Source organism: Leptodactylus fuscus, chromosome 8 (assembly GCF_031893055.1).
Source record: "Leptodactylus fuscus isolate aLepFus1 chromosome 8, aLepFus1.hap2, whole genome shotgun sequence".
NCBI classification, from domain to species: Eukaryota; Metazoa; Chordata; class Amphibia; order Anura; family Leptodactylidae; genus Leptodactylus; species Leptodactylus fuscus.
Genome location: NC_134272.1, coordinates 40157941 through 40302119, shown reverse-complemented (window position 1 = coordinate 40302119; position 144179 = coordinate 40157941). Strand labels below are relative to the sequence as shown.

At 43.1% G+C, this 144179-nt stretch overlaps 3 protein-coding genes across 3 annotated transcripts in view; 2 read left to right on the top strand and 1 right to left on the bottom strand.

Moving 5' to 3' along the window:
• The first annotated feature begins 57550 nt into the window (after window positions 1-57550).
• Window positions 57551-77824, top strand: ASNSD1 (asparagine synthetase domain containing 1). The gene is made up of 7 exons (XM_075285140.1): window positions 57551-57606; window positions 57705-57791; window positions 62498-62551; window positions 69530-69605; window positions 72438-73947; window positions 76385-76566; window positions 77569-77824. The coding sequence occupies exons 5-7, from the start codon at window positions 72538-72540 to the stop codon at window positions 77822-77824; spliced, it is 1848 nt and encodes a 615-aa protein (XP_075141241.1). The 5' UTR covers window positions 57551-57606; window positions 57705-57791; window positions 62498-62551; window positions 69530-69605; window positions 72438-72537.
• Window positions 77825-77826: 2 nt separating this feature from the next.
• On the bottom strand, window positions 77827-105971 carry LOC142217014 (glucose-1-phosphate thymidylyltransferase-like). The gene is made up of 8 exons (XM_075285171.1): window positions 105772-105971; window positions 103712-103801; window positions 98989-99068; window positions 92847-92962; window positions 92181-92278; window positions 85443-85511; window positions 79011-79069; window positions 77827-78093 (listed from the first exon to the last, which is right to left on the bottom strand). Exons 1-8 carry the CDS (start codon window positions 105961-105963, stop codon window positions 77976-77978), a joined length of 822 nt encoding a protein of 273 aa, XP_075141272.1. The 5' UTR covers window positions 105964-105971; the 3' UTR covers window positions 77827-77975.
• A 24626-nt stretch (window positions 105972-130597) lies between these two features.
• The window catches only part of ANKAR (ankyrin and armadillo repeat containing), a 95741-nt gene continuing 82159 nt past the window's right edge, over window positions 130598-144179 (top strand). Inside the window, exons 1-3 of the mRNA XM_075285120.1 lie at window positions 130598-131232; window positions 132892-133329; window positions 134739-134902. Coding sequence (XP_075141221.1) covers window positions 130644-131232; window positions 132892-133329; window positions 134739-134902 — 1191 coding nt within the window. The 5' untranslated portion in view covers window positions 130598-130643. The remainder of the gene's footprint in view (window positions 131233-132891; window positions 133330-134738; window positions 134903-144179) is intronic.

Sequence of the window (144179 nt, the reverse complement as noted above, 5' to 3'; positions counted from 1 at the left end):
ACGATGCATTACCCCCTATCCAAGCATTGCTGCTTGGAGGGGGAAGAACTTACGTGACTGCTTGGTTATGATCCAAGAAAACCTCGGCTATTCGGTGCGTCAGAACCAAAATGGGTATCTTTCCCTTGTAAAAGATGTATGGCATGCCCAAACATTTTACGGACAACGAGCTTCTCCTCAGCGGATGGTAAGAGGGACTTTCAAATTCGTAAACACATTACTTGTTCATCTAAGTTTGTGGTCTACTATGCCACCTGCCCATGCTCACTCATCTATGTGGGCCTGACCTCGAGGAAACTCAAGGTCAGGGTACGTGAGCATATTCGTGACATTCGGGCTACATTAGATGTTGACCTTGCTTTCCTAGATCAGTCTAAGCCCGTTGCTAGGCATTTTGCCCTCCAACATAATAGTGACCCCACTGGGTTTATGGTGAGGGGCATTGATTTGATCCCACCTAATATACGTGGGGGCAACATGAAACATGCTTCCTGGTCCCAGTAACTCTTTAGTGGTGTTGGGTGTGTTTGAGTTACTTTTTAATTTCTGTTTGTTGTGTTTATTCTTGATTTTAATTCAATGTTTATTTTCGACAGATGTCATCCATCTCGTGTCCTCACTGGATGTTACCCGTCCTGTGTTATTGTTGGATGTCTGTACTGGTTGGATCACCTGGAAAATTAACAAAGCAAGATCAGTCTCAGTGGAGACACTCCATACAGATTATTTCTTATGGTTTTACATACTCTACATTATATGAAACTTAAATACTTAACCCTTTGTTGGTTGTGGTAGTGTTTATTTGTACTTTGTTGTCTTGTTGGTCTGTGTACACTTTTGCATGTAACACTATAAAATATATTTATGGTTCTTCCCAACATTCTATATACTTGTGTATATTTTCTTTAGCTTGCACTTCTAGTCTTTTAATACATTCACTATTTATTGTACCATTTCCTTATTGGCACTTTACCTATAGTTTACACTTTATGTATACCACATTATTGTTGATTTTTGTCACTTTTTAGTGGCATACTGCCGGTACTCTACACTTTTATTATGCATATATTATTGTTCATTCTGTTCTGTGTGTCTTCTCAACTTATTCTTTTACTTTTTCACACTGTTTTTGTGATTGTTTGTGTTTAAAAAGTACTTTCTTCACTTTTTCAATTCTCTTCTCCTTTTTATTTTTCCTTTTTAGTGATTATTCATAATCCTTGGTATAAACACACAGCTTTGTGTTAATATATTGCATAATCTATCAATGTGCTTGTATGTTATGTGATGTATTTCTGGTTGTTCTTCATTTGTACGTGCTTACTTCGCTCTCCTGGTGACATGCTCTTGTAATCCACTGATCGTGTACTTCCTAGCTTACACTATACTCGGAGGACGCCTGCGCACATGGGACCTAGAGGATAAAACTCTGACCATGGTCATGTGATGTACGGTCCATGGTCATGTGAGGAGCACACAGGTGCACAGCTGATTACCAGGCAGATGTCTGATTACTGTGCTGTGACTGTAACAAGCAGCACCTGTGTGCTCATCACATGACCATGAGTTTTATCCTCTAGAAGTAACAGAATGAATGACAGCAAGCCGAAATCTAGAAAACCGTGAGGAATTGATACAGAAAGTATATTGGAAAATTGTATATCTTTTTATTGCACATTTATTTATCAATATTGATCTGAAAGTGGCCAACCCCTTTAAGTACCTATAAATTAAATATATCTTTTTCCTTTGTTTTATTTACCACATGTTGGATTTACAGATATTTTAAAAAAATAATAATTACACCATATCATACTGTTACGGTTCTGTCTATATATATGAAAATAATATTTTTTAACGTCGACAGAACCGCTAGACTGCAAGACACTGCAGTGAGGTCCACAAGCCCCTGGGGGGCGACCGTGTGCCTGAAAAGCTAACCACCAGTTAACTGCACTGGCAGTGGTGTTAGTGCGGTTCCAATGTGAACAGACTGCAACAACTCTCACCAGTTAACCTCACTGGGAAAGTGCACCTGTGTATAGCTGCTGGATGAAGTAGAGTGAAGCCTTGCAGCAGACCTCTGCTAAACAGTAAAGGCTGACAGAGGTTAAATGACACCCCTGGTCAATAACACAAAAGGGCTCCAACAACAGCTAGGAGCTTCAATGTAACTTAGACAGTTCAATAGGATTTTTGGGTCCCTAACGGCAGTGCCCTGGTAGGCCAAGGAATCCTATCCTGAACACCCTATCTGGAAACCTGCCTACTCTGGAACCTAGTCCTGACCTCCTGTTTCAAAGTATTTTAGTCAAAGTGTGAGCACCCGGTGGGCGTCGGCTCACACTATAAAAAAGGCAAGTCCCCGCCCACAGGGCGGTGGCCATAACTTCACTGAACATGCTCAGTATGGGCAAAACGGGACTTAGCCTCTGAGTGCCTCCAAAAGGTCTGAGCATGCTCAATGAAAAGCTAACTGCACTGGCAGTGGTGTTAATGTGGTTCCAATGTGAACAGACTGCAACAACTCTCACCAGTTAACCTCACTGTGAAAGTGCACCTGTGTATAGGGACTTAGCCTCTGAGCACCTCCAAAAGATCCGCGCATGCTCAGTGGGCAGAAAGCTGGACTTAGGCTCCAGACATCTCACTGCATGACGCCAAGGGCAAGAGTTGGATTAACCCGCAGGTGGCGCAGTGCGCTGGGAAGGGAACCTGCGGGACCCCAGCCTAACAGATACTCCTCATACTCCTTTTAGATTCCTATTGTGCTGTATTGGTGTACAGTAAATTGTTCCCTTAATATCCAAAATCCCTTTAATGCTTGTCCCCACAGGATGACCTACAGCCAAAAAATGTTGCGTAAAAACTACGGTGGCAATGCATTGCGATTCTTCCCGCAGCACTTTGAACAGAAAGTTCACAGAGTTTTCCTCCGCAGACTTTCTGTTGTAATTATATCTATGGGGAAACCGCCAGCATTTCCATAGATATAATTGACATGCTGCGATTTCCAAAACCGTGATGGTTTTGGAAATCGTGGCGTGTCCGCACTGCGGTATTTACCGCAAAGTGGGCATGGGATTCTCTTGAATCCCATCCACTTTGCCCTTACTGTAAAATGCCTTGATTTTTTCCATAGTGTTTCTTCCGTGAGCAAATTGCGGTGTGTCCGGCCCGTGATGCCCCAGTCTTAAGGATTGCATTCCTCAAGGCACTATATAGTGGTCACGATACCAATTCTTTCAGTTGAAGTACCAGAAATAAGTTCACTTTAGTTACTGCACTCCCGTTCCTAGATTACCGTATATACTCAAGTATAAACCGACCCGAATATAAGCTGAGACCCCTAATTTTACCACAAAAAACTGGGAAAACTTATTGACTCCAGTATAAGCCGAGGGGGGGGGATCCACCATTGCAGATAAAAAGTCTGGTCATGTGCAGTACAGCTCAATAACTCCATGTGCCTCATATTAATAGCAGTTAATCCCATCATGTCCCTCACATTAACCCCCTGTGTGCCTCACATAAGAGTTACTGATATGTGGGACATATACGAGAGCAATTACACCCATGCGTGCTCTATTATGTCCCTCAGTGGCCCCTGCACACAGTATTATACCCCATTGTGGCCCCTGCACACAGGATTATGCCCCATAATGAACACCCATGAACAATTATCATACTCTGGGGTATTTTCAGACCCCAGAGTATAATAATCGGAGACCGAGGGGAGATACAGACATAAAAAAAAAAGTTACTGGCTCCGGCTCCGCTGCAGTCTTTGGTGGTGTTGGCCATCTTTAAGACTTCCTGTGGCGTCACTTCCGGTCTGAAGATTACTTGGAGCCATTTGTACCTTTTTAAATCCATCATCTACTCCTTCTTGGTCCACTGCTCCTTTTATCCACCTAGATGTGCACCCTACTCTGAATCCGGTAAGATTGTACAGGCTACATTCCTTTCTTAGATGCTTATTTTATTAGCAAGCTGGGCACCACCCTCCAGCCTGAAGTTGGAATTCTTGCATTTTGTTAACTGATATTTTGTGATTTATTATTGCACTTTTTCTCAAGTTAAAGGCCGCTTTGTTTGATGTCATATGTCCTTGATAATTATTTCTTGCCATTATTCTTGTGCTAAACGATTGTTGTGGTTGTACCCCCTAGTTCCTATGTGACTTTCAATCATATATTTATGCTCTTCCATTATTATTATGGTGAATTTTCATTTTTATTTTTATTTTTTCTATTGTTCGTAGAGACAATGTATGATATTTTGTTTGTTATCTATTTTTGCGATCCTTGGACTTATCTATATATGATTCACTGATTTGCTTTTATTTTTCTTGTATTATAGTTATACTGATGAAGGTCATGCTTGACTGAAACGTTTATGTTTGGATGCTAATAAACACATGATTTTCCTTCATTCCACTTCAGTACCAGAAATTCTTTCTACTTCAATATGGCAGCGAGATGCCTTTTCTGAGCACCTGAAGTATATCAACTGAGTGACAGATCATTATATTCAACCTCTATGTGACAGTCAGAGATCAAAAGTATAGTATGCACCCTGATTGATAGGAGATGGGATAAAATGGACAGACATAGATGAATTATCTTTGTCTCTGCAGTCTGCAGCTCTGCTTCTTCCCTTCCTTCATGCAGCTTTAAGACACTATCTGAGGCAGGAGGGGGAGGACACTTTAGAGCCCGTATCTCAGGATCAGTTAGGGTTATGAAGATGACCTTGGATTCATGTTAAACATCAGATCCTTGCATGTCTAGAGCGATTTCATTGCTCTGAATCTGTAAGAATTATACATTGACCAGCCTTGATTGGCCGAATGCTATACAGTGTACAGCATTCGGCCAATCAACGCTGGTTCTGCCACAGGCTCGTCTGTGACGAGGCAGAGTCTAAGATCGGACCACAATGGAGACTGCTGTGGTCCGATCTTAGACTCCGCCTCCTCACAGATGAGCCTCCGGCAGAACCAGCGTTGATTGGCCGAATGCTGTACACTGTATAGGATTCGGCCAATTAACGCTAGTCAATGCATTCCTATAAGAAAAGGTCAGCTCCCACATAACTGAAAGCTGCCAGCTCTCCCAACTAGCAAAGAAGAGCCTGCTGAAGAACCAGCATTGATTTGCCGAATGCTATACACTGTATAGCATTCGGCCAATCAATGCTGGTTCTGAATCGAATCTTTACTGCAAATAGGAGTAGTATTCAAACAAGTACAGGTATTTTGAATACCATAGTATTTTATCAAATACCTACTCGATCGAATACTACTTGCTCATCTCTAATAATAACCATTGTTTCACACCTGTTCTAGGCTCTGATGTTGCACCCCCTACTGTGTGTTGGGGCCACTATGGGACATTATACTGTGCGAAGGGGCCGCTATGGGACATTATACCTTGTGGAGGGGCTTCTATGGGACATTATACCGTGTGGAGGCCACTTTGGGACATTATACTTGGCGAATGACCACTGTGATATATTATAGTGTGTGTAAATGGGATGTTATAATGTATGGGGGCCACGAAAGGGGACAGTATGCTATGTGGGGGTGTGGGGCCCAAGTCAAAAGTTTGCGATGGGATCCAGTCTTTGCCAACTATTATTTATAAATATAGATAGTGTCAGGGTCTGGGGTTGCTAGGTGGGGTGGCATAGACACACAAGTCCAGATTATTTAGTCCAAAACAAAGGTAGAGTTTATTTTCACTCGTAAACGTAGTGCAGCAACAAAAGGAAACAATACAAAAATAAATCCCTGCCCGGCTAGGCTCTAACTAAACATAGAATAGGTTACCTCACCTAGAATAACAGAAATCCAAAAAACAGTTGAATCATTCAGGACAGAGCTCCACAAATATGACCTCTGTTTGCTCTCCAGCCAAGCTCTGCCAAAGTGTTGCTGCTGGAGCAACTTCTTAAGCCTCCTTGACGAGGAGACTCTCTGCAGCTGAGTCGTTGCTGGAACATCCCCAAAGTGTGGACTGGGGGGTGTGTGGAATGACAGGTTCCACTGCCAATCCTAAAAATCCGGCCAAGTACTGAGCATTTACCAGAATGCTCAGCAGACGAAAGTTGTCTGCTGAGAACAAACATTACTGGAGTTTTCTCATCTCACCCACCTGAGTAGTCTGGGTGAGATGTACACCCCCTCCATTACCTGACCAGCCATCGGCTTACAATAGATAGATCGATAGATAGATCAATAGATAGAGAGGATCTCCATTGAGCACCTCCATTAATACAGATGTAAGTGTTCATTGCACTGTTAACAGTATCACACTCACATGGTAGAATCTCACAGTGAACTTGTGGCTGATTTTGACCCAAAATCAGCAGCAGATTCTTCCCTCATTCTGCCTCCCATTGTTTTCAATAGGAGGCAGAGATTGGAGAAAGATGATGAAAAAAAATCAACCTGCTTGATGTTGCTGTTGATTCTGCAGTTGATTCAGCCATGAAGAGTGTGTCTTGAGACTCTCCACTCATTCATTTGGGTATAAAAAATAGTGGAAAGCCATAATGGAATGCTGATGCATCCACCACCCAAAGCCGTAGGGCAGAAAATAAAGTGGAGTCTGAGGCAGATGTCCACATTTATGATGTTTGAAAAGGTTCTATCTACTTATATGGAATAAACTGTATTACAATCCACTCCAGTAGGTCTGCCTCCAACAGGAGCCCACTTAGCCTCTGTCGCCAAAGAACTCACACAAACCTGGAGCCGGCCCTGCCAAGTCAATTATTTGATTTTTCAGCTGTTTTCTTTCTATATAAGCAGTGGTAACCCACTGTTACATTTCTCTGGCCAGAATTGTGATTTGATCTTCTGCTTCTTTCACTCTATCTCTAAGTGGGTGTTCACACTGCTAACATCCATTTCAAAATATTACAAACGGACACTAACACCTCCATCATAAATCTGTTAAAAATATCATTGATTTCAATGGGATTTGATCTGTTTTTTGTTATTGCGCGTTTTCACCAAATCTATCACATGTCCATTTTTTAGCACACATAATGCAAAGTGCAGGACTTTTCTGTCCGTTCAATATACGGTCGTTAAGTGTCTGGTTTTATTTTTTAACATTATTGTCTATTGCAAACGATCAGTAAAGTACGGTCGTCTATTGTACTGTCCTTTATTTCTCTTCTTTTTTTGTGGACACTAACTGATGCTAATGTGTCCATTTTTTTAACTGATTCATTGAAGCTCTACAATTGGAAAAAAGTCATTTTTAGCTAAGCACATATTTGCATAGCCTTTAGAAAGACTATTTCACACATACCTTTTATATGTAAATTGCTTCTTTAGTCTTTGAATAAGTCAGTTTTTATTCATATGCTAATTATCCTTCTCCATGCACCGGAAGTCTCACCGTGCACTCCTCTCTGCTATTCTCTATGGGTATGTACAGCAGAGGATACTGTGCTGATGACTCATCTCTCTGCTCTCATACAAAGAGAATAGCAGAATGTGATCACAGACACTTCCTGAGTGCACTGAGAAGTCTAATTAGCATATGAATAAAAACTGACTTATTCAAAGACTAAAGATTTACATATAAAAGGTACGTGTGAAATAGCCTTTCTAAAGGCTATGCAAGGATTTGCTCAGCTAAAAATGACCCCCCTTTAAATGGATCAGTTAAAAAATGGACACACTAACATCAGTTGGTGTCATGTAATGTCTGTTATGAAAGGCATCTGCTTTTGTTTTTTTAAAGGACACTATCCAACGGTAGTGTGAACGCCCCCTAAGTTTACCTAAAGAGGACCTCAGAGCATATGCGGTGTAATACACTGCTGAATTCAGCGCAGTTCGGCTTTCCCATTCTGTGCCCCCGCTGAAGAGCTATCGCTGCCATTACCGTAGCTCTTCAGTGTCAGAAGGGCATTTCTGACAGTCAGACAGGAACGCCCTTCTTCACAGCAGCATCTATTATGCTGTACTGTGAGATGGGGCGTTCCTTACCACTCAGCCATGACGCTGAGCGGTGAAGAACACCCCCTCCCCTCCTAATAGTACTCGTCCATAGACAAGTACTGGGGAGGCGTTCCCCACTGCTCAGCATCATAGCTGAGCGGTAAGGAACACCCCCTCTAACGGTACAGCGCAATAGATGCTACTGTGAAGAAGATCGTTCCTGACTGACTGTCAGAAATGCCCTTCTGACACTGAAGAGCTACGGTAACGGCACCGATAGCTCTTCAGCGGGGCACAGAACGGGAAAGCTGATTACACCGCATTACACCGATCTGTGCAGTCCAAACTTCAAGTGAAGAATTATCATACTTAGATGATGCGTTGGACTTAGATGCAGCCTTATCTATATGGGACGCAGCACCAGTCATTTTGATTCATCGAATACCTTGTAACAAACTCTAAGCAGTTCTTACAGGTAATTTGATCAATAGGAACAATATTAATCAGTCTTGAGCTGACTTAAACAGGTAAGATAGCATCACAGACTAAAACATGAAAGTCTTTTCTCAAGAACATCCCTCTGAAGTTCACATTACCAACCTACAATCGCCAGTGATAACAGCAGCCCACACACATAAATCACATAGTTTGTCAATAATCCAGCAAGGAGAATAAACACTTGTGTCTTTTGTCTCTCACCCAATCAGGGCCACAGAGTCAAATATTTTTATGGAGCAAAGATAACATAGCAAATCTCAAAGTTGAGTAATATAATGAGTTCTCCATAAGAAACATGAATCATAAATAAAACATAAATCATTGAAACAATACTACAAACAAATAAAGGGGGAATCAAATAATCATAAAAAGGGTATGCAAGTTATATTACATTGGAAAGAATGGCAAAAATCAAGACCTCAGGAATAACTTGTACATAAATGAGTATAACAACAAACAATAGTAGTCCAAGGTACATTCCAGAGAAGCAGGAAAACAGCCATTCCAAGTTGCACACTTATACAGTTAGGTCCAGAAATATTTGGACATAGTGGCATAATAACGGCCGTAGCAGCAGAGGCATCTGCCACAGGGACATTAGGGGCACGGCGACAGCCTTTTCATTTTTTTTTTCTTAATAGGCCATTACCGGCTGGAGTTACTCCAGCTGGTAACGGGTCCTATTTACTTACCGATCCTGGCAGGGCCGGGATCAGTAAGTGGCACCGCGGGCCCCACAAACTCTATCATTATACTCGGGGGTCTTTTCAGACAAATATCTGGTATATAGATCCATGATAATTTCAAAAAATACTTCTATATGTTCCCAATACATATCATCACAGACTAATAATCATATAAGCATAATAGCTGGACAAAATAGCAATTCAACAGATCAACAACCCACAGGAAAACTAGGCCATTGTCGGGGGGGGTATCAAAATATACATCGCATAGTTATTAGTAAAGGAAAAATGAAAATACCACTACCTGACATCATGGCCATGCTGCATAAGCCCAAAGTTAGAGAGCACAGAGACCTCAACACGTTTCCTCAGGAGGTGTCAGCGATTACGCTAACCTGTGAAGAACACTCCACCTGATAGTACTCATCCATAGACTAGTACTGAAGGGGGGGGGGGTGTTCCTCACAGCTCAGCGTCATTGCCGGGTGGTAAGGAACGCCCCCTCTGACAGTACAGGGCTATGGATGAGTACTATCAGGAGGGGTGTTCCTCACAATTCAGCTAGACTGTCTGGAACACCCTTCTGACAGTGGGCAAACATCGGTAACGGCACTAATAGCTCTTGCCCTGGGGCACATAACAAGACAGTCGACAGTTCACTGAATTCAGAGCACTGTCGGCTTTCTAGCGGTGTATAAAACCACATGTACCCGAAGACATGAAAGGTCCTCTTTAAAAAACTCAGTGCTGTCATTGCTGAACTCCTGTGCTCAATTTTTAGGGATTCTCTTGTGACTTGTACAGTCCCAAGGGGCTGGCACAAGTCTAATGTGGTTCCTATTTTCAAAAGGGTCTCTAGATCTTCCCCAGTTAATTAAAGACTGATGAGCTTAACATCCATTGTGGGGAAACTGTTTTAGGTCCTCAGCAAGAACCAAGCAGGATTCATGCCAAACCACCACACCACAGACCATATCTACACCCTGCACAGCCTCTTCAAGACCCACGTCCACAACACCAGAAGAGGTAAGATATTCGCCTGATTCGTGGACTTTAAGAAGGCGTTCGACTCAGTATGGCACCCAGGCCTGCTCCTAAAACTTCTAGAGAGTGGAATAAGAAGAAGAACGTATGACGTCATCACGAGCTCCTACACTGGAAACCAATGCAGTGTGAAGGTGAATGGGAAAAGGACAGCATACTTCCAACAGGCCTGAGGGGTCAGACAAGGCTGTAGCTTGAGCCCAATGCTCTTCAACATCTATATCAATGAAATGGCTGCAGCCACCAACCCTGAACGACCATAAGGTGAAGTTCCTGCTATATGCCGCAACCTCCTACTCCTGTCCCCCCACCGAGAAAGATCTCCAAGAAAGCCTGTCAGTGCTGGAAAAATTCAGCACCACATGGGCCCTACCCGTCAACCAGAAGAAGACCAAAGTCATGGTATTTCAGAGGAAGGGCCACAACAAAGCCCCCACCCCACAATTCACACTGAACTTCTCCACACTGGAGAAAACCAACAGCTACACCAACCTGGAGCTGGAGCTCAGCCAATCAGGAAGCTTCAAAGCAGCAATAGAAACCCTGAAAGGAAAAGCCTGCAGAACCTTCTACGCCATCAGAAGACAATTGTACCACCTCAAACCACCGGTGAGGGTCTGGCTGAAAATATTTGACGCAGTCATCGCTCCGATCCTTCTCTATGGCAGTGAGGTTTGGGGCCCAGCCACCTACCCAGACTAGTCAAAGTAGGATTCCAGCCTAGCAGAGACCTTCCACCTGGAGTTCTGCAAGTACCTGCTGCATGTCCATCGCAACACCTCCAACATGGCCTGCAGGGCAGAACTAGGCAGACTCCCCCTATGGTTCACCATGCAGAAGAGGGCGCTATTATTCTGGACACACATACATGGTAGCAGCCCTGGCTCTTACCACCAACAAGCCTGGCTGAACCACAGAGCCCTGAGAAAACCTGATGCCCCCCAATCAAGCATCAGCCATCTGCCAAGCCAAAACCCCCAACATGCCCTGAACAAGGCTCAAAAGAAGTCTGTCAGGATACGGAGTCGCCGCGGTCTCCTTGCTGCGCGGCGTCTCCCTGGGAGACGTGTTAGGAGTTCTATTGGGTGTGCTTAGGTCATTAAGGGTTAATCTTTTCCTTGCTCTCAGTCTCCATGTCATTAGCCATCAGGTGTGTTCTCTGCTGCTATTTAAACCTCACCCAGGCATGGATCCTTGCCAGCCATTCACTTTGGGTTTCCTGGTCCCCCTGCTCAGTCTGTTTCCCTGTCTGTTTGTATTCAGTCTGTTCCTTGGTTATATACCCGGCTTGTATTTTTGACTATCCCTTGTCTTTTGATTCGGTACCTTTATTATATCTCCTGGCTTGACCTCTTGCTCGTCTGACCTCGCCTTCTCTTCTGTGTCTTGCTGGGACTTGTGGTCCTCCCTGGTTCCATGCTGTTTAGTCTTTTGTTTTGCATTGCAGTTACACTGTGCTTTCTGTTTAGGTGTGACCCCCGTGACTCCAGTCCCTAGGACTTTCAGGGCCTCCTCTTCCCTTATCCTAGCCGCCGGGATAGAAGCGTAAGGAGTCGTGGTAGGCGCACTTCAATTAGGAAGTGCATTGGTCTGCCTCATCTCAGATATTACAGCATAGTTATAGCTGCAGGGCCTACGACCCCTTTTGTCATTAGTTGCACAGTGTTGCTTTCCCAGCTGTATCACTTTGCACTGCCTGACCCTGACTCCAATCCTTACAAAGTCATTGAGAGAGACAAAGAGCGGTACATCGAGGAATGGAGAAGCACAATAAATAACTCCAAGAACTTCACTGTGTACCAGTCATTTCAAAGGGACTACACCATGGCCACTTACCTGGAGAGAACACAGACAGACCCTGAGCCGGTACAGACTGAGCACCCACAACCTGGAGATGGAGACAGGGCGACACAGGCAGACGTACAAGCCACGGGAGAACAGACTATGCCAGCACTGTAACCAGGGGGCCCTAGAAGACGAGACCCACTTCCTGCTACACTGCACCAAATACTTAGCTGTGAGGGCCGTCTACTTCCAAAGACTCTCTGCCCACATCCCAGACTTCATATCTGCAGACGAGAAGAGGAAACTCTACATCCTACTGGAAGAAGAAGAAGCCACTGTGGAGATCTCTGCCCAATATCTGTCCAGCTGTCACCAAACAAGAGGAAGATGAGACCCCACGGACTGTTATAGCCTAAACCACCCACCCCACCTCCCCATATAGCGGTCACCAACTAAGAGGAAAATGAGACTCCACGAACTGTTATACCCCAAATCAAAAACCCCCCCATACCCACCACTCCCCCCCCCCCAGACTCCAACTCCCCCCACTTTACTAGCTTTGGCAATGCCAAATATCTATTCGGACGTGCCAATAAAGCCTGTTTGATTTGATTTGACTCTTAAAGGGGCTCTATCAGCAAAATCATGCTGCTAGAGCCCCACATATGCTATAAGGCTATTCAGGCACCGCTAAAGTTATATTAAACTACCCCCCCCCCCCCCCCCCGTTTTAAAATAATAACCTAAAAAAGAATGTGCTCTACTTACGGATCGTGCACGCTGGGCAGGCATTCAGGGTGTGTCTTCATCTTCTTCCACGCCTCTTCTTCCCGCGATGTCCTCCGGTCCCGTCTTCCTCCAGCGCTCACGAACGGACAGTTACTGCACATGCGCCCAGGCCGTTTTTTTATATCAGTGTCCGCGAGCGAGCGCCGGAGGAGGACGGGACCGGAGGACATCGGAGGAAGAAGAGGCGTGGAAGAAGATGAAGACACACCCTGAATGCCCGTCCAGGGTGCACGATCCATAAGTAGAGCACATTCTTTTTTAGGTTATTATTTTAAAACGGGGGGGGGGGGGTAGTTTAATATAACTTTTACGGTGCCTGAATAGCCTTTTTAAAAGCTATTCACGCATATGTGGGGCTCTATCAGCATGATTTTGCTGATAGAGCCCCTTTATGCGACTATATACAGGAGTATGTGACTGTGCATATTATAAGTAAATCTGTCTCCCAAGATGTAAATAGGGAGACAGTGCCTCTGTTATGCTGCCCTCTATAGGAAGCACCCTGAACATCATGCCTGACTTTTCCAGAAGCCTTTACTGCATAATGTGGGATTTTTACCAAGTTAGTTTCTCAGATACGGACGACCATTTCAGTCTGATTGGACCTCGTCAGCGCAGCGTAGAGAGAACTGACTTGGTAAAAGTGAGAGGCTGAGAGACCAGATTTATGGGGATAATGTCACTCCATAAGGAGAGACCACCTATTAGGTGTGTGGAGACTTATACAGCCATAGTCGCTCCACTGTAAGGGATCATGGGAAGAATATGCAACCCTGTCTCCCAAGATGTAAATAGGGAGACAGTGCCTCTGTTATGCTGTCCTCTTACAGTGGAGGGCAGTTACTGTCTTACATGACTACATAACCATCATCATCCATCCAATATAAAACAAGCTACACATGATATATTCTGCAAATATTTCTTCCAAGGAGATGATTTTTAGCGTCTATTGCTGATGTGTGAAAATGCTTACAGCTGACTGGTATTTCTTTCTATTACTTTGGACACGTGGGACTTTGTTACAGCCGGGGAACCTACCATCACCCACTTACCCCATGAGTTAATGGAAGCTTGGCAAGAGAGCAGCACCCTGTCTACCTGGATGGCTTCAGACTTCTTTGGGCAGTAGAACGCAGTGGTAAGAAGAAAGGAGGAGGGCTTGTGATGAAGGACATTTGGGGTTAAGGAACAATAGCACTGATGCAAGATATCAAACTATCAGCTGTGAGCATGAGATCTCACTACCTACCAAAGAACTACCACATGTTATCGTGATGCATGAGTGTCACAGCAAAGGGTCTGTATACTTATACCATGTGATATTTCAGTTTTTCTTTTTTAATAAATTTCCAAAAATATCTACATTTTAGAGGATTTTTTTTCTGTCAAGATGGGGTGCTTAGTGTACATTAATGAGAAAGCAAATGAACTTTTTGGCTTTTAGCAAATGGCTGCAATGACACAAAGAGTGAAAAATTTAAAGGGGTCTGAAAATTTTCCGTACCCACTGTATGCAAGAAAATTCACACAGCACTTCCCATTGCAAACAGGTGCAAAGCTATACATAAGAACAAAAAAGTATAGCAGCAATCTGACACTACACAAAGGCTACAAAGAACAGAGATAAAAACTTCATTACTGCCATAATTGGCACATAAATAAATATTTAGTGGGGGAGGTTATAAGAAAATGGTAGCCAAAATTAATATGTGAGCTGAAAATCTGTATCAATCCTAACATTATTGTTATATATATATATATATACACTGTATATATATAACACACACAGTTATTTAGGAAAACGCCTCACACATTAATTTTTGAATAGCATTCAAAAAATTTGAAAAACAATGAAAAGAGGTTAATAGAAAAGTCCAGGTAAGTGTTGAAAAACAGTTTAAGTTCAGATCATCCGTTCTTGCCTATCTACCCATCCAGCATTGGACAGGAAGAACTTGGTAAATTGGTCCTACATCTGGTTGACTGCAATAGTTGATCTTGGTCTTGAATCCAGGCTTTTAAGTGTGGAGTCCATTTCCTCTGGGTCTATTTGAAGAGACTATTTGCAGGACATTGGAAGCCTTGACCACCCCATCGGCTCCCTGAAGTGTAAGCAGAGTAGATCAAATGAACATTTATTAAATAATTACACCTGACTCCCCTTACAATACTCAGCAATGCCAGTATTTCCCACTTACTTACAGTTAGGTCCAGAAATATGTGGACAGTGACACAAGTTTGGGCATTTTAGCTGTTTATTGAAACATATTCAAGATACAGCTATATAATTAATCTGGGCTTAAAGTGCTGACTCTCAGCCTTAATTTCAGGATATCCACATCCTAATTGGAGGAAGTGTTTAAATTACAGTTCTGTAATATGGTAGCTGTCTCTTTATCAAGAGACCAATGGTAATTGGACAATTATCTCACTACCTTTTGTGGTCAGAGGATAATCGTACACATCAGGGAGAGTGTTTGCCTACATAAGCAGTACAGAGACTTACAAGTCATTCCTGCTCCGCTAGGGATTCTGGGTAAAAAATATGCAAATCTATTCTCCAGGATGTAATTAGGAGAACAGTGCACTTTGCACGCCGCCCTCTAGAGGGCAGCATCCTTAACATCATGCATGACTCAATTACAAAGTCTAATTAATCATGATGTGGATTTAATTGCCAAATCAGTTTTTCTATTCCAAAAGGAACAGACTCCCAGCTATGGACAGCGCTGCTTTGGTCTATTGGGCCATCCTCAGCATAGCGTAGGGATACTGATTTGGCAGAGTGAGAGCCTATAGACCAGGGTCAGGGGATAATCGTACACATCAGGGAGAGTGTTTGCCTACATAGGCAGTATGGAGACTTACAAGTCATTCCTGCTCCGCTAGGGATTCTGGGTAAAAAATATGCCAGGATGTAATTAGGAGAACAGTGCACTCTGTACGCCGCCCTTTAGAGGGCAGCATCCTTAACATCATGCATGACTCAGTTGTAAAGTCTAATTAATCATGATGTGAATTTAATTGCCAAATTAGTATTTCTAATACTAATAGTATTTCTAGCGGAGCAGGAATGACTTGTAAGTTTCCATACTGCCTATGTAGGCAAACACTCTCCCTGATGTGTACGATTCAACAGACTGGGACCAAAATCTTCAGCAGATTTGGCAAGGAGAAGCGCTCACCCAATTGGATAATGATATGTTTATTAAGGCACGACGCGTTTCAGGCACTTAGGCCCTTTATTAAGTGCAAATCACCTTCCCAGAGCAGTTGGGAGTCTTAGTGGTTCCGAGTTCAGGCTATGATGATGTGTACGATTGTCCCCTGACATTAGAGCCAGTTGTCTACTGCTTAAAACTGTAGACACCCGGCGGCTATGGCGGCCACCCGGCTCCGGGGCGGTCGCCATAGTTACACACCCCACATGCTCCGTACTATTACGACGGATGTCGGGAAGGGGTTAAAAATAGAAAGGCCGATTTAGATTTTGACAAAAATATCTAAAGAAGTCAGCCCAGTTTTGGAACAGCTTTTTTTGGATAGGTCAATCTGTACCAGAATGATGGGAAAAAGAAAGTATGGAGAAGGCGTGGAATGGCTCATGATCCAAAGCAAACCACATCCTCTGTAAAACATGGTGGAAGCAGTGTAACGGCATGGGTATTCATGGCTTCTAGAGATGAGCGAGTAGTATTCGATTGAATACCTCCCCCGCATAGTTATTGGTGCATAAAAGTGCTAGGAAAGGTGGGAGGGGACTCAAATTTTTACTGCATTTACTGCGTGGTATTCGACCGACTACAGCAATAACTATGCAGGGGAAGTATTCGATCAACTACTACTCACTCATCTCTAATGGCTTCCAATGGCACTGGGTCACTAGTGCTTATTGACTATGTGACAGAAGGCAGATGGAGCCAGATGAATTCTGAAGTGTACAGGGATATACTATACTATGCTCAGATTCAACTATATGCAGCAAGGTTGATTGGATGGCGTGTCACAGTACATTGCAAATTACTCAAAACACACTGCGAAAGCAAGGCTGAAGTTTTTTTTAAGGCAAAGAAGTGGTTCAGTGTATTGTGAGTCAATCACCAGATTTCAGCCCGATCAAGCATGCCTTTCACTTGCTTAATCTCCTCCCACCGCAGCCAGCTTTTGACTTCCTGACAGAGATTGATTTTTCAAATCTGACATTTGTCACTTCATTATTATCTTTGGAACACTTTAACTCACCAAAGTGATTTAGAGATTGTTTGGGTTTTTTTGTGACACATTGTACTTCATCTTAGTGTGAAATTTTAGTTGATATGCTTTGTGCTTACATATGGAAAAATAGGAACTTTGGTGGAAATTTTGAAAAATATGCAATTTAAACATTTTGAAATTATGTGCTTTTCATAAAGATAGTCATACCACCCAAATTAGTTCATTAATCTCACCATAGCTCTGCTTTATATTGGCATCAAACTTTAATCACTCTTTCATTTTTATGGACATTATAGGTAAAAATTAAACAGTAAGTTTCAGAATTTTCAAGAACATTTCCAAAACTCATTTTTCAAAGTCCTGAAGGGGTTTTGAGTGGCCTCTGTATTTTAAAATGTTACCACTTAAACAAGTCAATACAGCATATACAAAGTATTTTAACCCTGTAACAATTTAACAGGACAAAATGGAGATAAAATTTACACGTTTCAATTTCTTTTACTAATATCTTTATTTAGCACTAGACTTTACACATGCACAAGTGGTTAAAGGAGACAATGCATCACACAATTTCTTATGCAAGTTTTTACGACTACTATAGTACCTGTGAATGTAAATGGGGAAGGAGCACCAATGAGCTTTTGGAGGGCAAATTTTGCTGGAATTAGTTTCAGGTACCATGTTGCATTTGCCAAGCCCCTAAGGTGAGAAACAGTGGAATCCCCCAGAAAGTGACCCAATTTCACTAAAGGAATTTTGTCAAGGGTACAGTGAGTATCTTTCACAGAATTGAGCCATGAGAACAGGGCATCTTTAACCATAGGGCCAAAGGTGCACTTGCACCGGCCTCCATAGTAGTGGGCGGCCCCATTGGGATAGCGGTACAGTCCTGCATATGCTGTCCTATTGTTCCCGGCTTCCCCAGTTTCATACAATGATGAAGCAGAGGGCTGTCCGGAGATCCTTCTTCATCATTCTTCCCCACTCTTATTCTCCAGAACTGCAGATGCAACGTGATGACATGACTTACATCGCATCTGCAGCTCACAGAAGACTCTGGACCCAGACAGCAGGGGAGGGAGGAGAGAGGAGAGGTGAGTATTAGTGTTTTTTTTATTTTATTTTAATTTATGTGGTAGAACATAAAGGGACATTACAATTGTGGGGACAACTGTAGGGCTATGAAGATGACCTTGGATTTTAAAGATGATAATCTCATGTTGAAAATGATACCAAGATCATCATGATAGCCCTTACAGATCCGGAGTAATTCACATGCGAAAACGATGCTCAGCATTGAGATCCTAATTCAGATCTTAATCCCCGACAGTGCTTTTAAGAGCAAATCTCTCCAAATTCATAAGGGCTATCATGATGTTCTTGGTTTCATTTTAAGGATACCAAGAAGAATAATGTCACAGTCACAGGGGTATTATATAGGATATACTTATGTAATCCCCCTCTGAACATAACATAACATAACCAAGAGAGATGCCCAAAAGACGCCAAAAGAGTTACAATGAACACTTGCATAAAACATACACAAATTAAATTTTGTCACTGTCCCTGTCCTGTTCATACCTGATCTTTACAGAGTAAAATACGCTGACCGTCTCTCTAGCGATAATTGTTACATGCTATAAAAATAACTATAATGATTATTACTAGAGATGGGGGTTGCCCACTTATGAAACCTTTGTACTGGCCCATCAAGGTGTTAAAACGGCCTTGCATGCAAATGGAAAATTACCTTCTTTTCTATAAAATGTTGCTTTAATCCAAAAATATTTCATTTTTACAAGGGGTTAAAGGAGAAATTGCACCCCAACATTTATTAAGCAATTTTTCCTGACTTTGACCTGAAATGCTTCACATGTGGATATAAATTTTGTATTGGAACACAGCAAAGAAGGATCACCACTGAGGTTTTCAGAGGGCAGATTTTTGCTGGAATTGATTGTAGGGTCCATGTCAAATTTTATACCAAAAAAGGGCACAAGGGCATAAATATATAGAAAATCTCTTTATTACATATGATTAGAAAATACCTGACATACAATATTCAGTAATACACCCCAGTAAAGATACAATAATGCATCAGATACAACCCCCACCAGTTCAGCTTATTATGACACCTGTGTCTTCTCATTAGTATCTAAGAGACAAAAATGGTCCTATCAAATATTCATCATGCAAGGTCCTTATACAAAAACTACTTCAGTTACTGCCTTACGTGACTATGTAACCATCACCATCTATCATTCGCTGCAGACTTTCTGCCTCAATTATACCTACAGTCCTATGAAAAAGTTTGGGCACCCCTATTAATCTTAATCATTTTTAGTTCTAAATATTTTGGTGTTTGCAGCAGCCATTTCAGTTTGATATATCTAATAACTGATGGACACAGTAATATTTCAGGATTGAAATGAGGTTTATTGTACTAACAGAAAATGCGCAATATGCATTAAACCAAAATTTGACCGGTGCAAAAATATGGGCACCTCAACAGAAAAGTGACATTAATATTTAGTACATCCTCCTTTTGCAAAGATAACAGCCTCTAGTCGCTTCCTGTAGCTTTTAATCAGTTCCTGGATCCTGGATGAAGGTATTTTGGACCATTTCTTTCTACAAAACAATTCAAGTTCAGTTAAGTTTGATGGTCACTGAACATGGACAGCCCGCTCTCAAATGATCTGAAAACAAAGATTGTTCAACATAGTTGTTCAGGGGAAGGATGCAAAACGTTGTCTCAGAGATTTAACCTGTCAGTTTCCACTGTGAGGAACATAGTAAGGAAATGGAAGACCACAGGGACAGTTCTTGTTAAGCCCAGAAGTGACAGGCCAAGAAAAATATCAGAAAGGCAGAGAAGAAGAATGGTGAGAACAGTCAAGGACAATCCACAGACCACCTCCAAAGAGCTGCAGCATCATCTTGCTGCAGATGGTGTCACTGTGCATCGGTCAACTATACAGCGCACTTTGCACAAGGAGAAGCTGTATGGGAGAGTGATGAGAAAGAAGCCGTTTCTGCACGTACGCCACAAATAGAGTTGCCTGAGGTATGAAAAAGCACATTTGGACAAGGCAGCTTCATTTTGGAAACAAAAATTGAGTTGTTTGGTTATAAAAAAAGGCGTTATGCATGGCGTCCAAAAAGAAACAGCATTCCAAGAAAAACACATGCTACCCACTGTAAAATTTGGTGGAGGTTCCATCACGCTTTGGGGCTGTGTGGCCAATGCCGGCATCGGGAATCTTGTTAAAGTTGAGAGTCGCATGGATTCCACTCAGTATCAGCAGATTCTTGAGAATAATGTTCAAGAATCAGTGACAAAGTTGAAGTTACGCCGGGGATGGATATTTCAGCAAGACAATGATCCAAAACACCGCTCCAAATCCTCAGGCATTCATGCAGAGGAACAATTACAATGTTCTGGAATGGCCATCCCAGTCCCCAGACCTGAATATCATTGAACATCTGTGGGATGATTTGAAGCGGGCTGTCCATGCTCGGCGACCATCTAACTTAACTGAACTTGAATTGTTTGTCCAAAATACCTTTATCCAGGATCCAGGAACTGATTAAAAGCTACAGGAAGCGACTAGAGGCTGTTATCTTTGCAAAAGGAGGATCTACTAAATATTAATGTCACTTTTCTGTTGAGGTGCCCATACTTTTGCACCGGTCAAATTTTGGTTTAATGCATATTGCACATTTTCTGTTAGTACAATAAACCTCATTTCAATCCTGAAATATTACTGTGTCCATCAGTTATTAGATATATCAAACTGAAATGGCTGTTGCAAATACCAAAATATTTAGAACTAAAAATGATTAAGATTAATAGGGGTGCCCAAACTTTTTCATAGGACTGTATAGGGAAAACAATGGCATTTCCATAGGTATAATTGACAAGCCGCAATGGTGTTGAAAATAGCAGTATTTCTGCTGAGCATATTTTTATGCAATATGTGGATGGGATTTGCTAGTCACTTTGCAATGTGTTTACGCTGTAACCAAGCCGCAGCATTTACACCACATGGGGTCCCAGCCTCAAACAACCTACAAATGTTACTTACTGCAAATGTGTCTGCCACTACAGTAACTGTGTTATATGGCTACATAAACATTAGCATCTCACCATCACCCATCACCCATTATGAAATAACCTACACAGGGTTCTTACTGCATGTGTATCTGCCACTGGGAGGGGTTGACTGACACTGCCACCTCTAGAAAGATACATTTAAAATAAGATAAGAAAATCCTTTAATAGTCCCACAATGAGGAAATTTCAGTGATACAGAGAGAAACACATACAAGCACATAGCAGATAGAGAAATACTAGGAATCATAGCAACTAAAAAAGAAAGAAACAAAGACACATTGCAGGGGAGGTATTCGATCAACTACTACTCACTCATCTCTAATGGCTTCCAATGGCACTGGGTCACTAGTGCTTATTGACTATGTGACAGAAGGCAGACGGAGCCAGATGAATTCTGAAGTGTACCGGGATATACTATACTATGCTCAGATTCAACTATATGCAGCAAGGTTGATTGGACGGCATGTTACAGTAGTTCATAATAGATGAAGTTGGATAATGACATTAGTCCATTAAGTCCAACCTATAACCCTACAATCCCTACAGTGTTGATCCAGGGGAAGGCAAAAAAACCCCATGAGGCTCATGCCAATTGCTCCATTTCAGGGGAAAAAATTCCTTCCCGACTCCAAATCTGGCAGTCAGTATAAAAACCCTGGCTCAACGTGTCCTTAAAATCTAGAGTTCATAACCTGTTATATTTTTCTCTTCAAGAAAGGCATCCAGGCCCTCTTTGAACTTGTTTAATGAATCCGCCATCACCACTTTCTGGGGCAGAGAGTTCCATAGCCTTGCTGTTCTTACTGTGAAGAATCCCCTTCTATGTTTCTGGTGAAACCTTCTCTCCTCCAGACGTACTGGATGTCCTCTTGTCACTGTCACTGGCCTAGGAATAAAATGATCCTTAGAAAGTTCTTTGTATTGTCCCTTTATGTATTTGTACATTGTTATTATCAGTGCTCAGCAACTGAAAGCAATTTGCAGACAGAGGAAAAAATTGAACATCGTTGACCGACCATCAATCCGACCAGAGAAGTTTCCTGTAAACACTGAGATATTTAGCTGTATGTGGCAAAGAGAGCAAAGTAGATATTGGGTAAAACACCAGTTAGCTTAAGATACAAATTTGATTGAAAAACAAGAGATGAGAATATACATACAGTATAAAGTATTGACACTTTTAACATTAAAGGGGCTCTATCATTGGGAAAAGTCATTTCTAACCAAGCACACACATGCATAGCCTCTAGAAAGACTATTCCACACCTGTATGCAAATTGCCCCAGTGTCTTTTGAAAGTTCCCAGCAGCACTCCTCTGCTATTCTTTCCTATCTGTGTGTGCAAACAGGAAGCAGGAAGTCATTATCAGCAGCAGCAGCCTGTGCTGTATACATACATAGGAAAGAATAGCAAAGAGGAGTGCACGATGAGGCTTCTGGGGTACACCAAGAGGCTAATTAGCATATGAATAAAAACAGGCTCATTTAAAAACCACTGAGGTGACCCACATACAAAAGGTATGTGTGGAACAGACCCCCAAAGGTATTCAAGTATGTGCTTAGTCAAAAATGACTTCTCCCAGTGATAGATCCCCTTTAAGATCTCAGACCTGTGCATAAATGAAAGTGTCATTATTAAAAGCATATTATATATATATATAGTTACACTGAACACTTACATAAAACATACACAAATTAAATTTTGTCACTGTCCCTGTCCTGTTCATACCTGATCTTTACAGAGTAAAATACGCTGACCGTCTCTCTAGCGATAATTGTTACGAGTGTGCACACTCGGATCTGCTACATCAGATGTAGCAATCTGATGTAGCAGAGCCGAGGGTGCACTAGAACCCCTGTGCAAACTCAGCTCACGCTAATAGAATGCATTGGCCAGCGCTGATTGGCCAATGCATTCTATTAGCCCGATGAAGTAGAGCTGAATGTGTGTGCTAAGCACACACATTCAGCTCTACTTCATCGGGCTAATAGAATGCATTGGCCAGCGCTGATTGGCCAGAGTACGGAATTCGACCAATCAGCACTGGCTCTGCTGGAGGAGGCGGAGTCTAAGATCGCTCCACACCAGTCTCCATTCAGGTCCGACCTTAGACTCCGCCTCCTCCAGCAGAGCCAGCGCTGATTGGCCGAAGGCTGGCCAATGCATTCCTATGCGAATGCAGAGACTTAGCAGTGCTGAGCCAGTTCTGCTCAACTACACATCTGATGCAAACTCGGCTCTGCTACATCAGATGTGTAGTTGAGCAGAACTGGCTCAGCACTGCTAAGTCTCTGCATTCGCATAGGAATGCATTGGCCAGCCTTTGGCCAATCAGCTCTGGCTCTGCCGGAGGAGGCGGAGTCTAAGGTCGGACCTGAATGGAGACTGGTGTGGAGCGATCTTAGACTCCGCCTCCTCCAGCAGAGCCAGCGCTGATTGGTCGAGTTCCGTACTCTGGCCAATCAGCGCTGTCCAATGCATTCCTATTGCAAAAAGTTTATGTCACAAAAATCACAATTACACACCCGATAGAGCCCCAAAAAGTTATTTTTAATAACATTCCCCCGTAAATAAAGGTTATCCCTAGCTATCCCTGCCTGTACAGCTATCCCTGTCTCATAGTCACAAAGTTCACATTCTCATATGACCCGGATTTGAAATCCACTATTCGTCTAAAATGGAGGTCACCTGATTTCAGCAGCCAATGACTTTTTCCGATTTTTTTCGATGCCTCCGGTGTCGTAGTTCCTGTCCCACCTCCCCTGCGCTGTTATTGGTGCAAAAAAAGCGCCAGGGAAGGTGGGAGGGGAATCAAATTTTTTTGCAGTTTGCCACGTGATGTTCGATTCGAATCGAACACATCGAACAGCCTGATATCCGATCGAACATGTGTTCGATAGAACACTGTTCGCTCATCTCTAGTTAAAGAGAAAATGCACCCCAACTTTTTTTAAGCAATTTTTCCTGACTTTGACCTGAAACGCCTCATATGTGGATATAAATCTTGTATTGGAACACAGCAAAGAAGGAGCACCACTGAGGTTTTCAGAGGGCAGATTTTTGCTGGTATTGATTGCAGGGTCCATGTCACATTTTATACCAAAAAAAAAGGGCACAAGGAGCTAACATTTCATATAAATATATAGAAAATCTCTTTCTCCATAAAACAGCAGCGCAACAACTGGGGTATTCCTGCTTCTGCGAGCAATTAGGACAGGTGGAACTTTTACTCAATCAAAAGAGGAACCTCCCCTATAAGAGGTCAACTGACCCCCTCCCCCCGTGTTTTTTTTCTGTCCTGCTGGCAGGACAGGTGGTGGTGGGGGGGGGATGGGTCAGGCCCTTTCTCTCCCCATATGGATATTGTGTGGTTCCCCTCTCCCCATCCCCTCTTTGGGGGGGGGGGGTGAATTCTGCACATATCTTTTACCTGGACGGTGGGAGCGGTAGCCGGTCGGCAGGAAGGCTATCTTCAGGCTCGCGGCATTTGGCATTCGGCGCCCGGCATTCCCGAGCTCCTGTACGGAGCATCGGGTTTCGGCGATTGCGCGGGACTTTGGTTCGCGCGCGCGCCGATGCCGGGTGCCTTATGCTCTCCCACTACACGGACATGCGCAGTAGGCATGCGGTTGTCCGACGGTGCCGCGGTTCTACCCTGCTCTTAGACGTGAGCAGGGGAGAGTAGGTTTGGCTAAATCTAGGGGCTCGTAGCTCCCCACCATGATTATGTGAGGGAATTGGGGCTCTATAGTCCCGTGGCCATCCTGGCCCACCCCCTTTTAGGGGGGGCTTGTTGGCTCCTCCCAGTGGAGGCATATTTAAGGAGGCAGTCTATGCCTGACAGTTGCTGCTCAGGCATTGCAGAGACTTCAGGCTGTGCAGAGGCTTGCTCAGCTCCTTTCTCTTTTGTCATCTCTACTCTACGTATCTTGCTAGATTCTCTAGAGTGGATTTAAAGGTATTGATGGAGTGTTTGGTGGATCTCTGTCAGGTAATATGGGGGGGCACTCTGACAATTTTGTTTTCTGTTCTAGATGTCTTCCTCGTCTTCGTCGTCAAGCTCTGGTGAGGGAAGACGAAGAAAGTCTGCGTCCGTGCGTAGGCATGCGCCGTGCAAGGATTGCAATATCCCGTTACCGGACGGATATGAGAACACACGCTGTCGCCAGTGTAGGGTCCCACGGGCGGAGGAGACCCAGGTTCATGAAGTCATCTCCTGGGTAAAAGGCTTTGTGGAAGAGTCTATGCGAGAAATGAAAGATTCCATCACCCATCTCACGAAGAGACCGCGTCTGGAGTCCACTTCCCATCCATTTCCGCTGAACGAGGAATTTCAGATTGTGGACGAGGTTTCTTCGGATGAAGAATCAGTGGGTGCAGGTCCGTCTTTTCCTTTGGAGAAGATGCCGAAGCTGATGAAACTGGTGCGTCCAGAACGTGATGGAGACACAGACCAAAAGGGACAGAGGTCCTTTAAGGTGGAGCCGGCAGTGGCAAGAAACATGGAAGCGGAATGGAAGCGCCCGGTGAGGTCTTTTCAGGTCTTTAAAAAGTTCAGGACCCTCTTCCCAGTGGAGGAGTGTCAGTTTGACCGCTGGGGTCCGCCCCCAAGGGTCGACATGGCCATTTTGAAATTATCGAAACAAACAGTGGTGCTGTCAGAGGACAGTTCGAATTTGCAAGACGCGATGGATCGGCACACGGAGGTAAGTTTCCAGCCTGAGGGGGGGAGACAGTGGATTCCACTGTAGCATACTTAACCCTTTCTTTCTCTCCAGGGTTCGCTTTGCTGTGATTTACACCTCAGCCGCTGCACAGGCCTCCGTGGGTATTTCGACGACCGAGGTCGTCCAATTTTTGAAGACCAATGTTTCAACCCTGTGGAGAAATATTGACTCGGGGGTTCCTCGAGATGAATTATTATCCTTTCTGTCGTCCACCTCCTTGGCAGTGGACTACCTGGCGGAAGCAGCTTCATATCAAGTGAAGATCAAGACGAAGGCTATGGCACTAACCACAGCGGCTAGGCGACCCCTATGGTTGAAGCCCTGGAGGGTGGACAACACGTCAAAATACAACCTCTGCTCACTCCCGTTTGAGCCTGGCAGGCTCTTTGGGAAGGAGCTTGACTCCATTATGGAGGGGTTGGCAGATAGCAAGGGGAAAAGTCTTCCCCAAGGAGCTCGTGGAAGGGCAGACCCTTCATTTCGAGGTCGAGGATTCAGATCCTTCCCCACCAGGGGAGCATACCAAAGATGCCCTGGAGCTCAGGGCAGAGGCTCTGGTTGGCGCCTCACTCGCCGACCTTCTGACATTCAATTTTTCCCTCCTCCGCCTCCCACCCCCATTCCCCCTGTTCCCGTAGGAGGGCGTTTATCCCATTTTCTTCCAGCTTGGGTTCGTTGTATTCAAGATCCGTGGGTTGTGCAGCTGGTTGCTGCAGGATACAAAATAAAGTTTATTTCCAAACCCCCAACAAGTTTGTCAAAACCCGTGTCTTATTGGGTCTCGAGCAGGTTCTTCTAGAGAGGGCCGTCCAGGAGTACTGGACAAGGGCGCTCTAGAGCCGGTGCCTCGGGAAGAGCGTTCAACCGGCGTATATTCTCCAGTGTTCTTAGTACCAAAAAACTCAGGAGTCTGGAGAATGGTAGTAGATTTAAGAGCCCTCAATCGTTATATCCTCAAAACTCATTTCCGGATGGAAACTATCAGGTCAGTACTACCGTTCCTGCAGCCCGGAGACAGGTTTGTCACACTAGATCTAAGGTTATTGAGGATTGTGGTTGTGCTGAACGGTACTCTGTGCCACTTGCGGTTCGCTGCTTTACCATTCGGGATTTCCTCGGCCCCCCACACCTTCACAAATGTGGTGGCCCCGGTCGTTGCAGCTCTTCGGCTCCAGGGTATCTTTATAGTACCTTACCTGGACGATTGGCTGTTGAAATTTCAGTCAGCAGAGGTCCTCGCTGCCCATCTAAACATCACTATCACCTTCCTGGGGGACCTAGGTTGGCTCATAAATTGGCAGAAATCCGTGGTTGTCCCTTCCACTCGGATCCAGTTCCTAGGATTTATCCTGGACTCCCTGAAGATGCAGGTATCCTTACCCCCCATTCAGGAGGAAAAGATTCGTCGGGCGGTACATCACTTGGTGGTTACACGGAAAGTTCAGGTAAGAACATCAATGAAGGTCCTGGGATTAATGTTGGAAGCTGCAGATGCAGTTCCGTGGGCACTATGGCTTATGTGTCCATTGCAGTGCGAGACCCTCAAGGTATGGAGCCGCAGCCAGGTGGGGCTACAAATGCCTATCCAGTTGTCCATCAGAACCCGTCGGTCACTACGATGGTGGTCCCAACTGAAGAACGGGAGGTCCACGGTCCAGCCCGTCTGGACCCTGTTGACGACAGATGCCTCCCTCCACGGTTGGGGGGCGCATCTGGGGGAGACCCTAGCAATCGGAACATGGGAGCCAGAGGAGAGGTCCCAGTCATCGAATTGGCGCTGACTGTGCGCAATTTTCAAAGCTCTGCGATATTTCACCCAATTTCTCTGCAACAAGGCAGTCAAGGTCAGGACAGACAATGTGACAGCAGTCCTTTATCTTAACAAGCAAGGGGGGACGAGGTCCCCATCCCTTCTCAAGTTAGTGGACCAGATCTTCACTTTGGCAGAAGACAACGTAAGTCATCTCACGGCAGTACACATAAAAGGGCATCTGAACACGCTGGCGGATCAGCTGAGCAGAGGCCTGACTGTGGCAGGCGAATGGTCCCTCAACCAGGAGGTTTTTCATCAACTCACCCGAATGTGGGGTCTCCCCGAGGTGGATCTGATGGCCACCCAGTACAATGCTAAGGTGGAGTGGTTCTGTTCCCTCTACCAGGAAGACAACCCCTTGGCAGTAGATGCCCTATAAATACCTTGGAGGTTCAGGCTGGCATACATCTTCCCTCCACTTCCCATGGTTCCGAAGGTATTGGCCAAAATCAGACAAGACCAGGTATCGGTGATTGCGATCATACCATTCTGGCCGAAGAGGGCATGGTTTACCCACCTCATGCAAATGAGTTGAGGGAACTACTGGAGGCTTCCACTTCTTCATAACCTGGTAACCCAGAACAAGTGGCTATGCCAGGACCTGAGGACGTTCAACTTGACAGCCTGCAGGTTGACCACACCTTATACGGACATGGAGGACTATCCCAAGCCATACGAGCAACTTTAGCTTGCTCTAGGGCACACTCAACCAACAGGGCTTATGTGAGAACTGGTAGTATCTACCAACAATGGTGTGTAGAGAACCAGCGTGCTGGTTCAGACATAGAGTCAGTGTTGGAGTTTATGCAGAGTGGCCTGGATAAAGGGCTCTCTCCAGCGACACTAAGGGTACACATGGCAGCATTATCTGCTGTCCTAGGGATCAGGTTATCCCAGAATCCTCTGGTTAGTCAGTTCTTAAAAGGAGCCGCTAGGCTCCGTCCGTCTGTTTACAGCCCAGTTCCTCAATGGGATCTGGCCACGGTGCTGCAGGGACTCTGTGAGGCTCCCATTGAGCCGCTTCAAGAGACAGATTTAAAATTTTTGTCTTATAAAGTGGCGTTTCTCTTTGCAGTTACCTCAGCGAAACAGGCCAGGGAGCTGCAGGCTTTGGCTGCCGCAGAACCTTACTTATTGTTTTTTTCAGATAGGGTCCAGTTGAGGTACCTTCCGGGATTTTTACCCAAGTTGCCCTCGGGGCAGAACATAAATCACGTTATCTCACTGCCCACCTTTTTTCCTTCCCCAGTGACCCGGGAAGAGGAAGGGTGGCATACTTTGGATCTAAGGAGATGTTTAAGAATTTACCTGGAACGTACTAGCGCATTCAGGAGAACCGAGAGTTTATTTGTGAATGTTTCAGGTAGAAACAAAGGGGAAAGGGTAACCAAGGGTACCCTTTAACAATGGATCAAGGGGGCCATTTTTCAGGCCTTCCAAAATCAGGGGTTACCCCCGCCGGACTTTGTCCGAGCACATTCCACCCGCACAGTGGCTACCTCTTGTGCAGAGAGACAATCAGTCTCTTTGGACAAAATCTGTTCAGCTGCGACATGGAGTTCGCACTTGACATTTGTAAGACACTATAGGTTAGAGCGTTTTTCCCCGGAGGCAGTGGCTTTTGGCCATTCGGTCCTTTCATCAGTCTGCCAGGAAGTCCCACCCTAGGGGGGATTTACTTGCTACCTCCCCAGTTGTTGCGCTGCTGTTTGACGTATGGGGAATGGAAGATTATGTAGATAGTACAAACAGCAGCGCAAGCTTCCCTCCCTTATTTTTTCTTGTTCTGAAGAATGTTTTTTTTCGGAATGTTATGCTTTATAATTTACATGGGGGGGAGGGGGTCAGTTGACCTCTTATAGGGGAGGTTCCTCTTTTGATTGAGTAAAAGTTCCACCTGTCCTAATTGCTCGCAGGGGCAGGAATACCCCAGTTGTTGCACTGCTGTTTGGACTATGGGAAAACAGATTATCTACATAATCCTCCATTATTACATATGATTAGAAAATACCTGACATACAATATTCAGTAATACACCCCAGTAAAGATACAATAATACATCATATACAACCCCCACCAGTTCAGCTTATTATGACACCTGTGTCTTCTCATTAGTATCTAAGAGACAAAAAAGGTCCTATCAAATATTCATCATGCAAGGTCCTTTTACAAAAACTACTTCAGTTACTGCCTTACATGACTACGTAACCATCACCATCTATCATTCGCTGCAGACTTTCTGCTTCAATTATAAAGGGTGGCCATAATATAACCTCAGGTGTTTGGAGTCGTGTGCAGGCTGACCCAATGGACAGAATTGCCTGAAAATTTGTATGTGTGCTAATCAAGGCACGGAGAAACGAACGGCATGAAAAAAATAAAAAAAAATAAAAAAAAAAATTTAATACAAAAACTCCCCACCAGGGGATAATGTGGCTCTGTACAGTGAGCATGCGGCGTAAAACCCGTCTGTCGATACTTGGGGATGTCCCATTTGGACCACCGACTAGCATGACTGTTCAATGTGGCCGCTATCATGCACGGTGAGCATGGTCATCCTATGCAGAACGTGCTCAACGCTTGCGTGTAACGTCTCTGGTGAGATGCTGCGCACTTCCAACGTCATGTGGTCTTTGAGGTCAGGCAGGGTTTTGACATTCCCCCGATAAACATGCTCCTTCAAGTGTCCCCACAACCAGAAATCACAAGGAGTGAGATCCGGAGAGCACGGTGGCCACACTGTAGGGAATGAGCGGCTCAAAATCCTGTCATCGGGAAAATGTGGACGAAGAGCGTTCTTCACAGGATTTGCGATGTGAGGATAGGCTCCATCCTGCATGAAGGTGATCGTCTGCAGACACTGCCGCTGTTGGAGTTGGGGAACGACCACTGTTTCCAGCATTGTCTGGTACCTCACTGCTGTGACGGAACAGGTGGCAACCCCAGTTGGGCCCAAATCTTCGAAAAAGCAAGGTCCGATCATGAACGATGAGGTGAACCGACACCAAACGGTCACCGTGGGCGAATGCAATGAAACCAAGAGTGAAAAATTTAAAGGGGTCTGAATACTTTCCATACCCAATGTATGTTTTGGTGTTTCTGTAGTCACAGTGTTTATTGATGTAATGATCATTTGAGAAATTGCAGCTTTTTGTCAGGTGCATGTAATTGATTTAATTAACAAAAGGGAGTGGTTTTAGATGTCTTTACGTGTTTTAAGCCATGTTTTTGTCTTTTTACGGTATGCTATGAGTAAGCGAAGTTGTTTCCGAAACACGTAAGCCCAGTTCTGCTTCCCTTTAATACTTAGCATTTTGTATTTGTGCTTCACCTTGGTTTTAATAAAAGTTAAGTTTTAATGAATTGAAACACATCTGGGCTGCTGGATTTCCGCTTTCCACTTTTTGTTGGCTGTGCTTAGGGTGGAGATGCTTCTCTTCCTTTCTGCTAGCCTGTGCATATCCCGGAAGTGCATTTGAAGTTTGCGGAGTAGAGATGGAGTGTAGAGATGAGCGAACAGTGTTCTATCGAACTCATGTTCGATCGGATATTAGGCTGTTCGGCATGTTCGAATCGAATCGAACACCGCGTGGTACAGTGCGCCATTACTCGATTCCCCTCCCACCTTCCCTGGCGCCTTTTTTGCTCCAATAACAGCGCAGGGTAGGTGGGACAGGAACTACGACACAGGTGACGTTGAAAAAAGTAGGAAAAACCCATTGGCTGCCGAAAACATGTGACCTCTAATTTAAAAGAACAGCGCCGCCCAGGTTCGCATCATTCTGAGCTTGCAATTCACCGGGGACGGAGGTTTCCGTCCAGTTAGCTAGGGCTTAGATTCTGGGTAGGCAGGGACAGGCTAGGATAGGAAGGAGAAGACAACCAACAGCTCTTGTAAGAGCTAAATTCCAGGGAGAAGCTTGTCAGTGTAACGTGGCACTGACTGGCTCAATCGCCGCAACCCAACTTTCCCAGCATCCTGAATGGAATACACTGACAGTGTATTCCCGTATACCCTATATATACCCCCGATCCCCGTTCCAACGGTGTGCCCCCCCACCTTCACCCCACAAATACCCTGCAAGTCCCCTAGCAATAGAATTGGGGCTATATACACCCACTATTTTTGCTACTGCCATATAGTGCCATTGTCTGACTGGGAATTCAAAGAATATATTGGGGTTACATATAACTTCAATTCCAGGGAGAAGCTTGTCAGTGTAACGTGGCACTGACGGGCTCAATCGCCGCAACCCAGCTTTCCCAGGATCCTGAATGGAATACACTGACAGTGTATTCCCGTATACCCTATATATACCCCCGATCCCCGTTCCAACGGTGTGCCCCCCCCACCTTCACCCCAGAAATACCCTGCAAGTCCCCTAGCAATAGAATTGGGGCTATATACACCCACTATTTTTGCTACTGCCATATAGTGCCATTGTCTGACTGGGAATTCAAAGAATATATTGGGGTTACAAATACCTTCAAGTCCTGCCACTGCCATATAGTGCCAGTTTCTCACTGGGCATTCCAAGAATATATTGGGGTTACAAATACCCTCATTTCTTGCTACTGCCATATAGTGCCATTGTCTGACTGGGAATTCCAAGAATATATTGGGGTTACAAATACCCTCATTTCTTGCTACTGCCATATAGTGCCATTGTCTGACTGGGAATTCCAAGAATATATTGGGGTTACAAATACCCTCATTTCTTGCTACTGCCATATAGTGCCATTATCTGACTGGGAATTCCAAGAATATATTGGGGTTACAAAAATCCTCATTTCTTGCTACTGCCATATAGTGCCATTGTCTGACTGGGAATGCAAAGAATATATTGGGGTTACAAATACCCTCATTTCTTGCTACTGCCATATAGTGCCATTGTCTGACTGGGAATTCAAAGAATATATTGGGGTTACAAATACCTTCAAGTCCTGCCACTGCCATATAGTGCCATTGTCTGACTGGGAATTCCAAGAATATATTGGGGTTACAAATACCTTCAAGTCCTGCCACTGCCATATAGTGCCATTGTCTGACTGGTAATTCCAAGAATATATTGGGGTTACAAATACCCTCATTTCTTGCTACTGTCATATAGTGCCATTGTCTGACTGGGAATTCCAAGAATATATTGGGGGTACAAATACCCTCATTTCTTGCTACTGCCATATAGTGCCATTGTCTGACTGGGAATTCAAAGAATATATTGGGGTTACAAATACCTTCAAGTCCTGCCACTGCCATATAGTGCCAGTTTCTGAGTGGAAATTCCCCAAATAATTTGAGGATTCATTCACCCTACATCTCAGGCTCTTGCCATATTCACCCATGTTGTCAGTGCTGCACCAGCTCGTTCCCAGACAGCTCGGCCCGAAAAACACATTACCTATATAGAGGATTTGGACAATGAAGTCAACATGTTCTAGATCTAATGTCTGCACCTTCTCCAGAATTAAAATGAAGGCAGCGTTTAACTTTCAAATAGCACTGCACAAAGGAAGATCTTATCAGCTTGTCTCATGACATGCTACTAAAAAGTGTCATTTGTGTATCTTAATGTAAATATAGTTGTATAAGCTTTTTGGGTTTTAGGCACTGCCAAGTTATTTATTACCACCCGCTCCCTTATAATGATGATAACGCCAAAGTCACTGTGGGTGTTCAGAGCTCACAGCTTTGGTTGACATTTGTCTTGCTCTCTGTTGGTACCAGCTGTCTTTTTGGATACCGTAAAGTTATGTTGACTTTATTAACAGCTATAGAAGCTTTAGCCAGGTTGTGACGGTGTGTAACCCTAACAACACTAAGTGGGATACACATTAATAGTCAGTCTATGTACGCTAAACGTATCACTGAAGTAATTTTTTTTCCCTCTCCCCTAATATAAGAAAGGAACAGACATTAGACCTAGACCGGGGTTCGAGGCTTGTAAAACTCCAGTATTATTTGTTCTCCATGATGTGAAATATGTGTTAGACTCTTGAAAAGCAACCCAAGATGAAGTCAGCCATGTGTGCCAGTGTGTTACTTGGCATGCCTTTGCTGGCCCCAACTGTAAGGGTCACTCTCCATTTCCTCCATTTTCCACTCCCCTTCACACCATTTGTGGTGAAGCAATGGGATGCACTGAAGTGCACCCTCTAGCCTCGTGTGGGACAGGGACATCAGATGCCACTCCAACCCCCTCGTCTTCCTCCGCCAGCCAACGGTGCGAAGATGAGAGGAGTGTGCTCTGAATATTTTCTGCCTAGCAGAAGCTAGTTCTCACTTACGAAAATGGCCCCACTTTGACCTGTATATCAGGCACCATGGTGTAGGTTTCAAAGAAACATGGCACCAACAAGTTGAAAACGTGGGCCATGCGTGGACCGTGTTTGAGTCTGGCAAGCTCCAGATCTGCTACCAGGTTCCAGCCATTATCACAGGCGCAAAAATGCCAGGCCCCAGGTGTAGCAGGGAAAAAAAAATGCCATCTCAGCCAGGATGGCATCCCTGACCTCGGAGGCACTGTGCTGTCTGTCCCTCAAGCTGATGAGCTTCAGCACCGCCTGCTGACGTCTCCCCACACCAGTGTTTTAGCGTTTGCTGCTAGTAGCTGGGGTGGAGGTTGCAGCGTCGTAGGGTTTCAGTCTACTCCTGCCATGAATTTTGGCCTGAGAGAGGAGATAGGCCACCCCAGTTTGCACCCGGGGACCAGACTCCACCACATTCACCCTGCCTGTCATTAAAGATAAGCACTGTAGCATCCCTGACCACAGGCGCTTGTCCATGTGTTGGTGGTCAAGTGGACCTTGCAGCAAAGCGCAGAGCTCTGGGCCCGACTGATGTTATGGGACACATGCAGGCGCAAGGCAGGGACAGCACACCAAGAGAAGTAGTAATGGCTAGGCCCAGCATAGGGAGGTGCCCCAGCTGCCATCTGCTGACGGAAGGCCTGGGTATCCAGAAGCATAAACAAACACCAACATCTCCAGGGCCAGCAGTTTATCGATGAGGCTGTTAAAGGCTTGGGCATGGGGGTGGGTTGTGTTGTACTTCTGCCTGCAATGAAAAGCTTGGGAGATGTGGAGTGGCTGGGAAGAGGCGCATGATGGTGCAGGCCAAAAGGGCGCATGAGGGTGAACTCCCCAATGTGTCAGAGATAGGTGTGTAGGTGTCCTTGCATCATATACTTGCACCATACTTGGCTTTGGAAGTTAATTTTGTGCCAAAAAGTGGTTAAGACAGCGATACCTCAGCTACTCCCGTTACACTGTCTATTGACAACTCCAGCACTGAAATTACCACCTTTGGAAGTGGACCACCACTTCTAAGATCCCAAAGGAAGTAGGCAAGAGATGTGCAGTGCAGAAAAAAAGATGAGAAAATAAGTGTAGGCTGTAGAGCACAGAGGGATCGGAGAGGACAGAGCTGGTGTCGGCCAGATATTCCCACAACATGCGCCTATACTTGTCCCTCCTGGTGACACTAGGCCCCTGAGTGGCAGTAATTTGTCCAGGGGGGGCCATTATCGTGTTCCAGACCTAGGAATAAGTCTTCCAACAGGGTAGAGTTTTGCATGCCTTTGCTTCTACCCACTGTTTTTGCTGCTTAGCTTCCCTCCACATCTACACTGCTTAAGCCCCTAAACATCACCCCAGTTTATGCCTTTGCTTCTACCCTGTTTTTTTGTTGAATTAGCTTCCCTCCACATCTACACTGCTTTAGCCCCTAAACATCACCCCAGTTTATGCCTTTGCTTCTACCCTCTTTTTTTGTTGAATTAGCTTCCCTCCACATCTACACTGCTTTAGCCCCTAAACATCACCCCAGTTTATGCCTTTGCTTCTACCCTCTTTTTTTGTTGAATTAGCTTCCCTCCACATCTACACTGCTTTAGCCCCTAAACATCACCCCAGTTTATGCCTTTGCTTCTACCCTGTTTTTTTGTTGAATTAGCTTCCCTCCACATCTACACTGCTTTAGCCCCTAGACATCACCCCTGTCCATGTGGGGTCGGTGGCCTCGTCATCCACCAACTCGTCTTCCAATTGCGCACTGCCCCCTTACTGCAAACCGCACATGACCACAGCTTGCCCTGATGGCAACTGTATCTCATGATCCCCACTGAGGTCCAGACAAGTCGGTGGCGGGTCCAAAACCCCAAAATTGGAAGGAAATGGCGGATGCTGCAGTATTTCTAACACCTGTTCCTGGTGCTCAGGCCTGGTCTGTGTTGTACCCTGCACCCTGCTTAACGCAGCTGCCATATCCGGAGTTGTGATGAGCGCATGCTAATGTTTCGTGTCCAGTGCAATGGATAGGATGGGATTTCACATAAATCTGCCACCCATGGCCACTCATGGTTGAGCAACTGAGGGAGTTGACTTTGACGAACCCGAGGGTTTTGGAGTTGGAACTACATCAAAGGTCTGTGCTGCTCACACACTCTGCTCAACATATGATATGTTTAGTGCCAGCAGTGTGGAGACGTCACACAACAGCCGTTGTTCCAGCAGGTACAGGCATTGTAGGAGTGCATAGAGGCTAGCAGCGGCAATTATAGACTTTAAAAACTATCCGCACAAGCGCCACACTTTCACCAGTAGCTCAGGAACATTGGGGTACCTTTTTAAAAAGATTAGCAGCAATGAGTTAAAAACGTGGCCCAGGCATGGAATATGTTGCAGGCTGCCAAGCTACACAGCCGATCCCAGGTTACGGCCATTATCACACATGACAACATGCCTGGGCCCAGGTGCAGTGGCAAAAACCACATTGCCGTCTCATCGAGGATGGCATGACTCACTTTGTAGGCAGTGTGCTGTCTGGCCCCCAAGCTGATGAGCTTCAGCACGGCCCGCTGACGTCTCCCCACACCAGTGTTGCAGCGTTTCCAGCTCGTAGCTGGGGTCAATCTAACAGCGGAGGAGGAGGAGGGTGGTGTTTCAGCCCTCCTCCCAGGAATGTTGTATGGGGAGACAAGTCAGTCTACCACATTTTGCGACCCGGTCCATGCCTCATGTACATTCAACCACTGTGCCAAGATTAAAAGTTAGCGTCCCTGTCCGCATGCACTTGTCCATTCATAGCTGGTCACGTGGAACTTTTGGGCAAAGCGCTGAACTTAGGGACCGCCTCATGTTTGGGGAAAAGTGCTGGTGTGGACGGCACAGTGAGGTGGCGCAGTAGCCAGCAGGCCCAAAAAGGGCAGAGTGTCCACAAGCCGGGTCCCCAACATCTCCTGGGCCAGAATTTTTGAGATGAGGCCGTTGAAGCCTTGGGCATGTGGGTGGGTTGTGCTGTACTTTAGCCTGGAATGAAAGGCTTGGGAGATGGGGAGTCGCATCCACACTGCTTTTGCCCCTAGACATCACCCCAGTCCATGCCTTAGCTTGTACCCCCAGTTTTTGCTGCTTAGCTTGCCTCCACATCCACACTGCTTTTGCCCCTAGACATCACCCCAGTCCATGCCTTAGCTTGTACCCCCAGTTTTTGCTGCTTAGCTTGCCTCCACATCCACACTGCTTTTGCCCCTAGACATCATCCCTATCCATGCCTCTGCCCCTAGCCATAACTCTGCCACCCCTGGAAACTCATGGTGCAGAAACTTTGGGAGCTGACTTTGAGGAACCCTTGGGTTTTTGTAGATGGAACTCCATCAAAGGTCTGTGCAGCTCACACACCCTGCTCAAGATATGGTATTGTAGGGTTTCAGCGTGTGTGAATGACGGACAACAGCCTGTGTTTGGACAGATGTAGGCCTTGCTAGAGTGTTTTTAGGCTAGCAGCGACTCCTGTACACTTGCAAAAGTGGGCGCACAAGCGCCGCATTTTCAACAGTAGCTTCGGTACATTAGGGTATGTTTTCAAAAAACGTTGCACCACTAGGTTAGACGTGGGCCAAACATGGAACGTGTTGGAGGCTGGCAAGCTCCAGAGCCGCTACCAGGTTCCAGCCATTATCACAGGTGTAAAAATGCCAGGCCCCAGGTGTAGCAGGGAAAAAAAAATGCCAATTCAGCCAGGATGGCATCCCTGACCTCAGAGGCACTGTGCTGTCTGTCCCCCAAGCTGATGAGCTTCAGCACCACCTGCTGACGTCTCCCCACACCAGTGTTTTAGCGTTTGCCGCTAGTAGCTGGGGTGGAGGTTGCAGCGTCGTAGGGTTTCAGTCTACTCCTGCCATGAATTTTGGCCTGGGAGAGGAGATAGGGTACCTCAGTTTGCACCCCGGGACCAGACTCCACCACATTCACCCTGCCTGTCCTTAAAGATAAGCAGCATCCCTGACCACAGGCGCTTGTCCAAGTGTCGGTGGTCAAGTGGACCTTGCAGCAAAGTGCGGAACTAAGGGCCCACCTGATGTTGAGTGACACGTGCTGGTGCAAGGCGGGGACGCCACACCGGGAGAAGTTGTGACGGCTAGGGACGGCATACTGAGGTGCCACAGTTGCCATCAGGTCCGGGAAGGTGGGAGTTTCAACAAGCCAGAACGCCAACTTCTCCTGGGCCAGCAGTTTAGCGATGTTGGCGTTCTAGGCTTGCGTGGGTGGGTGGTTAGCGGTGTATTTCTGCCGGCGCTCCAATGTCTGAGAGATGGTGGGTTGTTGTAAAGAAGCGCCTGATGGTGCCTTTGATGGTGCAGGAGAAGGAGATAAGACAGAAACAGGGGAGGATGAGGGAGAAGTCAACAAAGTGGCGGAGGCAGATGAAGTGATGTCCTGGCTCGTCCTCTGGAGTGCATCGCCAGCACTGTGAGCAGAGGCAGTGGCATGAACGGCGGGCGACGTTTGTCCTGCCGTTGCTGCCTGCCACTGATTCCAGTGCTTGGATTCCAAATGACGGTGCATTGAAGTGGTGGACAGGTTGCGCTTCTCAGGGCACCTACTCGATTTCGAGAGGCAAATTATGTAGACGACACTATATCTGTCCTCGGCGCATTCCTTGAAAAAACTCTACACTTTCGAGAAACGTGCCCTCGATGGGGGAGTTTTTCTGGGCTGGGTACAAAAGGGAACATCTTCGGACATTCCGGGTCTGACCTGGCTTCGGCAAAGCAGCTGACCTCTTCCTCTGGACATGTCTCTGCCTCTAGCTACCCTTTTTGGTGCTGCACCTGCCTCAACATCCACACTACTTTCCCAGCTTGACATCCGCCTTGTCCAGGTGGGGTCGGTGTCCTCGTCGTCCACCACCTCCTCTTCCAACTCCTGTCTCACCTCCTCCTCCTGCACAATGCGCATGTCAACTGGCTGCCCTGACAGCAACTGCGTCTCATCGTCGTCGATGAGGGTGGGTTGCTGGTCATCCGCCACCAAATCAACCGGAGATGGAGGAGACTCTAGTGTTTGAGCATCTGGACACAGATACTCGTCTGTTAGGTCCGTGGAATCGCGAAATGGAGGGGCAGGTTGCGGTACAGTCAAAGGAAGAGAGAACAGCTCTGGGGAGCAGGGACAGTTGGGGTTATTGTTCTGGGAAGATTGGGAATTTTGGGTGGAAGGAGGACAAGACTGTTGGGTAAGAGGAGGTAGAGGCTGACTGGCTGGTGGACAATGTGCTTTAAGCGTTATCCGACAGCCATTGCAAGACCTGTTCCTGGTTCTCGGGCCTACTAAGGTTTGTACCATTCAGCCTAGTTAATGTGGAACTTTTGTGCAAAGTGCAGAACTTAGGGCCCGCCTGATGTTAAGGGACACACGCTGGTACAAGGCTCAACTCACCCTAAGTGCCAAAAACACTGCTGGTGCAAGGCTCTACTCATGCCAAGGGCCTCAATCTCTGCTGGTAGCTCAGCTTAAGGTCCTGTAACTTTGTTTGGAAGGGCTCATGTTAAGGGCTAGAAAAGTGAATTTTGGAAGGTCTTACCACATCTCTCTCTCACACACACACACACACACACACACACACACACACACACACACACACACACACTCAAAATGACAGTTAGGGGTGAGGGCTTTTGGATTTCCCATTGTCTATTCCATCCGTGGTTGTCATGGGGAACGTGATTTAAAGGGGTGGTTGTTACTGTTTGTTGAGCTTAAATTGGGGTTTGTGTCCATCCATTTGGGGAGTAAAGAAGGTTTCCAGGTATTTTCCCGCTTTGCAAACAATATTGGTATGCATTCAGCCCCTTAATAGTAAGATAGTTTTTGAACAGTCTCCAAAATGAAAAAAAGAAAAATTGTTGACTTACAGTTCCATATCTACGGTGTTCTCCTGGAGAGTCCTCACAGATGCACAGGTAAAAGACTCCCTCCGGTCGGAGCCGCAATGATGCAGTAAAGAAAAAAGGATCCAGCACCCAGAACTCTTGTGTAGGGAGATTAGATAAAACTTCGCTTTTATTTTTCACATTAAAAATTCGGACATCTCAGAGTAATGTAGTCCATATACAGAGGTGGTACTGTTTAACGCCGACGCGTTTCAGTGCCGAAGCACCTTAATCATGGCATGTTAGCAACTCTTCAATGTGAACTTATATACTAAAACAACTAACATGTGCATATGTAGAAAGGGTTAAAAACACGGAAGTACCTGCCTACTGCATAATAGCGGAAGTAGTCACCATTCAGAGAAAAGAAGATAAAGAACAAACAGAAATAAAGTTTTCAATAACAAAATTGCTTATCTTTCTTGCCTAATTATATATCCTAATTTATCTCTTTCCAGGTTGCAAAATTTGCCAGAAAAGTTCATAAGTCAATATGGTCATATTACATGCGTGTGTGGAAAGACGACACCGACACAAGGCAAAAATCCAGCCACTCTACATTGTCAAATTTCCCATCCAGAAAAACACAAAACAAAAATAGAGTAATAGCAATAATAATCACAATCAAGTAGTCAGAAACAATAATAAAAGAGTGACATTTTACTGAAAACATGGCTGGCAGCATTTGTAATTAAAATGTTTAAAATGATACTGAAATGATCAATGTGTAATGAATAAGTTATTTTTCTGTATATATATAGTGGCTAGTTTATAAAATAGGGGTGTATTTAGTAGAAAAATACTGTATAGATGTGGCCGTGTGCTTTTAAAGTTTGGAGCCAATCAGAATAGGGCAGCCGTCCTTAAGCTCCGCCCCTATTTTATATCGATGGCGGATTTAAAAGTAAACATGTGGTCAAATATGTGCCGTGGTTATAGAAGATGTCTGAGTGACCAATCATATGTGAGCCTACATATCCCACTATAGTCTATGAAGGTCCTAACAGCCAATAGGGGGACTGCCTACTATTTGAGTGACATGTGAAATGTCTTTCGGACCTGAAGGAGAACTTATGTATCCAATAGCAAGATCGATCATGTGTTGTTGTATAGCCAATCCCAAGACAGCCTACTTTTGTCCATAGTGTATATAGGAGTGACTGTAGCCAATCACAGAGTTGCCTATTCTCTATGGGTTTTTACTGTAGAAGGGTGCTTGGTTATTTAGCAAAAGATCACATGTTGTTGTGTGGCCAATAGCAGACTGGCCTACCTTTGCCCATAGTGTATATAGAGTTGAACCAGCCAATCACAGATTTGCCTACTTCCTATGAGTCTTGCCATAGTGGAATGCCCACTGCTAGAATATCAGAGGGTCACATGTTGTTATGTAGCCAATCCCAGGACAGCCTACTTTTGTCCATAGTGTATATAGGAGTGACTGTGGCCAATCACAGAGTTGCCTATTCTCTATGGGTTTTTACTATAGAAGGGTGCTTGGTTATTTTGTAAAAGATCACATGTTGTTGCACAGCCAATAGCAGACTGGCCTACCTTTGCCTATAATGTATATGGAGTTGAACCAGCCAATCACAGATTTGCCTACTTCCTATGAGTTTTGCCATAGTGGAATGCCCACTACTAAATTATCAGAGGGTCACATGTTATTATGTAGCCAATCCCAGGACAGCCTACTTTTGTCCATGTTGTATATAGGGATGACTGTAGCCAATCACAGAGTCGCCTATTCCCTATGGGTTTTTTACTGTGGACGGCCACTAAGCAGTTTAACAAAGGTCACATGATGTCATATGGCCAATCATGGAGTGGCCTACTTTTGTCCATGATTGATATAGAAATAAAACCCTACTTCTTATGGGTTTTAACATGATGGAATTATCTGCTGTTTCATTATCAAAAAGTCACGATTTCTTTGATATCGATGATATGGATGATTCAATGGAAGTAGTAACTAACATCTCACATCCAAATGAATTCCGAGATCTTAATTTCAAGGAACAAGTTTGTCTCACTACACTCAAATCAATGCAAACCACCTATACCTTCTCAGCAATACTTTATGATCTAATTAGATCAGGTGTCAACCAGGGATTTTTAACAGAAAAGGAGGCAGAATATCTTCATGTGCAGTACCCTACTACTCCAATCTTTCACAGACTGCCTAAAGTCCACAAAAATGTCTTTCCCCCACCTCTTAGACCCATTATAGCGGGGATAGAGTCTCTCAATGAGCCAATTTGCTCTTGGATTGACGACATATTACAGCCATTAGCCACCAGGGTACCGGGATTTATTAGAGACACCAAAGACCTCCTAGATATATTTCAAAGCTTCAAATGGCAACCACAATATCAATGGCTTACATGCGATGTTGTCTCATTGTATTCCAGTATACCCCATACTACAGCTCTTGATGCATTATTTTATAATCTCTATAATCACTCACAATATACTGAAGACTTCATCGAATATGTTTTGGAGATAATACAATATCTCTTAACCCATAATTATTTCATGTTTGACAATAAATTTTACCTTCAAACGTGCGGGGTCCCTATGGGGGCGAAATTTTCCCCTTCGCTGGCCAACATAACCATGGGCTGGTGGGAAGAACATACTATTTTCACTCCAAACAATCCTTTTCTTGATAATATTGCATATTATGCAAGATACATCGATGATATGCTGCTGGTGTGGTCAGGGGAAGAGAAGACAGCTACTGCCTTCACTGACCACATCAGCAGAAACAACCATAATCTTAAGTTCACATCACAATTGAGTCCTGTCACAGTTGATTTTCTCGACATTACACTTACCGGTGACGCTGTTAAAGGGGTGGTGGAATCTAAACTATATCGCAAACCCCAAAGTGGTAACACTACTTTGCACGCTAGAAGCCACCACCCCCAACACACCATAAAATCCGTTCCAGTAGGTGAGCTCACCAGGGCTAAAAGAATTTGTTCTCAAGAAGACGAATACACGAGAGAAAGTAATGTCATGTCAGAAAGACTCTATGCCAGAGGGTACTCAAAATGGCATCTAGACCGTGCCAAACATAGGGTCACTTCCAAAACGAGAGCAGATCTCCTGTGTCATAAACCCAAAATACTACAGGATAATTCTGCAGTCTATTTTTCCACCCCATATAGCTTAGACTATAAGAACATCGTGAAAATTATAAATAGCAACTTAGCTATTTTAAAACAGGACGATGTCCTTGGTCAAATTCTTAAAGATGGCTGCAGATATGTGGCCAGAAGGGGCAAAACTCTTGGTAACACGCTGTCACCTAGCCTCTTCATAAGTGATAGAAAAAGCCTAAAACCATCCTCCCACATAAAGGGTTTCTTCAGATGTGGGGGAAATAGATGTAACGTTTGCAAACATGCATACAAAACCAATTCTTTCACTGATTCTTCAAAGGACAATACATATCATATTAATACATATCTAAACTGTGACTCAGACCACGTTATTTACCTAATCATTTGTGATACTTGTAAATTACAATATGTAGGTTGCACATCTAGGCCTTTAAAATCTAGAATAGCAGAGCACATCAGAGGCAGTATTAACACCAACATTCTAAATAAGTCAGCAGCCTCTAGACATTTTTCTGAAACACATAATGGCAATGTCGGAAATCTTCGCTTCCACGCCATAGAAGCAGTTGCCAAACCTCATCGAGGTGGCAATTGGCAGCGCAAGCTATATTTGAGAGAGGCCTATTGGATACACACTCTCAATACCAGGTATCCATTAGGAATGAACAAGAGGACAGATCTGTCTTACTTCTACTAATACTGGTTCAAATATACTTATTCACTATTGGGTTTTTTGCCTTACTCAATCATATCACAAACTATACATCATTTATTGATAAAATATATATATGTTTTTTTATTTCAATAATTAATGGCAAAACTATATACTACTGGTTCATTTAAATCACGTGTGAAGGAGTTATCCTATTATATAATTCACAAGATACAGGTATTTCTGTAAGTAGCTGTATTCTGTCCTTTACTTACAATAGACAGAATAGGCCGTTCCGTGATTGGCCATATTTCAACACGTGACCTTCCGACACTGAAGTAGTCGGTAACACACTATGATAAAACCCATAAGAAGTAGGCATTTTTGTGATTGGCTACATTCAATCTCTTATTAATTATGGATAAAGTAGGCCGCTTTATGATTGGTCACATCTTAACACGTGACTTTTTGATAATGAAACAGCAGATAATTCCATCATGTTAAAACCCATAAGAAGTAGGGTTTTATTTCTATATCCATCATGGACAAAAGTAGGCCACTCCATGATTGGCCATATGACATCATGTGACCTTTGTTAAACTGCTTAGTGGCCGTCCACAGTAAAAAACCCATAGGGAATAGGCGACTCTGTGATTGGCTACAGTCATCCCTATATACAACATGGACAAAAGTAGGCTGTCCTGGGATTGGATACATAATAACATGTGACCCTCTGATAATTTAGTAGTGGGCATTCCACTATGGCAAAACTCATAGGAAGTAGGCAAATCTGTGATTGGCTGGTTCAACTCCATATACATTATAGGCAAAGGTAGGCCAGTCTGCTATTGGCTGTGCAACAACATGTGATCTTTTGCAAAATAACCAAGCACCCTTCTATAGTAAAAACCCATAGAGAATAGGCAACTCTGTGATTGGCCACAGTCACTCCTATATACACTATGGACAAAAGTAGGCTGTCCTGGGATTGGCTACATAACAACATGTGACCCTCTGATATTCTAGCAGTGGGCATTCCACTATGGCAAGACTCATAGGAAGTAGGCAAATCTGTGATTGGCTGGTTCAACTCTATATACACTATGGGCAAAGGTAGGCCAGTCTGCTATTGGCCACACAACAACATGTGATCTTTTGCTAAATAACCAAGCACCCTTCTACAGTAAAAACCCATAGAGAATAGGCAACTCTGTGATTGGCTACAGTCACTCCTATATACACTATGGACAAAAGTAGGCTGTCTTGGGATTGGATATACAACAACACATGATCGATCTTGCTATTGGATACATAAGTTCTCCTTCAGGTCCGAAAGACATTTCCCATGTCACTCAAATAGTAGGCAGTCCCCCTATTGGCTGTTAGGACCTTCATAGACTATAGTGGGATATGTAGGCTCACATATGATTGGTCACTCAGACATCTTCTATAACCACGGCACATATTTGACCACATGTTTTCTTTTAAGTCCGCCATCGATATAAAATAGGTTCGGAGCTTAAGAACGGCTGCCCTATTCTGATTGTCTCCAAACTTTAAAAGCACACGGCCACATCTATACAGTATTTTTCTACTAAATACACCCCTATTTTATAAACTAGCCACTATATATATACAGAAAAATAACTTATTCATTACACATTGATCATTTCAGTATCATTTTAAACATTTTAATTACAAATGCTGCCAGCCATGTTTTCAGTAAAATGTCACTCTTTTATTATTGTTTCTGACTACTTGATTGTGATTATTATTGCTATTACTCTATTTTTGTTTTGTGTTTTTCTGGATGGGAAATTTGACAATGTAGAGTGGCTGGATTTTTGCCTTGTGTCGGTGTCGTCTTTCCGCACACGCATGTAATATGACCATATTGACTTATGAACTTTTCTGGCAAATTTTGCAACCTGGAAAGAGATAAATTAGGATATATAATTAGGCAAGAAAGATAATCAATTTTGTTATTGAAAACTTTATTTCTGTTTGTTCTTTATCTTCTTTTCTCTGAATGGTGACTACTTCCGCTATTATGCAGTAGGCAGGTACTTCCGTGTTTTTAACCCTTTGTACATATGCACATGTTAGTTGTTTTAGTATATAAGTTCACATTGAAGAGTTGCCAACATGCCATGATTAAGGTGCTTCGGCACTGAAACGCGTCGGCGTTAAACAGTACCACCTCTGTATAAGATAAGATAAGATAATCCTTTAATAGTCCCACCTTGGGGAAATTTCAGCGTGTTACAGCAGCATAGTAATACAGATACAGGATAATACAGAGTAATATGTTACAGACGTAGACACAGATAAGCTGAGAAGAGAAGATATACTAGGAGTCCATGGCAGCTAAGGAAAAACAGAAGAGAAAGAGGAAGACCTCATGGTCATCCTCATAATCATTAGTTCTCTGTGCGGAGAGCTCTTCGTTTGGTCTGATGTAGATTATACAGCCTGGTCGCGGTTGGAAGGAAGGACCTGCGATAGCGCTCCTTCTCACACTTGGGGTGAAGCAGACGGTCGCTTACAGTGCTGCCAAGTCCCATCAGGGTCCCATACATGGGGTGGGATTTGTTCTCCCGCATGGAGGTCACCACAGACAGTATCCTTCTGTCACCCACCACCTGTACTGGGTCCAAGGGGCTCCCCAGGACAGAGCTGGCCCTCCTGATCATCCTGTCAAGTCTATTTCTGTCCCTGGTTGATATACTGCTTCCCCAGCAGGCCACACCGAAAAAGATGGCTGAGGCAACCACAGAGTTGAAGAAGGCCCTAAGAAGTGTCCCCTGGACTCCGAAGGCCCTCAGACTCCTGAGCAGGTAGAGTCTGCTGTGGCCCTTTCTGTGCAGCGCCTCCAGGTGATCAGCCCAGTCTAGTTTATTATTGAGGAGCACGCCCAGGTACTTATAGGTCCTGACTATCTCAATACATGTTCCTTGGATCTCCACCGGGGTCGGAGCACCTCTCCGTTTACTAAAGTCCACCACCATCTCCTTGGTCTTCCCAGCATTAATCCTGAGCTGGTTCTGCTGGCACCATTCAACAAAATCCCGGTTTAAGTCTCTGTATTCCCTATCATCGCCATCAGTGATAAGGCCGACTATAGCAGAGTCATCGGAGTACTTCTGTAAGTAACAGCTGGATGAGTTGTGCCTGAAGTCAGCAGTGTACAGTGTGAAGAGGAATGGGGCAAGAACTGTACCTTGAGGTGCCCCCGTATTACAGATCACAGTGTCAGACACACAGTCCTGGGCTCTCACATACTGAGGGCGGTTTGTCAGGTAGTCTAGGATCCAGTTGGACAGGTGATGGTCCACACCACCAAGGTTCAGCTTCTCCCTCAGTAGCCCTGGCTGAATGGTGTTGAACGCACTGGAGAAATCAAAGAACATTATTCTCACAGTGTTCCCGGGTTTCTCCAGATGAGAGAGAGCTCTGTGAAGAAGGTGGATGATGGCGTCATCTACCCCAATGCCTGGCCGGTAGGCAAACTGGAGGGGGTCCAGAGCGGAGCTCACTAGGGGGCGTAGGTGTGTCAGGACCAGTCTCTCTAGGACCTTCATTAGGTGTGATGTCAGTGCTACAGGTCGGTAGTCGTTGTAGCCCATCGGGTTGGGTTTCTTCGGGACTGGTACCACGCAAGATGTTTTCCACAGTTGAGGTACCACCCCCAGCTTCAGGCTCATATTGTACATGTGCGTTATAATACCACACAGCTGGTCACTGCACATTTTAAGAACTCTTGCGCTTATACCATCAGGTCCCCCCGCTTTGTTCGCTCTAATGTTCTTCATTTCCTTACACACTTGAGACTCCTGCAGGATCAGATAGTCAGATTGCAGTTGACCGCAGGTCGGTGGGGGTTGGGTCTTGGTGTGTGAGGGGAGGGCGGTTGGCTGACATGCTGGTGGAGGGAGCATTTGCTTGGAGTCGAATCTATTGAAGAATAGATTAAGCTCGTTAAGCCACTTCCTGTCCCCTACTGTTCGGTGCCTTGTCTTTTCCTTGTGTCCTGAAATTGCCTTAAGGCTGTCCCACACCTCAGAGATTCTACCCTCCCCCATCTGTAGCTCCATCTTCCGTCTGTAGTTGGCTTTCCCTTCCCTGATCAATTGTCTCAGCTGTTTCTGAACCGCCCCCAGGCCATCTTTGTCCCCAGACCTAAAAATTCTCTTTTTTTGCTTGAGGAGAGTTTTAATCTCAGAGTTAATCCATGGTTTGTTATTGGAGAAACATCTCACCTTCCTAGTTGGTACCGTGCTGTCCACACAGAAATTAATGTAGTCCGTTATGCAATGTGTGAGTCCCTCAATGTCCTCTGGAAATGAGTCTTGAAACACTTCCCATAAAGTTATATCAAAGCAGTCCCTTAGAGACTCGACACTTCCCTCTGACCAAATCTTCACGGTACGGGTAACCGCCGGTTCTCTGCGCACCAGTGGAATGTATGTGGGTCAAGATGTACCAGGTTGTGATCTGATCTGCCTAGGGGTGGTAGGGCAGATGAGTTATATGCATCCCTTACATTGGCAAAGAGCAAGTCCAGCGTCTTGTTGTCTCTTGTATGGCAGGTTACATACTGTGTGAAGCCTGGTAGAGTGGATGCTGAGACATGGTTGAAGTCTCCAGACACTAGGAGCAGGGCATGGGGGTGAGATGATTGCAGCTCACTCACAACAGCATGGAGGACTTCACAGGCAGCGTCAGCTTTAGCAGAGGGGGGGACATAGGCAGCTAGTACAATAACATGTGATAGTTCCCTTGGCAGGTAAAAAGGTCTCATGCCCACGGCTAGCAGTTCAATATCCTTTCCACACAATTGTTTCTTAACCACAATATGTCCTGGATTACACCATCTCTCATTGACAAATATTGCAATTCCTCCGCCTATTCGCTTACCGCTCTCCAGTGTTCTGTCCGCCCGAAGAAGTTTGAAGCCCTCCACGGAGGCAAGTATGTCCGGAGTGATTTCAGTAAGCCAAGTCTCTGTAAACAGCATCATACTGCACTCACGAAACTCCTGTTGATGTCTGATCAGTGCTGTCAGTTCATCCATCTTATTCACAATTGATCTCACATTCCCCATAATGATGGACGGGATCACATGCTTTTTGCGTTTTCTTCCTTCGCGTCTCAGTATGCCGGCTCGTTTTCCGCGTTTTCTGCGTTTTCTAAGTCTCCTTATTAGTTCGTGGGGGATGGTAAGAGCATGCTTGTCCAGCTTGTCCTGCAGCATGCTTCTAAGGTGTAATAGTGTCTCCTTAGTGTAAACCAGTCTTCCTTGTCTGTGTGGAGGCATGCTTCAGACAAAAAGGCTCAAAAAGGATTTCTTTATAAGAGTTTCTGCATCAAATTCCAGCCCATGGTAAGTTCTTATACTAATACTCCTTATAGTAATAGAAACAAGTGAAGAAAAAAGGACGGGATAGAGAAAGATCAGTTTAGTTTCAGCAGCTGTAAACACATGCAGCCACACTCTAGGCAGGCGCATAGTGTAAATGGACTACATTACTCTGAGATGTCCGAATTTCTAATGTGAAAAATAAAAGCGAAGTTTTATCTAATCTCCCTACACAAGAGTTCTGGGTGCTGGATCCTTTTTTCTTTACTGCATTTTCCCACTTTGATAGAGGTTTTTTTTGAATGTGTAAAGTGTGTAGTTGTTAGGCTGTGATGTTGGGGTAATAGAGGGTCTTTGGTGTGTTAGATGCCCCCAGACATGCTTCCCCTGCTGTCCCAGTGTCATTCCAGAGGTGTTGGCATCATTTCCTGGGGTGTCATAGTGGACTTGGTGACCCTCCAGACACGGATTTGGGTTTCCCCCTTAACGAGTATATGTTCCCCATAGACTATAATGGGGTTCGAATCCCGTTCAAACACACGAACAGTGAGCGGCTGTTCGATTCGAATTTTGAACCTCGAACATTTTAGTGTTCGCTCATCTCTAATGGAGTGCCATGTCTACTGTGATTGTGTTGCAGGCACCTCCAGACTGCACAAGCACTAGCAGAGAAGGAGAGGGGAGGAGCTGTCTCCAAAGAGGACAGAGGCAGTGGCGTAACTACCACGGTAGCAGTGGTAGCAGCTGCCACAAGGCCCGACACCTTAGGGGGTCCGGGCTCCCTCACTAGTTAATATGCCAAAAAAATAAATAAACAATAAACTTTACTTTTTGAGGCCCGAGGCCACCTGAGGTGTGGCGGTGGAGAGTCTCAGCATGCGTTCTGACAGTGGGGAGGGGCGGAGACATTGTGCAGAAAGAAGATAGAGCCGGGGATGGAGTGAGCAATGCTGAGGACTTACGGAGAGTGAGTGCAGACTGGTGATGAGTGTAACCCATGTGTGCAGGGCAGGCTGTCAGCACACAGTACTGTGCTGGCATCTGCCTGCTGCCTAGGGATGAAGGGGTTATTACAGTACATAGTACTGTGCTACAGGGGCCACTATAGGGCATAATACTGTGTGCAGGGGCCACTATAGGGCATAATACTTTGTGCAGGGGCCACTATAGGGTATAATACTGTATACAGGAGCCACTATAGGGTTTAATACTGTATAAAGGAGCCACTATAGGGTATAATACTATGTACAGGGGCCACTATAGGGTATAATACTGTGTACAGGGGCCACTATGAGGCATAATAGTGCATGCAGGGACGCGGGAGAAAAGGGGCAGTCGATCAGGGTCTTTGGAGGGGGCCCCATGTCAAAGGTTCGCTGCGGGGCTCCGCCATTCCTAGTTACGTCACTGGACAGAGGGATACAGCTATCAACTGTAGAGTGTAGACATGGGGTCCCAATCCTTATTCAGTATATGAAGGCAGTTGTCACACTTGGGTGTGCCAGTAAATATGTTTATTCAACACAAATAGTTTGTATGGTAGAGCAAAGTAAAACGTTTTTTGGTCAAACATTGACCTTCATCAGACTCTACAACAGTATAAAAAACAAAGTGTAAATACAGGTCCTTCAGCCTCTACAAGGTATATTAGGTTTAAATTTACTGATGGCAAATTCCCTTTAACTACATCAATGTACAAAGTTTTGTATTAATATTGACACTTTACTTTCTATTCTATTCACAAGATCATTAAAAATGTTTAAAGCGAATGTGTCATCAAGTTGTTTTTTATTTATTAAAACCAGGTGAAATATTTCACTCTGTTTGTAATCATTTTTTATTTTCTGATTGTAATTTTTTTATTCTATTTTCTGCATATGACAGATTATGGGGACTGTCATCAAACTTCTCTACTCTGTTAACAGCATTTAGTGATGAGCTTTACCAGTTTTACTGGTGTCAACAGTGTTTATAAGCAAAATTTAATCTTGACTTTATTACAGCAGTCAGTTGTGGATATTTACATATATTTGTATCATTACTGGTTAATTGTCACAATTGGTTTACTGTTACATTATACATGTGCTGATTGCAAGGGCCCCGCAGCAGTAACATGAGTGATTCCTTGATCATGGAGTATTTCTAGCATCTTATTATTTACATTCTTTCTTTGGGATATAATTTTTACTACTTTGTAGATACTCTTTTAGGGAAAAAGATGGTTATATGTAACAACAGCGGTCTACTATGCCCAGCAAGCACCATCCCCTGGTTATCATGGTTTCTTGCCGTGCAGCCCATGCTTATCCATACAGCCGTTTTCCTTTCCTGCTGCTTATGCTAGGGCCCTCTCTCTCAACAACTTGAGTTTAATGAGTACACATGGGATCCCAGCCTACCAAATTCCAAGCAGCACATATCTATTTAAACCTGCTCAATCCTTTCCCTTGACTATGCTACAGAGTCTGTTCCTGACTTGATGATCTTCCATGTATGAACTGTTGGCTTCCCATGACTAGGCATCTCCGCTGTCTGCCCCTGACCTTTGCACTGGACTTAACCCTGCTTTTGTCTGACCCTCTTGTGCCCCACACTGGCATCTCCCTGGCCTTTGAGTGAGCTACCACCTACATAGGGACTATTTCCCCCTACGCCCAACCAGCAGCACAAGATGGGGTATTCCTGCCCCTGTGTACTGTTAGGACAGGTGGAACTTTTAATAAACTAACTAGTTACCCTCCCATAAAAGGTCCAGGAGACCTCCCCCTCCCTGTGTTTTTTTCTGTCCTGTTACCAGGACAGGTGGAGGGAGAGGTCTCCTCTTCTCCCACACATTCCTTTCTTTTTTGTGGAGGAAATCTCCCTTTTCTAGCCCCCCCCCCCCTCCCCCCATCTTGTGCTGCTGCTGTCGGGTCTTACCTGGGGTTTGGGGCTTTCTTTGTTTTCCAGACGGCGCCTCCTCCCTTCCCTGGTCTGGCGCGGCCCCCGGGGGGGGGGGGGGAGGTGGTGAGAGGCAGCATCTCTGTTCTCGGCGCTGCGGCGCCACACGCTCCCGGCTTCCCCGCTGCCTGAGGAGGTTTTTTCCGGCGGCCGGGGGAGGAACTGTATGTGCAGTTCCTTGTTTCGCCGCGGGCACTACTAGGCCGTCCAATATATCAACAAACAAGGGGGCACCAGGTCCCCCTCCTTGATGCGGGTGACCGACCTGATATTTTCATGGGCGGAGAAGAATTTGTCCCGGCTGTCAGCGGTACATATCAAAGGCCACCTCAACGTCCTGGCAGATCAACTAAGCAGGGGACTAGTGACAACAGCCGAATGGTCCCTGTCCCCGGAAATTTTCCAACAGCTTACCAGGATATGGGGTCTCCCCGAGGTGGATCTGATGGCCACCCAACACAACGCCAAGGTGGGACGGTTTTGCTCCCTGTACCGGGACGGCAATCCCTTGGTGATCGATGCCCTGTCAATACCCTGGAGCTTCAAACTAGTATACGTTTTTCCTCCCATTCCAATGATTCCCAGGGTGTTGGCAAAACTCAGGCAGGACCAGACATCGGTCATTGTCATCATGCCGTTCTGGCCGAAAAGGGCATGGTTTACCCACCTCATGTTAATGAGTCGAGGGACCTACTGGAGGCTTCCGTGTGTCCAAAACCTGGTAACTCTAAACAGTCAGCTCTGCCAGGATCTGGACAGGTTCAACCTCACTGCCTGGAGGTTGACCGCACCGTACGTGGAGACAGAGGATTGTCCCAGGCCGTTTTAAGAACACTGGCCCACTCTAGAGCGGACTCAACCAATCGTAGTTACCAGAGGATCGCCCAAGTATTTAACGATTGGGGAGCCAGGAGGCAGTGCGATACAACATCCATCGAATCAGTCCTGGAGTTTTTACAAGAAGGGTTGGACAAGGGATTGTCCCCAGCCACCTTGAGAGTACATGTCTCGGCGTTATCCGCTCTATTGGGGACTAGACTGTCTCAGAATCCTCTTATAAGGCAATTCCAGAAAGGGGCCTCCAGGCTCCGACCCCCGGTTCGGCCCCCGGCTCCCCAATGGGACTTAGCTGCGGTCCTGCAAGGGCTATGTGGCCCTCCATTTGAACCTTTAGCTGAAGTGGACTTCAAGTACCTCTCTTGGAAGGTGACCTTTTTGCTGGCAATCACATCTGCCAAGCGAGTGGGTGAGCTCCAGGCCTTGGCGGCATCAGAGCCATACACAGTCTTTTTTCCAGACAGAGTCCAGCTTAGGTTTGTTCAAGGTTTTCTGCCCAAGGTTCCGTCAGTGGAAAATATAAACCAGACTATAACCTTGCCCACCTTTTTCCCCTCTCCTTCCTCGGAGTGGGAGGAGAAGATGCACAGTCTGGATCTTGTGCGAACATTGCAAATATACCTGGACCGAACAGGCCCATTCCGTAAGTCAGAAAACCTGCTCATCAATTTTTTTGGTCACAACAGAGGGGTTAAGGCGTCCAAACCTACTCTGTCAAGGTGGATCAGAGAAGCCATCTCAGTGGCCTTGCAGACACAAGGGCTGCAGGTTCCGGAATTTTTGCGAGCCCACGCTACCAGGTCGGTGGCTGCATCATGGGCAGAGAGGCAGTCCCTCTCAGTAGACCAAATCTGTGCGGCTGCATCTTGGTCTTCCCACTTGACGTTCGCCAGACACTATAGGTTAGACTGGCATGTTTCCAAGGCAAAATCTTTTGGTTATTCTATCCTGACCTTTGCTTGTCAGGATCGCCCTCCCTAGAAGGGGTATTACTTGTTAAATCCCCATCTTGTGCTGCTGGTTGGGCGTAGGGGGAATGGAAGATTATGTAGATAATCTGTTTTCCCTTAGCCCAAACAGCAGCACAAAGCTCCCTCCCTTTCTTGTTAAAGGATAAATTATTATAGTCGGTATGGTACTTGGAGACTAACACAGGGAGGGGGAGGTCTCCTGGACCTTTTATGGGAGGGTAACTAGTTAGTTTATTAAAAGTTCCACCTGTCCTAACAGTACACAGGGGCAGGAATACCCCATCTTGTGCTGCTGTTTGGGCTAAGGGAAAACAGATTATCTACATAATCTTCCATTCTAGCTGTAGTGACCTGGTTGACCTCTGCAGAGAAGGCCAGATACAGGGGTTAAGGGTGGAAACCAGGGGATCACTTATACAACGCCCTCAGGAGATGGCACAATGGATACAAAGTCTGTTTTTTTATGGTATTGGTTAGGTTTCTTTCAATATTGTATTTCAAATTTTTTGTATCGATTTTTGTAAAGTGATGTGTAATGTGGAGTTATGTTTTAATGTTTTAACTGTGTGTTGTTTTTTCAAAAAACTTTTTCATTTTCTTTTTTTACAACTTTTGATTTTTAACAAAAACTTCTGATCGCATATAATATATCCGAGGTAGTGCAGTGCATTATACTGCCTGTCTTTTTTTTTTTTTTTTTTTTAACATTAAAGTTTATTGAAGATTTTTCGAATAAATTTTTTACAACAAAGGGGAAAGGGGGAACAGGAAGGGAAGAAGGGAAGGGGAAAAGACCAGGGGCAACAGTCCAGGTCCAAAGGGCTGCCTGTCATTTTCTGACAGACAGTTTATCAAGAGCAAAGGCAATCTTCAAAACAGTGACAGTCTATGGGCCAACGAGTGAGTAACAGACCACTGTAAAATGGTGGCAGAGCATGTGCAGATGCCTATGCTATACGCTGACTGCGCATGCTCTGCCACCATTTTGTGGTGGTCTGGTACATGCTTGTGCTCTGTGAGAGTAATTTGCATATCACAATAAATGGATCTGTATAGAAACGGCAGGGAGAAGAAGAGAATGGAAGGTAGAAGTAGAATAGCCTAACATGCCATTAGTTCATAAGGTGATTTTCTAATGATAGAATCCCTTTAACCCTTTCCCGACATCCGCCATACTAGTACGGCGCATGCCGGGTGCGTAACTATTGCGGCGGGAGCCGGGCGGCCGCCATAGCCGCCGGGTGACTAATGCTTTACACAGTAGACAACCGGTGCTAATGTCTCCAATCGGTCCCTGGACCGATCGGAGGCATTAACTCTTCTGGCACCTCGGTCAAAGCTGACCGAGGCGCCATTTTCCCGGCGGCGTGTGGGTGCCGCCATTTTCTTGCTGATCGCCGGCACTCGGAGTTAGCTCCGGCGCCGACGTCACATTACTATGACAGCTGGAGCCTCGAGAAGGCTCCCCGGCTTGTCATTACATTGCTTCTATTGCAGGCTATGCTACATAGCCTGAAATAGAAGTGCCGGTATATTGCAATGCATTAGCATTGTAATGCATTGCATTAGTGATCAGACCCCCTGGGGTTCAAGACCCCTAGGGGTTCTAAAAAATGCAAAAAAAAAAAAATTAAAAAAACTTTAAAAAAAATATTTTTTTAAAAAAAAGTATTAAAAATTCAAATTAATCCTCTTTCCCTAGAACATATAAAAGTAGTTAAATACTGTGAAACACATACATGTTAGGTATCCCCGTGTCCGAAATCGCCCGCTCTACAAATCTAGAAAAATATTTTTCCTGTACGGTAAACGACGTAGAGGGAAAAATAGTCAAAAGTGCCAAACCGCTGTTTTTTCACTGTTTTGATTCTGATAAAAATTTGAATAAAAAGTGATCAAAGCAATAGCATTTCTCGAAAATGGTAAAACTAAAAAGTACACCCGGCCCCGCAAAAAAAGACGCCCTATGCATCCCCATACACGGACGTATAAAAAAGTTACGGCTGTCAGAATACGGTGACTTTTATTGAAAAAAAATTTAACACGGTTTTGGAATTTTTTTAACCACTTCAGTACCGGGCCAATTTGTGGTCCAGGACCAGACACATTTTAGGTTTATTTTGTATGTGCGGTTTTGAGGGCTGTAACATTTTTCCCGTATGTCTCAGTCAACTAATTTTTGCGTCTTTTTTCGGGGACACATAGGGCTTTATTTTTAATGTTATCTTTATTTTCGAATGTGTTTTAATTTTTTTTATATCTGGGAAAATATAAACAAAATAGGAGGGAAATTGTGTCTGGTTTTCAATGTATTTATTTTTTTAAATTTAATAACACAAAGTGTCACTGAAAAACTTTATAATATAGTTTTTCCTCTCCGTTACGGTAATTTTTATTTTGTATGATGTCGTCGGGGGTGGGGCTATAACCTTTAATAATGGCGTTTTATTAGCGTATTATTTATTTATTTTTTATTATTTTATTTACATTTTTTTTAAACTTTTTTATTATATTTTTATTTTATTTTTTTTCCAGATTGTGTCCCCATAAGGTAATAAGAGACCTTTGGGGACATCTGATGACTTTTTTTTTTTGGACTTGAGGCTGATTTCTCCTATAACTGGGGCTGCTACATTTAACCTCAGTTACAGGAGAAATCCAACCTCCTGCATGCTGTATACACAGTATGCAGAGCTGATCTGAGTCCTGTAGGACCCAGCAGCTCTGGTAAGACTCTGCTCCCGGCGGATCACGTGTCTGCCGGGTCAGAGGGCAGCTGATTTATGGCAGCGTCCATAGCCGTGTATACAGCGCTCATTGAGAGCTGTATACACAGCGATCGAGAAGGCAGGGGAGGTAATAAATCTGCCCTGTCTTCTCTCTGGGAGCTCCGGCTGAAGTTACAGCCGGCTCCTAGTGAAAGCAGCTACACGGTCTCCGTGCAGCTGCTGTGTTCTGGTGGACGTACAGGTACGTCCTGGCAGAATTAGACAACCACTTCCCGGACGTATATAGTCTATGGGCGGTCCGGAAGTGGTTAAGGTGTTAATATGTAAATAAAACCATATAAATTTGGTATCCCCTGAATCGTACCGAAACACAGAATACAGGGGACATGTCATTTTGGCTGCACAGTGAACGCCGTAAAACAGAAGCCCGTAAGAAAGTCACAGAAATGCGTTTTTTCTTCAAATCCATCCCATTCTGAATTTTTTTCCAGCTTCCCAGTAAATTATACAGAATAATTAATGGTGGCATCATGAAGAAAAATTTGTCCCGCAAAAATTAAGACCTCATATGGCTCTGGGAGCGAAGAAATAAAAAAAGTTATGGGGTTTAAAAGGAGGGGAGTCAAAAACGAAAAATGAAAATCAGAAAATGCCATCGGCGGGAAGGGGTTAATAATGTTTCTTGTCACCTAACACTATGGGTTTCCATTCAGACCTATTTTGTCCATGTACGACAAGCAAGTCACATAAAATTGACTTAACAGTGAGGCAGGTCTAGATTTCATTTCTATGAACTGATTAAATGCTATTACAGTACATGACTAGGGCAGACATGGGCAAAATAGCATAACGTATACTTCCTGACATAATGTGAGACTGTATATAAAAAACTATCCGAACCGGGAATTTATGGAGATTCTCTCCGGTAGTTCAGCGTCTGACCATTAAGGGGCAATATGAGCTATTTTCTCTTCACAACTCGTTTCCTAGCAGTCCGTTTGCTCGGCCCTTCACACGACGCCCATTAACATTAATATGCTCATTCTCAGCCCTTCCCACACGATGTGACTTCACCCGGAAGTTAATTGTCGACTCCGCCCACACGACATGCGGTTCTGTATGTGACGGCAATAGAAGCAGGTAATGCTTTCTGTGTGACTTATGTCGTATAACCTGCGGTTTTTCCGAGCGTTTGATTTATTATGGGAATGTATTTTACGTTGGCTTATCTGCTGTAGGTTGCGAACATGTCACAGACTTACATCAGAGAGACAACGAATGAAGTGAGCTGGACAGACAGACAGAAAGAGGACTTCATTGCCAAGGTGAGGTTGCTCTCCTCTATAAAGTGGACGACATGGCAGCTCATTAGCCTGCTGAAGAGCTCCGGGGACCTCATTTAGCATATGGCATACTTCGGACACTTTCTGATTTCAGTCCTGGTTACTTTTGCCTTATCATGGTCTGTTCTTAGTAAGAATTTGCACATCTCTCTCATGAGGTGGCCCATTCTTATGGCAAAGTCTGTTTTTGACCTCTATTCTTTGCTGGTTGAAGGGATTTTTGTCATTAAAGACACCTATTCTGGGCCTGGGGTAAGTGTTAGATTGCTTGGGGTTCCATCATTGTAGAGGGAATGTCTGGTGGTCTCAGTGGTCAAACCCTCAACAGTCTGACACTTTAAGGGGTTGTCCAGGCAAAAATTAAGTTTTTTAATTAGGCTGGGGGAAGTGAAAACAATTAAAAATAAAATCAAATTCGCCTGTCCCCAATGGTCCGGTCATGCCAGTCCGTTGTTGTCTTGCGGCAGAAGTCTCTGCCACACGTGACCGCTCACAGCCGGTGAGGAATTTCACTATAATAAGACAGCTGAGCAGGAGGACTGGATTGCACTGGGAGGACATTGGAGCACTGGGGATAGGTGAATATATATATATATATATATATATATATATATATATATATTATTTTTTCTCCTCCTCTGGCCTAATTAAAAAATAAAATTGACTTGACATCCTCTTTAAAAATGGAGTTCCAAAACCATATAATAAAGGCAAATCTGGAAAATTGCCTTTAAGGTGAGGCCTCGCGTGACGTAAATGCAGCGAAAAAAAAGTGAATCTGTGAAAAGTGAAAAATACATGCAGCAGACACGTTGTGATTTTCAAAACCGTCATGTCATTGTAGTTATAATTGAAGTAGAAATTCTGCAGAGGAAATCTTTGCAGGCTTTCTGTGAAAAGTGCTGCGGAAAGAACCGTGAAGTGTTGCCGCCATGGTCTTTCCTGGAAAGCTTTTCTGCTGCAGAACGCCATGTGGGGCCTTAGCCTCAAATGGTTTTCAAGTGGACAAGATACCAGCACTGTGGGAAAAAAATGTGATGCGTGGCTGCTATGATTTTTCACGCAGAGCTTTTTTGCTGCGGCCAGCAATTTGGGTTCTTAGCCTTACAAGGTACTGTATTTTTAATTTTTTTTTTGTTCTTTCTTGTGCCAAACCCAGGAGAGCATTTTGGAGTAGATTCAAGTTGAAGCGCTTCCTTTATATTTCACGTTCCTTATTGGCTAAAAAAAAAAAAGTAGCAAAATCTACAGCAAAAGATGCAGCTTTTCTGCAGTGTGTGGCAGCTTCCAGGTGTTTTTTTTTTGTTTTTTTTTATTGTTTGTTTTTTTAACATTAGTCAATGGGAAGGGCCGCAGAGGGATGGGGCTCAGTCTGCATTCATCACCATTACAGGCCATTGCTTCCCTCCTGTGATGGATAAAAGCAATGAGTCTTTTACAATAATAGTGTGAACATCTCCTAAAAGAGAAGGCAGCCAGCAGAATCATCAGGTATAAACCAAACGCATAGGAGGGAACTTGCTAATCTTAGTGTTTGGGCTTCTTTGTCCCAAATTCCGCTTAAACTTGGCAGAGAGAAAAGTTTTGCAAGATTCCCCGGCAGACCCCATTACAGTCTATTTCTGCATGCAACCTTTTTTAAGCGGTTAGGGTTTTCATCTTTCGGACAAAAATCTGAACACTAGCGTGAACCTAGTGTTAGGGACGTTTCAGGCTTTTATTTCTTTTATAGCAGTTTTTACTGCAATCTACTTATTGAAGTTTTTTATGTGTTTTATATACGGTATATATTTTTTTAAATTGTACATAATGGAGGATATGTGCATGATAGCGATATATTCCTCTATGTCTTTTTGACCATAATAAAAAGAACTGACATTATTAACCCCTTCCCGCCGATGGCACTTTTTGACTTCCTGACCAAGCTTGATTTTTCAAAACTGACATGTGTCACTTTATGTGGCAATAACTTTGGAACACTTTAACTTACCAAAGTGATTTTTAGATTGTTTTTTTCGTAACACATTGTATTTCATGTTAGTGGTAAATTTTGGTTGATATGTTTTGTGTTTAATTATAAAAAAATTGGAAATTTGGTGGAAATTTTGAAAAATATGCATTTTATAAAGTTTGAAATGATGTACATTACATACAGATAGTCAGACCGCCAAAATTATATCATAAATCTCATGTCCCAGATCTCTGCTTTATGTCGGCATCAAACGTTAGTCACCCTTTTAATTTTTACGAACATTATAAGATTTACAAGTGAAACAACAATATTCAAAATTTTCAAGAAATTTCCAAAACCCATTTTTTAAAGGGCCTAATCCAGTTATGAAAGCGTTTTGAAAGACCCTTGTATTAAAGCCCCCATAAATCACCCCATTTTCAAAACTGCACCCCTTAAATAAGCCAAAACAACATATACCTAGTAATTTAACCCTATAAGTGCTTAACAGGAATTAATACAAAATGGAGGTGAAATTTTCAAATTTGAATTTATTTTACTAATATTTTCGTTTAGCCGTAGAATTTGCACATTCACAAGGGGTTAAAGGAGAAAACGCATCCCACAATTTGTTAGGCAAGTTCTCCCGACTACCATAGTACCCCACTTGTGGGTGTAAACTAATATATGGACGCACAGCGAGACGCAGGAGGGAAGGCGCGCCAAAGAGCTTTTAGAGGGCAGATCTGGCTGTGATCAGTTTCAGGAACCATGTCGCATTTACAAAGCCCTTGAGGAGTCAAAACAGTGGAAACCTCTAGAAAGTGACCCCATTTTGAAAACCGCACCCCTCAAAGAATTTATCAAGTGATGTAGTGAGCATTAGTAACCCCGAAGTGAATGTGTAAGCTGTGCGGAGTAAATTGGGTACACCAAATCCCATTCTATTTTCCCACCAGCTCCTATGACGCGGATGGGGAAGAGGGGCATTCTGGGGGATCAGCGCTGGTGTATTATCTCTCATAAGCTCTAAATATGGGGTGTCCCCTGAAAACGCTCGCACCGCTTACACATTTCCTTCTAGTCGCAGCCACTTATGTCCTAATGATTTGGCGACTTTTGGGGTTTTTGTCTTCACATTGTACAAGGTAGATTTTTATTTTTATTTTCTGGCAATGTGGCCATATGAGGGCTTGGTGTTTGCGGTATTAGATGTACTTTTCAATGCCACCATTTTGGGGCCTGTAACTTATTGACTACATTTTATTAACTCTTTCTGGGTGGGATGTAAAAGGAAACATCAATTCTGGCATTGCTTTTCACCATTTTTGTTTTTTCCCGTGCAGCGTACAGCATAAGTAACATGTTACCTTTATTCTGCGGGTCAGTATGGTTACGGCGATACCTCATTTATATGATTTTTTTAATGCGTTGCTATTTGTGCAGAATAGAATTCAATTCAGGGAAAAAAAATCTATTGTTTTTGCATCGCCATCTTCTGAAAGACATAACGTTTTTATTTTTCGCTAGACAGAGCTGGTTGAGGGCTTATTTTTTGCGGGAAGACCTCTTCTTTTTATTGGTACCATTTTGGTTTTCATCTGACCATTTGATTACTTTTTATTGAACATTTTGTAAGGGAAAGGTGGTGAATAATCATTATTTTGTGCGGTTTTCTACATTTTTTTTTTTACGACATTCGCCGTTCGGGTTAAATAATGTTTTAATTTTATTGTTCAGGTTATTACGGACGCGGCGATACCAAATATGTAATGTTTTTTTCTATTTTTCTTTATTTTACATAATAAAACATTTTATATGGGGAAAAAGGATTTTTGGGGCTTTATTTATTTATAATTTATTTTAAACTTATTTAAACTTTTTTTATTTTGACTTTTTTTTCACTTTTTTTTTCTGTCCCCATGGGGGATTGAAGCAGTGATCGGCTGATCACTGCTTCAATAGATATACGCTGCAATACACGTGTTACACGTGTATTGCAGAGTATAGGAAGCTGTCAGCCTGTGTAGACGCACAGGCTGACAGCTTCATTTACGGCAGGATCGGCCAGGCGCGAGGACGGGGTAAGTGAAGGGGCAGACCCGGGGTCACTGATCAGACCCCGGGCTGCCCCCTACGAACACCGGCACCCCCCGAAACCGGCGCGGGGGGTGCCGATCGGCTTCATATGACATTGTAACCCCGGAGGTGCCGGTGGTCATGTTGATCACCGGCATCTCAGGGGTTAACACCCGTGATCGGACCCGGTTCCGACCGCGGGTGTTACGGGGCATTGTCAGCCGTGTATTACGGCTGACACCCGCTGTGCATGGTGCGCACACAGTTTCTGTGTGCGCACCATGCATCCGCAGTAATAGTACGGCGGTTTGCGGGAAGCCCTTCCCTGCAGCGCCGTACTATTACGGCGAATGTCGGGAAGGGGTTAAGGAACTCATCGCTGAGACTATTATCCAGTTTTTTTGATCAGAGCAGGGGCCAGGAGATCCTCTTGATTGTGAATGAAGTGACAATGTGCAGGCGTGGCTGGCGCTCCATTTACTTCAGTCAGGCAGCCGAAAATTGCCTTCATTCTCTAGAAGTTGTTTGTAATGTAAATAACAATTTATTTTTTAAAAAGTTTTTTTGCTTACGTATATAAAAAGTATAATTCAATGTTCTGTAATTTATTTTCACAAGTATAAATATATTGCTATTCATTTTTTTTTTTTATGTACAGTATAAAGAACAGAAGGTGGTTATTGATGAGCTGTCCAATCTAAAGATAGACAGAGTAAGTGGATAACATTGTATTATACTGAATGCATCTAAGGCTATGCACTGTCTGTCCATCGGTTATAAATCCATCTAAAATAAACCCCAAAAAACTAAGGGCACAAATGGTTACACAGTGCATTCCATAATCCGTCATTTTTGATGGGTCAGACAGAAAGTACCTGTCAAAAAAGTGTCAGTTAAAGTTTGTGGGGGCAGATTTAGGGCAGGCGGCACACGTCAGTAGACAATAAAATCTCATTTCATATGGGGACGAATCACTCTTTAAAGAAATCCTATAATTTAAACTCAATTTTTTCTGCCTCATGTAGGAATAGCCTTAAGAAAGGCTATTCTTCTGCTACCTTTAGATGTCTTCTCCGGGCCGCCATTCAGTTAAAATCCTGTTTTCTGCCGGTATGAAAATGAGTTCTCTTGCAGTACTGGGGGCAGGCCCCAGCGCTCAAACAGCACTGGGGGCGTCCCCAATGCTGCGAGAGAACCCTCCAGTGCTGCCTCCATCTTCTTCAGGAACGGGGTCTTGACACGTCTTCTTCCTGGCAGTGGCGTAACTACCGTGGTAGAAGCTGCCACAGGGCCCGGGACATCAGGGGCCCGGCAACAGCCGCTACCGTTGTTTTTTCACCTGTGGAGAGATCTCAAAATGGCAGTTTGGAGAAGGCACCCTTCAAATCTCAGGGACCTGGAGCAGTTTGCCAAAGAAGAATGGTCTAAAATTCCAGCAGAGCATTGTAAGAAACTCATTGATGGTTACCGGAAGCGGTTGTTCGCAGTTATTATATTAATACCAAAGAGTTTGTGCTTGCAATCATTTTCTGGAAGAAAATGAGTGTTATCTGACAGAATTGCAGGGGTGCCAATACTTTTGGCCAACACTGTACTTTGCAGCCAAAATGACATGATACCTGTATTCTTTGGGTCATTATGATAACAGACATACCTTATGCATTTTTATTTCCTCTTAACCCCCTTTCTTAAAGTCACCATATTCTAAGGGCGGTAACTTTTTTTTTTTTCTTTTTATATTTTTGTGTACAGGGCTACATAAGGCATGTTTTTTTGCAGGGCCTGACCTACTTTTTATTTATACCATCTAGTTGAGTAACTGAGGTTTTGATCACTGTTTATGTCTAGTGAAACAGCTAAAAAGGTGGTTCGCTTAAAAATAAGTGGTTAGACTGGGTATCGTTCAACACGCTGATAATTAGTGTGTGTGTGTGTGTATATGTTTTAATTATTTATATATCTGATCTAGGAAAAGGGGAGTGTCGTCTCACTAATACAGTGCACTACAATGCTAATAATCGAGGCCTTGGGAGGGTTAATGCCCACAATCTGTGTGGTCATTGAGGACATTGTTGCTGGATCTTTGCTGTATAATACAGCTCTTGAGTGGCCGCTATATACACTCACCGGCCACTTTATTAGGTACACCATGCTAGTAACGGGTTGGACCCCCTTTTGCCTTCAGAACTGCCTCAATTCTTCGTAAAAAATATGCAAATCTAGTCTCCTGGATGGAATTAGAACAGAGTGCACTCTGTACACTACCCTATAGAGGGCAGCATCCTTAAACATCATGAACGACTCAGTTATAAAGTCTTTTAATCATAATGTGGATTTAATTGCTAAATCAGTATTTCTGTCCCAAAAGGAACAGATTCCCAACTATGGACAGCGCTGTTTCGGCCTATTGGGCCATCCTCAGCATAGTGTAGGGATACTGATTTAGCGTGGTGAGAGACTATAGACCAGGGTATGGGGGCACTCGTCCACATTAGGGAGAGTGTTCGCCTACATAGGCAGTACGGAGACTTACAAGTCATTCCTGCTCCGCTAGGGATTATGGGTAAAAAATATGCAAATCTAGTCTCCTGGATGGAATTAGGAGAACAGAGTGCACTCTGTACACCACCCTATAGAGGGCAGCATCCTTAAACATCATGAACGACTCAGTTATAAAGTCTTTTAATCATAATGTGGATTTAATTGCTAAATCAGTATTTCTGTCCCAAAAGGAACAGATTCCCAACTATGGACAGCGCTGTTTCGGCCTATTGGGCCATCCTCAGCATAGTGTAGGGATACTGATTTAGCATGGTGAGAGACTATAGACCAGGGTATGGGGGCACTCGTCCACATTAGGGAGAGTGTTCGCCTACATAGGCAGTACGGAGACTTACAAGTCATTCCTGCTCCGCTAGGGATTATGGGTAAAAAATATGCAAATCTAGTCTCCTGGATGGAATTAGGAGAACAGAGTGCACTCTGTACACCACCCTATAGAGACTTGTAAGTCTCCGTACTGCCTATGTAGGCGAACACTCTCCCTAATGTGGACGAGTGCCCCCATACCCTGGTCTATAGTCTCTCACCATGCTAAATCAGTATCCCTACACTATGCTGAGGATGGCCCAATAGGCCGAAACAGCGCTGTCCATAGTTGGGAATCTGTTCCTTTTGGGACAGAAATACTGATTTAGCAATTAAATCCACATTATGATTAAAAGACTTTATAACTGAGTCGTTCATGATGTTTAAGGATGCTGCCCTCTATAGGGAGGTGTACAGAGTGCACTCTGTTCTCCTCATTCCATCCAGGAGACTAGATTTGCATATTTTTTACCCATAATCCCTAGCGGAACAGGAATGACTTGTAAGTCTCCGTACTGCCTATGTAGGCGAACACTCTCCCTAATGTGGACGAGTGCCCCCATACTCAATTCTTCGTGGCATAGATTCAACAAGGTGCTGGAAGCATTCCTCAGAGATTTTGGTCCATATTGACATGATGGCATCACACAGTTGCCGCAGATTTGTCGGCTGCACATCCATGATGCGAATCTCCCGTTCCACCACATCCCAAAGATGCTCTATTGGATTGAGATCTGGTGACTGTGGAGGCCATTGGAGTACAGTGAACTCATTGTCATGTTCAATAAAAGAGTCTGAGATTATTCCAGCTTTATGACATGGTGCATTATCCTGCTGAAAGTAGCCATCAGATGTTGGGTACATTGTGGTCATAAAGGGATGGACATGGTCAGCAACAATACTCAGGTAGGCTTTGGCGTTGCAATGATGCTCAATTGGTACCAAGGGGCCCAAAGAGTGCCAAGAAAATATTCCCCACACCATGACACCACCACCACCAGCCTGAACCGTTGATACAAGGCAGGATGGATCCATGCTTTCATGTTGTTGACGCCAAATTCTGACCCTACCATCCGAATGTCGCAGCAGAAATCGAGACTCATCAGACCAGGCAACGTTTTTCCAATCTTCAATTGTCCAATTTCGATGAGCTTGTGCAAATTGTAGCCTCAGTTTCCTGTTCTTAGCTGAAAGGAGTGGCACCCGGTGTGGTCTTCTGCTGCTGTAGCCCATCTGCCTCAAAGTTCGACGTACTGTGCGTTCAGAGATGCTCTTCTGGCTACCTTGGTTGTAACGGGTGGCTATTTGAGTCACTGTTGCCTTTCTATCAGCTCGAACCAGTCTGGCCATTCTCCTCTGACCTCTGGCATCAACAATGCATTTCCGCCCACAGAACTGCCGCTCACTGGATGTTTTTTCTTTTTCGGACCATTCTCTGTAAACCCTAGAGATGGTTGTGCGTGAAAATCCCAGTAGATCAGCAGTTTCTGAAATACTCAGACCAGCCCTTCTGGCACCAACAACCATGCCACGTTCAAAGGCACTCAAATCACCTTTCTTCCCCATACTGCTGCTCGGTTTGAACTGCAGGAGATTGTCTTGACCATGTCTACATGCCTAAATGCACTGAGTTGCCGCCATGTGATTGGCTGATTTAGAAATTAAGTGTTAACGAGCAGTTGGACAGGTGTACCTAATAAAGTTTTTTCCTGGTATCGCTGGCACCCAAACCAAGCTCCGGGGCCAGCGTCCCATTTCCATGACAGCCAGGAGCCTTGTGAAGGTTCTCAAATAATAAAACTGTAGCAGTGTAGCACTGTAATGCATTGCATTAGTGATAAGACCCCTAGGGGGGGTCTAATAATTGCAAAAAAAATAAATTAAAAAATGCTAAAAGTTCAATTCGCCCCTCTTTCCCTAGAACACATATAAAAGTACTTAAATACTGCGAAACACCTACATATTAGGTATCTGTGTCTGAAAATGCCCAGTGTACAAATCTATAAAAATATTTTTTCTGTATGGTAAACGCAGTAGTGGGAAAAAAAAAAATCAAAAGTGCCAAACTGCTGTTTTTTCACTGTTTTGCCTCTGATAAAAAAATTGAATAAAAAGTGATCAAAGCAATAGCAATTCTCCAAAATGTTATAACTAAAAAGTACACCTGGTCACAAACAAAAAGACACCATATAGATACCCGTACATCCTACTAATATTATAAGTGTGAAAGTTTGTGTGTTTGGATGTTTGATCACGCTAAAACGCCTGGACGGATTTACGTGCAATTTTCCACAAACATACCGTATTTTCCGGACTATAAGGCGCACATAAAAACCTACGATTTCCTCAGAAATCGTAAGTGCGCCTTAAAGTCCGGTGCGCCTTATATATGGATGGAAGCGGCGGCAAAGTCTGCGTGCCGCTTCCATACATACATAAAAGGCACCGTAAGGGTGCATTCACACTACGGAACGCCGGCGTGTATCACAGCCGTACACGCTGACGTGACAGCAGGGCTGCCGGACACTTCCCATTCATTTCTATGGGAGCCGGCATGTGAGCGCTCCCCATAGAAATGAATGGACTGCTTTTTTCCATTCATTTCTATGGGGAGCGCTCGCATCCCGGCTCCCATAGAAATGAATGGGAAGTGTCCGGCAGCCCTGCTGTCACGCCGGCGTGTACGGCTGTGATACACGCTGGCGTTCCGTAGTGTGAATGCACCCTTAAAAGTTATATTAAACTCCCCCCCCGTTTTAAAATAAAACCCTGAAACAGAACGTGAAACTTACCGACCGGTGCAGGGTGGGCGGGCAGGCGGGCATTCAGGCCTCCTCTTCCTCCGATGTCCTGACCACTTCCTCCGGCGCTCGCTAACTGATAATGGCCTGGGCGCATGCGCAATATCATAATGCTTCTACTACGGCTACTGCGCATGCGCCCAGGCCATTATCAGTTCGCGAGCGCCGGAGGAGGAGGACGGAACATCGGAGGAAGAGGAGGCCTGAATGCCCGCCCGCCCTGCACCGTTCGGTAAGTTTCACATTCTGTTTCAGGGTTTTATGTTAAAATGAGGGGGGGGGGGGTAGTTTAATATAACTTTTACGGTTGGGCTCTATCAGCATGATTTTGCTGATAGAGCCCCTTAACTCCTCGCCTGCCGAGCGCTTCCAATAGAAGCGCCTGGCACGCGGGGAGTTAAGCGGCCGCTGGCAAAGTCTGCGTGCCGCCGCTTTCAATAACATATAATGCGCACCGGACTGCGCCTTATAGTCCGGTGCGCCTTCTATATGAACCGAGACGGACTATAAGGCGCTCATGGGCAATGCGCCTTATAGTCCGTAAAATACGGTAGTTTTCCCTTAGGATTGAGTCACAGGCTACTTTTGGTGCCACTAAACAACATGGCTTCCTAGCAGGAGACTCACAAAAGCAGGACTCCTAGCCCCAGCTATAGACTCACACACACTGCCTGGCATTTCCTGCCTCAACCTGCCTGCACACTCCTTACTGTCACTCTACTCACTCACATTTACATATAGCTTTCCACTATATAACACATCACATTGTCTGTATCACTGCATACACAATACAACACGTCACATTGTCTGTATCACTGCATACACAATACAACACGTCACATTTGCTATCCCACCAAACTTTTTAAAGCACTTTTACAGTTTCACACGTCTGTGTCCGCCCAATTCTCAAATCACCGCAGACGAAGTCTAGTAGAATTATAAAAAAAAAAAGTTACGGGGGTAAAGCGAAAATTTAAACACCCATCATATAGCAGATGCTGAGAAGTTGTTAAATGTTAAAAAGAAAATTAAAAGTGGGGCATTTCTTTCCTTTCTGGGGCTTCATTTTTTGCTGTATATAGCTACCCCTAACTACCACCTGGCTCTCTTTCTCTATTGCTTGAGTGACAGCCTCCCGTTAGGGGTGGTTGTCTAGAGCAGAAAGTGAAACACTTTTAGCTAATTTACATACAAATAAAACATTCATGTTCATGAAAATAGAGCTGCAATGCATAATATTAAAGGTATCTTTGGCAAGTGTAGAAGGAGCCCTACAAGATACTGATTTTTCCAGCTGACAGACTCCCTTTAAAATAAAAAAACCAAACAAAAAACAACATCCTGTAGTGGAAAAAAATCAAAATGGCTGGATTACCTTTTTTTATTTATTTTTTCTTAAAGGGGCTCTATCAGCAAAATCATGCTGATAGAGCCCCACATATGCGTGAATGCCCGCCCAGCGTGCACGATCCGTAAGTAGATCATATTCTTTTTTAGGGTTTTATTTTAAAACTGGGGGGGTAGTTTAATATAACATTTACGGTGCCTGAATAGCCTTTTTAAAGGCTATTCACGCATATGTGGGGCTCTATCAGCATGATTTTGCTGATAGAGCCCCTTTAACAGTTTTGCTTTCCAAAAAATGGAATAGAAAATGATCAAAACATTTGTTTTAGCCCTAAAAAAAATTATCCTTTCACTGTAATATTGTAATCCTTTACATATGCTATCTTTACATTCACTCACAAAAAGTTTCATTTAGTACCAACAAATCCTTTTTGATGTGTAATTTATTTTTTTTTTGTCTGAGTATTTTTTTTAATAAAAATACTTCATTGATGGGATTGTTTTACTGCATGATATTGCAGTCCCCGATCCTCTAATATCTGGAGAATGACCTAAATGTTTAGATTTTTTTTTCTTTGCAATTTCTGGTTCATTTCAACTTTTATACATTTTATAAAATATTTTAATTTCTGTAAATGATGGTAAACTGATAATGTGACCATTTTGTGTTTCAGCGTGTATACAGACAGCAACCTAACAGCAATATTTACTTTCTCGCCGATCGATCAAAAACACTTAGTGATTGTAAAAGTAAGTAATTTTTTTTTTTTTTTTTTGGTAAAAGAAATAGTAGTAACATTTTTCTGTTAAACCTATAAAATTGCCACTTATTATATTGCTTTTTAGCAGTCTTCTTTTTAACATGTCTCTCCATGTTTGTCAAACAGTATGCTGAAAAACATTTTCTCGCTGAAAAACATTTTCTCACAGAAATCAATGTCTTCTTTTTTTTCTTTGTACCTATGACTGCTGTATAGCAAAGCTTTAAACTGATTGTATACAGAGGGGGGGGGGGCACTCACCAAGGCTGATATTCCTTAAAACACGGATTCTTTATTCATAGTAGTATAAAAACATCGGGAAAGAAGAAATGCAGCTGGTCAGCGAGAGTAGGCAACAGCTGTTTCACGCCTCTAGCGCTTTCTCCAGCCATCTGCAGATGGCTGGAGAAAGCTCTCTCTCTCTTACATGTCTCTATCATAACTTGCAAGCTGAGCAAAGCCCATTTTTGCCCATGTATGTGAACAAAAATATGGCTAAAATGGCAGCACATCAAAAAAAGTAGTATTTAAACTAAGGGAAAAAGGTGTTTGGGTGTTTAGGGGTTGTATTTTCCACTAGACACTGGAAGTCCAGTGCCTAGGTCTGTGGTGGCGAATCTATGGCTCGCATGCCAGAGGTTACTCTCAGAACCCTCTCTGTGGGCATGCGTGCCATCGCCTCAGCCAGGCTTCTGGATTGCTTACTAACAGTTGACCCAGATCCTCGGCGATCAAGTGAGCACTTCTTTCAGGTGTATGTGCAAATGCCCCAATCTAGTCCCTTAAAAAAAAAGTGCCGTAGGTATTGCCATTCACGGTAAAAAAAAAAAAAAAAAAAAAGTTGCAAGTGTCAGAAAATGGCAATTTTTAAAAAAAATATTTTTAGAAACTCAATTTTTTTTTTCATCCTTCTCTCCAGGGCTTAAATCAGTGATTGTTAGATTGCTTCTAGCATGGACATCAATACTACTGAATAGCAGTCTATGATAAAATTGTTGTTTAAACTGTTGCAGGCAAACAAATGGTTCTCGTGATCTTAAAGTGTGGGAGATATTCGTAAGTTGGGGGTGGTGTGTAATGAAAGCAACAGAACCCTCATGTCTCTGATCACAGAACAACCTCATCTGTTGTGTGTTTTCAGATTGAAACTCCTGATGTAAATGCTATATTTAAAGCCCGACATCCACCGTACAATTATCATAGCTGTCATGAAAATCGACTTAAACAAAATTCTGTTTAAAAACAGAATCTTCTGAACCACACTGGATGAACTGAATTCAATAGCCCATTTTTTTTTCAGCTTATTTACATCAACCTATTAAATTTATGCTAAAGCAAATGTTCCCTTCTCCATTCAACTGCTTTGTCGATAATCAGCATTTTTTATACTGCTGTATTCTGAATTAACGCTCTGTCTTTAACAAGGACAAGATAATAATCAACTAAATGTTGTAAAGTAAAAATGCTAGTGGCATCCCATCTTGTGTCTTTAGCTCTAGAACAGTGATAGCGAACCTATGGCACTGCATGCCATAGAGGGCACGCAGAGCCCTCTATACTGGCATGCGTGCGGTCGCCCAGATTGCTCACTAATGGGGAATTCAGTACAGGATTTACCGTTGATGAGTGATCGCAAAATGCACATACAGCTGAAAGCTGTCAGTGTAGGCCACGGATTGCGCGACCACGGCCTACACTGACTGCAGAGTTTGACCTCTGCCCCGACACAGGCGCGATGACGTGAGTCATCAGCGCCCGCAGTCAAAAGGAGGTGGACGCCGGCGGCTCTTCATGGGTGTATGAATGTGTGTCACTCAGTCATGCCAGAGAGCGTAGAATACTGTGTGTGGGAGCGTACTAAGGGGCGTATAATACTTTGTGTTTGGGAGGGTACTGAGGAGCATATAATACTGGGGGGGATACGTACTGAGGCGCATATAATACTAGGGGGTACTGGGGAGCATATACTGGGGGTACATACTGAGCAGCATATAATACTGTGTGTGGGGGGCTTACTGAGTAGCATATAATACTAGGGGGGGCGTATTGAGGAGCATATAATACTGTGGGGGGGGCCACTGCGGAGCATATAATACTGTCTGGGGTCCCCTCACTATTTACATCACACAGTATCTGTCTTATAGTAGACGTAATATTAGTACAGGATGTAATAACATTGCTCGGTCACTGTAAAACAGATCCTGTGTGATGTAAATAGTGAACATTAATTGTTCAAAAGTACTAAATGCAGAGACCTTTCCATTTCAGTACAAAGTTGCTTGTATAATTGAAAGCCCCATTCACACGACTGTGATTTGAGGGTCTGTAGCTGTCCACAATTGTGGATCCGCACAGTATTAAGTTTAAATTGCCGCGTTTGCACTTCGTGATAATTTAGTGGGTTTTGGGTTGCAGTTTGGGCACTCGGTCTCTAAAAGCTTTGTCATCACTGCTCTAGGATAAGGACACGTTAACATTTAATTTATTTTATAAAGGTGTATAAAGTCAAATACAGGTGATGAACATAAAAGATAGGAACCTATAAATGACAGATCTGCCCTAACACCACAGTATCTTTTGATACAAATACAGTGATCTCTTTGAGAAGACCACTTACTTACCCTGACTAGATTTTATACCAATATAACCGATATTAACCATCTTATTTGTTAAGACAATTCAACTAGAAGGTCACTGTATATTTTACTTAAAGCTAGAAATCCCCTTTAATCAAGTGAGATGTGTATATTTGTAGCTGTAGTCAAATGAATAGAAAATTTTAACCAAACATTATTATTATTATTATTATTTTTTATTACAGAAAAATTAGATGACATGACGCCTACTCTTCAGGAAATCTCTAAAAGTATGTGAGGCATAAAAAAAAATAACAAAAAAAAAAAAGACTTTGGTGGGGCAAAATGTGTGGGATATGCTGCATTGTCAGTTTGTCTGGTACTGCAGTTAATCCCTCCAACCTTGATGAAAGTAACTTGCGACGCAGAGGCCCTGACAGCAGCCATCAGGTGTTATTGACTAAGTATGCTGACAAATACAGCTGTTTTTTCTCTGGTCATGTTCTTCATTTACGAGGAGAACTGACTCCTCAACCCTTGCAAGATAGCAATGGTAATATATTTCTTTGGAATGGAGAAGTTTTTGATGGAGTTGATGTTCCAGATACCGATAACGATACTCAAGTAATGTTCCAGCATATAACATCCTGTGACAATGATCAAGATATACTGTCACTTTTTTCTAAAATACACGGTCCTTGGGCTTTTATTTACTATCAAAAGAAAACGCATAACCTCTGGTTTGGAAGAGATTTTTTTGGTCGCCGAAGTCTTTTGTGGAGATTTGGCAAGAGCCCTGAGCAAGCATTGTGTCTCACTTCGGTCGCTGAAGTGCACTGTGAAGATGTCACACAGTTGCATGAGGTCCCAGCATCTGGTATTTTTAAGTGTAACTTAAGTTCATGCGCAGAATCAACGTCAATAAAATTAACATTGTATTCGTGGATGTCTACTACAGAAATAGGGCAACTTGAAAATGAGCAGAAAATTGTTTCTGATGGCCTGGAAAATTACCTATTCCGAACTGAATATGGGGATGGCAGGCTTATTTCTCCAGTCACTCCATTAAATAGAAAGATTCCTGAATTGTTGGCAGAGTCAAACAGCCAAACACTTTCTAATAGTGTTGGCTTGGAAGATCTTAAAATGCTGATGTCGGAAGTACATAATGAAAATGCCAAATCTTTTATCAAAGTTTTAAGCTCTGCTGTGAGGAAACGTGTTTTATGTCTACCACGAGGAAAGAATGTTGTGACATCAGAGGCTAAACGGGCAAGTGTTGCAATTCTTTTTTCTGGTGGGATTGATTCAATGATGTTGGCTGCTCTTGCAGACAAGCATATTCCATCAGAGGAACCGATTGACCTACTCAATGTGGCATTTATGATGAAGATTGAAAATACAAAGATTCAAAACAGCAGTTTGAAGAAGAAACAAGCCTCTGTATCTTCACACCAGGGTGATGCTAAGGCTCCTGGATACTTTAATCCTTTTAATGTTCCGGATCGAATCACTGGAAGGATGGGTTTAGAAGAACTTAAATGTCTGAACCCCAGTAGAATTTGGAATTTTGTTGAAATTAATGTTCAATCTGAAGAACTTGAGCAAATGAGACAACAATACATTGCACAGTTGGTACAACCTTTAAGTACAGTTCTTGATGACAGTATTGGCTGCGCTATTTGGTTTGCTTCTAGGGGAATAGGCATGCTGAGGTGCAGTGATGAAATGAAGCCATACACCAGCACATCTAAGGTAAGAGAGAGAACAGTAAAAAAAAAAATGCCGGGTTTCACAACACTGCATTTTATTTAGCCTTAAAGCTGTCAACACTCTTACGATAGTTGTTAGTTGACAGCTATTTCTTCCTTCTCCACTATAAGCAAAGGTCATGTATTAGTTGCCATATGGCCTCTGTGTAGACATAAGTCAAGCTGCCTCACCTGTAAATGGCTAAAGGCAATTAAAGCATTTGAAAACCACACTGATGTGGGGGAAAAGCACGTATTTATTTTATGGGTCATTGTGGCATACGTTATTTAGTTTATGAACATTTTAACCCCTTAGAGAGACAGCCCAAAAGTGCATTAAGGACCAGGCTTTAACTTACACAAGTGATTGAGATTGTTTTTCGTAACACATTGTACTTAATGTCAGTAGTAAATTTTCATCGATATGTTTTGTCTTTGATTATTAAAAAATAGAAAATTTGGAATAAAAATGCAGTTTTCAAACTTTGAAATTGCAAGCCTTTCAAATGGAAAGCCATACTGCCCAAATTTTTTCATAAATATAATTAACCATGTCTGATTTATGTAGAAGTCAAATTTTAATCACCCTTTCATTTTTTTCAGATATTATAAGTAGAGATGAGCGAGTACTGTTCTGATCAGCCGATCCGAACAGCACGCTCCATAGAAAAGAATGGATGCACCTGGTACTTCCGCATTGACGTCGGCCGGCCGCTTAATCCCCCGCGTGCCGACTACGTCCATTCTTTTCTATGAGAGCGTGCTGTTCGGATCGGCTGATCCGAACAGTACTCGCTCATCTCTAATTATAAGGCTTACAAGTCAAGCAGTAATTTTCCAAATTTTCAAAAAAATTTCCAAAACGTTTTTTTCAAGGGACCAGTTCAGTTCTGAAGGGAACTTGAAAGGCCTCTCTAATAAAAACCCTCATAAGTCACCCCATTCTAAAAACTGCACTCCTGAAAGAATACAAAACAGCAGTTAGAAAGTTTCTTAACCCTTTCAGCATTTCACAGCAATTAAAACAAAATGGAGGTCAAACTTACATTTTTAAATTTCTGTTACTAATATATTCATATAGCCCTAGAATTTACACATTTACTAATGGTTAAAGGAGAAAATGCACCCCACAATTTAAGAATTTTCTCCCAACTACAGAAATGCCCCACATGTGGCTGTAAAGTGGTCTATGGGCACGCTATAAGGTCCAGAGCGGAAGGAGCAATATTGGGATTTTGGAGGGCAAATTTAGCTGGAATCTGTTCCAGGCACCATGTTGCATTTGGAAGGCCCCTGAAGTGCAGAACAGTAGAAACCCCCCAAATTGACCCCATTTTGGAAACTAGACCCCTCAAGGAATTTATCAAGGGGTATAGTGAGCACTTTTACCCTACAGGTGTTTCACAGATTTTTTTTTACCATTGAGATGTGAAAATGAAAAATTACTTTTTCTTTCCAATAAATCGTCCAATTAGCGCCAAATTTAAAATTTTTGCAAGAATTAAAAACGCAACACAATTTGTTACACAAATTCTCCTAAACACAGCAAAACCTGGTGGGAGCGCTATTTGGTAGGGCTGGTAAAGTTTTCAGGTGCCATGTCACATTTGCAGAGCCCCTAAAGTATCAATACAATGGATGGAACAGCCTGCACGTGTCTCACATTGCATTGCAGGATGTCAGGCTGTGCAGACGTCACAAGGTCCTGGCAGGATCACCAGGTAACGGGTGGGCCCCGGGCAGTCTGGGGTCACTGGCCAGACCCCAAGCTGCATAATACAGATACCGACTCCCCCCTGGAGGAGGAAAGTTCACGGAACCCTATGGATGCGATGGTTATCCTTGACCATCGCTTTCAAAGGGTTAAAACCTCCGGGGAGCGCAGCTCCGACCGGAGGTAATTGGAACCAGGTGGAATACAGGTTGTACTGTAGTATATTTGCCAGTGTTAAACTGAAATACTACAGCCTATTAGGCCCTGCCATAGTAAACCTACAGTGTATTGAGAGAATGTGGATAAACTAACCTGCCTCTGTACATATAAAAGCATGGACACTGAAAAAAAAAAATACATATATAATACTGTATCATTATAAATTAACCTGCCTCTGTACAACCAACTTCAATGCCACATTGCTATTATGTCCTGCCTGTAAAGGCTTTCTGCTTCCAACCATTAGTGAGTAATTGACTGTATCATAGAGGCAGTAATTACAAGTGATGGTATAGGTATGGCTCTTTTACCCACACAATCATATCACTGTAATAATATTGTAACTTACAGGCAAGACACTCTTACCATGATGTACTATTATGACATGTAAATGGTTAATGAAATTACATGAATATGTTAAACCATGAAAATATACCTAGTCTAAACTATTCACGGTATTCACCCTAGGGCAGATAACGGCAATGTTATATTTTTTCCCCCTTAATAGGTTGTACTTACAGGTATTGGTGCAGATGAACAACTTGCTGGCTATTCTCGTCACAGAGTAAAATTTAATAGAGAAGGTTACAGAGGACTTCTTGAAGAGCTGAGCATGGAGTTGGGACGTATCTCTTCCAGAAATCTTGGCCGTGATGACCGAATTATTGGTGACCATGGCAAGGAAGCAAGGTATTTGTTAATATCACTGCTTAATGTAGGAATTGTTCATGAAATATTTAATGTTGCCCCTTTTCACCTTATGATTTCTACCCATCTCTCCTGATCCTGGTTGTCTGCTAATTTACTGTAGTTCTCTAGTTTGGCTCTAAACCTGATTGTGTGTATATTGGATTGATTTTTTGACCCTCGACTTGTTTTTTGGTTATTTGTTTGCCAGCTGATTGTGCCGTTGGCGTATCCGTTCCATTTCACCCTTGGCTTCCTATTGGATATTGCTTTTGCCTCCTGCCTACTGGTTTTGACCCTTTGCCTAAAAATTTACTCTACTGTTTTTGATTTGCCCTGCAAGTTAATTATGAGTTCTGATTTGGTTTCAGTTAGTGAAGTTTCTGTTTCCTATACAGTTCCTGGTGGTGATACTTTGGATGCCCAGATTTAGCAAAGCCCATCTGGCCTTCTGGCTACTGCTGGTGAAGGCGTTTGGGGGAGGAAGGAGGAGTCTGTCTCGCTATGCTGGTTTTAAATAGATTGTTATTCTGCTTGCTGTTATCGGCTTGTTTCTGCTTTTGCTGTAATTTGCCCTTGCAATTCAACCATAACAGTTACTAATGTATTTGCAAAAAATATGGGGGTTGGAAGGGGGGGGGATGGGAGTCAAAATGATATAATGATAAGAAGCTTGCAGGTGTTCAATAAAAAAATAAGTTTGCAAGATTACTGCTTGCACTCCATTGAAAAGCAAGTGATAAGACAAACAATACATGGGAGATAAAGTGGATTTCAGCATAGGATTTCATGGAATGGAGCCAAAATCTATTAGTAAAGCATATTAATATATTTATTAATTTCACAAATGCTGCTAGAAAAATACAAAACTTGTATCACAGTTTAGTTACGCTCTAATGATATGAAGCTTATGTTAAAGTTTGCAAGCTTAGGTACGCTTTAACCTTTGCTGTTTAAACAATATTTAGTGTGGCCGGGGTTTATGATGTTTACATTTTTTTCCAGGTTTCCATTTCTGGATGAAGAAGTGGTTTCTTTTTTAAACTCTCTTCCAGTCTGGGAAAAAACAAACTTGTTGCTAGCCAGGGGACTTGGTGAAAAGTTACTTTTGCGAATGGCAGCTGTGACACTTGGACTTGGCAACTCTTCAGTTTTGCCCAAAAGAGCCATACAGTTTGGATCCAGGATTGCAAAAATGGAAAATAGGAACGAAAAGGCATCAGACAAATGCAGCAGACTCCAGACAGATTTAATTCAGTAACCATTTTTTGACATTTTTCCTTGTAGTTGGAGTTTAAAGAACTATTTTAAGCTGCTGTGTATTTAGGCTGAAAAAATGGACACATTTGACTTCCAAGAAAAATAAATCCTACTTTTGCATTTATCATTTCAGTGTATTTATAAAAGCTATATTATTGAAGGTAATTCAGTTTGCTTATTTTCTCTTGAAAATATTTATCGCAGTGAAGGTAGGAAGCCAAATTTCCAACATCAAAACGGCCTGATATACTGTAAAAATATACTGGTTTCCTGAAATAAAGAACATTGTGAATTAGCTAAATATTCATGGAGTGCGTTAGGTTTAAAGGGTTAATCCATTTCATACAATTCATGACTTGTCCTTTAGATAAAAAAGACAAGCAAACTCACCCTATGGTAAAAGGGCTGCAACAAGGTTCTAAAAAGTGCTGAAAATGTAAATAAATACGGTAATGTATACTTTATTTGTTATGCTCAACTCTGCAAAACACCTCCGATACCAGCTTTTATAGTGAGTCTGGGGGTACCTCCTTCCTGCCATATAAGGTGCTTACAGTAGCCCAGTAAAGAATGAATAAAGAGGTGTTCATACTTCAGCAAGCATTGGAGTTGTGGATAGAGCCAAGCAAGCAGCTAACTCTCCATCCACATGCAGTCACTTAAGGTAGGATGGAGGTCGGCTGCCCACAGTTCTGACAGTCAATCTGAATTACTGACATATATAATAGTTTGGGGTTTTAGTTTTTTTTTTGTCTTTTTAACTATCTCTTCAAAAAAAAAACCTCCCCCTGAATGAAGTCAGGGATTACTGACCTTTTTTTTTTTTATATATATATACACTGTTAGCCTTACCACACATCTTTCAACTTGATATAAAATGGAGGTAGAAACAAGCTGCACAACATAGGTATAAACTATACCATTCCAATAGAAACCTAACACAAACCAACAAGTATAAATTGAGGAAAGACTTGAACTATGACTTAGCTGTATCATGAAAGTGATGCCTATCCCATCTCAGAGTATTCTAACTAGGATAGGTATAATTGGCTCTAAGTCCCAAACACCAGTACAGGACATATAATACGGCTGAACACTGCTGCCCTACCTGGTTTCTGTAACTTCCATAGAGATGAATGGGAGCAAAGAACCTCAGTGAATGTATACATACTTTGCAGGCTTATTACCTTGTCACAAGCCAAGATAAAAAATGACCTGGGGCATCTTTTTCAGTAATTGGTGAATTCTGAAAGAAATTTATATTTGGACAATTACACCAATGACAGTACATGTATGTGAAATGTAAATTTTTAGAAAAAAAAGTTTGTTGTAGTTTATGGTAAACAAAACATTACAGGTGAGTACTGGCAATTGCCATCCTTTAACACTTTCTTTAATTCTTTAGTCCTGCATTGCAGCTTAATTTTCATGAAAATCAATGTTTTATTCTTATGCAAATTAGGTGAAAAAGGAAATTAGGAGCATTACTTCTACTGTGGCTTCGCTCTAGATAACGGCACCTAACTGCAGACAAAATGGAATGGCAGATGCAATGAGGGCGGAGCAGGGAGGCAGTTAGTAGCGGTTATCTAGATGAAATAGTGAAACCCCAGCCAGAGAACAAACCTTCTAAATCCCTTTTCAGCTCATTTGCATAAAGAATAAATGCTCATTTTCATGAAAATGGAGCTGCAATGCAAAATAAAGGCATTTTTGGAAAGTGTGGCCAGGCTGGGTACTGAAAACAAATAGGCGCCATACACAGCCCCATATACAGTGTGTTAAATTGTGAAGACTCCAATAAAAATTTTTTTTAAATATTTTAGTTTTTTTTTTTTTTTTTTTTCCAAAGGTGTTTAAACGTAACCAAAGCTCTGTATATGAGTTTGGTATCACCATGGCATCTAATTCCATACTGAATGTTTTGCCCAGATTCTCAGTATATCATATGGAATATTAAATGGAATCAGTGAGAAGAGAAATTAAAAATTTTAGGCCTTTGTAAGCAGGAAGTAAAAAAACAAAAATGGCTGCAGCAGGAAGAGGATAAAGCCCTTCCACGGCATACATGTAGTTTAGAAGTAATTTTGATGATGATAAACTCCGTTTAAGGCTAAGGCCCCATGTTGTGAAAATGCAGCTTATTTTGTTGTGTTTATTTGAGCCAAAGCCAAGAATGGCTACAAAAGTGATGGAAAAGATATAGGAAGTTCTTATACTTCTCCCATTTTCTCAATCCACTCCTGGCTTTGGCTAAAAAAAAAAAAAAAAAACTGCAACAAAATCTACAACAAAAAAAAGCTGCATTTCCGCAATGTGGGGCCTCAGCCTAAGGGAGTTATATGATATGTAATTTTCTGATGATACATTTCTTTCAACTTTTAAAGATGCATAACTGATTGTCTGCTTAATGTCCTACATGCAGTGCTGTAATACTAATATAAGAATTCGTGAACAAGAAAATAAAAACCCGGGATATCTATAGAACGCTACTGTGTGGCAGTAAAAAAAAAAAAAGCCAAATACATGCAAAAATAAAATCAAATAAAAGTGTCTTTATTGATTCCAAATGACAGTAGAAAAGTAGGCTACGCGTTTCGACGCCAAACCGGCGTCTTCCTCAGGCCAAGTGGGGGGGATTAAAACACACTCACTGAATTCAAAAAATATTGTGCCCACCTATCAAAACTATACTCACTGAGAAATCCTAGGAGGACTCTGATGCAATAGTATAAAACTTAACTTTTAATAAGATAAATAATTAAAAATGTAGTTCAGAATAAAGAGTGGTCAATCTTTCTTTGTCACACTCAAGACCAACATGATTGCCGTAGCAGATCAAATGCCTATGGACTTTGGCATACCACTCCCACTCACTGCACTCACAGCAACTAGGGGGAATGAAAATTCAATCACAGGGATAGGGATAGGGGCTTTGACCAATAGTCATTAATGTCTAGAGTTAGATATATACTCTAAAGTAGGTACAGACCTCTAGCCCTTTCCTCCCTGTAAATACCATGTCATAGCTAATCCAGTGGGAGTGTGATCAAATAGCATGGGATTCCAAATAAATGATACAGCCTTCAACACAGCACTTGCACCTGAGGATACTGGCCTAATGCCACACCAACAGGACTCATGCCAGATGAAAAGCTGAATTTGGATCCACTAAACTCCCCACAGAGAAGCTATATATGACAAGTAGCTAAATAGCCCTGCCACCATTCAAATGCCCAACGCGTTTCCACTATTCAAAGTATCATCAGGGGCTGTCTCAGGGTATTTTCTGCAACAGTTGATGCCATTGCTGGGAAATAAATTGTGTAGCGTGACCGCAGCGTGACCGCTCTGATGTCGGCGGTAACCTCCGCTGCAAATGAACCACTATATAAGGCACCCAACTCCTCCCCTCCTCACACCCTCCTCCAATCCGAGGGCTGGCACAGACGCAACGTCAAATGATTTCACGCATATTGATCTTTTTGTAAAATTGGTGACAGAGGATCTCAAGAAGTTGAACCTAGGTTATACAAGGGGTTCAAATTTGACTAGGGAGGAATTGGAGGTGATGCTAACATTGGAGAAAAAACAGGATTTGATCCTGAAACCTGCAGATAAGGGGGGGAACATTGTGGCCCTCGACAGATCCCACTATCTAGAGATTTGCCAATCAATTCTTGGTAATAAAGAATGTTACATGATGGTACCAAGGGAAACATTGGGGAGGTTCAAGACAGAATTGTTAGGTATTCTAGAAGAAGCTTACGAGTCCAGGTTGATTGATAGAAATGAAAAAGATTTTTTGACACCACATCACCCTATCATGGCATGTTTTTATATACTCCCCAAGGTCCACAAAGGGGTAAACCCCTTAAAAGGACGTCCGATTGTGTCCCAGATAGGTAGTTTGACCCAGAACGCGAGTATATATCTTGATCAAGTGCTCAGGCCCTATGTTTTGGGTTTGTCTTCATATATAAGGGACACAATGGATGTCTTGAAAAGGTTGGAAGGTATTACATTGGAGGAGGATATATGTTTTGCCAGTCTTGATGTGGAGGCATTGTACTCCTCTATCCCTCATACACAGGGGATAGAGGCTGTACGCTACTACCTAAGGTCTAGAGGAGTAGGGCTGAGGCCACACAATGATTTTATCATCAGACTTTTATCATTTGTGTTGGAGCGCAATATGTTCTCCTTTGAGGGGCGGTCCTTCCACCAGCTGAGGGGTACAGCTATGGGGAGCCCTGTGGCCCCCACATATGCCAACCTGTACCTCGGCTGGTGGGAGGAGACCGTAGTTTTTTCAGAGGAGAACCAATTATGGGCTATGAACATCGAGCTTTGGCTTCGATTTATTGATGACGTGCTCATCCTGTGGCGAGGTTCCAAGGAGGAATTTGAATCCTTTGTAGGGGAGCTTAATGTGAATAATTTAGGTTTAAAGTTCACATCGGAATTCAATAGGCACACCCTGAGTTTTTTAGATCTTAGATTGTCCAGAGCGAAAGATGGAAAGATTGCAACAACAATGTTCCGTAAGGAGACTGCTACGAACAGTTTATTGGATTGGAATAGCTATCATCCGGTCCCTCTAAAGAGGGGGATCCCTGTAGGTCAATTCTTGAGGGTCAAAAGGAATTGTTCGGAAGAGCAGGATTTCAAGAGAGAGTCCTTGGAATTATCGGGCAGGTTTGAAGAAAGAGGCTTCCCCACTGATACCATTAAACAAGCCTATGAGAAAGCGAGAAGTACTGATAGGAGAGATCTGTTGGTTCCTAAGGATAGAAAGAAAGAGGAGGGAATCATGAGAATAGTGGGTACCTTCGATGATCAACATAGGGGGGTACTAGAAGTACTCCATAATCACTGGCGGATCCTTCAGGCTGATATGGATCTATGCCAAGTAGTAGGGTCTAAACCCCAGGTCACTTATAGGAGGGGTAAAAGCCTGAAGGATAGGCTGGTGCACAGTTTTTTGGTACCAGAGGTCACTAAGGAGACTTGGCTGGGTAGGAGTAAGATGTCGGGTACATTTAGGTGTGGAAATTGCACTGCCTGTGAATTTATTGACACATCGAAGGAATTTGTGAATGCCTCTACGGGCAAGTGCTTTAGGTGTCGAGATTTTGCTAACTGCCTTACAATGGGTGTTATTTACCTACTGACATGCCCGTGTGGCATGGGCTATGTAGGGAAAACTATAAGGCAATTCAGACGACGGATTCGTGACCATGTCTGTGATATCCAAAATGAACGTGATACACCAGTGGCACGGCACTTTGTACGATATCATGGAGGTAATATTATGGACCTCAGGTTTAAAGCGATTGAGGTAGTTAAGCCGCCCAGGAGGGGTGGCGACTGGGACAATCTAGTGCTACGTAAAGAAACTGAGTGGATATACAGGCTAGATACATTACAACCAAAAGGCCTAAATGAACAGATTGACTATACTTGCTATATTACCCAAAAATAGTATTGGTTTAACACTCTACCCAGTTTGATAACTGCCAGTCTTGATTCCCTAAACATGTTAACAGGGGTCTGTTCTGAGAAAGGGGTATTATGCTGTGTGAATTGTGGTTCCACATTCACACGTTTTGTTGTAAATGAGTATATATCTGTAAGAAAGGGGTGGTGTGTCTAGGAGGGGTTAACATCTACAGGGTAATAGCTGATCATTTTTTGAGTAACGGTTTTTTCAGCACTGAAGTCTGCCATATAGGGACTGGAGATATTATCTTATAACTTGGCTCCCCCAAGAGATCCTCTTGCTGGCACATTGGCAGTACGTTTGGAGAATGGTATGCAACTTGTGGCAGAAATCTGGTGATGTACAGTGGGGAGATAGCCTTGATCTGCTACCCCAAGTCTTTGAGAGAAGGAGGTGAACCAGTGCCTTAGTGCGTACATTGCTTAGCTCATACGGACACTGTAACATGGGCACGGCGCTTTGGCCTTAGTAGCGCATGCGTGTGAGGCATGCTGACGTGTATGTAGCAGGCTCCGATGTAGTTTATGTAGCAGAGCTTTCGTTCACGCATGCGCGAGTGTCCCGCACGGAGTTAGTGTGAGGACGCACGAGATGGGTCTAGCGCGCATGCGTGACGTTGCGTCTGTGCCAGCCCTCGGATTGAAGGAGGGTGTGAGGAGGGGAGGAGCCGGGTGCCTTATATAGTGGTTCATTTGCAGCGGAGGTTACCGCCGACATCAGAGCGGTCACGCTGCGGTCACGCTACACAATTTATTTCCCAGCAATGGCATCAACTGTTGCAGAAAATACCCTGAGACAGCCCCTGATGATACTTTGAATAGTGGAAACGCGTTGGGCATTTGAATGGTGGCAGGGCTATTTAGCTACTTGTCATATATAGCTTCTCTGTGGGGAGTTTAGTGGATCCAAATTCAGCTTTTCATCTGGCATGAGTCCTGTTGGTGTGGCATTAGGCCAGTATCCTCAGGTGCAAGTGCTGTGTTGAAGGCTGTATCATTTATTTGGAATCCCATGCTATTTGATCACACTCCCACTGGATTAGCTATGACATGGTATTTACAGGGAGGAAAGGGCTAGAGGTCTGTACCTACTTTAGAGTATATATCTAACTCTAGACATTAATGACTATTGGTCAAAGCCCCTATCCCTATCCCTGTGATTGAATTTTCATTCCCCCTAGTTGCTGTGAGTGCAGTGAGTGGGAGTGGTATGCCAAAGTCCATAGGCATTTGATCTGCTACGGCAATCATGTTGGTCTTGAGTGTGACAAAGAAAGATTGACCACTCTTTGTTCTGAACTACATTTTTAATTATTTATCTTTATTAAAAGGGATTAAAACCCAGTCTCAGGGAAGGGGCAGTTAGATAACTTTTTTTTCCCGCTACGACATTTACCATACAGGAAAATTGTTTTTATAGATTTGTAGAGCGAGAGTTTTCGAACACAGGGATACCTAACGTGTATGTGTTTCACAGTATTAGTTATTAATTATATGTGTTCTAGGGAAAGGTGGAGGATTTGAATTTTTAATACTCTATTTTTTTCTTATTTTTTACTTTTTTTTAAAAAAGGGGGTCTTGAACTCCAGGGGGTCTGATCACTAACACAATGCAAAAATCGTAATTTTTTTTGCAGGCTGCATAGAGCAGCCTGCAAAAGAAAAGCACTGCAGGCCGGGGAGTCTTTACAGAAGTGCTGAGGGGAATCCCTGGCAGGAGTGCTGAGGGGCAGACCTGAATGAGAACCTCGGCCTGCCGGACCCGAAGGGCTCTGGCCTCAGCGATCCTGCTGACGGCAGGGGATCTCCCTCAGTAACTCTTACAGCGGAGATGCCGGAGCTCATGAGCTCTGGCATTACCGCTGTAACAGTGGAGGTGCCATTTGCCATGGTGACTGCTATGGAGCAGGCGATGCTGTGGCCCGGCACCCGTCCTGGTGTCTGTATGCCAGGTCCAGATGCCGGGTCTGTAAGTATGATATTGAACCGTAATGACCCGAGTATAAGCCGAGGCAGACTTTTTCAGCACAAAAACTGTGCTGAAAAACTTGGCTTATACTCGAGTATATACTGTATATGGTTTTCTCGGAAAAAAACAACAGTAAACCAGGCCTTACCTTTTTTTCATTCAAAAACTCCTTTACACATGGTAGTGTGTGTTTAGAAAACATATAAAAGCATGGACACTGGAAAAAAAAATTACATATATAATACTGTATCATTATAAAACACCGAAGATTAAAAAAAACATCTAGAAATGTATGTAATAAATAAGAATATTTGTTTACGAAACTAAACTAAGACGTGACCAAAAATAGTGATGCAGGTGAAATATTTCCCATGTTTATAAAATTATGGACTGGCAAGCTCAATACATTATTTGCTTGATTGGTTGGCGGCAGCTCAATGCACTCAGACCCCACTAAAGATAGACAAATCCTGGAGCAACACAGCTTAGCCTCCTCCTTGCATGCAATAATAATAATAATGATACATTGTTTTTATATAGCGCCAACATATTTCACAGTGCTGTACAATTTGTAGGGTTCAAATCCAGACAGAAAGATACATTACAAAGAAAGTCAATTCACACAATGGGACTGAGGGCCCTGCTCGTAAGACCTTACAATCTATGAGGTAGAGGGGGGGTGATACAAGGTAGCAGGGGCAGCATTGCTTATACAGTGGTCAGACAATTTTGTAATAGAGATTACTGTCATTACACAAACATAAAACTTTATGAGCCATCACCAGTCGTGTCCTTTAACATGTGGATGGTGCTTGGACATATAACATTAGCCTGAAATGGCATCATATCATGTGGGGTAATGTGGGAGCTGGAACAGAGGAGGGTTAAATTTTGGAGATTCTAATGACGATACAGAACAGTTTACATTAGGAATTGTGATTAGGTCTGTCTGAAAAGATGTGTCTTTAGTTTGTGCTTGTAGCTGTAGCAATTGAGAGTTAATTGTCCGGGGTAGAGTATTCCAGAGAAGTGGTGCAACTTGGGAGAAGTCTTGTATACGAGCGTAGGAGGTTCTGATAATAGAGGATGTAAGTGTTAGGTCATTAGGTGAATAGAGAGCACAGGTTGGGTGGTAGACAAAGATGAGGGAGGAAATGTAGGGAGGTGCGGCATTATGGAGAGCCTTGTGGATGAGGGTGATAAGTTTATATTGTATTTTGTAATGAATAGGCAGCCAATGTAGCGACTGGCACAGACCAGAGGCATCGCTGTAGCGTCTAGACTGATAGATGAGCCTGGACGCTGCATTCAGAATAGATTGTAGAGGGGAGAGTTTAGTGAGGGGAAGACCGATTAGTAAGGAGTTACAGTAGTCAAGGCGAGAATGAATCAGAGAGACAATAAGTGTCTTTAGTGTATCTCTGGTGAGGAAAGGGCGTATTCTGGAGATGTTTTTGAGGTGGAGGTGACATGAACGTGCGAGTGATTCAATATGAGGGGTGAAGGAAAGGTCTGCGTCAAACATGACCCCGAGGCAGCGGGCCTGCTGCCTAGGAGTTATAGTAAGGCCTGAGACTGCAATGGATATATCAGGGACAGATCTATTAGATGGTGGAAACAGTAGTAGTTCAGTCTTAGGGTGCATTCACACTACGGAACGCCAGCGTGTATCACAGCCGTACACGCCGGCGTTACAGCAGGGCTGCCGGACACTTCCCATTCATTTCTATGGGAGCCGGCATGCGAGCGCTCCCCATAGAAATGAATGGAAAAAAGCAGTCCATTAATTTCTATGGGGAGCGCTCGCATGCCGGCTCCCATAGAAATGAATGGGAAGTGTCCGGCAGCCCTGCTGTAACGTCGGTGTGTACGGCTGTGATACACGCTGGCGTTCCGTAGTGTGAATGCACCCTTAGAGAGATTTAGTTTCAGATAGAGCGAAGACATGATATTTGAGACAGCAGAAAGGCAGTCACTGGTGTTCTGTATTAGTGCAGGGGTGACGTCACGGGAAGATGTGTATAATTGGGTGTCATCAGCATAAAGATGGTACCGGAAGCCAACTCTGGTGATGGTTTGTCCAATGGGGGCTGTGTAGAGAGAAAAGAGCAGGGGGCCTAGCACCAAGCCCTGAGGAACACCAACAGCAAGGAAAAGAGGGGAAGAAACAGAGCCTGCAAATGATACACTGAAAGTGCGGTCTGAGAGATAAGAGGAGAACCAGGAGAGCGCAGTGTCATTGAGGCCGACTGAGTGGAGCATAGTGAGGAGGAGTTAATGGTCAACAGTGTCAAAACCTGCAGAGAGGTCCAGAAGAATAAGAAGAGAGAAGTCACCATTAGATTTAGCCGTTAGAAGATCATTGGAGACTTTTTGAGGGCCCTTTCAATAGAGTGCAGAGCGGGGAAACCAGATTGTAAGGGGTCAAGCAGAGAGATAGCGGATTAAACGAGAATAGACCAGGCGTTCCAAGATTTTAGAGATGAAGGGGAGGTTAGAGACGGGTCGATAATTAGCAGCACAGGACGGGTCCAGTGACGTTTTTTTCAATAGCGGGGTTATGACAGCATGCTTGAAAGAGGATGGAGGGAAAACCCCTGCTTGGGTAAAGTAAAAGGAAGAGGACATATGAGGGGTGTACAGTAAGTTATCATATAAGTTAAATTGAGCTTTCTACTTTTCAATGTAACCCCCTTGACTACAACACACTTATTCCAACTCACCTCCGGTCATTATCTACAGACAATGCTTCTCTGGACAATGCCCCAGTGGCCATCAAAAGTAGGTGGGAGGCACATGTAGGGACTATCACAAAGGACCAGTTGTCTGTTAGCTGCGCTGTACATATGCAATTTCACCCTATTATTTTCCCTCCCATGAGGTACACACAAGTAGGGAAACTGATGCAAGAATGGATCTCAACACTGCATTTTTTTTCCATGCGGCTCCCTTAAAATTTCTTCATTGTCAGATGCACGCCGAGTGCTGCCTGAAGATAGACATTCCTCACAGTTTATGTACAGTAGTGAAATCAGAAATTGCCAGCTTCACTACTGTACCCAAGCAGGGGTTTTTCTCCTGTGCTCAGAGGCTCCTATTGTAGGTGCTGTGCTGTGGCCCAAACCTCTGCTCATCTAGTGGTGAAGTCAGCAATTGTCGGCTTCACTACTGTGTAGAAGTAGAGGGCCGTCTGCTGTCTGGAACCCTGTGTCCGAAACCTTTATTTTGACAGCAGGCAGAAAAAAAAAAAAAAAAAAAACTTTTTCCCCCATGCTCTCCCTCTCCAAGCCCCAATCCCCTGCCCTAGCAGCAGCCAGGAATAGTAATCATTCCTGCTGCCTTCACGCATTTGAATTGATGTGCAGGCAGCAGGGACAATTCCTGCTGTCATTTAGTTTTATTAAAGATGAGGACTGTGGGAAAGCGGATGAATGTTCCTCCTGGCTGCTATTAATGTATGGGTGGCACTAATGAGGAATTACACTGTGGGAGGTGGCGATACTAAGGAGGCATAATAATTAAGCATTATACAATGTCCTTATAAGTGCCTCTCACAGTATAATGCTCCTTAATGCCCACACCCTCAAAATAGTACTGTCTACAAGCTGCCCCTGTCTGAGGAGCCAATTGTACTATTACAAAGAATAGGAATCCGACTTGACACTAAAAACCCCAGGTATGGCGTGGATGATGCTCACCTGTTGCATACGGTGCAGGAATGCACACATCTCGGGAGATATTGACATGGAATTTTGCAGCTCATAAGACAGATATACAGTGGGGCAAAAAAGTATTTAGTCAGTCACCAATAGTGCAAGTTCCACCACTTAAAAAGATGAGAGGCGTCTGTAATTTACATCATAGGTAGACCTCAACTATGAGAGACAAAATGAGAAAACAAATCCAGAAAATCACATTGTCTGATTTTGTAAGAATTTATTTGCAAATTATGGTGGAAAATAAGTATTTGGTCAGTAACAAAATTTCATCTCAATACTTTGTTATATATCCTTTGTTGGCAATGACAGAGGTCAAACGTTTTCTGTAAGTCTTCACAAGGTTGACACACACTGTTGTTGGTATGTTGGCCCATTCCTCCATGCAGATCTCCTCTAGAGCAGTGATGTTTTGGGGCTGTCGCTTGGCAACACGGACTTTCAACTCCCTCCAAAGGTTTTCTATAGGGTTGAGATCTGGAGACTGGCTAGGCCACTCCAGGACCTTGAAATGCTTCTTACAAAGCCACTCCTTCATTGCCCTGGCAGTGTGCTTTGGATCATTGTCATGTTGAAAGACCCAGCCACGTTTCATCTTCAATGCCCTTGCTGATGGAAGGAGGTTTGCACTCAAAATCTCCCAATACATGGCCCCATTCATTCTTTCATGTACCCGGATCTGTTGTCCTGGCCCCTTTGCAGAGAAACAGCCCCAAAGCATGATGTTTCCACCCCCATGCTTTACAGTAGGTATTTGATGGATGCAACTCAGTATTCTTTTTCCTCCAAACACGAAAAATTGTGTTTCTACCAAACAGTTCCAGTTTGGTTTCATCAGACCATAGGACATTTTCCCAATACTCTTCTGGATCATCCAAATGCTCTCTAGTAAACTTCAGACGGGCCCGGACATGTACTGGCTTAAGCAGTGGGACACGTCTGGCACTGCAGGATCTGAGTCCCTGGCGACGTAGTGTATTACTGATGGTAGGCTTTATTACATTGGTCCCAGCTCTCTGCAGTTCATTCACTAGGTCCCCCTGCGTGGTTCTGGGATTTTTGCTCACCGTTCTTGTGATCATTTTGACCCCACGGGGTGAGATTTTGCGTGGAGCCCCAGATCGAGGGAGATTATCAGTGGTCTTGTATGTCTTCCATTTTCTAATTATTGCTCCCACAGTTGATTTCTTCAATCCAAGCTGGTTGCCTATTGCAGATTCAGTCTTCCCAGCCTGGTGCAGGGCTACAATTGTGTTTCTGGTGTCCTTTGACAGCTCTTTGGTCTTCACCATAGTGGAGTTTGGAGTCTGACTGTTTGAGGGTGTGCACAGGTGTCTTTTTATACTGATAACAAGTTTAAACAGGTGCCATTACTACAGGTAATGAGTGGAGAAAAGAGGAGACTCTTAAAGAAGAAGTTACAGGTCTGTGAGAGCCAGAAATCTTGATTGTTTGTAGGTGACCAAATACTTATTTTCCACCATAATTTGCACATAAATTCTTACAAAATCAGACAATGTGATTTTCTGGATTTGTTTTCTCATTTTGTCTCTCATAGTTGAGGTCTACCTATGATGTAAATTACAGACGCCTCTCATCTTTTTAAGTGGTGGAACTTGCACTATTGGTGACTGACTAAATACTTTTTTGCCCCACTGTATGCTGCGGATGAACTGACGGAACCGAAAACTTGCCTTCTAAATAGGTTGGGTACAAAGCCACCCACAACTTGTCCCCTCCATACATTTTTTTCCTGCTACCTGCCCACATATACTCCAATACTTCAAAAGACCTCCTACCTTGCTCTACTCCTATCTGCTCTTCACACAACCGTCTTCAAGATTTCTCCCATGCATTCCCAGCACGGTAGCTCAGTGGTTAGTACTGCAGCTTTGCAGCACTTGAGTCCTAGGTTCAAATCCTGTTCTCCGTGGGTTTGCTCCGGGTACTCCGGTTTCCTCCCACACACCAAAGACACACTGATAGGGAATGTAGATTGTGAACCCTATATGGGACAGTGACTGACAATATCTGTAAAGAGCTGCGGAATATGATGGCGCTATATAAGTAAGCATAATAAATAAATAATTCCCCATACTGGAACTCATTACCAAAACACATAATACTAACCCCCACAATCACAAACTTCAAGAAGGCCCTGAAGACCTATTCATGAAGGCCTACAACCTCCAATAACGTTACTGTCACCATCACCATCTGAACAGCCTCTCCCCTCACCTTCTGTCTCTATCCCTCATTGACTGTAAGCCCTTGCAGGCAGGGCCCTCTACCCCACTGTCCAAGTCGGTCACTGTTAGTAATATATTTGTTTTGTATATTTATGTGCACTGTATGTAAGCCCTCCCTCAAATGTACAGCACCATGGAATTAATGGTGTCATAAAAATAAGCAATAATAATAATTAGCGTTATGGATTATATGACTGCTCTGAGGACTTCTAGGATGTATCAAGTGAGAAAAACAGTGAAAGAAAAGTTGATTCACATGAATCCATCAACAGTTGCAGAAAATATTTCAAGAATGAATATGATCAGAGTGAGGTGTCTTACTGCAGTTTAAGTACTCAGCCAAGTTTCGGACTATTGGGAGAAAATTGATGGGTACCCCAGGCATACTTAGCACAACTCTGCGGACCCTTAAAAATAGTGTTGGTTATATAATCCCAGGGCGGACAGATATGGCATGGATTTTGGACACTAAGTCACATGTGCATAAAGACATTACGGTAGTTTAGTGTCTCCAAGCCTGGTGACAAGTTCCCTAATTTATTTTTTGTCCTAAATCCCCAAGGGATGTTGTATTTATCCCATTCCTCTGCAACCTGGACCTCCAGAGCTATTTCATTAAATCTTTCAGTGACATCTGGGATGGTGGCTATTCCTTTATACTACTCTACACCTTTAAGGATGCAAATACCTGTTATCTAAGAGCTGCTGGTTTATTACTAAATATCAAAAGAAATCTGCTTATTTTTAAGTCACTTGCCCATTTTTCCTACTGCAATATCAGATAAAATTTGTATACAGTCTGATTCATATAGGGATTCTAACTTCTGGTACCTTTATATAGCAATTCCTTTATTGATTAAATACAAAAAAAGATTTCTAGTTTGAAAAGAAAGAAATTAAAATTAGGTAAATAAGTCTTACTGCTTGTCTTGATGATGTATCTGTTGGCAGTGGCTTTTCCTTTATTGCTCTGATTCTGTGGCTTGCATCGACTTCCAATATACCATAGTTCTTTGTTTCTGTTAAAAAAATAACCTCTGATAATTAATATACAAACAATTTACTAATTCATTTTTTAAGAAACAATCACTTAATTTGTTTTCAGAACTCTTGGGCTCCGATGCAAAATGTGAATACCGCTCTCGGACCTGGAACAAGTCTACAGTGTGAACACAGGGTGAGTAGGGTCCACCAGTAGTTTGCCCTGTGTTCACAGTGTAGACCTGTCCAGGTCCAAGAAAGGTATGTCTGTTTAGTGTAGGTTCCCATATAAATGAGGTCGCCTTGTCATGGCAGGTGGGCTTCATACTATTTGATCAAATTTGTACAACTAAGTGCCTCTATATTATATAGCATATTAGGTGTTTTTATAGTAGTATAATTATATATATATTTTATATTATATTTTTAAATATATATATATATATATTTTTTTTTTTTTTTTCTTGACAATGAGAATACACAAAAAGTTATGTTCACTACACAATTTAATCCTTCACAGCCTGTAAGTGGCTTAGAAGACATTTTACTGGTGGTATAGTCTTAATAAAGCTTGAGGTATGAGATAGAAATAATGCAGTTAGTTACCTTCATCCTTGCAGATATATGACAACACCAAGTTTGACTGATTATTGTCCTCATACAGAGCTTCATATTTTTTCAGAACCTCTTGTAAATGAAAGTCTTCATAAAACAAAGTGTCTCTAAATAATAAGAACAGTAACATGAAATGAACATGTCTTTATATTGTTTTCCTATATTCTAGTATAATTCCATTTTCTTCATTTATATTTTTCTAAATATAAATGAAGAAAATATATAAAATATATAAATATGATTTTTCTGACCTTCTCTTATCCCTATATCTACTAATCATACCCAATAACCCAGGGAATTCATACACTTACGTTTCAACACACTAATAATAATAATAATAATAATAATAATAATAATAATAATACATTTTACTTACCGTATATACTCAAGTATAATTTGACCCGAATATAAGCCGAGGCCCCTAGCTTTACCGCAAAAAACTGAGAAAACTTATTGGCTCGAGTATAAGCCTAGGATGGGAAATCCACCATTGCATATAAAAAGTCTGGTCATGTGCATTACAGCTTAGTAACTCCATGTGCCTCATAGTAATACCAGTTAACCCCATCATGTCCCTCACATTAACCCCCTGTGTGCCTCACATAAGAGTTACTGATACGTGGGACATATGGAGGTAATAATTAGGTATCTTCATAATTAAGGTCCTTTATTTGTACCTCCATGTGTCCCACATATTAGTAACCGTTATATGGGGCACACAGGGGTTAATATGAGGGACATGATGGGGTTAACTGCTATTAATGTGAGGCACATGGAGTTATTGAAACTAAATTAATAACCCCAAATGTCTGACATTACTAGGAATAGTAACACCACCTATGTGTTTTACTTTCACTTTACTGTAGCTTCCTCTCCTTGATACAACAGACATCTTCTATAAGACACAATGAATCCTGCACATAATGGCAACTGACTTATCTGCAGATGTTACATTCTAGTTTCTACAGGACTTTCGATGACAGTCACGTGACCTACATGACAAGCCAATCACAGAGCAGTAGCACTAAAGGTTCTCCCTCTTCGTTTAATTTTTGCAGGTCCTTGCAGTTCTCTGTGCTCCGTGGATCCTGACTCGAGTATAAGCCAAGGGGGGCTTTTTCAGCATAAAAACTGTGCTGAAAAAGTCAAAACTCAAATATATACGGTATATAGCACCAACACATTCTGGAGGACTTTACAATTTGTAGCGTTCAAGTACAGACAAAAAGACACATTTGTTAGGGAATAGCCAGATGATAATTCCCCAGAAGCTGCTGGTGAACCCTGGAGGGAGGGGCACAAGAGACAGTGAGCCCTAAACTGAAGCCCCCCGCTTGCCCTTCCTATTGCCAGACCCTATCCTAGGTAATAGGCGACAACCACGAAGACAATCCCTCCCTGAATACGTGAAACACAAAACGCAGACAAGACATACAACAACAAAGGGAGGTCAGGTAGCCAGGGTTCGGTAACAAGAGAGCGATGCAGTGCCAAATCGGAGTCAAGAGAATAGTCAGTAGGAAAGCCAGAGGTCAAGGATTAGCATACAAGTAAATAACAGCAAGAGATACCAGAAAGCAAGGGCAATAACCGGCACCAGTGTGACTGTGAGCCAAGACTAAATAGGGAAGGAAGAACCCGCCCAGAACCTGACAGGAAGAAAAGCTGTCAATCACAGGAAAGACAGATTAACCACTTAATGAACAGAGACAACCTTGGCAGAAGACGGGTGTGGTGCAAATCCAATTAAGGACTAGAGCCATGTTCACACAGTGCAACTAAAAACCTTAAGCAGATTGTCAAACTGCACACGCCTCCGGTGCCGCAGCATGCGAGCAGAGGGTGGCGCAGAGGCCCGAACAGGCAGAGATGTTACAACATTACAAAGAAATAGTTACTTCACACAATGGGACTGAGGGCCCTGCTTTGCAAGAACTTACAATCTATGAGGTATAGAGAGTGACACAAGAGGTAGCAGGGGTTATACAGTGGGCAGTCAATTTTGTAATTGAGGTTACTGTCATTACACAAACATAAAACTGTATGAACCATCGCCAGTCGTGTCCTTTAACGTGCAGATGGTGCCTGGAATGTATTAAAGGGGTATTCCCATGACGCTTGTTCACCAACCTGCAGGCTGTTGTGCTCTATTCACTTCCTGCTTTTCTCGGCACATTGGTGGGCGGGGTTTAACTTGCACAGGATTGGTTGTAAAGGAATTACCACAGTGTGAAGCTGATGTAGCAGAGCTGGATTTGAGTCAGTTTGCATTACATGTAGTACACACTGGATCCAGGGTTACCAATTATCTACAAAAATTACAAAAAGGGGTACCCCCACTAGAAAGGATAAAACTTAACCTTTATTTGTTATGTTTAAAATTTAAAAGCCCCAAACAAAATTTCAGCCCCTATGATATTGACACAGGGCTTATGTGCAAGTGTGTATGTCCACCTTGACAATTGTATATTGTAAATTTATATAAATCCCATACAAGCAAAGTGTGTTTTGTCTTAGGATTCACACATCATTGTTTTCAGGAATGTAAATATAAATAGTACCTCTACCACAATAGACCATTCAGTCATGGGACAGGCAATTATAGTGCTTAGACACTGTTGAATTGTGTCTTAACAATAAGCCCCAATTTGCATTTACAAGTTGTTCTTTGAATAATATCAACTTCAGTGTGACAACTACAGCTAAATAGATAGCCTGAACACCCTTATTGTTTATGGGCTGGTCAGCCTCTATGAGAATATCGGGACCCACCATCAGGGTCCTGAGAACTGCGGTTTTGACCGCACACCGCTACATTGTCTAGGGTGTTAGGTAGTGAAAGCCTTAACTATAGGCAGTTTGTTTGAAATGTCTCCTGATGATTGAAAACAGATGAAACGCGTAGAGACAAGGGACTAAGTGTAGTTGGTATATACTACACATGTAATGTGCTGTGGCCCGTAAAGATAGCAAGTAGAAAGTACACAGGCTCTAGGTGAACAACAAGCTTAAGCCTGAATCTGCAATTAGGAACCACAGTTGTATTACTACCTACTAGTCTAAATGAACCTTTAGACTGTGGGCTGTGCTTTTGTGTAAATGTAATGCAGTACCTGCAAGGAGTACCTATAGACAATAGGAATGTTTGGGCTATTTAGCTAGCTTGTGTGTAAATGTAATGCAGTACCTGCAAGGAGCACCTATAGACAATAGGAACGTTTGGGCTATGTAGCTAGCTTGTGTGTAAATGTAATGCAGTACCTGCAAGGAGCACCTATAGACAATAGGAATGTTTGGGCTATTTAGCTAGCTTGTGTGTAAATGTAATGCAGTACCTGCAAGGAGTACCTATAGACAATAGGAACGTTTGGGCTATGTAGCTAGCTTGTGTGTAAATGTAATGCAGTACCTGCAAGGAGCACCTATAGACAATAGGAATGTTTGGGCTATTTAGCTAGCTTGTGTGTAAATGTAATGCAGTACCTGCAAGGAGCACCTATAGACAATAGGAACGTTTGGGCTATGTAGCTAGCTTGTGTGTAAATGTAATGCAGTACCTGCAAGGAGCACCTATAGACAATAGGAACGTTTGGGCTATTTAGGTAGCTTGTGTGTGAATGTAATGCAGTACCTGCAAGGAGCACCTATAGACAATAGGAACGTTTGGGCTATTTAGCTAGCTTGTGTGTGAATGTAATGCAGCACCTGTAACAAATACCCATAAACAATAAGGGTGTTCAGGCTATCTATTTAGCTGTAGTTGTCACACTGAAGTTGATGTTATTCAAAGAACAACTTGTGAATGCAAATTGGGGCTTATTGTTAAGACACAATTCAACAGTGTCTAAGCACTATAATTGCCCATCCCATGACTGAATGGTCTATTGTGGTAGAGGTACTATTTATATTTACATTCCTGAAAACAATGATGTGTGAATCCTAAAACAAAACACACTCTGCTTGTATGGGATTTATATAAATTTACAACATACAACTGGCAAGGTGGACATACACACTTGCACATAAGCCCTGTGTCAATATCATAGGGGCTGAAATTTTGTTTGGGGCTTTTAAATTTTAAACATAACAAATAAAGGTTACGTTTTATCCTTTCTAGTGGGGGTACCCCTTTTTGTAAATTTTTCAGTTTGCATTACATACAGAGGTAACGGACTTCCTATCTCAGCCACATTCAATTAAAACCGACTGATAAGAGCTCAGAAATCCCGGTGCTCTCACCTCCCTTATCTGAGAAGCTCCGCTACTTATCCAGACACAAACAGCTCAGAGCTGCTCCCAGCCCCTTCCTCCCCCCCTGAGAGCAGGCAGCTACATCACTTGACAAATGAGCAGATAATCCCAAGGGCCATAGAAACGGAGTGTAAACAATGAAGTGAATAAATTAAGATAGCGACCAAACAAAGCAGTTTTGATAAAGCAATGCATTTAGGAAAAGGCTTAAATCCACATAAACTAGCAGTATAGATAGGATCCTTGTGATGGGACAACCCCTTTAAGTTAGCCTGAAACTGCATCATCTCATGTGGGGTAATGTGGGAGTGTGAACACAGGAGGGTTTGTTTTAGGGATTCTAATTTCCTTCCATTATGCCTTTAATATGTAATATTGTAAAGCATGTCTGCTGTCAGTTGGAGCATGAGGTGAGTAATGCTTCTTTATCCTTTTTCACCATTCTGAGAACTCTGTAAAAAAAAATTAAAATCTTTCCCTGCCAGAAAACCACATTAATTGGACAACCTGATAATGAAACCATTTAAAGGGGGTCTTTCATATCAATAAAAGTGGGCTAATTCAAAAATGGCTGGGAGGATTAAGGAATAAAAGGTATGTCTGGAATAGCCTTTCTAAAATTAATTTGACGTTTGGAACTTATAAAGCAACTGGTCAATGGGATTCCATTATTAATTGTACAGATAGGACAATCTGTCACAAAGCTCCAGAACACCAAATAGTTTGATGTCTTCTGGGCACTTGGGTTCTGCATATAGCAAACTCGGTTGACAAATTACAGAGAGGGGCTGGCAAAGACCCAGTGATCATGGCATCAATTGAAAGTTGGAAGCAGATGGAAGGTTCTCGAAATCATTTTAGGGACTTAAACAAAAGCCTTGAAGAGGACCTTTTGAACTTCACAAACTCCAGTTCTCAGAATCTGTGCCACTTCACTGATTCCAATGCAGTTGGAATTTTTTCTTAAGTTCAGTGTGCATGCCCCTTAGCTCTGGCACTTGCACAATGAAGCTAGGGTGTACGTCCTCAGCTTCAATTGCACAGGTGCATCAGAAATGGGTACAATTAGACTCATTGGACTCAACTCTAGGTAAATATTTTTTTTTTTTTAAATGCAGGCACAGATGGATTTAAAACAGGACAATAGGACACATGCTTCCTGGTCTATAAGGATCTTTGGCTGGTTTAGTGTCCCAAATCTACCTGACAGATCCTCTTTAACCCCTTAAGGCTAACAAAGAGCTTCCGGCATTGCCCTTGAGAATGAATAGAGCATCAGGGCCCATACATTCCCTGCTGTCCACCAAACACCCATTCTCTAGATCTGTGGGGGTGCCAGCAGTTGGATACAGGATAACTTCAAAACTTGGCACAACCCCTTTAATGCTGTCTTGCTCTCTGTCCTGCAGTCCTGGCTGCTTGCTCTACAGTTGTCTGTATATTTACTATGTATACAGCCACTTACAGCTTCACTGCCAACAGCGGAGTAGGAGAGGTTAAGGAAATGAGCAGTTAAAGACAGAATAATTTCTACTTGCTGAAAGTGCACTGTGATTAACCTTCATTGTATATTTTCCAAAATAAGCTAAGTGACTAAGTATACGGTCAGTGAGGCTGCACTGTAATTTTCTTTGTTATTACAGAAGCGGTTTAATTCGGCAGTAACCAAGTTAGTTGTCTCTGTTGTCATTTTGGTTTTTAGATATGTTTATTATTTCTTCATACCTTTAATACCTGAAGAAAGTTGCTTGTGCATAAAATGAATTCTGCCAGTTAGTCTGTATACACTGTATGTAGCCCCAAGAATTCTTATTATTAATTGATAGGCTTATTTCAGTAATAAACGTGTACAGTTACAATAGTTTTAAACAGACATATTTACCCTCCAATTACGATTATATTGACATCTATTTCAAATTTTTCAATAATTAGTTGGAGGCAAGCCACAGCACCTAGACGCTCCTAAATCATAAAAAGAAATTTAGAATTTTAGAAAAATTGGTCTTATATAGATGAGGTGGTCTAACTTATCACAAAGATATAAATTATATTCAATTAAAAACATGTGAACCATAGTCAAACACCATCAGTGTAGATTCTGGTATGTAGTCAAAAGTTATACTGTACATCATAAAAAAAAAATAATAATAATCTGATGCTTTTTCTTCAGCTGTGTCAAAGTTCATCAGGAGCTAGAATACTAGTAAAAGTTTCAATAAAATCATCACATTAATAAAGTATGTCAGATTAACACAGCAGACATTAAATTAAAGATACAGCTAGCATGGAGCAACTCGAACATTTTGCACTAACAATTATTTTGCCAGTAAAAAGTATATTTATAGACAGTGAAATTGCTCTACTGCACAACAGATAGAAATATTGCCAATTAAAAGGTTAACTGTCCTGTTTGTGTGTATGTGTAATTCTATATTTAAAGCAGGAATTTAACAGCAGCAACAGCATAACTATGCCCTAATCCCCTCACTCATATTCTATATATGGATTTCTAGCACTAATCTGCCAATATAATTGCTTGATTCTGAACTTCTTCAGAACTGTGCTCTGTATGACGTAGTAATCATAGATCCAGTTGTATGTCCAACATTACAGCAACTAATGGCTGATCACGAGTGCACAACCTTATATAGTCCATATGACACCAACACTGTGCGATATCCACCTACCACTGACTATTAGCTGAATGGCTGTCAGGTGTTGCTACAATGTTACAGGCAATGTTTGAGTCATCCAAACATACCTCCTCTATATTTCCTTGTAAAACACGTGGCGGAAGCGGACAGTCTTGTCCAAGATGAATCGCCATTTGTTTGGTTTTGTAAATAGTTACATAGTAGATGAGGTTGGATAAAGACATTAGTCCATCAAGTCCAACCTATAACCCTACAATCCCTACAGTGGTGATCCAGGGGAAGGCAAAAAACCCCATGAGGCTCATGCCAATTGCCCTATTTCAGGGGGAAAAATTCCTTTCCAACTCCAAATCTCCAAGTCAGTACAAAAACCCTGGATCAACGTGTCCTTAAAATCTAGAGTCCATAACCTGTTATATTTTTCTCTTCTAGAAAGGTATCCAGGCCCTCCTTGAACTTGTTCAGTGAATCCGCCATCACCACTTCCTGGGGCAGAGACTTCCACAGCCTCGCTGTTCTTACTGTGAAGAAACCCCTTCTATGTTTCTGGTCAAACTTTCTCTCCTCCAGACGTAGAGGATGTCCCCTTGTCACTGTCACTGGCCTAATAGTAAAAATATCCTTAGAAAGTTCTTTGTATTGTCCCTTCATGTATTTGTACATTGTTATTAGATCTCCTCGTAGATGTCTTTTCTCTAAACTGAATAACCCCAAATTTGTTAATCTATCGTTGTACTCCAGTCCACCCATTCCCCTAATCATTTTGGTTGCCCATCTTTGCACTTTTTCAATTTCACTTATGTCTTTCTTGTATATCGGGGCCCAAAATTGTGCACAATATTCTAAGTGTGGCCGTACCAGTGATTTGTATAGAGGCATAACTATGTCCTTGTCATGAGAATCTAGACCTCTTTTGATGCATCCCATAATTTTATTTGCCTTGGCAGCAGCTGCTTGACACTGGTCACTAAAGGTAAGCTTGCTGTCCACCAAAATCCCTAAGTCTTTTTCATTGGCAGTCTTACCTAGTAATTTACTATTAAGTACATAGTCATACATTTTATTATGTCGACCAAAGTGCATAACCTTACATGTGTCAACATTAAACTTCATTTGCCAAGTCTCCGCCCATGCTTCCAGTTTCCTTAGATCCCCTTGTAATATTCTACAATCCTCCTCATTATTGATTACCCTACAAAGTTTAGTATCATCTGCAAATATGGACACCCTGCTCTGTAAACCCTCTACTAGGTCATTAATAAAGATATTAAACAAGAGAGGACCTAATACTGACCCTTGCGGCAGCCCACTGGTGACTGTGGCCCAGTCTGAATATTTACCATTAACAAGTACCCTCTGTTTCCTATCAGTGAGCCAGTTGCTAACCCAAATGCATGTTTTCCCCCAGTCCCAACATTCTCATTTTGCATACCAACCGTTTATGTGAAACACTATCAAAAGCCTATGAAAAGTCCAGATACACCACTTCTACTGCATTACCCATGTCCAGTCTTGAACTGACCTCCTCATAGAAGCTGATCAGATTAGTCTGACAGGACCGATTCCTCATAAACCCATGCTGATTGGGTGTTATAAGATTATTTACATTGAGATACTCCAGGATAGCATCTCTTAGAAAGCCCTCAAATATCTTACCCACAACAGAAGTCAAACTTACTGGCCTATAGTTTCCAGGTTCACTTTTACACTCCTTTTTGAAAATTGGCACCACATTTGCTATTCGCCAATCCTGTGGAACAGACCCAGTCATTACTGAATCCTTAAATATTAGATACAAGGGTCTATCTATGACCATGCTTAATGCCCTCAGAACTCGGGGGTGTATTCCATCTGGACCGGGCGATTTCTCTATTTTAGTGTTTTGCAGGCGGCGCCGTACGTCTTCCTGGGTTAAGCAGGTGACATTTAATTGAGAGTTAACATTACCCCTAATCATGTTGTTGGCCAATGGATTTTCTTGTGTAAACACTGTAGAGAAGAAGGCATTTAATACTTGTGCTTTTTCCTCATCCTCCTCCACCATTACACCCAGATTATTTTTAAGTGCCCACATTGTCAGTTTTTATTCTCTTATTATTTATGTAATAGAAGAATACTGAAAACTGAACAATTTGTAATTTTCAGGACAAACCCGCCTTATTATGAAGCAGTTTGCCCATCTCTAGTCACTTCAGATGACCCCAGGAGAGGGAGTACCATGGTCCTTTGTTCATGATATTCCCCCCATTACCAATAAGAAAAGATAGTTGCCCCTTATATGCTGCAGGCAATGTAGATCTAGTAATTTTAAATGAAAAAAAGAAAATAATAAAAATAACACACAATTGGTAATACCACGGCTGACTGATTTATGACTTAAATTCCTTATTTTTTCTCTTTGTGGTGTACTGAAATGTTGGTGTCTTGACACTATTACCCCCATGTTATAGGATCTATGAGTCTGTTTTCTGAGACATCATTGTTTTGATGTTTTGTTATGACTGAAAAATTAAAGTAGAGTTTAAAAACTCTACTTGTGTCAGCACATCGTTAATATCCCCTAAATCTTAATTGGTATGTTATTTATTCAACATGATAAACACCAGAAACCTGAAAATTCTGATAGTAGAACAGATGTTTTTGGTTCCTCTCCCCTCTAAAAAACAACAACAAAAAAAAAAAAACGGATATAAACGTTTTTGAAGGGTTAAAATGTGCAAAAGGATCCCGACTCTGCAACAAAAAAAGGGACATTTTCGGCAGGGTTTTGCAATTTTAATGTGACTGTTATGGGGTTAAAATGAAATTCCAGTCAAAGCAAGTTACCTACTAATCACAAAAACTGGTGTGCAAAATAGAGAAAAAGCATGGACAGCATTAATTTCAATGGGACCACCAAAAATAGCTAAAACACAATACTTGGCTATCTCCGGCAGCCCCACTGAAATGAACCGAGGGGCATGCCTTACTCTTCTTAAATAGCATAGGATTTGGAATACCCAATGTACTCACAGTTTACATATTCACTGGGAAATAATTGCTTACTACACCCTTTGGTAAATTTCTTAAGTTTTCCAAATGGGATTATTTTTTGGGAGATTCCACTTCTACTGCCACCTTAGGAACTCTGCAAACATGAGATGGCATCCAAAATCAAGACCTTCTGAATCTTTGATCTAAAAGTCAAACAGCGCTCCTTCACAGCTGTTCCTGTCATGTGCCCAAACAGCAGTTTAATCCCACAAATATTACACAATGCTTGGTTTTTGAATTTCAGTTTGGATTTTGGATGCCATGTAACTTTTGCGGAGTACCTGAAATACCAGCTAAGTACAATCCCTAGGCATGTCACCAAAGTTTGGAAACCATAACCCTCAAGAAATTTATTCAGGTGTGCGTCTTTAGCCCTCAAACTGCATTCATTTATGCTTCGGAAATGTATTCTCCGTGAGCTGCGCTAAATGAAAGTTGCAATTTTTCCAGAAATCCATAATTTCACTGTGCAATACATTGTGACCAAACCAACACTCCAAAAGCTGTTTTTCCCTGGATTATCTGCTTTTTTTGTGTGTCTATGATCACAAGCTAAGCACAGCATATCGGGTGCTGACATGGCATGTCTCTAAAAAAATTGCAATTGTATCTGTGCATTCATTGATGGAAATAAATTAATCCAACACTCAAGGGGTAAAAATGTTCGCTACACCCCTTGATACCTTTCTTTAATGGGGCTTTAATGGGGTCACTTCTTGGGGAATTCCACTTTCTTGGCACCTATGGAGCTCTTCTAAAGGCAGTATGACATCCACAAACTAGGCCTTCAAAATCTACAGTCCAAAAGGCAAAAACTACAGAGCTCCTTCCCTTCTGAACCCTGCTGTATCTTCAAACAGTAATTTACAGTGTTTTTTGTGGTTGTTTTCAATGGTTTAAGTTTTTGCATTAACATACCTCATTTGTTGATGTACCATCACTAATTACTGTTACTGATGGGTAATTCTTCGCCCATTCTTTAAATTTTGCATAGTACATGTTGTTAGTCTGAAAAAAAATTTTTTAAAAACATTAATGCAAAAACACAAAGCTTTTTAAATGGGGCACAATGTGCACTCACAGTTTGCATTGCTTGTCCAAAGGTATCTTAATCAATTGTAGTCATTGTAGAATGGACAGGGCAGATTAATTCCTAGTGCCTTCCCTTCCTTCTGCTCCCTGCTTTTTATATATTCACAGTATGAGCTTCCTGAATTGGCTGTTTACACACAGAAATTATTTTGAGGATGGAACGAATTTTCCTCTTTATCTGTTATGACCTTACTAAAGCAAAACCTTTTTATTTCCCATAGTAGTGTTTGTTTGATATTCCTTCAGATGCTATATATACACATGATACAATCATTGTGACTGATAGACAAATTTAGTATACAAAAGATCATTTTTTAGCACATGGCATATGTTTGTAGGATTAGTTGGCCACTTAAACACACCAATTTATCTTCATGTTGGTCTGACTGAAGACAAGTTCAGGGGACAATCGTACACATCAGGGAGAGTGTGTGCCTGCATAGGCAGTACGGAGACTTACAAGTCATTCCTGCTCCACTAGGGATTCTGGGTAAAAAAATATGCAAATCTATTCTCCAGGATGTAATTAGGAGAACAGTGCACTCTGTACGCTGCCCTCTAGAGGGCTAGCATCCTTAACATCATGCATGACTCAGTTAAAAAGTCTAATTAATCATGATGCGGATATAATTGCCAAATTAGTATTTCTATTCCAAAAGGAACAGATTCCCAGCTATGGACAGCACTGTTTCAGCCTATTGGGCTTCCTCAGCATAGCGTAGGGAAACTGATTTGGCAGAGTGAGAGACTATAGACCAGGGTCAGCAGATAATCGTACACATCAGGGAGAGTGTGTGAAGACAAGTTCGTCAGATAACTACCTGTATATGAAACCTAAGTTATCAGCTGCTGGATGGCAATAGATATGAGCAGGACAGCTATTCTCTGGTTTTATGATTTTCTTTTTTTCTTCTATATAGGCAGGTCACGCATCTTAATCTTAAACAGTTGCAAACAGGGGCATACAATTAAGCACATAGACTTGCAATCTCCACAAAGATATATTGGCTCATGTCAGAATATATCTGTGCACCTGGATTCCCCACCACCACCACCAATCTGATGGTGATGGACTGTCAATATTCTGATTTTGGAAAAATCCTTTAAATAGATGTCCAACTTTATCAATTTCTACTTCAAACAAGAGTAAACATTACTAGATTGGCGTTTTTAAATTCTACAATGTTCTGCCTCTGGATAAAGAAAGGGAATGTAATCCTACAAATTTCCTCTTGAACACTTGACAATGTTTGTTAGAAAGATAACATATTGTCAGAAAATAACGCATTCCTTATACATATCCCAGATATCTCCTCATGGCAATAATATTCCCAAAAAGAAGTAGCCTCCTTTAGCAGGAAAGTACACCCTGCCCCCCTAAACTTTTCAGGAATGGTTTGAGAACACTTCTTGGCCTCTAAATTGATGGGATGTTTTGGAAAAACAAGTCCCACCTCACAACTTAGGCTTGGTTTACATCTGCGTTCAGTATTCCTTTCAGGGAGTCTGCTTGGGGACCCCCCAGAATATTGAACGCATTAAAAAGCAGTGACAATGAAAGCACATGGACCCCATAGACTATAATGCTGCTTGAAGTACTTTTCTCTCCACATGATTCGTGCAGAAAACACACAGACCCTATTATAGTCTATGGGGTCCATGTGTTTTCAATGCTCGTCGCTTTTTAATGTGTTCAGTATTCCGTTCCAGTCTGCAAGTGGACTCCCCAAACGGAATACCAAACGCAGATGTGAACCAGGCCTTACAAGACCGAAATGATTTAGTGCTAACATTTTGGTGTCAGCTACCACAGGACATCTTCAGGTCTTGAAATTCCATGTACATACATACTGTATAATGGTTTATCAAAAAAAAAAAATGCTTACAACAATGAAAATATCTTGTAGGGCATGTCCTGCCCTTAAGGCCTCTATCCAATAAGAAATCAATGGGAAACCTCCAATTGGAAGTAATGGTTTGGGTGTCGAAATCAGATCTTTTAAACTTTGATCATTTACGTTCTGTAGATCCTTCATAAATCGTGTTCCATATCCAGCAGCTAAGATTACGGCCTTCATTTTAAATCCTGTAAAAAAATAAGTAAATAAAATACACATATAGAAATAGAGCATGTTTTTATTATTACATGTAGAGAAAAAGGCTAGAGAACAAAAGTCCAACTGTGCCAGAGTCATAGAAACGGCACGTATTGATGGATGCAAAGAGTTGGAATTATCTGGTCATCTGGGCAAGCAGGCAGGCTGCCTCGACTAGTCACATATTCCCTGTTGTAAACACATTCTCATTTCATTGAGACTGCTTGTGTACAGAGAATGGACAGAATAGTGATATAAGAGGTAAAGACAGAAGAAATAATTAAAGGGTTGTCCAGAATAACTTAAAATCCTTGCGCTACTCTAAACACCCGCCCCTCTCCTACTTTCTAAATAACGTTAATTATGAAAAATGGATAGTTACCCATTTCCCTGGGGCAATCATGTGACATGGATCATCACTACTACTCTCCACCTATCCACTGCACTCATACTTACCATCCATAACTTCCAGCAAGACGGCTCCTCCTCCTGTTGTCTGTGCAGTGTGCACTCTCCTACACTGTGCCCACCACCTGTAATTCACCTCTACCGCGTTTCCACACTTGCGCAGTAGAGGTGTTTGATCACTGGTGAGGAGGAGTATGGGAACAGTTCAAGAGGAGAGGCCATCTCGCTGGAAGAAGCATGGAAGGGTAAGTATATAATATGGGTCGGGTGTTGGGCTGAGTAGGTAGGGAAGAGTGGGTTAGAGAGACAGATAGGGGAGAGAGGAAGGAGGTGGAAGTGAGGAAGGAAGGGAGGAGTGAGGAAGGAGAGCAAAGTAAGGTGATAGGGTTATAGTGAGGATGTTACATAGAAGGAAGCTGAGCATGTAAAAAAAAAGCAGAGATACCAGCAGCCCCCAGAGAGACCCAGAAATCACTCAAAACATGGATGGATATAGGTATATGGGTGCATTAACTCATTAGTAGCACTAACAGACATTTAAAAAAACAACAACTTTTTTTGCCTGGAAAACTCCTTTAAGGACACAGGCAATTTTCTAGAATGAAGCGTATTACATAGTTTGCTCCCTTCACCTGCACTATTCATTTATTAAATAATAAATAAAAGTTTACTCATGCTTTAACTAGATGCACCGACATGTTGTACATACTCTTTATTATCAACCATGCCCTGGAGGAGTGATGACAGTGAAGTCTTTATGATGCCCACCAGAATACAAAAATGCAACTATGGGTCATGCGTATGATTACAACAGGCAATGATTAAAGGGGTATTCCCACGTCGCATACTCACCAGTCTTCACTGCTGTAAAATCTTCTTTCTTCCTGGTTTCTTGCATCATTTGGTGGGCAGGGTTTCACATGCAACCTGTTGTTTAGCTCCACCCCCAAATTAGTGTGTAGCTCAGCCCACCGCATAGCGTGATCCTATGGTGCGGCTGAAGGGCCTGTGATGTCATCAAAGGTCCTTAAACACTATATGCACAATATTGGACTATGAAGTACAGGCAGGAGCAACTCCATTCTGTGTTACATACAGAGACTGCCTGTCTCTGCCATAATGAACACAATTGAATTAGCTAGCCTGATAACTGGGAGAACAGAAGACGTTCAGAAATGAAAGCAGCTCTTCACCCCTATCTGAGAGCAGTATAGACACAGGAATTGCTAGATACACAGGCTTGCTCCCTGCACTTAGCCCCTCCTCCCTGAGAGCAGGCAGATACATCACTTGACTTTTGAGCAGATAAGTCAAGGGCTGTGTCAACAATGAATTGAATAAAGTAAGACAGTGGACAAACAAAGCAGTTTTGCTGAAGCAGTGTATTTAGGAAAAGTCTTACATCCACATTAACAAGCAGTATAGATAGGATCCTTGTGATTGGACAACCCCTTTAACTTGTCATTGCAACTACAATTCATGTTTTTTCAATACCCCTTAGTAGATGCCATTATCTATTAAACTGAAAAATTTAGGAGCCAAAACAAATTTTTAGTAGCCAAACCGTGTAATACTCCCCAATGTTCCCCTATCCAGTATAATGCTTTCCCCAGTGGCCCCACACACATTGTAATGCTTTATCCAGTGGTTCTTCTCACACAGTATAATCCTCTCCCCAGGGTCCTCCACAGTATAATGTTCTCCCTAGTGGCACCGTCAAAGTGTAATAGTAGCCATACTGCCCCCTACGTCCATAGGTATAATGTTCTCCCAAGTGGCAAGTATGTAATATACTTCTCAGTGCCCCCCACAGTATATATACTGTATATATATATATATATATATATATATATATATATATTGCTCTCCCGTGTCCACTCACAGTATATGCAATGTTCTCTCCAATGTACTCCCTATAGTATATATAATTCCATCCATAGTAGCCATCACCCTTTATAATGCTGTTGCAAGTGGCCCCTACCTTTTCTAATATTGTCCCCTATGGTTCCCACCACTTACAGTGTTGCCCCAGGGCCCCCTCAACCTTTGTAGTGCATTCCTTGGTGACCTCACATAGTAGTTGTGACTAGGGTTGAGCCGATCTTGAAATTTCAGGATCGTTTTTAAAATCCGATTTCCGATCATTTTCCATTCGAACCCGATCCCGATGCAAGTCAATGGGATTTTTTTAAATAATCGGAGATCGGATTTTAAAAACGATCCTATTCACTACATAGCATGTAGTCCAAAAATTAAATCAATTTTTGGACCCCACGCTATGTAGTGATTAACCCCCTCCCACTGGTGTCCGCTTACCTGCACAGCTGCAGCTCCCAGTTCTTCTTCATGCGGTCCGATCCTCTGTCCTTCACATGTCTTCAGAGTGACCTGCCCCCCTTCCCCCCGCCTCCCTAGACTAGTATTGTAAAGATGCAGGGAGTAGGTGGGGCTTGGTGCGGCTGGAGAGTGTGGAGGGGGAGACATGAGTGATGCACTCACGTCTCCCCTCCCAGTACCCGCCCACACTCTCCTAAACCCCACCTTCTCTATAATACTAGTCTAGGGAGGCGGAAGTGGGGGCGGGGCACAGGGCGTTCTGAAGCCACATGAAGGACAGAGGACCGGACCAGCAGAGGGCAGCACTTCTGAGCAGGTAAGTTAAGCGAAGTAATGAAATAAGCCCTAATCTCGATCCCGCCCAAAAAGATCGGGATCGGAATTCTGATTGCAATCGTGAAATTTTCTCGATCACCGATCGGAATCCGATCTTTTCCGATCTCGATCGTTCAACCCTAGTTGTGACATAAACAGAAGTCTTTACTTCTCCTTAGTCCATAATCACTACACTAGAATTGATAGAATTTACCTCTCGCCCTCTTTACTTTCTGATCTCACTTATGCCTGCCATGTCCCTTGTGCCTGGTCTGACCACAACCTGGTTATTATTGATGTAGTGATTCAGTTGTTTACCATCCCACGACCTGCTTGGCGACTGAATGAGTCACTTCACCATTGATGATCATAATATTTTGTTTTTTTTGTTTCTTGTTTTTTTCATTAAGAATTTTAATAAAAAGCAAATCCAACAAGGTATTAACAGAAGCAGTGCATGAGGGGAAAACCAGGGAAAGGAGGAGTGGGTCGGGGAAACAAGGAATAACAGGTGGGTAATCAGGAAAGACGGGGGGGGGGGGAAAGAATAACAGCTCTGTCACAACAAAGTCAAACACTAAATCCAAAAATATAAACAGAGCTGAGTGTGCAGCAGGGTTCACATCTCTGGTGTAGCAGTGCTGGCCGTGCACTCAGCTCGGCTACATCTCCAGTGTAGGCGAGCTGAGCGCACGGCCAGCACTGCTACACCTCGGCATAGGAATGCATTGACGCGCGTTGATTGGCCGAATGCCATACAGAGTACAGCATTCGACCGATCAATGCTGGTTCTGCCGGAGGAGGCGGAGTCTAAGATCGGTCCACAGCATTCTCCATTCTGGTCCGAAATTAGACTCCGCCTCCTCACAGACGAGCCTCCAGCAGAACCAGCGTTGATTGGTCGAATGCTATACTCTGTGTGGCATTCAGCCAATCAATGCTGGTCAATGCATTCCTAAGGGAAAAAGTCAGCTCCCGCATATCGCAAGCTAACAGGGATCCTGACCAGATAGAGCCCCAAAGAGCTGGGTGAGTGACATTCCCACCTAAATAAAGGTAATCCTTAGCTAACCCTGCCTGTACATGTATCCCTGTCTAGTTCACAGTCTCAAATTAACCAAATGTTAAATCCACCATTCGTATGAATTGGAGGTCACCTGATTTAGCCAGCCAATTACTTTTTCCAATTTTTTTTCTATGCCTCCGTTGTCGTAGTTCCTGTCCCACCTCCCCTGCGCAGTTATTGGTGCAAAAAAAGTGCCAGGGAAGGTGGGAGGGGATACGAATTTTAGTGAGTTTGCCTCATGGTATACGATTGGAATCGAATACCTCGAACGACCTGAACAGTGTTCGCTCATCTCTAATAGTGACGTTAGGTTCACACCTGCGTTCTACTCTCCGTTCTGTGCTTTCCGTCTTCTGCATGCCAGAAGACGGAAAGCACAGACTGGGTCCGGCCGTGAGCTGCGGTGAGCGTTTTATGCTCTCCGCCGCAAAACCGGATTTTTTAATCCAGACACAGAGTACTGCATGTCCGACTCTGTGTCCGGATTAAAAAACCCGGTTTCGCGGCGGAGAGCATAAAATGAATGGGTGAGAAAGACTCCTGCAGGTTTCCGTCTCCTGCTCTGTTTTATGCAGGAAACGGAAACCTGCATTATGGAGAGGACAACGCAGATGTGAACGAGCCCTTAGTATACAATTGCAATTTACATCCAATGAAGAAAAAAAAAAGTGATATAATCAATAAAAAACATAATTTTGTGTTCATGTCTAACAATATAAAGTGTCAGTTCATATAGATCAGAAGTGAAACCAGTACCAATAATCCAATTAATGTACAGCATGTGCAACAAACCAATAGATCTAGTTAATTACTCACACCTCCGAGCAGTCCTGTATCTCCCTGGATGATAGGCACTCTAAAAACACTACGTGCAGCCGCTAGACCGGGTAATCCTGGAAGTATAGACTCGCACATGTGCAGTAGAGGTGGAAGTCAACCGACGCCATCTTGGAGAAGGGAACTCATCATACTGAGCATGCCCAAGAGGTATAGGGCCATTAGAGCTGAACATTATGTGACTCTGAGTAGGAAAAACTCCATATTACTTTGGGGAAGATGCCCCAATCATAAAAAAATACTTAAAAGAACTGTATATATAGCTTCTATTACTTGGCAAAACACCATAACTTATCTGTGCCATTTAGGATAATAAGTCCAAAGTCTCCACAGCTAAAAAAGTGATGTTTAAAAATATGAGACTAATTCATGCCTGAGCTTATGAGGGAAGCCATCTAGAGGTCATTAGCGGTACAACACCCTATACCAGGCTCAGATGCCACATCCACTATCAAAACTATGACAGTTGATTGGAACCAGAACAGCGCCTCAATGCTGTGATGCTAAACAACACCACTAGTCTAGAAATTACCGTTTTGAGACATAACAATACATCATATACGCAGGCACAAAGGATATAGCTCAATCTAACCCCAGGTAAATCAGTCATGCAGCAGTTTTATTGGAACTAAAATTAAATAAATACACGTACAGAACATATACATATATACACGAATATTACGAGAATATAGACACAATTCATGTTCTTATCTAGAAAGAAAAAGTAATATTATCAGAGAATAATTATAAAAAACATTTATATAAAAAAATATATATACATAATCTTAATCATGTAATGCACCAAACCTGCACTAAGTAAGAAGCGAACTCGAAAATCACAAGAATGGAGACCCAGGGAAAGAAACTTCCTATGCATTAATTTAAAGTACACATTTAGACCATGTGGTCTCAGGATATTTAAAGGGGCTCTATCAGCAAAATTCTGCTAATAGAGCCCCACATATGCGTGAATAGCCTTTAAAAAGGCTATTCAGGCACCGTAAATGTTATATTAACCCCCGGTCCCGTTTTTAAATAAAAGGATAAAAACATATATGCAAAACTTACCTGAACGTACACCCTGGGCCGGGATAAACGATGCGACGTCAGCTTCGGGCACGCCTGCCTCTTCTGTCTTCTTGGAGTAACGCCCTCTGGTTCCGTGTCTTCCAGCTTCTTCTCTTCAAATCCTGCGCCTCTTCAAATCCCTCGCCATTTTACTTAATGGCAGTTCACGAGTGAGCCTGCGCAGTAGCGCTTCGGAGGGAAGCGCTACTACGCAGGCGCGGGATTTGAAGAGAAGAAGCCGGAAGACACGGAACCAGAGGGCATTACTCCAAGAAGACAGAAGAGGCAGGCGTGCCCAAAGCTGATGTCGCATCGTTTATCCCCGCCCAGGGTGCACGTTCAGGTAAGTTTTGCATATATGTTTTTATCCTTTTATTTAAAAACGGGAGTGGGGGTTAATATAACATTTACGGTGCCTGAATAGCCTTTTTAAAGGCTATTCACGCATATGTGGGGCTCTATTAGCATGATTTTGCTGATAGAGCCCCTTTAATTTGACGATCCTCTCGAATTCTCTTTTTTTTCAGTATTCGTACCCTATCACCACCGCCTAGTTCATCTTGTCACCGCCTAATTCCTCCTTTCCATTAAACTTAAACATTGTGTTAGGGAATTACTAGATGAGCGATTCCCCAGTAATGCTGGAGCCTGTAGGAAAGGGGAATGATAAAGACAGTGAGTTCTAAAGCCCCGCTCACACGGGTGGCGGAAGGGCAGATTTTGGCACAGAGAGTTACGTGGGGAGCTGCGTCACTCTCTGGCCAAAATCCGCCTGCCACGACTGTCACGGCTTCCCCCTCCAAAGTAGGCTTAAATTAATGGGCCGACCCCGGAGGTTGCTGCCGCCAGGCAGACGCCAAGGCTCAACGAGCCGTGGAATCCGCCTGAAGAAAGGGCAGCTCGCTTCGAAAGCTAGCGGTCTCCATAGACCACCATTGTCAGGGGGAAAATTATGACATGGATTCCGCGCCATAATCCGCCCCGTCTGTGCCCGTGTGAACGGGCCCTAATACAGAACCCAGCCCCAATCTCTGCCTATTTGTTTCAACTGCCCTAGGCAGTAGAGGACAACTGAGCAAATGTTCTTTACTTCCTATGATGCAAGTGAGAACGTAGACAAGACAAACAAGAACAAACGGATGATCAGGCTAGCCAAGGGGGTCAGAATCAGTCGAGCAGTGAAGTAAAGAATCAGAATCCAAGAGAGTAGTCGCAAAAAAAAAAAAAAAAAAAAGCCAAGGGTCAGAAATATAAATATTAGCAGGAAACACGGTAGAGCACGCACAGAAAGGCAATAGCAAGCATTAGGGAGTGGGCTGGAAAAGTATATAAAGGAATACGCCCTTGACTTCATTGGCCAGGAAGAATGTCAATTAAAATCTACAAAGTTAATTGCAAAATGACCAAAGAAACTAGAGTAATGGCTAGACTGACATACAGCAACGAATCCTCAACTGCATACCTCCCAACTTTTGAAGAACAAAAATAGGGACAAAATGTGTGCCGCAGCAAATTTAGCTCTGCCCACTTTTGCATTGACTCCGCCCATTCTCATTCATTTTTCATGTGCCCCCACACAGTATCATCCTCCTACAGGCACCTGCAAATTACAGTATATGTCCCCCCTCCATCTCTTCCCCAGTTTCATATCCCTCCTTCATCTGCCCCTAGTTTCATGTTCCCCCTTCATCTCTGCCCCAGTGTCATGTTCCCCCACCATCTCTGCCCCAGTTTCATCTCCCCCCTCCATCTCTCCCCCAGTTTCATGTCCTCCCTTCATCTGCCCCAGTTTTATGTCCCCCCTCCATCTTTCCTAGTTTCATATCCCCCTCTTCATCTGCCCCCAGTTTCATCTCCCCCTTCCATCGCTGCCCTCAGTTTCATCTTCCCCCTCCATCTCTGCCCCAAGTTTTATGTCTCCCCTCCTTGTACCAGTAGAACTGGATAAAGCACTTACAGGGTAATCTTATATTCAGGATACTTCAGATTTTCTGAGATGGCTTGAAATAATTGGACCTCAGTGGCTCTATTATATTGGCATCATTTGATGCGGTGTCATTACACACTGTAATCCAATGGCCGGCAAAGTAATGGAGGGGGTGTACATCGCGCCCAGACTACTTAGTTGGGCAAGATGAGACAAAGTCCAGGTATGACTTGTTCTCAGCAGACAGCTTATGTCTCCTGAGCAGTTTGTTAAGTGCTCAGTACTGGGCTGGATTTTTTGGGAATGACGGGTAGGTTTGGCAGTGGGACCTGTCATTCCACACCCTCTCCAGTCCACACATTGAGAATGTTTCTGCAGCAAGTCAGCTGTTGTGGATTGCCCTCATCAGGGAGGTTTAAAAGATCAGCTACCCCAGCAAGACTTTGGACAGAGCTGGGCTGCAGGACCAGCTGGAAGGTCACACTGAGGGAGCTGTGGCTGGTACCATTTAAAGAGGACCTTTCACCATATCCGGGCACATGCAGTTCTATATCCTGCCAGAAAGCTGACAGTGCGCTGAATTCAGCGCACTGTCGGCTTTCCCGATCCGTGCCCGGTGTAAAGCGCTATCGGTCCCAGTACCGTAGCGCTTTACAGTCAGAAGGGCGTTTCTGACCATTAGCCAGAGACGTCCTTCTGCCTCGCGGCACCAATCACGCTGTGCTGTGGAGCCGGGAGGAACGCCCCCTCCCTCTCCTGATAATGCTGGTCTACGGACAAGCTGTGTGAGCAGAGGGAGGGGGCGTTCCTCCCGGCTCCACAGCACAGCGCGATTGGCGCCGCGAGGCAGAAGGACGTCTCTGGCTAATGGTCAGAAACGCCCTTCTGACCATAGAAGAGCTACGGTACCGGGCCGTAAGCTCTTCACACCGGGCACAGATCGGGAAAGCCGACAGTGCGCTGAATTCAGCGCACTGTCAGCTTTCTGGCAGTATATAGAACTGCATGTGCCCGGATATGGTGAAAGGTCCTCTTTAATGTTTGCTGTTTGAAACTACTATTATAGTTGAGGTAAGCTATGTATGTGTTTAGTCAGAGCCTAGCCGGGCAGGTATTTATTTTGTATTGTTTTTTTTTGTTTTTTTTCCCTTTGGATTTTGCTGCACTGTTTCTTATGGAGTCAAAATATAACTCTACCTGGACTAAAAAGTTGGACTTGTGTGTCTATGCCACCCCACCTAGCAACCTCAGACCCTGACAATTGGTGGAGGATGCGGGCATACAGCGGTTGCTAGGGGTAACGACACGTCCACTTCTTGCTGGAGAAATTTTTTATTTGGTCTATTATGACCTCAGCCAGCAGGATGTCCAGGACTATGCCAAGTTAAAAGTGGAAATCCTTGCTCGGCTGGGGGTAACCACTGCTGTCCGTGCCCAGTGGGTGCTTACCTGGAGCTACAATATGGACAAGCCTGCCAGATCCCAGATCTACAACCTGATTCACCTGGTTAGAAAGTGGCTGGAACCAGACATCTGTACCCCAGCAAAGATGGTGGATAAGTTGGTCCTAGACCAGTTCACCAGAGCTCTCCCTCCTGCATTGCAGCGCTGGGTTGGACATGGAAACCCCAAAGATGCCAACCAACTCGTCAGCCTTCTGGAGAAGTACCTGGCGACTGAGGCAGAACTCCACGGTGACCCTACAGTGCGACCATCCTCCAGGAACACCCGGTGGAGGGCACCTCCCGATAAGAATGTTTTGGTATTTAAGGGAGGAGTGAATAGAGCTCTAGAAGTGTCTCCCAGGCCATCCAACAGCCCAAAAAGGGACTCTCTACTAGAGAAACCAAGGCTGGTACAATGTTGGAGATGCCATGAGCGGGGACATGTTGCCGCTCAGTGACCATTTCCCTCTGAGCCAATGAACTGTGACACTGGTAAGCGTCAGTCCTTGTTTGCAGTTCCTGCCTGTGCTGCAGCACCAGGACTAGAGACTGAGCCGCAGGTCTGCAATGTTGTGGTGAGTGGCCATTCTATCCAGGCATTGTTGGACTCTGGTAGCCTGGTCACTCTGTTGCATGCCAGCTTGATAGCTGGGGACTTTATTCTGGACAAACGTATGAGTGTTTGTTGCATCCATGGGGATGTCAAGGACTAGCCCATTTCCAGTGTCAGAATAGAGACTGTAGTAGGATCTGTTTATTATGAAGTGGGTGTTGTAAAAAACCTTATGCAGAATATGATTTTGGGGCGTGATTTCCGTTTGTTCTGGGATTTGTGGGGAAAAGGTAAAACCACAAAGACAAATGTGGAAACCCCGCCTACTCCTAAAGTGTATGAGGAAGATGACACCTTTGCGTTACAGGTCCTAGCTGGAGAGGAAGATGAATCCTCTTCCCCCAGCTCCTAAGCCCAATATACCTGAGTTAGAGGTCTCGCGGGATAATTTTAGTACTGCACAGTTGAGAGATCCCACTCTTGCTAATGCTCGGGATAATGTGACAGTTATTAACAATGTGCCTCAGGAACCTGATGCTGACCACCAATTTCCGCATTTTGCTATGAATAATGACCTGTTGTATCAAGTTGCAAAAAGTAATGGGGAAATGGTAGAGCAGCTTCTCGTACCGAAGCCTTACCACCATGTTGTTCTTGATATGGCCCATAATCATGTGCTTGGGGGACACCTAGCGGCAGAGAAAACACAAGGAGAGGATTCTCCAAAGATTTTATTGGCCCAGCATGTACAGGGAAGTGAAGGATTACTGTGCCTCCTGTCCTACATGTCAGATACATGCCCCAGCCCCACATTTCTGTAGTCCCTTGGTTACCCTGCCCATCATTGAAGTGCCTTTTGAAAGGATTGGTATGGACTTGGTCGGTCCAATAGTCAAGTCAGCTAGAGGTCACCAATATATTCTGGTTGTCTTAGATTACGCTATTTGCTATCCTGAGGCGGTTCCCTTGCGTAATACGACATCAAAGAGTATTGCCCGTGAGTTGTTTTACATGTTTTCAAGAACAGGCATACCTAAAGAGATACTGACCGACCAAGGTACCCCGTTCATGTCAAAGGTCATCAAGGAGCTATGTAAACTGTTCAAAATTACCCACATACGGACCTCTGTGTATCACCCCCAGACAGATGGAGTAAGTGGAGCGCTTTAATAAGACTCTCAAACATATGCTTAAAAAGATGGTCGTGACTGGGATTGCCTGTTGCCATACTGTTCTCTATTAGAGAGGTTCCACAAGCATCTACCGGTTTCTCCCCTTTTGAATTAGTCTATGGTAGACACTTCAGGGGCTTACTTGATATAGCCAAAGAAACCTGGGAAACTGAGGCTTCCCCATACCGTAGTGTCATAGAGCATGTAGCTCAAATGCAGGATCGCATCTCATCAGTCATGCCAATTGTAAAACAGCATCTGCAAAGAGCACAAGAGGCCCAAAGCAGAATTTACAATCGTTCTGCCAGAATCCATGAATTTAATCCAGGGAAAAGAGTCCTTATTTTGGTGCCGACTGTGGAGAGTAAGTTCTTGGCGAAATGGCAAGGCCCATATGAAATTGTGGAAAAAGTAGGGCCAGTCAACTATAAGGTTCACCAACCAGGGAAAAGGAAGCCTTTTCAAATTTACCTTGTGAATTTGATTAAGCCCTGGAACCAAAGGGAAACCTTGGTGGCCTCAAATACAGAGGTGGGTGATTCGTTGCCACCAATCCCTCCAGTCTGTGTTAATGAGACCCTCTCAGTGCCCCAGCAACAGAAGGCAAGAGAGTTCCTGCAGAAGAATAGACGCAAGTTCTCCGATCTACCAGGGCATACACACCTAATAGAGCACCATGTAGAGACAGAACCTGAGCGGAAAGTACAACTCAAACCCTACAGAATACCAGAGGCATGTAGGGAGGTAGTGTCAGCTGAGGTTAAACGTATGCTGGAGTTAGGTATGATTGAGGTGTCTAAAAGTGAGTGGTCTAACCCAATTGTCTTGATACCAAAGCCCAATGGTACTTGGAGGTTCTGTAATGATTTTAGAAAACTGAATGAAATTTCAAAATTTGATGCTTATCCCATGCCCAGGGTTGATGAGCTTATTGAAAAGTTGGGTAATGCCAGGTACATAACTACACTGGATCTTACAAAAGTTTACTGGCAAATACCTTTGTCTAAAGAAGCCAAGGAGAAAACTGCCTTTGTTGTTCCCAAAGGGCTGTTCCAGTAAACGGTTATGCCATTTGGGCTGCATGGAGCTCCTGCTACCTTTCAGAGGTTGATGGACCAGATCTTGTGGCCACATCGTGCCTACGTAGCAGCTTACCTGAACGATGTGGTCATTCATAGCCCAGACAGGGGAAGTAATCTCTGTAAGGTGCAGGCAGTACTAGACTCCATAAGTGAGGCAGGCCTTACTATGAACCCTGAGAAATGTGCTTTAGGGCTAGAGGAAGCTAAGTACCTGGGCTATGTCATTGGCAAAGGGGTAATAAAGCCCCAAATCAATAAGGTGGAGGCAATACAAAATTGGCCACTGACCAAGAAGCAAGTCACGGCATTTCTTGGCATTGCTGGTTACTAATGGACATTTGTGCCAAACTTTGCCTCTATTGCAGCTCCTCTCACTGACCTGAAAAAAAAAAAAAAAAAAAAAAACACTTGCAAGTCTTCAGTAGATGATACCTTTTTTAATGGCTAACTTATAATGATGACAGAATATAAAGTTTTGAAGCTTCGAAGAAGCCAGGAAACTTCGAAATGTTATAGTCTGTCATCATTATGAGTTAGCCATTAAAAAGGTATCGCCTACTGAAGACTTGCAAGTTTGTTTTTTTTTTGTTTTTTTAAAAATATTTCATAACCACTGGCTAACACGGTACAAAAACAAACATTTTCCTTTGACCTGAAAAAGGGAGGGAAGACAGTGATGATACACTGGACACCAGAGGCAGAGGAGGCATTCCAGAAGCTAAAGTTAGCTCTTTGCCAGCAGCCAGTGCTGATAGCCTCTGACTTTAGAAAAGAGTTCTTGGTGCAGACAGATGCCTCAGATGCAGGTCTAGGAGCAGTGCTGTCCCAGGTGGTAAATAGTGAGGAGCATCCAGTGATGTACCTGAGCAGGAAGCTGTCTAATGCAGAGAAAAACTATGCTGTTGTAGAGAGGGAATGTTTGGCTGTTAAGTGGGCACTGGATGATCCGAGTTTAAATTGGTCACTGACCATGCTCCCCTTACATGGATGAAGATGAATAAGGACAAAAATGCTAGGGTTACCCGATGGATCCTGTCCTTACAGAATTTTTCTTTCAGTGTGGAATACAGACCAGGGAGATTGCTGGGAAATGCTGATGCCCTGTGAAGAGTCCATTGTATGTTGGCCACAAGTGCCCAGCCCTCCGGTCTGGAGGAGAGGGGGGATATGTAAGCCAATGGCCGGCAAAGTAATGGAGGGGGTTGTACATCGCGCCCAGACTACTTAGGTGGGCAAGATGAGAGAAAGTCCAGGTATGACTTGTTCTCAAGCAGACAGCTTATGTCTCCTGAGCAGTTTAAGTGCTCAGTACTGGGCTGGATTTTTTCTGGGAAAGACGAGTAGGTTTGGCAGTGGGACCTGTCATTCCACACCCTCTCCAGTCCACACATTGTGGATGTTTCTGCAGCGGGTAAATGTTGTGGATTGCCCTCATCAGGGAGGTTTAAAAGATCAGCTACCGCAGCAAGACTTTGGACAGAGCTGGGCTGCAGGACCAGCTAGAAGGTCACACTGAGGGAGCTGTGGCTGGTACCATTCGATGTTTGCTGTTTGAAACTACTATTATAAGTGAGGTAACCTATGTACAGTATGTGTTTAGTCAGAGCCTAGCTGGGCAGGTATTTATTATGTTTTTTGCTTCTTTTTTTTTTTCCTCTGGATTTTGCTGCACTGTTTCTTGTGGAGTCAAAATAAAACTCTACCTGTTTTGAACTAAAAAGTTGGACTTGTGTGTCTATGCCACCCCACCTAGTAACCTCAGACCCTGACAACACTTTAATAGATGATAATAGAAGCTTGGAATCTATGAGTAGGAAATTACAGGGTTCAAACTATACAGCACCACTATGGTCTTTTTTGTTAGAGCTATTAAGATTGGTTTTAATAATTATTTTTTATTTGGTGACTTTTTTTATACAAAGACGGGATACCGCAATGGGTGCTACCTACTCTAACATGATGCCAACCTACACTAACATATCCATGACGGTCTTGGAGGAGGATTTTGTTTGTGTCTCCTCACTTCTCCCATGTAGCAAGGTGGTGGAGATACATAGATGTCATCTTCCTCCTATGGTAAGGGTCAGTTGAGGAATAAATGGAATTTCATGATTTCCTTAATATAATAATAAATTTTATTTATATAGAGCCAACATATTTCGCAGTGCTGTACAATTTGTAGGGTTCAAATACAGACAGAAAGATACATTGCAAAGAAAGTCTTTTCACACAATGGGACTGCGGGCCCTGCTCGCAAGAGCTTACAATCTACTGTATGTGGTAGAGGGGGTAACACAAGAGGTAGCAGGGGTGGCATTGCTTATACAGAGGTCAGACACTTTTGTAATAGAGGTGACTGTCATTACATAAACATAAAACTTTATGAGCCGTCGACAGTCGTGTCCTTTAACATGTGGATGGAGCTTGGACCTATAAAGTTAGCATGAGATGACATCATATCATGTGGGGAAATGTGGGAGCGGGGACAGAGGAGGGTTAAGGGTTTACATTAGAAATTGTGATAGGCTTGTCTGAAAAGATGTGTCTTTAGTTTGCATTTGAAACTGTAGAAATTGGGAGTTAATCTGATTGTCCGGGGTAGAGCATTCCAGAGAAGTGGTGCAGCTCGGGAGAAGTCTTGTATACGAGCGTGGGAGGTTCTGATAATAGAGGATGTAAGTATTAGGTCATTGAGTGAACGGAGAGCACGGGTTGGTTGGTAGACAGAGATGAGGGAGGAGATGTAGGGAGGTGCGGCATTATGAAGAGCCTTGTGGATGAGCGTGATAACTTTATATTTTATTCTATAATGAATAGGCAGCCAATGTAACGACTGGCACAGACCAGAGGCATCGCTATAGCGTCTAGACTGATAGATGAGCCTGGCCGCTGCATTCAGAATAGATTGTAGAGGGGAGAGTTTAGTGAGGGGAAGACCGATTAGTAAGGAGTTACAGTAGTCAAGGCGAGAATGAATCAGAGAGACAATAAGTGTCTTTAGTGTATCTCTGGTAAGGAAAGGGCGTATTCTGGAGATGTTTTTGAGGTGGAGGTGACATGAACGTGCGAGTGATTCAACATGAGGGGTGAAGGAAAGGTCTGCGTCAAACATGACCCCGAGGCAGCGGGCCTGCTGCCTAGGAGTTATAGTAAGGCCTGAGACTACAATGGATATATCAGGGACAGATCTATTAGATGGTGGAAACAGTAGTAGTTCAGTCTTGGAGAGATTTCGTTTCAGATAGAGCGAGGACATGATATTTGAGTCAGCAGAGAGACAGTTGCTGGTGTTCTGTATGAGTGCAGGGTGACGTCACGGGAAGATGTGTATAATTGGGTGTCATCAGCATAAAGATGGTACCTGAAGTCAAATCTGACAATGGTTTGTCCAATGGGGGCTGTGTAGAGAGAAAAGAGCAGGGGGCCTAGGACCGAGCCCTGAGGAACCCCAACAGCAAGGGAAAGAGGGGAGGAAACAGAGCCCGCAAATGATACACTGAAAGTGCGGTCTGAGAGATAAGAGGAGAACCAGGAGAGCGCAGTGTCATTGAGGCCAACTGAGCGGAGCATAGTGAGGAGGAGTTGATGGTCAACAGTGTCAAAAGCTGCAGAGAGGTCCAGAAGAATAAGAAGAGAGAAGTCACCATTGGATTTAGCCATTAGGAGATCATTGGAGACTTTTGTGAGAGCCGTTTCAGTAGAGTGCAGAGCGCGGAAACCAGATTGTAAGGGGTCCAGCAGAGAGTTAGCAGAGAGATAGCGGATTAAACGAAAATAGACCAGGCGTTCCAAGAGTTTAGAGATGAAGGGGAGGTTAGAAACAGGTCGATAGTTAGCAGTTAATATCATAGACCATGATATAAAATTCACATTAGTACATTCAACGACATCCATACAATTTCTGGATGTTTTGGTTACACTGGAAGGAAATACTGTAGACTTGGGACGGATTTGTATGCTAAGCCTACAGATTACAAATCAATCCTAGGGAGCTGGGTTTTTTTAACACCCTTATTGGCTATGGTGAATTCACTTCCATATAGTCAGTTTCTGTGAATGAAGAGGATTGTTAGTGATGACAAGGACATGAAAAAAAACATGGATAACATTGACATATAAATTCAAAGAGAGGGTTTACCCACGTAAATTAATTGAGAAAAATAAAACTAAAGCATTATTATTATTATTATTATTATTATTATTATTATTATTATTATATTATAAAGCCTGGGCACAGGATAGACAAGCTCTTATACACCAAGGAAATGTAATAAGAGTAGTAGGATTAGAAACCTAGAAGCTGAGGCGTCAGATGGTAACTTCTAAACTAGTGGTATTGTTTAGCATCACAATCTTGATGCGCTATCCAGGATTTCATTCAACTTGTCATAGTTTTGATAGTGGATGTGGCATCTAAACCTGGTATAGGGTGTTGTACCTTAAATAGCCTCTAGATGGCTTACATCATAAACTGAGGTATGAATTATGCTAAGTTCACACCTGCATTAGGGTTTCCATTGGGGTGTCCGCTTGGGGTACATTCAGAAACCCACAAACTCCACAGACTATAATGGGGTCCACCGGGTTTCCATCCGAAAGGAACTGAAAATGCGGACAGAAAAACGCTGCTAGCAGGACTTTTCTCTCCTCATTTATAAAGTGGAATGGAATGTGACTGTGTCACTTGTCTGAGTGACTGTCTGTTCCCCCTATGGGTGAATGTATATATATGCCCATATGTTCATGAGTACTGCTTACTGGCAACTTTGTTAATTACCCCTGATGAGTGTGTGTGTTATTGTCATTTATGCACCACGAAACATGCATGTCGGGTATGTCATTTTGAGTTGTATTTAACTCTTTTCAGCGCAACTTTTCATATGTATATATTCTGTCCAGGAGGGCCTGTATAGGGACACCCCAATACTAGGGCAAGGTTCCAGACGGGGCACTGGCCATTTAGGGAGGTGACCCCGTGTTAGGCATAGGGGTGTACAGCTCCCTTCCTGTCTTATAGTCTAGGGACATTCTTCTTTACTGTCTCATACACTTCTATCAGGACGGAGACATCTTCCCTGGATTGTTCTTTAGAAGTCCCAAGTCATCCACTACTAGTAGGTGAGTCCACAATTGGTTTAATTTCCTTTTGGGACCGCCGTGTCCAGATATGTGGTGATTGAGTTGGACTTTTTGTTTGTCTTATGTGGGTATTTTTTATGTATTTATGTATCTATCTATTTTAACCGGTTTATTAAAGGTTATGTTTTATCAGTGACACTATTCCATTTGCTCCTTTTTGGATTGTATGCAGTGTGGCGAGCAATTGTGCATTTTTGACTTTAGTTGTTGTAATAAAGTGGAATGGGAAACGGAATCCCCAGGTAGAGACCGGGCACAGGTGTGAACCTAGCCTTAGCCTCAAATTTTTAAACATCATTTTTTTTAGCTGTGAAAACTTTGGACTTATTATCCTAAATGGCATATATAAGTTTTGGTGTTTTAAGTAATAGAAGCTATATATATATAGTTTTTTAAGTATTTCTTCATGATTGGGGCAACTTCCCCTAAGTTATATGGAGTTTCTTCTACTCCAAGTCACATAATGTGCAGCCCTAATGGCCCTACACCTCTTGGGCATGCTCAGTATGATGAGTTCCCTTCTCCAAGATGGCGGTAGCTGACTTCCAGCTCTACTGCACATGTGCGAGTCTATACTTCCAGGATTGCCCAGCCTAGCAACAGCACATACTGTTTTAGCGTGCCTATGATCCAGGGAGTTACAGGTCTGCTCGGAGGTTTGAGTAATTAACTAGATCTACTGATTTGTTACATGTGCTGTACATTAATTGGATTATTGGTACTGGTTTTGTTTTACTATTTAATATTATGCATATTCACTTTTAATCTATATAGACTATGAATTAAATGCACTGACAGTTTATATTTTTAGGCATTAGAACAACATGATGTTTTCTATTGATTATATCACTTTTTTTTTTTTTACTTGATTGGTTGTAAATTACAACTGTATACTCATAGGAGTATAGGCTAGTTTGTATATATATATATATATATATATATATATATAGTGTGTATATCTATATATACTGTATATAGATATATATACTAGCCTAGTTGCACATGTACTTTACTTGACAAAGGCTCAGTGGAGCTGAAACATCATTTAGGGGTTGTTCACACTACCACTTGTGACCATCAGTAGTGTCCATTGCTAATGTCCGTTACAAGATATTAGCAATAGAGATGAGCGAGTACTGTTCGGATCAGCCGATCCGAACAGCACGCACGCATTGAAATGAATGGATGTAGCTGGCACACGGGGGGTTAAGCTGCCGGCCGGCATCAAAGCGGAAGTACCAGGTGCTTCCATTCATTTCAATGCGTGCGTGCTGTTCGGATCGGCTGATCCGAACAGTACTCGCTCATCTCTAATTAGCAACAGACGCTAGCTGAGCAGTCCATTCATTTCAATGGGATTTCATCTTGTGTCCGTTAGTGTCTTTTATACACATCCAATCCATCACATGTCAGTTTTTATCGCAGAAAAAAATACCACATGCAGGACTTTTGTGTGTTACCCCCCCCCCCCCAAAAAAAAAGGTTTCATGGCAGACGTCAAGTATCCACTATTTTTTCAACATTAAAGTCTATGAGTAACAGAGGTGTCCATTATACTGTCCATTTTTTTTTCTGCGCATGCTCAGAAAGCAGAAACAAAAAAATAAAGCAAAAAAAGGACAGTATAAAAATAGACACTAACTCATACTAATGTGGCGTTCACACTTGCGCCACTGTCTGCCCTTTCAGTTTTCACCTAAATGCCTGGAAAAACTGCATAGGTGATGGTTTAAAAACCCTTTCACTTGAAAGGGTTTTTAAAGCAAACCGCCGATGTCCCTATGCAGCGTCTTTGTGGTGAAACAGTTTTTTTTTTTTTGCACGGACACAAAGTCTTGCATGTCTGACTTTGTGTCTGTGCAGAAAAACCGGAAGAGGCTGCATATGAACACCGGCAATGGAGTCTCCAAATAGAGATTCCAACACAGATGTGAACCCAGCCTAATTTTGAACACACGACTCAGCATCAGCACAATAATCAAAAATCTAGAATTTTTATTTGGCCAATAATATAAACAATACGTGTTAAATAATGGGTAAAAAGAATAATTAATTACCACAAAGGCAATTATATTCTGCAATATCTCTGAAAAAATGTATATACTTAGTGGTATAAATAAAGTACTGACAAGAAAACAAAGGCCTTACAATGATAACAAGTTATGTGCAAGTGCAATATAGTATTACAGTGACACCTATTGGTAGAAGTAAAGTACTGACAAGATAACAAATTTGCACAAATATCACAAATATTGTACTTGCACATAACTTGTTATCATTGTATAATTCCTTTGTTTTCTTGTCAGTATTTCTACCACTAGGTGTAGCTGCAACAAGATAAGATAATCCTTTAGTATTCCCACCATGGGGAAATTCAACATAGATAATACAAAAATAATGTAAAAAAATACAAGATATGAATAAAAAAAAGCTCTATGGTAGAAGCATTACAGTGACAATAGGTACAGATATAAAGATAAAGAAGATAGTAGGAGGAATATCACAATTTAAGGATCTTTTAGTTCTCTGTATCAATCAATCAATCAGTCAAAGAAGCTTTGTTGGCACATTTGAATGGACATTTGGCATTGCCGAAGCAAGTAGAGTGGGGGAGGGGGTTGGTGTTTTGAGGGGAGAGTGGTGGGTATGGGGAGTGGGGTGGGCGTAGGGTTGGATGGATGGGTGAATGGGTGGGTGATTTGGGGTATAATAGTCCTTAGGTTCTCATTTTCCCCTCATGTGGTGGCAGGTGGACACATATTGGGCAGCGATCTCCACAGTGGTCTCCTCCTCTCCCAGTAGGATGTAGAGTTTCTGCTTCTCATCTGCAGATGTGAAGTTTGGGATGTGGGCAGAGAGTCTTTGGTAGTAGACGTCCCTCACCGCTGAGTATTTGGTGCAGTGAAGTAGGAAATGGGCCTCGTCTTCTAGGGCACCCTAGTAACAGCGTTGGCACATTCTGTTCTCCCGTGGCTTATACGTCTGCCTGTGTCGCCCTGTCTCTATCTCTAGGCTGTGGGCACTCAGTCTGCGTTTGGGATGGGTAATCTGTTTGCAGTGACTGTTACATGGTGAGTTTCTTGGTTATTTATTTATTAGGTATTTATTTTGTTTCTGCATTCTTCCGCTCTTTGCCGCTTTCTATGGCCCCCTTTATTTGGGCCTTGTTCAGGGCCTATTGGGAGTTTTGGCTTGGCAGTTGGCTTTCACTTGGTTGAAGAAAGAGTTTGCTCGGAGCTCTGTGGCTTAGCCAGGCTTGGTGGTGGTAGGAGCCGGGGCAGCTGCCTTGAATGTGCGCCTGGAATGATAGTGCCCTTTTCTGCATGGTGAGCCATAGGGGGAGCCTGCCTAGTTCCGCCCGGTATGCTGTGTTGGAGGTGCTGTGGTGGACATGGAGCAGGTATTTGCCGAACTCCAGATGGAAGGTCTCTGTTGGGCTAGAATCCCACTTCGGCTGGTCTCGGTAGGTGGCCGGGCGCCAGAACTCACTGCCATAGAGGAGAATCGGGGCAATGATTACATCAAATATCTTCAGCCAGACTCTCACCGGTGGTGATGGTGTAGAAGGTTCTGTTGGCTTTTCCTTTCAGGGTTTCTATTGCTGCTTTGAAGCTCCCTGATTGGTTAATCTCCAACCCCAGGTAGGTGTAGCTGCTGGTTTTCTCCATTGTGGAGCCATTTAGTGTGAGGTGGAGGATGGAAGCTTTATTGTGGCCCTTCTTCTGAAATAGCATGACTTTGGTCTTCTTGTGGTTGATGGTTTGTGCCAATGTGTTGCTGAATGTTTCCAGTACTGCTATGGAAATGGAGTGATCTACTACTCTTCGCCTGGTGTTGATTGTACAGCCTAACAGTGGGGAGGAAAGACTTTCGATGCTGCTCTTTTTCACACTTGGGGTGAAACAGTCGGTTACTGACATTACTGCCCAGTGCTCTTTCGATCTCATGCATGGGATGGGATTCCCAGCATGGAGCTCACCACGGACAGTATCCTTCTGTCATCCACCACCTATACTGGGCCCAGGGGGCTCACCAGGACAGAGCTGGCCTTTCTAATCAGCTTGTCGAGTATATTTATATCCCTGGTTGATATGCTCCTTCCCCATCAGGCCACTCTGAAAAAGATGGTAGATGCCACTACAGAGTTGAAAAAGGCCCTAAGAAGTGCCCTCTGGACTCCAAAGGCCCTCAGGCTCCTGAGCAGGTAGAGCCTGCTGTGACCCTTTCTGTGCAGCGCATCCAGGTGATCTGTCCAGTCCAGCTTATTATTGATGAGCACACCCAGGTACAGGTATAGGTGTTGACTATTTTAATGCCCCTCCACTGGATGTCCACTGGTTTTGGAGCATACTAAAGTCCACCACTATCTCCTTGGTCTTCCCAGCATTAACCCTGAGGAGGTTTTACTGACACCAATCCACAAAATCCCAGTTTAATTCTCTGTACTCGTACTCCCTGTCATCTCTGTCTGTGATGAGGCCTACTATCGCAGAGTCATCAGAGTACTTCTGTAAGTAACAGTTTGATGAGTTGCACTTAAAATCTGCAATGTACAATGTGAAGAGGAATAGGGCAAGAACTGTACATTGTGGAGCCCCTGTTCTACAGATCACAGTGTCAGACACACAGTCCAGGGCTTTCACTTACTGAGGTCGGTTTGTGAGGTAGTCTAGGATCCAGTTGAAGAGGTGATGGTTCACTCCAACAAGGGCCAGCTTGTCCCTCAGTAGCCCTGGCATTGCGGTGTTAAAAGCACTTAAGAAAACAGAACACTGTTGTCACAGTGTTCCTTGGTTTCTCCAGGTGACAAAGAGCTCTTTATAGAAGGTGGATGATGGCATCATCCACCCCAATGCCCGACTGATAGTCAGTTTTACTGTGATTAATTGGGCATTTTCCTCAATTGATTAATAGTGATTATTAAGGTCATGCCCATTTACAGTATGATTAAATATTGGGCAAACCCCATGAGATTCATCTTACGAGGATTTTCTAGCGGTTTCATTCAGCTGACGTAAGGGACTTTGTATTGGGCCTCAGCGTCACACTGTCATGACGCATAGGTACAATTGAAGCAGAATGTTCACAGAGGAAAACTCTGCGGACTTTCTGTGAAAATTGCTGTGGGATAAACTGTGATGCATTTCTGCAACAGTTTTTACATAGCGCTTTTTACCTGCAGCCCGCTACATGGGGCCTTAGCCTTCAATCTGCTTCTTTGTTGCAGATTTTGCTGGATTTTTGGAGCCATTTTTGAATTTAGCAGAAGGAAGAAGTAAGGGCTTCTGTATACAGTTTGTCCCATTTCTGTTGAAAGTACTCTTGGCTTTGGTGCAAGAAAAAAAAAAACACAACAAAATTTGCATAAAAATGCAGTTTTTCCAAAATGTGAAGTCTGAGCCTTAAACTGTGTGCTTTTTATATATACAGTCCTATGAAAAAGTTTGGGCACCCCTATTAATCTTAATCATTTTTTGTTCTAAATATTTTGGTGTTTGCAACAGCCATTTCAGTTTGATATATCTAATAACTGATGGACACAGTAATATTTCAGGATTGAAATGAGGTTTATTGTACTAACAGAAAATGTGCAATATGCATTAAACCAAAATTTGACCGGTGCAAAAGTATGGGCACCCTCATCATTTTATTGATTTGAATTCCCCTAACTACTTTTTACTGACTTACTGAAGCACAAAATTGGTTTTGTAACCTCAGTGAGCTTTGAACTTCATAGCCAGATGTATCCAATCATAAGAAAAGGTATTTAAGGTGGCCAATTGCAAGTTGATCTCCTATTTGAATCTCCTCTGAAGAGTGGCATCATGGGCTACTCAAAACAACTCTCAAATGATCTGAAAACAAAGATTGTTCAACATAGTTGTTCAGGGGAAGGATACAAAAAGTTGTCTCAGAGATTTAACCTGTCAGTTTCCACTGTGAGGAACATAGTAAGGAAATGGAAGACCACAGGGACAGTTCTTGTTAAGCCCAGAAGTGGCAGGCCAAGAAAAATATCAGAAAGGCAGAGAAGAAGAATGGTGAGAACAGTCAAGGACAATCCACAGACCACCTCCAAAGAGCTGCAGCATCATCTTGCTGCAGATGGTGTCACTGTGCATCGGTCAACTATACAGCTCACTTTGCACAAATAGAAGCTGTATGGGAGAGTGATGAGAAAGAAGCCGTTTCTGCACGTACGCCACAAATAGAGTTGCCAGAGGTATGAAAAAGCACATTTGGACAAGGCAGCTTCATTTTGGAAACAAAAATTGAGTTGTTTGGTTATAAAAAAAGGCGTTATGCATGGCATCCAAAAAGAAACAGCATTCCAAGAAAAACACATGCTACCCACTGTAAAATTTGGTGGAGGTTCCATCATGCTTTGGGGCTGTGTGGCCAATGCCGGCATCGGGAATCTTGTTAAAGTTGAGGGTCGCATGGATTCCACTCAGTATCAGCAGATTCTTGAGAATAATGTTCAAGAATCAGTGACGAAGTTGAAGTTACGCCGGGGATGGATATTTCAGCAAGACAATGATCCAAAACACCGCTCCAAATCCTCAGGCATTCATGCAGAGGAACAATTACAATGTTCTGGAATGGCCATCCCAGTCCCCAGACCTGAATATCATTGAACATCTGTGGGATGATTTGAAGCGGGCTGTCCATGCTCGGCGACCATCTAACTTAACTGAACTTGAATTGTTTGTCCAAAATACCTTTATCCAGGATCCAGGAACTGATTAAAAGCTACAGGAAGCGACTAGAGGCTGTTATCTTTGCAAAAGGAGGATGTACTAAATATTAATGTCACTTTTCTGTTGAGGTGCCCATACTTTTGCATCGGTCAAATTTTGGTTTAATGCATATTGCGCATTTTCTGTTAGTACAATAAACCTCATTTCAATCCTGAAATATTACTGTGTCCATCAGTTATTAGATATATCAAACTGAAATGGCTGTTGCAAATACCAAAATATTTAGAACTAAAAATGATTAAGATTAATAGGGGTGCCCAAACTTTTTCATAGGACTGTATATATATATATATATATATATATATATATATATATATATATATATATAATTTTTTTTTTATTTTTTTTTTATTTTTTAATAATATAAAATTACAAAAATGTTGGTGTTTACTTCAGGTACATACAAACATTACTAAGGATGCAGCAAATATTTTTGTGTACTATACAATATGTTTTTATTATTTTTTGTAAGGTCGACAATATCTCTTTGATGTTTCGCGTTTGATTGGACAATTCTACGGATCATAACAGAAATAACAACGGCTGAAAAGAATGTCAAAAGCTGACAAGGATAGTAAAAACCCAATGCATGATGAGGCTTTTCTGGCTGAAATGTTAGTACAAAGAAATGCTAATGCTTTCTTTGACAAATTTGATCGAAGTGAGGTACAGGATCTTTTGGCTTATACTACTTCAAGCTGGCTTACATCAATGGATGATGCCAATTTACCACTCCAGCTTCCCAGTGGTTTAATAACTGACATGAAAAATCTCACCCATTCAGAGATTCTCCTCTTATCTCCAGTTGAATCCGATGTCCGTTTGGATTACTGTGAAGTTCATCAAATATTGAGAGAACTTGTTGTTGGGATTTATTGCTTTAACCAAGTGCCATCTATCAGTCTTGATGCCAATTTTGACTGCAGCACATCTTGTCAGTTGCCTCCTGCCTATTATGACACTAGAGTTGGTCAGATCTTGATAAGTGTGGATTACATGATAAAGGCGTTATGGCATGGAGCATACATGGCAGCAGAAAAACGCATGAGATTCTCTGAATTTTGGAGGTCTGTTATGGATATTGATGGAAATGGACGTCCTCAGACGAAGAAAAACATATATGAAGAGTTTTGCTCAGCAGGTAAGAATCAGACGAAAGAATTGTGCTTATGCCTTTTGCACTTACATGTATATTTCCTTTCTAAAAAACAAATTCTGTATTCAGATGTTAATGCAATTTCTTCCTTTCCTGGTTAAATGGGAAGCTCAGTGATGAATAATTTTTAAAAAGAGAGACTGACTTCTGCCTGAAAGATGCAGGTAGGGAGGGATCCGCCATGTTTGAGCCACTGGGGGCAACATGCCAGGGCTGTTCCCTTAGAGTCACAGGTGTAGCTTGGTCCCAAAGCTCTGCTGATAGTGATTTGGGAGCTGCTGGAATAGTAAAAGCCAGGGAAGGAGAGCGATCCAGGCAGGCTGGTAGGTGATGCTGGTCCCATGTGCCTAATAATGATCCCCAGGCATGTAAGTAAGCAATGTGGCCCAGTTATATCCGCACAAGGAGGTTCGGGATCCGGGAGCATGTTTAGGCCATGTGGGTTTTTTTCTCTGGGTGAATTAATGTTTTATATTTATTGTATGGATTTTTATAGGTGCGACAATACCAAATATGTAGTTTTTTTTATTTATCATTTTATGTGGGAAAATGACATTTTGGGGGGTTATTTATTATTTTTTTAAAAAATACTTTTAAACATTTGCTATATTTGTCACAACTCAGCAATGTTTTGACTCTTGGTTTCAACTGAAAGACCCAATAGTAACCAGGGCTCAAAACAAAACAGTTTTTTCTGTATGGTACTGGACCAATGGATGCTAAAATGATGGAAAATTGAAAGTGGATACTTTGGCTATACTTGCTTTTCATCTCCATAGCATCATGTGACACAGCTGCACCAGTTACATCTGTGCAATATTGAGGAAACTATTACCTTAAAAGCATAGAGAGGTGGGCTATATATGGATGATAGCACCGCTGCAATGGAATTTGGAAGATAGTTGGAAGTTGGGGATTTTTCGGAGGGACTATCACGACCAAAACCACCATTTTCATTTTTGGCTTTTGCAAATTGCTGTCCATGGTACATGTCAGTCTTTCTCATTTGATACAGCACAGGGTGGCAATCACAAAAGAAAGTAAGTGCTACAGTAGGTGTGGCCCCACCCCAAATGCACTGAACACCTAATTTGCATTTGGAATAAATGTTGAATTTCCCAGCACCACTAGCTGCACCTACAATAGTATATAAGTGATTTAGAAGTGATTTTGGTGGTAGACTTCCTTTTAAGTTAGTTTCACGCGTGCAGCTCACGAGGGACACACAGATGTCATCTGTGTGACAGCTGTGCTTCTGCGGCCCCTTTCTTTGAATGAATAGGGACCATGTAAGCAAGGCTGCATAATCGGACTGGAATAGGACCTGTTCCATATTTTGCTGCCCAACTGTTGGTGGTCTGATTGTTGGCCTGCACACGGGACTATGTAATTCACGGTCATGTGTATGGGCCCATAGAAATGAATGGGTTAGTGTGCTATCCTGGAAAAACCCGGATAGCACACTGACCATTCATACGGTCATGTGCAACCTGCTTAAGTAATTGGAAAGCATTGTTATTCATAGTTAACAAAATACACATCTTGGAGAATGCAATGGTACTAAAAAATGTAACTTAGAAATGCATTTATAAATATTACTATCATTTGTAAAGTAATTGTATTGTTTGATTGTTTAATGATTAGGTCTGGTTGATATTGCAAGTGAACCAGAATTTGATGGAATATACTCCAATGCAAACAACATGGACCCAACCTATGACCCAAATAAAGAAGAAGTAAAAAATCTGTTCATGCAATATGCAGATAATATGTCAATAACAATGACTTGCTGTACTCTTGAAGTGCAACAGTACAAGAACTTATTTGTTTATGATGCATCTTATGACTTATCAAATGTGGTAAAACTAACACAGGAGAAGGTAGACCCAATAACATATCAATGTCTTCAGCAAAGGCTAACAATGCATCAGAGACTTGTAAAAGAAAATATTGAGAAAAAAGCTGAAATTCGCAAAAATATAAGCTACCTCAAACTCATCAGTTTCCTTGTACCTTTTTTATTGGGGTTGAAAAAAAAGTTGAAAGTTCCAGATCTTAAATGTCTTCTGCAGCCATTATCTGGTAAGTGATTGCATAAAACTTATGATACATTTCAAAAACACCTGTCATGTTTCCAATATAAAAACATGTTACTTTTTTGCAGTTCATATGAATTTTTTGTTTATAGGTGATGGTCACTTACAGCAAAAACACTGCTGTTTGTCTGGACATTTAGGTTGGGACCCCATGTAGGGCAAACAAATGTTTTACAGTACCTTCAAAGTGAATAAAATTCTGGCTACTCTCATCCACACATTGCATAAAAAATATAACAATATCTGCAGCGGAAATGTTGCGATTTCAAACTCAGTCTTGTTTTAGTAAATTGCAGCATGTCATGTAGATATAATAGGGACAGAGTCTGCAGAGCACGGCGAAAAAAATGTGATGTGTTTCCACCACAGTTTTTCCTGTAGCGTTTTTTGGCTGCAGCTCAATACATGGGCCTTAGCCCGATCAACATTTTCCACTGCAAAATCTCAGATGCGAAACCACTCATAATCAGGTGGTTTTTTGCCTGCAGCTCACTTGCAAGTTTCTCTACAGCTCCTCTCATGGTTTACAACCTTTGCTTTAAAATGTTAAGTCTGTAGGTAAACCCCGCTAAAATAGTTGACATTCTCCAGATTTTTAAGACCTCACTATTACATGGACTTGTGTGCATGCATGATGATGTGATGCACATTAGATGTCCGATACTCTTGCAGTTGATTCCTATGGTTTGTGGGGCCAGGTATGTGATTACTGTGTGGTCAGGGCTCGATTTGAATGCTTTGGACCCAGTATTCTTATTGTTGGGTGTATCTCACCAGTTGGCTGGTCATTTTAAGAGGTTATTTTGGATGGTTGATCTTTTGGCTTTTAAAGAAATTGGGTGTATGGCTTATTGTACCACCCACCCTCTGCTTCAGCATCCACTTAATTGAAACTCTTAGGATGTTCATTTCCATATCCTATTGGAACATCTACTACTTTTTTTTGGATGGTCCTACTTCCCTCTTCATTCTGCTGCGTCAATGGATTTGTGAGTCTAAAGCCTTACAAAACCAGCATGTTTATATTTATCTTCATGGTTTAACTGTTAGGTGGAATTTGTATGTATTTTTTAAGTTTTGAGTTATTTTTTTTATTTAACTGATAAATTTGGATCATTGCTATGTATATGGTTTGCTAGACCTCTGTATTTTAATGTTATTTATTAGAAATGATATTTTATTAGTCCTTTTCTGTGAAAAATAATTTTCTGTGGGTTTTTATTTTATACTTTAATGTGTGTATATTTAATGTATTCCATCCAAAGATAAAATTGCACAACTCTGCCTAGTGATTAGTAATAAAATAATTAAAAATAAAAAAATAGCAAATATTTTAATTCACATATTTTTTAACATTATGTAATATGTATTGTAAAATGTTTCTGAATTATGCAGATGATAAAGTTAGGACTGAACGTGAATTACCACCACTCATGCTTGGTGTAAACTATAAATGTCAGCATTTCCAGTATTCACCAGATGAATATTTTCATCTGCATGGAGGAATAGAATTTGACTTAGGAACTCCTCCACTTGAAAATACATCAAGGGACATTATGGTAAGAGAAATTCTATTAATTTATTTAATTTCAAATATTACATACTTAACAAATGTATGCCTGTAAATATATGCATGGCTGCAAATAGTATTTCCAGAAGTAAGGGGGAAGCAACTTAGTGTAGGTGGTGAGTGCCCATTCTACGCATAGTGACAGCATCCTGTTGCTCTTTTAAAGTAAAGCGCCCCTACTTTACCCTGTGGTCATTAAAAATACAATTGCCTTCAGTTAGATTTATCTGATATATTCTACATATGATATGAAACTACAGATGTGTCTACTCCATCTTTAGCTTGTATTATGGTGAGTACGACAATTTCTCATGAAACAATTTCAATTTCTCACCACTCTCTATACCCTGCAGGTCTTCATGCCTCCTTTAAAGGGAGTCTATCATTTGATTTAGCAAAATTTCATTAATGACATGTTGGAATAGCCTTTAGAATGGCTATTTTAGTCATATCTTTCTTTATCTCTTCTTTAACACCATTTTTGAATAAAAGACTTTATTCTTACATGCAAATTCTGTGCACGGAGCACAGCAATGTCATCACTACTATTCTGCCTCCGCCTTCATGTGAAGGCATCTTCCTCGTCTTATTCTTCGCTTTGGGTACTCAGACCTAGAGTACATCATAGGCGCGAGATTTGCATTGTGCATCGGAAGGATTACTGTTAGTGATGCAGCAAAGAATAAGGAGAGGAGGATGCATTCACATGAAGGGCCGTATAACAAAGCAGGAGGAGGCGGAATACGGGGATGACAGTATATAAGGAAATTGGCAAGGGCAGCGTAAGGCTAAGGTCCCACTGGGCGGAAATGCAGCGTTTTTGGGCATTGCGGAAACGCAGCAGAAAAAAACGCTAACAGCAACAGCATAGTGAATGCAATTTTGTCTAATCGTAGCCCCACACTGCAGAAAAAAAAAACACTGCAGAAAACCTGTGTTTTTCAAAAACGTTTGCGTTTTAGAAAAACGCAGCATGTTAATTATTAGAGATGAGCGAACAGTGTTCTATCGAACTCATGTTCGATCGGATATTAGGCTGTTCGGCATGTTCGAATCGAATCGAACACCGCGTGGTAAAGTGCGCCATTACTCGATTCCCCTCCCACCTTCCCTGGCGCCTTTTTTGCTCCAATAACAGCGCAGGGTAGGTGGGACAGGAACTACGACACCGGTGACGTTGAAAAAAGTAGGCAAAACCCATTGGCTGCCGAAAACATGTGACCTCTAATTTAAAAGAACAGCGACGCCCAGCTTCGCGTCATTCTGAGCTTGCAATTCACCGAGGACGGAGGTTTCCGTCCAGCTAGCTAGGGCTTAGATTCTGGGTAGGCAGGGACAGGCTAGGATAGGAAGGAGAAGACAACCAACAGCTCTTGTAAGAGCTAAATTCCAGGGAGAAGCTTGTCAGTGTAACGTGGCACTGACGGGCTCAATCGCCGCAACCCAGCTTTCCCAGGATCCTGAATGGAATACACTGTCAGTGTATTCCCGTATACCCGATATATACCCCGATACCCGTTCCAACGGTGTGCCCCCCCACCTTCACCCCAGAAATACCCTGCAAGTCCCCTAGCAATAGAATTGGGGCTATATACACCCACAATTTTTACTACTGGTATACAGTGCCATTGTCTGACTGGGAATTCAAAGAATATATTGGGAATACAAATACCCTCATTTCTTGCTACTGCCATATAGTGCCAGTTTCTGACTGGTAATTCAAAGAATATATTGGGGTTACGTGCACCCACAATTTTTACTACTGGTATACAGTGCCATTGTCTGACTGGGAATTCAAAGAATATATTGGGAATACAAATACCCTCATTTCTTGCTACTGCCATATAGTGCCAGTGTCTGACTGGGAATTCAAAGAATATATTGGGGTTACGTGCACCCACAATTTTTACTACTGGTATACAGTGCCATTGTCTGACTGGGAATTCAAAGAGTATATTGGGAATACAAATACCCTCATTTCTTGCTACTGCCATATAGTGCCAGTTTCTGACTGGGAATTCAAAGAATATATTGGGGTTACATGCACCCACAATTTTTACTACTGGTATACAGTGCCATTGTCTGACTGGGAATTCAAAGAGTATATTGGGAATACAAATACCCTCATTTCTTGCTACTGCCATATAGTGCCAGTTTCTGACTGGGAATTCAAAGAATATATTGGGGTTACGTGCACCCACAATTTTTACTACTGGTATACAGTGCCATTGTCTGACTGGGAATTCAAAGAGTATATTGGGAATACAAATACCCTCATTTCTTGCTACTGCCATATAGTGCCAGTTTCTGACTGGGAATTCAAAGAATATATTGGGGTTACGTGCACCCACAATTTTTACTACTGGTATACAGTGCCATTGCCTGACTGGGAATTCAAAGAATATATTGGGGTTATAAATACCCTCATTTCTTGCTACTGCCATATAGTGCCAGTTTCTGACTGGTAATTCAAAGAATATATTGGGGTTACGTGCACCCACAATTTTTACTACTGGTATACAGTGCCATTGTCTGACTGGGAATTCAAAGAGTATATTGGGAATACAAATACCCTCATTTCTTGCTACTGCCATATAGTGCCAGTTTCTGACTGGTAATTCAAAGAATATATTGGGGTTACGTGCACCCACAATTTTTACTACTGGTATACAGTGCCATTGTCTGACTGGGAATTCAAAGAGTATATTGGGAATACAAATACCCTCATTTCTTGCTACTGCCATATAGTGCCAGTTTCTGACTGGGAATTCAAAGAATATATTGGGGTTACGTGCACCCACAATTTTTACTACTGGTATACAGTGCCATTGTCTGACTGGGAATTCAAAGAGTATATTGGGAATACAAATACCCTCATTTCTTGCTACTGCCATATAGTGCCAGTTTCTGACTGGGAATTCAAAGAATATATTGGGGTTACGTGCACCCACAATTTTTACTACTGGTATACAGTGCCATTGTCTGACTGGGAATTCAAAGAGTATATTGGGAATACAAATACCCTCATTTCTTGCTACTGCCATATAGTGCCAGTTTCTGACTGGGAATTCAAAGAATATATTGGGGTTACGTGCACCCACAATTTTTACTACTGGTATACAGTGCCATTGTCTGACTGGGAATTCAAAGAGTATATTGGGAATACAAATACCCTCATTTCTTGCTACTGCCATATAGTGCCAGTTTCTGACTGGGAATTCAAAGAATATATTGGGGTTACGTGCACCCACAATTTTTACTACTGGTATACAGTGCCATTGTCTGACTGGGAATTCAAAGAGTATATTGGGAATACAAATACCCTCATTTCTTGCTACTGCCATATAGTGCCAGTTTCTGACTGGGAATTCAAAGAATATATTGGGGTTACGTGCACCCACAATTTTTACTACTGGTATACAGTGCCATTGTCTGACTGGGAATTCAAAGAGTATATTGGGAATACAAATACCCTCATTTCTTGCTACTGCCATATAGTGCCAGTTTCTGACTGGGAATTCAAAGAATATATTGGGGTTACGTGCACCCACAATTTTTACTACTGGTATACAGTGCCATTGTCTGACTGGGAATTCAAAGAATATATTGGGGTTATAAATACCCTCATTTCTTGCTACTGCCATATAGTGCCAGTTTCTGACTGGTAATTCAAAGAATATATTGGGGTTACGTGCACCCACAATTTTTACTACTGGTATACAGTGCCATTGTCTGACTGGGAATTCAAAGAGTATATTGGGAATACAAATACCCTCATTTCTTGCTACTGCCATATAGTGCCAGTTTCTGACTGGGAATTCAAAGAATATATTGGGGTTACGTGCACCCACAATTTTTACTACTGGTATACAGTGCCATTGTCTGACTGGGAATTCAAAGAGTATATTGGGAATACAAATACCCTCATTTCTTGCTACTGCCATATAGTGCCAGTTTCTGACTGGGAATTCAAAGAATATATTGGGGTTACGTGCACCCACAATTTTTACTACTGGTATACAGTGCCATTGTCTGACTGGGAATTCAAAGAGTATATTGGGAATACAAATACCCTCATTTCTTGCTACTGCCATATAGTGCCAGTTTCTGACTGGGAATTCAAAGAATATATTGGGGTTACGTGCACCCACAATTTTTACTACTGGTATACAGTGCCATTGTCTGACTGGGAATTCAAAGAGTATATTGGGAATACAAATACCCTCATTTCTTGCTACTGCCATATAGTGCCAGTTTCTGACTGGGAATTCAAAGAATATATTGGGGTTACGTGCACCCACAATTTTTACTACTGGTATACAGTGCCATTGTCTGACTGGGAATTCAAAGAATATATTGGGGTTATAAATACCCTCATTTCTTGCTACTGCCATATAGTGCCAGTTTCTGACTGGTAATTCAAAGAATATATTGGGGTTACGTGCACCCACAATTTTTACTACTGGTATACAGTGCCATTGTCTGACTGGGAATTCAAAGAGTATATTGGGAATACAAATACCCTCATTTCTTGCTACTGCCATATAGTGCCAGTTTCTGACTGGGAATTCAAAGAATATATTGGGGTTACGTGCACCCACAATTTTTACTACTGGTATACAGTGCCATTGTCTGACTGGGAATTCAAAGAGTATATTGGGAATACAAATACCCTCATTTCTTGCTACTGCCATATAGTGCCAGTTTCTGACTGGGAATTCAAAGAATATATTGGGGTTACGTGCACCCACAATTTTTACTACTGGTATACAGTGCCATTGTCTGACTGGGAATTCAAAGAATATATTGGGGTTACGTGCACCCACAATTTTTACTACTGGTATACAGTGCCAATTTCTAACTAGGAATTCAAAATGCGCAAGGCTCCCGGAAAGGGACGTGGACGAGGCCGTGGGCGAGGTCGGGGGAATGGTTCTGGGGAGCAAGGTAGCAGTGAAGCCACAGGGCGTCCCGTGCCTACTCCTGTGGGGCAGCAAGCATTGCGCCACTCCACAGTGCCAGGGTTGCTTGCCACATTAACTAAACTGCAGGGTACAAACCTTAGTAGGCCCGAGAACCAGGAACAGGTCTTGCAATGGCTGTCAGAGAACGCTTACAGCACATTGTCCAGCAGCCAGTCAGACTCTGCCTCCTCTCCTCCTATTACCCAACAGTCTTGTCTTCCTTCCTCCCAAAATTCCGAAGCTTTACAGAACAATAACCCAAACTGTCCCTGCTCCCCAGAGCTGTTCTCCGCTCCTTTCATTGTCCCTCAACCTGCCTCTCCACGTCACGATTCCACGAACCTAACAGAGGAGCATCTGTGTCCAGATGCTCAAACACTAGAGTCTCCTCCATCTCCGTTCGATTTGGTGGTGGATGACCAGCAACCCACCCTCATCGACGATGATGTGACGCAGTTGCCGTCAGGGCATCCAGTTGACCGGCGCATTGTGCGGGAGGAGGAGATGAGACAGGAGTTGGAAGAGGAAGTGGTGGATGATGAGGACACTGACCCGACCTGGACAGGGGGGATGTCAAGCGGGGAAAGTAGTGTGGATGTTGAGGCAGGTGCAGCACCAAAAAGGGTAGCTAGAGGCAGAGGTCAGCAGCTTAGGCGAAGCCAGGCCACACCCGGAATCTCCCAAGATGTTCCAGTTCGTACCCAGCCCCGAAAAACTCCCACCTCGAGGGCACGTTTCTCGAAGGTGTGGAGTTTTTTCAAGGAATGCGCCGAGGACAGATATAGTGTTGTCTGCACAATTTGCCTCTCGAAATTGATTAGGGGCTCTGAGAAGAGCAACCTGTCCACCACTTCAATGCGCCGTCATTTGGAATCCAAGCACTGGAATCAGTGGCAGGCAGCAACGGCAGGACAAAGGCCGCCTGCCGTTCACGCCACTGCCACTGCCTCTGCCTCTGCCTCTGCCACTGCCACTGCTGACTGTGCTGGCGATGCACTCCAGAGGACGAGCCAGGACACCACTTCATCTGCCTCCGCCACTTTGTTGACTTCTACCTCATCCTCCCCTGGTCCTGTCTTATCTCCTTCTCCTGCACCATCAAAGGCACCATCAGGCGTTTCTTTACAACAACCCACCATCTCTCAGACATTGGAGCGGCGGCAGAAATACACTGCTAACCACCCACACGCGCAAGCCTTGAACGCCAACATCGCTAAACTGCTGGCCCAGGAGATGTTGGCGTTCCGGCTTGTTGAAACTCCCGCCTTCCTGGACCTGATGGCAACTGCGGCACCTCGCTATGCCGTCCCTAGCCGTCACTACTTCTCCCGGTGTGCCGTCCCCGCCTTGCACCAGCACGTGTCACTCAACATCAGGCGGGCCCTTAGTTCCGCGCTTTGCACAAAGGTCCACTTGACCACCGACGCGTGGACAAGTGCATGCGGACAGGGACGCTACATTTCACTGACGGCACACTGGGTGAATGTAGTTGAGGCTGGGACTGCTTCCCAAACTGGCCCGGTGTACCTCGTCTCCCCGCCTAACATTCCTGGCAGGGACACGAGAAGAACACCCCCCTCCTCCTCCTCCTCTACCGCCTCCTCCTCCGCCACCGCCTCCTCCTCCGCCACCGCCTCCTCCTCCGCTGTTAGATTGACCCCAGCTACGAGTTGGAAACGTTGCAGCACTGGCGTTGGTAGACGTCAGCAGGCTGTGCTGAAGCTGATCAGCTTGGGGGACAGACAGCACACTGCCTCCGAGGTGAGGGATGCCCTCCTCGATGAGACGGCAATATGGTTTGAGCCGCTGCACCTGGGCCCAGGCATGGTCGTTTGTGATAACGGCCGGAACCTGGTAGCAGCTCTGGAGCTTGCCGGACTCCAACATGTTCCATGCCTGGCCCACGTCTTCAACCTAGTGGTGCAACGTTTCCTAAAGAGCTACCCCAATGTTCCAGAGCTACTGGTGAAAGTGCGGCGCATGTGCGCCCACTTTCGCAAGTCGACAGTAGCCGCTGCTAGCTTAAAATCTCTCCAGCAACGCCTGCATGTGCCACAACACCGGCTTTTGTGCGACGTCCCCACACGCTGGAACTCAACGTTTCAGATGTTGAATAGAGTGGTTGAGCAGCAGAGACCTTTGATGGAATACCAGCTACAAAACCCTAGGGTGCCACAAAGTCAGCTGCCTCAGTTTCACATCCATGAGTGGCCATGGATGAGAGACCTTTGTGACATCCTACGGGTCTTTGAGGAGTCCACAAGGAGGGTGAGCTCTGAGGATGCGATGGTGAGCCTTACAATCCCGCTCTTGTGTGTTCTGAGAGAATCCCTGATTGACATCAGGGATAACTCAGATCACACAGAGGAGTTAGGGATAGCATCCGATCCGTCACAGCTGGAGAGTAGGTCCACACATCTGTCCGCTTCACTGCGTTTAATGGAGGAGGAGGAGGAGGAGGAGGAGGAAGAAGAGTTGTCCGATGATGTGATGGTGATACAGGAGGCTTCCGGGCAACTTCGAATCGTCCCATTGTTGCAGCGCGGATGGGTAGACATGGAGGATGAGGAGGAAATGGAGATTGAACTTTCCGGTGGGGCCAGAGGAGTCATGCCAACTAACACTGTGGCAGACATGGCTGAGTTCATGTTGGGGTGCTTTACAACCGACAAGCGTATTGTCAAAATCATGGAGGACAACCAGTACTGGATCTTTGCTATCCTTGACCCCCGGTATAAAAACAACATCTCGTCTTTTATTCCGGTAGAGGGGAGGGCCAATCGCATCAATGCTTGCCACAGGCAATTGGTGCAGAATATGATGGAGATGTTTCCAGCATGTGACGTTGGCGGCAGGGAGGGCAGTTCCTCCAGTAGGCAACCAAGTTCTCACCGGTCCACACAAACGAGGGGCACACTGTCTAAGGTCTGGGACACCTTGATGGCACCCCCTCGCCAAAGTGCCGCCACGGAGGGTCCTAGTGTCACCAGGCGTGAGAAGTATAGGCGCATGTTGCGGGAATACCTTTCCGACCACAGCCCTGTCCTCTCCGACCCCTCTGCGCCCTACACGTATTGGGTGTCGAAGTTGGACCTGTGGCTTGAACTTGCCCTATATGCCTTGGAGGTGCTGTCCTGTCCTGCCGCCAGCGTCCTATCTGAGAGGGTGTTCAGTGCAGCCGGTGGCATCATCACTGACAAGCGCACCCGTCTGTCAGCTGAGAGTGCCGACCGGCTCACTTTGATAAAAATGAACCACCACTGGATAGAGCCTTCATTTTTGTGCCCACCTGTGTAAAGCACCCCAACATGAAACTCCATGTCTGTACTCAACCTCTCCAATTCCTCCGCATCCTCATACTCATCCACCATAAGCGTTGCACAATTCTGCTAATACTAGGCTCCCTCCAACATGATTTCCCCCAACTCTGCTGGTTAGAGGCTCCCTCCACCCTGATTTCCACCAACTCTGCTGGTTAGAGGCTCCCTCCACCCTGCTTTCCCACAACTCTGCTGGTTAGAGGCTCCTTCCACCATGAATTTGCCCAAACTGGGCTGTTTAGAGGCTCCCTCCACCATGAATTGGTCCAAACTGGGTTTTTTAGAGGCTCCCTCCACCATGAATTGGTCCAAACTGGGCTGGTTAGAGGCTCCCTCCACCATGAATTGGTCCAAACTGGGCTGGTTAGAGGCTCCCTCCACCATGAATTGGTCCAAACTGGGCTGGTTAGAGGCTCCCTCCACAATTAATTGGTCCAAACTGGGCTAATTAGAGGCTCCCTCCACCATGAATTGGTCCAAACTGGGTTTTTTAGAGGCTCCCTCCACCATGAATTTGCCCAAACTGGGCTGTTTAGAGGCTCCCTCCACCATGAATTGGTCCAAACTGGGCTGGTTAGAGGCTCCCTCCACCATGAATTTCCCAAAACTTGGCTGTTTAGAGGCTCCCTCCACCATTAATTGGTCCAAACTGGGCTGGTTAGAGGCTCCCTCCACCATGAATTTGCCCAAACTGGGGTGGTTAGAGGCTCCCTCCACCATTAATTGGTCCAAACTGGGCTGGTTAGAGGCTCCCTCCACAATTAATTGGTCCAAACTGGGCTAATTAGAGGCTCCCTCCACCATGAATTGGTCCAAACTGGGTTTTTTAGAGGCTCCCTCCACCATGAATTTGCCCAAACTGGGCTGTTTAGAGGCTCCCTCCACCATGAATTGGTCCAAACTGGGCTGGTTAGAGGCTCCCTCCACCATGAATTGGTCCAAACTGGGCTGGTTAGAGGCTCCCTCCACCATGAATTTCCCA

What these genes read in the sequence shown, in the direction of transcription:
- ASNSD1 (XM_075285140.1), top strand. Translation starts at nt 72,538, where the DNA reads ATGTGTGGGATATGCTGCATTGTCAGTTTGTCTGGTACTGCAGTTAAT. An exon ending in CATACACCAGCACATCTAAG is followed by an intron (nt 73,948 to 76,384) that starts GTAAGAGAGAGA and finishes CCCCCTTAATAG; the next exon opens with GTTGTACTTACAGGTATTGG. An exon ending in GACCATGGCAAGGAAGCAAG is followed by an intron (nt 76,567 to 77,568) that starts GTATTTGTTAAT and finishes ATTTTTTTCCAG; the next exon opens with GTTTCCATTTCTGGATGAAG.
- LOC142217014 (XM_075285171.1), bottom strand. Translation starts at nt 105,963, where the DNA reads ATGAAGGCCGTAATCTTAGCTGCTGGATATGGAACACGATTTATGAAG. An exon ending in ATACATCATCAAGACAAGCA is followed by an intron (nt 85,512 to 92,180) that starts GTAAGACTTATT and finishes TTTTTTTTCCAG; the next exon opens with TGTCCATGCTTTTATATGTT. An exon ending in TTATCTTGGCTTGTGACAAG is followed by an intron (nt 78,094 to 79,010) that starts GTAATAAGCCTG and finishes TCTTTATTTCAG; the next exon opens with GAAACCAGTATATTTTTACA.